The sequence below is a fragment of the Amborella trichopoda genome, chromosome 5, assembly GCF_054954075.1.
Source record: "Amborella trichopoda isolate Santa Cruz 75 chromosome 5, AtrichopodaSantaCruz75HAP2 v2.0, whole genome shotgun sequence".
In the NCBI taxonomy this organism is placed as follows: Eukaryota; Viridiplantae; Streptophyta; class Magnoliopsida; order Amborellales; family Amborellaceae; genus Amborella; species Amborella trichopoda.
This window is the reverse complement of record NC_142340.1, coordinates 18,937,638-19,049,792: the sequence shown is the minus strand read 5'-3', so window position 1 is coordinate 19,049,792 and position 112,155 is coordinate 18,937,638. Positions and strand designations below refer to the sequence as shown.

Sequence of the window (112,155 nt, the reverse complement as noted above, 5' to 3'; positions counted from 1 at the left end):
TATAATTTAAAGATTTAAAAATAGTGTACAGCGAGCAATGAAAATATTGAAAGTTGATTGTCCAAAAAGACGTTACAAGATGCACTATTTTCCAAAACTTGAAATCAATTTTTTTTTCTCATAACAATGTATCTTGATATCGAGATGATCAATTTGATGATATTTGATCATCAAAACAATCTCTTCTAGTAAAATTTTTGAGGTAGACAGTAATATGATTGTTAAGAACCTAAACTCTATATAAACTTTCCCCCCTAATGGGTGGAGAATGTCTACAGCTGACACCTCATAGGGGGTTTATCGACCTTTTGACTTGGCCTCCAAGTCAAATTTAACCTTTCTAATATAAAGCCTTTTATTTGGGTTAACCTTTTATCAATGGCAGACGGTTTTTCGAGTCAACCGACTCACCTATTATCATGCGATCCCTTGTCTATCAAAAGTCCATCTTTAACATGGATGTTAAAAAATAATACACCCACTAAAAGTTGAAATAGAGGGTGGAAAAAAGAATTCAAAAAGCTATATTTATATTTTTTTAAAAAAAAAAACATTCTAATTTTTAGATCATTCTCAAGGTTAAGATTATCGAACCATAAAATTTTGTATCAAAAATAAATCTTTGAGGTATATATCTAGGAAGAAGAGCGCACAAGAATAGATGAGTCGGCGGACTCACCAAATATTTTTCCAATCTCATTGAGTTTTAGGTCACAATTTTATCACGCGTGACGGGCAAGGAAGACTACGACAACCCACATGCCACCATCACCGTCCATTGTTGAAGCACGTTGGAAGACACAAATCCCTTACTTGGGGATACATCCTCGTGCTCAGGTCACCAAATAAAATGTAAAGATGATGGTTTACACTTGAAGGCCAGGATACATGAGAAGACAACCAAAGAAAGGAATTGCCCCTGTTGAAGTTAAAAATTAAGAATGACACAGGCCAAGTAATGGAAATTGATACCCCACCTTGGAGTATGTCTTGGGGGACGTATGTCTAGGTCGGTCTTCTCTTGACTTGTTTTCTCTTTTCTTCTTTTTTTAATATTTTTATTGGATGTTCCTCTATGAGAGCAATAGATGTATAAAATTTTATGTGATTTGAATTGTAGAAAAAATTAAAATTAAAATACGAAATGAATTTGTGACCATCAGATCGGCCCCGATATTGGGTTCATATGTACTTGTAGGCTAGTGAGTCTACGCCAGCTTTTTCCATCTAATATATATATATATATATATCATATGCTTTGCACATGACTAAAAAGTATTAACTATCTAATGAAAGCACAAATTTTTTAGATAAAAAATAAAAAATACATATATTTTTGTCATTGAAAATATAAAAATAATAATAATTATGTGAAAAACTCACTAAAATTGTGAAGTAGAGCAAAACTTCGTAATTATTTTAATTGCTTATAATTTTTTTATGTTATTTTTTACTTCAAATAGAACATCTGCAAAATAAGATAATGTATAATTTAATTCAAAACAAGTGCTTATGAAAATTTTAAAACAATAATTACATACCTTGAGAAAAGCTAGGGTTATCTTACTTTTAAAGATTAATGTGTTCTTCAATCTTCATAAACTGGGAAAAACACCAAAAAAAATACAAACATAGGTAATACAAAAAAAAAAAAATTACTACAACTTACCTTCAATATGGACTTTGTTAAACTTCATTCAATGGTACATAATACCTGAAAATCGCAAAATCCACGTCATAATGTGAAAGATAGGGCAGGGGATTGCTTTATAATTATCATTCAATTAATAATTTATAATGTATAACTAACCAACCGTCGTTATGAGAAATATTAAAAAATAAGATTAATAATAATAATAATAATAAAAGAATAAATGTTGTTCATCACCTTCACCAAATAAAAACGAACAATAACAATGACACCTAGAAATAAAAATAATAATAATTTGCAACCAATAGTTCATAATTCAGTTACCAAGATAATTTGATATACTCTATAAGCAAAATTATAACCACAAATATGTCAGCCTTTGCTATATATTACATAAGCAAAGCCATTAAAAATTCTACACCTAAGCGAACTCCCCATTTCAAAGTCCTAGGAGAGAATGTTCAAGTAGACATGAAAATAAATTTAGATGAACAAACACATACACACAAAAACAAAAGGCATTTAAAGAAAATTTAAAGTTAACAAAATGGTACTAATATAACAAAACCATGCGCTTTTTAATCATTTGAAAACTGAGTCATTAGTGTCGACGTTGATGGGGCATCATTACAGATTGCGTGATGATTCATCCCCTCATTAATGAAAATACTATTCCAGGGTATGGCATCTGTTTAGGGTAGTCCGAAGTCATTATTGGCCCTTGGATGTGCAGGGTTCAATCTGAACCATTACATCCACCGCAATGCCAACCCTAAATCAAAATCAAGAGAAAAATTAGGAAATTCGAAATAACACTTGTCAAAGCTCAATACATAAATAGAAACATTTGTCCAAAATAAGGGAAACTGAAAAGGAAAGAGAATTGTTTATGCATGTTGTTATATACCTTTCTATCTAAATCTCTCTAAGAATTATATTTCTTATAATTTTGATTTCATAATTTTATACAGGAAAAAAAAGGGAATCATCTCGAACAATTATCTCTCATATAATTTAGATAACTCAAAAGGGCATTATTAGTTGTACATAGCGGAATCACATGCACTGCATGAAGACATGAAATAAGGATAATAGAAATAAATATTAATAAAAAATTTAAAATAAAATAAATTAAGAATTAGAGAATTTCATAAGCATATGCGACATAAACCAAATTTTACTTCATTTCTCCCCATTTTCTATTTCAATTAGTTTCTCATTGTAATTGTTACATATATATATATATATATATATATATATATATATATAGGAAAAGTCTTTGCAACGCCTCTAGACGAGAATCTACAGTGATTTTGCCCCCACCCTATCGATGATCAATTCAAAAAAATTGAAATGAAGGTCCTGATAAGTTGAGAACACTCCGCGCACGAAATGCACTGATTGGCTCAAAAAGCTTTAAACTTCAAAAAATTTCTTTTTACCCTTCTTTCCCATTTCCTCTCGTCAGCGACCTCCCTCTCTCTCTCTCTCTCTCTCTCTCTCTCTCTCTCTCTCTTAGGTGTCCCTCTCTCTACGAGGCTCTCCTCTTGGCTTGTCCTCTTTTCTCCTCTACTTTGTGAAGTGAAAAGCTATTCTTTCTCGTTCATCCCCTCCCCTCTCTACGAAGCCTGACCGTCGTCATCTCCTCTTGCTGAGAAGCTTCGGTTCTGCCACAGATGCCACATACTCCTCCTTTGTTTAGGGCACCAATCGGGCGAGTGATTATCTTGATTTTTTTTCTCTAACCCAAGCCACAATCTAACCCTAACTCATGAATTTTTTTTACAGTGGGTGAAATCTCTCTATTACTCTTGTAGAAAACCAAAAAGTTTTTCAAAAACCTACCCAAAACCCTACGTTTTATCCTAACACCCTACGTTTTTTTCCCCAAAACCCATATTTTTAATGTTTCATTTCAGCGGTTAAATGGATCCTACATTTTCCCTCTCCTGTGCTAACTCAATCAAGGTATGTGTGCTTTCTAGGCCCTTTTACCCAATTTCCTTCGGAATTAAATCACAAAAACAGAGAAAACAATGGTTAAATTGGATTTTTTTACTTTCTTTTATCATTAATTCTGAAAGAAAACTGAATTAGATAGTTATAAATGGGTTTCACTGCACAATTTTTATTATTTGGATCTATAACTTGAAGAAGTTGCAATGAATACAGCTGAATGCCCTAATATAAAAAATAATGCCTAACTTTCAATTGAAATGTTAATATAATTATTTTGTTTTATGTGATTCTTTTATTCTCTATTTCACAATGCTACTTTTTCTTTTATTTTTTAAATAAATTGGGGGTCAGTATTCATTTCCCTATTCTGTGCTTTTTTTGTAAATAAGTGCTTAGTTGAGTCTTTCACAAGCGAGAAACCTTCTTAATGAACATATTGAACTCTTTAGTTATTTTTGCTTTTGTTTTATGTCTTTTCGTGATAGACAAACATTCACTTAAGGAGTTGTTAATGTATTTCTCTAGGATATACTGCTAAGAAAAGGTTAGCAGTATTAGCAGTATTTTGGTCCTCATGCTCAAAACTTTGAATTTCTAATCAGGGTAAAATTTTTGGAGTTATATTATTTTATGGTGATACCTCAATTTGTCTGAGCCACATCATCGCTTGCTTTTGTTGCTTTCCCCATCAACTGGCAAGAATATGTAGGGTCAAGAGAACCAATTCTGCTGTCTCAAAACAATATGTTCTTTATTGTCTCAAAGTTATATGTTCTTTGGAGTGCGATATATAGTACAATATTGAATATTCAATTTGACATCTCACTTATGATGTCTTTTTTCACTAAACCTGAGCACGGCATTCACCATGAAATCATTTTGTTGGCCTATAGAAAAAGGTATCTGGTTACTGCTTGTGCCCGCCCCAAACTAATGACTTTCTTTTGAGTTGGTCCCTAGATTAAGGTTGGGGTCCTAAGAATCCTTCCAGGTAGGGTTTTACCCAAGGCAGTGAAGTCCAAAATGATCCCATGGGAGTGTGCAGTGCTTATTGTCCCAAATAGAAAATTTCAGCAATATCTTGGTCTGACCTCTCAACTTAAACAATTGCATTCCTCTGAAAATTTATTTATTGGGGATGAGAATGATTATTAGTTTATTATTTCTGAATTTGTGCTCATGCTTCTCACTATAACTATTCAATTTGTAAAAGTATACCACAAAATTATCTTAAGTCACTTTTGTTGGCTCTTTTGAATAGGACTGGGGTCGGCAAAGTCCAACCCAAATAGTGACTAAGATGTTTGAGTTTGTGACAATCCTCTCAGGAGTTATATTGGAACCCACTAGTGAGGTTCACATTCTGTTTTGGTGTGTCCCAGACCTTTCTCTTTCACTGTTGTCATTTTATCTGACCATCATGATCTACTTGATTATGTTTTTTTAAAGTCCATTGACCATATTATAATATCTCTTTTAAAACGATATATCATCTTTTTTTGTTATAAATTATCTTTTTTGATGAACAACAACCTAGATATTCTCCATCTCAAGTTTCTCATGTGAAATCTCATTTTGATTCAGCTACACAATTGAGGTTGGAGAATGACCAGGTAGCATATGTTAATAGATATTTTTAAGTTCTTGCATTGTAATCTTTTAATGTGAACTAATAATGTTATTATCTTCATACTAATAACACAATGTGTACAAGCATTTACATATTCTTGTACCCCTCTAGATGGTGGACTGCTTAGAAGTAGTTCACATATTTTTTGCATTCAAGTATACAATGTTTGTTTTTTATGTTTTTTGCAGCCAACTTGATAATAACCAGTTCATTGTTAGCCACATTCCAGCCTCCTACAGTAACATGTCAAAATTGTTAAAGTTGTAAGTATTATTTTTATTTTAGAGAGTACATTATGTCTTTAGCCAACCCAAATAATTGGGATGAGGTTTGGATGATAATGATGATGATATTATTTGTTTCTCTTTTATTACAATGTACAACAATTATTAATGAAAAATGTAATAGAGTATATTATATCTCTCTGAATTTCTGAAATGCTTCCAAATTACCACTTATAATTGATGATGACTTGAATCTAGTATCATTGGTACATAGGTTGTGGTTCCCTCTTCAAAATTGCACCTACCACGAGTATTGGGAGTAGGCTGCATATATATTGTCCACTCGATGCCTATGGATTGAAACAGTGACTCCGTCAGAGTCATGAATACAACTCATGAAGATTTTGTCTGTAACTATACATTTATAGAAGCATATATATTGACTTTCTTTTATGACAATCTGGTTTTCTAAGTTGTAGATCTTTTGGAAACTGCTTATCCTTCCCTCGTACCCTTGCTTTTGCTGTTGTTTTGTGCTTCTGGTGCTTGTTTGATATGTGCTATTTATGGCACTCATTTCTTTTTCTTTTTTTAATTTGTGGTCGTGTACCATAAATACATGCAGAAGAATGCAGTGTAACTGTGCGTGTTGGGGTTCTTTGCAAGGAAGCAATGTTCAAGACACACCCCATGAATGTGCTCAATGAAAGGACTCTCAAAGGAATATTCTTTGGAAACTATACGCGACATTCTGATCTTCTATCTATTATCGACAAATACATGAAGAAGGTACACATCATATGGAGAAGTTTATCACACATTCAATTTCATTCTTAGAGATCAATAAAACGTTTGAATACATGCTCAAAGGGGAAGGCCTTCACTACATCATTCAAATGGAAGAGTGAAACTTGAAGAAGTAAAAAGAAGTAAATTACTTGTTGGTGGTGGAGTCAGCTCAATTGGGTTAACTTTTTTGAAGTTTTATTTGTATCTGGTTTTTTCCTATTTCATGAGGAGTTTAACCTCATTGTATCTTTCCAGTGGTTTGTAAATGATTGTAATTGGTTAATCTTTTGTGAATGAAATTCTCTGATTTTTGGTATTCTTCAGTTTATGGTTTTTTTTTTTTTTTGAGACACACATAAACACAAAGAGAGAGAGAGAGAGAGATGTATATATATATATATATATATATATATATATATATGGTTATCAACTATAATGAAATAACATAAGGTCATTTATTTGGTTGAGTCGAGAGAGAGAGAGAGAGAGAGAGAGAGAGAGAGAGAGAGAGAGAGAGAGAGAGAGAGAGAGAGAGAGAGAGATAGATCATTCAAATCGATCATTCAAATCCAAGGCCTATGAGAGAGAGCTGGTTATCCAAAGCAGGTCCATGATGGTTATAAAGCTATTTTGCATGCCCTCTGGCATTGTAAAAGGTGAGAATGTATCAAACGTTTGGCATAAAAAATAAATAAAAAAGTGATAACTATGGGGATATAAATGCATTTCATTATCCAAGTAAACCCATATTGCACACGTGAATGACATACATGGAAAAGAAATAAATGTCACATATATGTTATTAAAAAGTCACCAAATAGATGCTTTAGATGCCCCATAAAGAGGTCCTTTATATGCCCCCACAAAGGGGTCCTTTACATGCCTTCAAAATTACATGAATGTTGAATATTCACATAACCCCCAAAGTTAACTACAAAAAGGGGTATTTATATGTCTCCAAAATTCAAAAAATTAGTTAAGTCCTTTACATGCCCCATAAATAGGTCTTTTATATGCCAGCAAAATTCATTGAATAATCATATAACCCCCAAAGTCAAAAATGAGTTTTTACATGTCTCCAAAATTCAAAAAATTAGTCAATACAAAAAATCCTTGATGATAATGCAGTCTCGTAATTTGTCATATCCTCCGTGAAATTGCAGCCCCTTCGTTTGTCATGACCTCAACTCTGTTCAAGGTCTTCAATAGCCCTACATCCCACGTGCCCTCATCGGGTAGTTACGCTTGTCATGTACACTCTTATTACAAACTTTACACTTCCTTCCAGTGGGTGGCCTTTCCTCCAACTGTTTTTTTTGCGTATAAGCTTTTGGCCCTTTCTCCTATGAAGGTTTATCCTTTTAGTCCTTGGGAGGCTGCATTTCAAAAGGTGCAACATTCAAAAGAAAAGTTCATTTTACTTTTATACTAAATATGAGGCCAGAAAATCATGTTATTCTAAATCCTACTTAATTTGCCTAAGAAATTTTTTTGAGAAAGTAAGTTGCCTAACAATTGTAATATACATTTGAGAGATTGTAGGTTGGGCAACAGAGAAGAACTGCGTGTGTGGCAAAAAGAGAGAGGGCAAGGAAGAACTCACCTGGTTTGTTGAAGAACTGCGTATGTGGCTTTGGCAACAAGAAGCAAGAAGCAAGAACTCGCCAAATTCATGCACTTCAGAGCAAAAAGAACAAGAACTTTACGTAATCAATCATGTTAATCATAATTATTTAACATGTTTCGCTATATAAAATTTCTCCAAAAAAAGAAAGCAAGTCCACTCGCAAAAAAACAAAGAGAACAGGGAGAACAACGCCCTTTGCCCATATTTTCACCAATCCCTTAGTGAATGGATTTCACACCTTTAAGAACTACTTCGAAGCAGTCCACCATCTAGAGGGGTACAAGAATATGTAAATGCTTGTACACATTGTGTTATTAGTATGAAGATAATAACATTATTAGTTCACATTAAAAGATTACAATGCCAGAACTTAAAAATATCTATTAACATATGCTACCTGGTCATTCTCCAACCTCAATTGTGCAGTTGAATCAAAATGAGATTTCACATGAGAAACTTGAGATGGAGAATATCTAGGTTTGTTGTTCATCAAAAACGATAATTTATAACAAAAAAGGATGATATATTGTTTTAAAAGAAATATTATAATATGGTCAATGGACTTTAAAAAAACATAGTCATGTAGATCATGATGGTCAGATGAAATGAGAACAGTGAAGGAGAAAGGTGTGGGACACAGCAAAACAGAATGTGTACCTCACTAGTGGGTTCTATTGTAACTCCTTAGAGGATTATCACAAACTCACACATCTTAGTCACTATTTGGGTTGGACATTGCCGACCCCAGTCATGTTCAAAAGAGCCAATAACAGTGACTTAAGATAATTTTGTGGTATACATTTACAAATTGGATAGTTATTGTGAGAAACATGAGCACACATTCAGAAATAATAAACTAATAATCATTCTCATGCACAATAAATAAATATTAAGAGGAATGCATTGTTTTTAGTTGAGAGGGGTTCATATCAAGATATTGATGAAATTTTCTATTTGGGACAATAAACATTGCACACTCCCATGGGATCATTTTGGACTTCACTACCTTGCGTAAAACCCTACCTAGAAGGATTCTTAGGACCCCAACCTTAATCTAGGGACCAACTTCAAAAGAAAGCCATTAGTTTGGGGTGGACGCAAGCAATAACCATATACCTTTTTCTATAGGCCAACAAAATGATTTCATGGTGAATGTCATGCTCAGGTTTAGTGAAAAAATACATCATAAGTGAGACGCCAAATTGAATCTTCAGTATTGTACTATATATCTCACTCCAAAGAACATATTACTTTGCGACAGTAAAAAACATATTCTTTTGAGACGGTAGAATTGGTTCTCTTGACCCTATATATTCATGCCAGTTGATGGGGAAACAAAAGCAAACGATGATTTGGCTCAAGCAAATTGAGGTATCACAATAAAATAATATAACTCCAAAAATATCACCTTGACTAGAAATTCAAGGTTTTGAGCATGAGGACCAAAATACTGCTAATACTACTAACCTTTTCTAAGCAGTATATCCTAGATAAATACGTTATCAACTCCTTAAGTGAATATTTGTCTATCACATAAAGATATAAAACAAAAGCAAAAATAACTAAAGAGTTCAATATGTTCATTAAGAAGGTTTCTCGCTTGTGAAAAACTCAACTAAGCTCACAAAAAAATCACAGAACAGGGAAATGAATACTGAACCCAAATTTATTAAAAAAACAAAAAACAAAAATATCATCGTGAAATAGAGAATAAAAGAATCACATAAAACCAAATAATTGTATTAATATTTCAATTGAAAGTCAAGCATTATTTTTTCTATTAGGGCATTCAGCTGCATTCATTGTAACTTCTCCAAGTTATAGATCCAAATAAAAAAAATCATGTAGTGAAACCAATTTATAATTATGTAATTCAGTTTTCTTTCAAAATCAATGGTAAAAGAAAGTAAAAAAATCCAATTTAACCATTGTTTTCTCTGTTTTTGTGATTTAATTAGAAAGAAAATTGAGTAAAAGGGTATAGAAAGACACATACCTTGATTGAGTTAGCACATGAGAGGGAACAGGTAGGATCCATTTAACCACTGAAATAAAACATTATAAAGATGGGTTTTGAGAAAAAACACATAGGGTGTTAGGACAAAAATGTAGGGCTTTGGGTAGGTTTTTGAAAAAAAATTGGGTTTTCTACAAGAGTAATAGAGGGCTTTCACCTACTGTAAAAAACTTTCATGAATTAGGGTTAGATTGTGGCTTGGGTTCGAGCAAAAAAAATCAAGATAATCACTCACTTCATTGATGGCCTAAACAGAGGAGGAGTATGCAGCGTCGGTGGCAAAACTGAAGCTTCTCACCTAGAGGAGAGGACGACGGTCAGGCTTGGCAGGGAGGGGAGGGTACGAACGAGAAAGAATAGCTCTTCACTTTATATAGCAGAGGAGAGAAGAGGACAAGCCAAGAGGAGAGCCTCGTAGAGAGAGAGACGCCTGAGAGAGAGAGAGAGAGAGAGAGAGAGAGAGAGGGAGGCCACAAATGAGAGAAAATGGGAACGAAGGGTAAAAAGAAATTTTTTGAGGTTTGAAGCTTTTTGAGCCAATCAAAGTCGTTTCGCGCGCGGAGTGTTCTCAGCTAATCAGGATCCTTCATTTCAATTTTTTTGAACTGACCGTCGATAGGGTGGGGGCGAAATTACTGTAGATTCTCACCTAGAGGCGTTGCAAAGATTTTTCCATATATATATATATATATATATATAATTTTTGGGGGTATTTCGATCAATTTATATTACGAATTATTTTTTTCATATATTTATTAGGTGCGTCTCACTAAGATGTACACACGTTCCAAATTTTAAGTAATTTGGATTTGTAGAAAAAAATAAAAATTGAAAAACTACTGGACAACTGTGACCATGCGATGAATCGCTTATAAGCGTTGGGAAGAGTTATATATATATATATATGTACACACACACACGATGAAGTTTGGACAGTGATGAGGGTAGGGGAAATTACTATTCAGTTTCGCCTATAGGCATTTTGTAGTATCTTCCTATATATATATATGAGTACTGATCCTATGAGACCCTTCCACACCCATGTGTGTAGGATCCCAATGGATCATCATTAAATTTGGTACAGATCTCTAAAAAAGTTATCAAATGGGCGTGAGACTTGACTTTTCTAGAGATCTGTGTCATATATATATATATAACTCCTCCCAATGCTTATAGGCTAAAAAGAACAATGATCTTGCCTATGCTCATCACCGTCCAAAGTTCATCGCACGGTCACGATTGTCCGGTAGTGTTTAATTTTTTTCTTTTTATAAATTGGAATGATCTGAAATTTAGAATATGTGTACATATTAGTGAGGCACACCTAATAAAAATATCAAAAAAATATTTTGCTAAATATAAATGTACCAAAATAGCCTCATAAATTTTCAAAGTATTTTGATCAATATATATTTTGTGAATTATTTTTTTATATTTTTATTAGATTCTCCTATTTTTGATGAACACACGTTTCAAATTTTAGACCATTCCGATTTGTAAAAAAAAAATGAAAAATAAAATTCTATCGGACAAATGTAACCATGCGATGAACTTTTGATGGTGATGAACATATGTGAAATCACTATCCATTTTTTTCACCTATAGGCATTGTGTAGTGTTTTCTTATATATATATATATATATATATATATATATATATATATATATATATATATATATATCTGAGCTCAAGGCTATGTAGTCTGGTGGTGGTGGGGTGCCGCAACATTACATCTTGAGTTTTATTCCTACCAGATAGTGGTGCCTCTCTCTTGCTAAATTCCCCATTAAAAAGAAAAAAGAAAAGAAGATAAAAGACATGCCTCCTTGCTAACTTATATATTAAGAATAAAGATATGCATAGTACATTGTCGAAGTGGAAAACGTTGAAGAGACTTGAAGAAGATGTTGGTTTCAAGAAGATAAAAAGAGGTGGCGAAAACCACTGTAGTATCAATATATCGCCAAAGAAAGATAGAGAAACAATACTTGTGATCAATAACCATCGGTTGACAAATAATTTGAAAAAGTGTGAAGATTGAAGTGTTTAGAAGAAATGGAATGTGAGGATTTACTGATATAACTATTTAAAATGATCAAAAGTCTAAAGTTATCTTCCTCTGTCTGGTTCACTTATTCTCTCCCAAAAACATGAAAATCCTTGTAGCACTCCTAAAATTCCTACATATCCCTCAAAGGATATCTCTTAGAATGTCTCTTTGAATTTCTCATTCACTTCTCAAAAATAATGGGAATCTTTATCATCTAAGTAGACATAAATTATTTAATATTAAAATTGAAAAGTATCTCTATCTATCCTTAATGCATCAATTTTAGGAAGGGTAAACAATACAAAAAGTTGTTCTTATTTCATATGCTCAGGATACTGGATGTAATGTTTGCTTCTAAAGGACATGATTATTTCCATTAATTTTCAAATAAAGTATGACTATTTTTAAAATATTACTAATATTTTGTTATTATAATAAAACAGTGAAATATGATAAACTTAGCATACGAGTATTGAATATAAGAATAGCATAGATAAATTTATATTGTAAGAATTTATATTGAAAATAGATTTTGAGAAAATTGTAAGAATTCTTTTCACCAAAATTACATGTTATGATAAAATTTGGAGGTGTGCTTTGATTGGATTGTTTAAGTTTGTACACCCTATAGTATATATAGTATATCGTATATATATAAAGCAAATATATTTTTCATAATGGATGATATATATATTTAGAAAAAATTACAAAAAAACCCTAAGAATACACTCTCTATGCAATTTACCCCGGACCTAACTTTTTTTCTCACTTTCTTCCCCAATATATACTTTCACGCAAATACCCCCAAACCAAAAAAAATCCATAAACTACTCTACTTTACTTTTACCTTACCCACGCATCTGTCTCCTCTATCCCACCAAAATGTGGGCTCCGATACTGTGTAAGTATGGTCTGACAGTAGCGGTTCGACACTATGTAAAGTGCGGTCTAGTAGTAGGGCTTCGGCACTGTGTAAAGTGAGGTCAGATATGCGGTTCGATAATTGAAAAGGGTGGTCCGGCAGTAGATATTATTGGATTCCAGGGCTCTGACACTATGTAAAGGGTATATAAAGGGCAATCCGGCACTACTCTATTTTGATCCAGTAGTTGTGTTTATTGGATTCCAGGGCTTTGACACTATGTAAAGGGTATTTAAAAGGCAGTCCGACAGTACTCTGTCTTAATCCAGTAGTTCTGTTAAGGCGGTCCGACACTTGTGCGCTCCGGCAATGTGCTACTGGGTTCCAAAAGTCAATGTCAAATATGACCAAAATGATTTTTGTGTCCGTAAAGGGCATTTTCATCTAAAAATGAACTTTTTCTTTTGAAGGTATTTACATAGAAAGTTTGTTTCACTAAGAAAGTGAGAGAACAATGTTGCTTGGGGGTGAGTTGCATAAAAAGTGTGGTGTTGGGTATTTTTTTTTTCGTAATGTTTTCTATATTTTTTATATCGATCACCTTAGGGTCCAAGATCCGAATCCAACCAAGATAGTTCTAATTTATTTGGACCTAGAATTAACCTGGGTCCGAAAGCCGCCGCAACCCCATGGCCAACCCCACTGTATCGGCTAGTGGACGCGCAAGCATGATGCCAAGGTAGGATACTTGCATTCTTCCCGCCCTTTCTTCTCCCTGTTATTTTCTTCCCCTTCTTGCGAGAGAAGGCATAGTTCATCGCCTCTTCCTCTCTGTGAATTCCCATCTCTCTCTCTCTGAAGCTATAGTCCAAGTCCCCTCTCTCCAAAATACAAGATCCTCCCTCTTTCTCTCTCCAACATAGAAAGCTACACTTCCTCTCTCTCTTTACACCATCGTGTCCTCTACACCTCGGAACAAGAACAAGAACCCTCTGTAGAAACTGAAGAATTCAGTTTAGATGACAAAATTTCAGAGCTCTCAAAGAAAGCCATTGATTTCAAGCCAGAGAGAGCTGCTTTTTGGAATAGTGGAGAGAGAGTCCCTTTTATTTTTCTTGCCCGGGCTCTCGATTTGATAGCGAATGAGTAGGGGAGAATCGCCATTACTGAGATTCTTTGCAATGTTTGTAGAACTGTGATTGCTACGACCCCTGATGACCTAATTCATGTGGTTTATTTGGCTGCTAACAAGATTGCTCCTGCTCATGAAGGAGTGGAGCTTGGAATTGGGGATGCTTCCATCATCAAGGCTCTTGCTCTGTCTTATGGGATGAAGGATGAGACAGTCAAGAAACAGTTCAATGTGAGGATTACATAAGGCCTTTAATATGAATTTAATGGGCTTGTAGCGTTAGGTTGTGTATTTTTGTTTTCTGTCTTCATTGGAGGCTTTGAATTTCATTCTGTGATGGGGCCCTTTTTTTTTTCTTGCATTGGTTGGTTCATATGTTGAATGTTGTTGATTTTTTTATTTTTTGTTTTTCTTTGATTTTTTTGTTCACTTTCTTAAACAAGGTTCAGTCTTGTGATCGACCACTCTGTAGTCTGTGTTCTTTTTGTTTGTTTGTTTGTTTGCTTGCTTGTATTGCTCGGTGAATAAAGCATGTCGCAACCTCAGCTGCGTTAGGAGTAAAGAGCATTTCTGGCCCCAATGATGCATTTTCTTTAGTATGTAATATCTAAATAACAAATCTTCTATGCTTCTGCAGTAAGTCACTACTAAACTTGTTCAAGTCAAGACGAAAAATAGTATACCTTGATCAATTTTGTGATTGTCATGTCTGGACTTTTGGTCTTAATTTCAAATACCGATAAGAGTGTACTATTACAGTTTCTGCTTAGTTTAATTGGGGTTTTTTCCAACAATGGTTGCTAGAAATTGGTTGGTTATGTGGAAACTGGGAATTCTTCCAACTGATCAGCTTGAGATGAACGGAACCAACAGATGTGAAGCCAGTTTATTAGTTAATCCATATGGTGAGAATTTGATTAGCATGCAAAGGATAAAATTATGCTAGTTACTACTCGTGATGTTGAATTACATGGGTATCTTAGTCTGTCATGACAATAGAGTAGTGTCAATTTTTCAATGTACCAAGAATATTTTACGTAAAGCTTTAGATGATGAAAGAGTCGTCCCTTATCCAATGAAGGTTCTTCTTTCATTTACAAAGGATTTGACCTTCTTACGGTCAACCTTATCTTTCGTCAGATCATGTTCTGATCTAGCTCGCCAGAATCTTTGTGGAAGTTGTACAACTATTAATTTTTCCAAAACTACCATGTTCTCATTCAGCTGGTTCATAATAAATCCTAGTCAGTAACACTGTATTCCTTATGATTATTACGGTGTGGAACCTCTTTTTTTTTTGTGAAGAGAATAATAGCAAGCTCTCTATGGTTCTTCATTTGATCAATGAGGCTTCACAAAGTTACTTTGGATGCTCTTGGGGATTGAGGTAGGGCAATAGTCTCTTTCCTTTTCTATCTGCTATTTTGGTTCAAGGGGTTCAGGGCTTTCATTATATTAGCAGACAAGGAAATCTTCCTTGGATTTGGTTAGTAGCTTTAACGTTGCTGGGGAAAGGTATTATTTCCACCTTCGTATGCCACTCTTATCTTTTTGTGCTTCCAAGGAAGCGTAAATGGAAAATTTGTGAACTCTTGTATTTGGAGGTGCTTTCAGCGCTTCACATCTATCTCAAGCAAGGAATGATGATGGGACTGAATGTGGAAATGTGCAGAGTGAAAAGTTTGGCAAGTACCCTTGGCTGAAAGATATTTTATATTTGTACTTTGCAATGAACACTTCGTAATAGAAAGATTTGAGTGACTGATTGCTCCTTGGAACTGGCATTTCCTTTCTTTGTGAGGAAGGTTTACTATTATTGAAGCCACTCTTTCTATTCGTCCTATTTACTTTTATGTCATTGCATCATATGCCACTTTTGATTGTATATAAATTGAAAATGATACAGAAGTTCTTAAGGAATGGAGGTAATGCTTCCCATAGTTATCACTGGATCAAATGGGGGGAGGTCTGGATGTCCAAATTGTGGGGAGAAGACTTCATTGGATGAATGACAACTATGACAAGGTAGAGGAAGTTGAGGGCTTGTGGTGAGATGTCATTCATAAGAATTATAGTGGATGACCATGAGGCTTGTTAGTTCATCTATTTCTTGTATGGCGATATCATCCTTATGGAAAGCAGTTTGGGAGATGGGTAGTTGGAAAATGGTTTGAATTTTTACCTAGTTATGGGACCCAATCTTTTTGGGATAGCTCAAAGACTTACCATTTACCAGTGGCATTCTTAGAGTTGTCTAATGTAGCCTTGATCTTGAGACTCATGATTAGAGATTGCTATTAGAGGGTTGGTGAAAATGATTTGGAGTCCTAGATTTAGGAAAGGATCAAGGAAAGGTAGCCATTCAATATGTGAACCTGCTTAGGGCATTGAAGGAGATGCATATGCCCAGGGGGAAGGGAGGATTAGAGCAAGGTTATCATATGAAGAATATAGTAGGAGGTGCTAGGGGCATCCGATGCACCATGTGCCTCGATGCAGCTGCAATGTGGGCATATCATTCCTAATGCAGGCAAAATAAAAGAAAAAAAGAAAAAAAGAAAAAAAGAAAAAAAGAAAAAAAAAGTTTTTAAAATATAAAATTATATGGCAATGAATAAAATTATTCTGTGATTTATGCGATAGTAGGCATCAATTATGAAAAATTCGCTTGCCCAGGCGCCTAGGTAGGCAAGGGCCCTGGGCGCATTGCTTGGGGGTAGGTTGGTGCGCAGGATGGGCATTACACTAGGGCCTCGCCTTTTGCGCAATTCGGGCGTCAACGGGGGCCAAAAAACGGATGCCTGCTTAAATGCTAGAGAGATGGATTCGCTTGCATGCCATATAGAGAGCAAGAACCTCCTCAGATGTCCAACCATGCAAGAGTTAAGAGGCTTGCTAAAATTCTAAAGAGAGTGATAGAGCTCCTACAAGAATCGAGAAGCACGTCCAAGTGCCAGAGAGAGAAATAGTAATTGAGCTACAGTGCGAAGTTGATACAATGTTTAATGATTACTTGGTTGACCACCATGAGGGAGAGAGAGAGAGAGAGAGAGAGAGAGAGAGAGAGAGAGAGAGTCATTTGGGCATTGTAGCTTTATGTACGTGGTGTATGCACTTGAGTGCTAAAAACTGCCCAACCGTTTCACATTAAAAAAGAAACAAAAAAAAAGGTAACAATTGTCCAACATCATCACATTAAAAAGGAATTGTTAAAAAAGTGTTCGTCCGATATTATTGGATAAGCATCCATCAAACCCCAATGTTACCATCTTAAAAAAAAGAAAAAAGAAAAAAAAGCATAGGTCACTCAAACCCCATGGCCCTCCCCCCATCCCTTCCACTTTGGGCTGCCCAAAAATCTAGGCGGTTGCTTTGTCGGCATTGGGACCAGGACCCCTGACCATGTCGGTGGCCGAATCCGTGTTTTTAACACTAAGTATGCATTTTAATTCAGTAATTTGTCGTTAACATTCTCATTGTATAAGTCGTTGATAAAGAGTAACAAAGGCATTTCTTTCTCTACTCTAATATAATTTAGAGTTAAATTAGAATGATACATAGTAACTAAAGGCATTCATTAAATTCAATGGAATGCAAAAGATTATGTCAATATACCAAGCGCTTAAGTATGTAGAATATTTAAGAATGCGGATTGGGTCGTCTATGCAGTTGGGCAGTCTCCTAGTTTACAGAGGTTGTGGAGGGTTTGGAGGCCTTTAGGAGGTTGTTAGGGATTTGGGTTGGATACTAGACACCCCTACTTAGACTTAAGTAACAAGTATTTAAAAAGAAAAGAAAAAAAAAAGAAAGCCAAATTTTAAGCTGTTTTGTGTGCTACTATGTTGTACTTTCTCAAACTCAAAACATACGACTTGAAACTTGAAATTCAAACATAATTCCAAACTATGTCATAATCAATCCATACTCCACAATCCACATTGACCATTATACACAATCTTATTAACCCAAATTTCAGATTGCGTTTCATCATCATCACCACCACCAATATCACTAGGAACACCATCATCTCTCCATCTCTTCGACCTCCACAAACTGCACTTAATTTGATGATGATGCCAACCCATCATCATCATAGTTATCCCCTTCCTCAACATATTACTCTTTTTCCATGATCTCCTCCTCAACCTCCTCATCTCCAAACTTCAGTCTTACTCTTTCCTCTTCGTCCTTCTAGATTTAGATCTAGTGGCCTGCAAAGGGCTCAATAAGGTTCCAACTTCCATGTCACAAACTTGGCTCCTGGTCGAGCTCTCTCCAACAAATACATCTCCAGCATTAACAAACCATTCATTGAATTCATCTACGTGTCTCACAGAAATGGGTTGGTTTGATTTTGCACTCCTAATGGCGTTCCTTCATCCTATGGTTGTACTGGACGTAAAGAAGATTTTTCAGTATCTTCTACTTGACCCTGTTTTCTTACTTCTATGTTCCTTTTGCATAATGCATTAATGCATGGTTAAAACTTAGGAAAATAAAAAATGAGCTGCAAGTTTGGGGCTTAGGGCTGCCTTAATAGGCATACATGACTCATAGGATATAGGAGGAGACGGGGACAAATTAACAATGAATAAGAAACCATCTCGAATGTGCTAAAGTTGTGCGCTCAAGAAGATGAGCTACAAATGAAATTCAAAATGTGCTCAGCCAGTTTTTGCAAGTGCCTGGCGCATCCCCAATGTGTGTTCTACCATGAAGTGACTTTACATAATAAGGGTATTCAAGTATATTTAGCAAATGATAAGTTAAGTTAGAAGTACTTAAATCACATATTCACAATGAAAAGTAAGTGAATTTTGTAATCATCTGGATAGATTTTGGTACTTCGCCTTATTCCTAGGTCATTCCCAATAGACTCCAATGAGAATCTACAGTTATCCAGCTCGACTTCTAGCTTGGTTGAGTCTTATGTTGCACAAGTCGAGTACGAGCTCAAGTTTAGACTCAATCGCATGATCGATGATCACTATAGAAATGAGCAAGGTTGAGATAGTACCCTACTGCATGCAGGGGCCTCTGCAATTGGGTGTTCAATTTTTTGCCCTCATCCTTGAAAATTGGAGCATAGATTTTTTCATTATATCTAGCGGTGTTCTTAATATCTTTCTTGGCAACCTCTATTACCTTGTAAGTTTGACCTGTTAGTGGTTCCTTCTCACTATGCACCATGCGTAATACCTTCACCAATGGGTCAAAATCTTGGAGGGCATAAGATACCTATCCCAAAACCAATATTGCAAAACATCAGTCACTCTCTTCTATTTTGGATGCTTGGACCACTTACTTTTGGTCCATTCTTCAGACATGCTCCTGAGCTTCACTTTCTTGGCCATCTGAAACAACCACAATTTTTTGGAGAAAAGGAAACAAAAGCAAAAGCTCATTTGTGTTCAATTTTAGTAATTTGTATCATAACCTAGCTAGAGTATGCAATCTTCTACCTAACACTTGAGGGACTTTTGAGATACTCATGCTCCATAAGACATTGGACGTGGCTGTCATCAAGAACCTAAATATATAATCAAAAGACTGATGTTGTAGTCCTGTCAAAAATCTAGAAGCACATGGAGTTTGGTTATCAATCATTATGTGATGTGGAACATTGATTTTTTTAGTTGAAGAAAAATGAGACACACATTTTGTGTAGTTTTACATGCATTGGACTGTTACATATTTGTGCTTAAATACAAAATGTGCATTGTTTACCATTAATGGTTTCTTAATTAAGGCATTACATTATGGATTGATGTTTTCTTGAGGATCTGCCATCTGTCACATATTTCTCTTCTGGTGAAGATTTTAGAATGTTATTGTTAGGGAATAATCTAAGTGCTTTGACTGCAGAAATTGGGTGATTTAGGCCTTGTTGCGAAGTCAAATCGGTCAACCCAACGATTGATGGTGAAGGTCACTCCACTTACAGTGGTCAAGGTTTTGGAGAAATTTCGTATCATCGCCAAGGTGTTTTTCTTCTCATTGCTGTGTTTTGCTTATATTTCCATACATTTTCGAATACAGTTTAAGTATCTAAAATCTCTATGATTATATTCTAGCTGTCAATAAAATATTTGGAATGTGTGTGTGTGCGTGCGCGCGCTCGTCTTTGTGTCTGTGTGTGTGCATGTGTTGTGTGTGTGACTATATTCTAGCTGTCAATAAGTACTAGGAAATATATATATATATATATATATGTGTGTGTGTGTGTGTGTGTGAATACTTATAGAATATTTGTTTATTTTGGTGCATGTATGTTTTGGAATATCAATTGCACTCTATGATATACAGTTATGAATATAAAAATCTGTGTGTGAATGTGTGTGCCCACATGTGTGTGTATGCATATGTATGTCTCTCTATCTGTCTGTCTATGTGTGCATGCGTGTATGTGTGTTTCTAGTGCAAAATGTTTCCAAAGAGCGTTACTTTTAAGTCATTTCTCTGGGTTAAAGTAGAATTCAATCGGTCAAATATGTTCCTGATGGTATATTTAGCTTCAGGTACTCGGTGTTCTCCTCATGTGTTTGGCTTGCCTTCTCTCCCTGTTTGATTTTTCCCAGAAATGACACTATTATTATGTAAATCACAACGCTGATTTCTCTTAAATTTCATGAGGTTCCCTAAAGCCCCAATTGATTATTGGGGTTAAGGATGTGAAGGTCTCTGTAGTTTTTGACTGTTTTCTTTTTCTTTTCTTTTTAATTGGTCAGTCTGTGGCGGTTTTAATGATATGGGCATTACCTTTGGGAACTGAATAATTCATCTTTTGTAGGGTCTGTCTTAGTTGAATTAAGTAACAGTCAATTTTATTTACTTTGAGATCAGGCCTTTTTCCTTGTATTCTTTTTTTAGAGCATGTCTTACTTTCTTTTCGTTCATTACTATGTCTACGTGGCCCACAGCTTTTGGCTTTCTTTTTCATTTTCGTTTACAATTTGGAATGCTTAAATCTGCAATAAGAGTTCTTTGGCCTGTTGTATGTCTGATTTTTAGTAGGATGTGTTGGTCACGGTTGTAAGGGTATTTTTATATGTTGTCTTTGTTCTTGATTTTTTTCTCTTGAGACAATTGCTTTTTCTGCACTTTCTACAGCAATAGGGGAAGCGAAGCCAAGATGCGAAGCAAGGGACAATTCAAGAACTTCTTGTGTGTGCAACTGATTGTGAACCCCAATATTTGGTCCGCTTACTCCAGGTCATCCTTGCAGCTTTCCCATTATTTGATGTCATTGTTACTTTAGATTTGCTTTTGAATGTTAATCTCTTGTGGCAGACGAAGATGCGTATTGGATTGGCTGAGCAGACAGTATTAGTAGCACTGGGACATGCAATGGTATATTCTGAAGTTCCACCAGTTCCATCCTCACAAATCCAGTCTCGGCTTGAGGAGGTTAGTAATTATAGTAGTCTTGGTTACTAGATTAATGTTTGTGTGTGAGTGAGAGAGGAAGGGAGGGATGGGAGGAGGGAAACATATGGTGGTATATAAGTACAAACCTATAAGCCTTTGGTGTAGTATCTTCCTTTCATGTCATGTGGATTCATTCCTGCAATGTGTGTGTGTGTTTAGCATTTACCAAACATCTAATTAAATGATGTCATGCAAAGTATATTAATTTCAAATACGGAAGTCTACTCCTAATACGATTAATTGTCATCTAGACAAGCCCAAAATATCAATAACCAAATGGCATAGACCCCTTCTTATGAAGACCAAAAAGAGGATACAACATTTTGAGGTCGTGAGCCAATTTCCTTCCACCACATGGGCCACCACTCAACTCGGGGACTAACACTTCATCTCACAAGGTTGTCGCTAAAAAGTCCCACTTTAGTGGTACACCTCCTACTAATATGGGGTGATTGTCCCAACTCCACCTGTTTCATCCAGTTCTACCCTACCATAATCTTTCTTATATCCCATTCCAATCAGCACTTTCTTCTGAACTCCCTTTGATTCTACACTTTTTTCCCCTGGTTTTGCCTTTCGTGTTTTTCTCTTTGTTCAATCATGCTTGGCATACATCTCCATTTATGTGCGCTATGTGCAACTACATATATACCTTGATCTTGTTTGAATGAATCCCCACTTTTGAGCGATCCGCCCTAGCCGCTTGAAGGTACAACAAGAGGCTAGGAAGATGATTCATTTGGAACTTAATTGCTTGTTCTCTCTCTCTCTCTCTTATATTTTTGGAGATTGTAAAGCATGGCATGTTAAACAAAGCAGACTTTATCAATTAAAAATCAGCTCACTTTATTGATCTCAGGTTTCACAATGTGCCACATCATAATATTTTTGTTGTGTTTTGTGGGATTACTTTTACATACACTACACCTCAAAGGAATATTAGAATACTATTTATCGACTAAATAAAGTTGGATTAATAAATAATCAACTTTTTATTGCCCTTTTTTGTGCCCATTTTTTATTCATTTTGTGGGGTGATTGGATTTTAATTTTAAATAAAATTTATAAATTTTCTATTTCTTTGTTGGATGAAGTCCTTTCTGTGTGAAATTTAGCCTCATCTGAAAGAAGGTTTCATCATGAATATTGGTAAATACAGCCAACTACTATTAACTACTTATAATTCCAATGTGGACCATGGACAAGCTATGTAATTTCTTGTTCTTTATTTGCATCCTTTGGATGGGCATGCTCTCTTTGACTTGTTAGCTGGGACTTTTAACTTGCCACTTGATGCTGAAATGCTAGCATATGGTTCATTGTGTTATCAGGCCGCGAAAATAGTTAAACAAGTCTACTCTGTGGCTCCGATATATGACAAAATTGTGTCTGCTCTTCTTTCTGCTGGTGTTAGGAAGCTCTCAGATACATGTTGCTTTACTTTGGGTGTACCTGTTGGGCCAATGTTAGCGAAGCCAACAAAAGGTGTATCAGAGATCTTAGATAAGTTCCAGGATACTGAATTTACTTGTGAATACAAGTATGATGGTGAACGTGCCCAGGTAGTTTTAAGACACTGCCTCAATGCTGTATCATTGCTTGGTGGTTTCTTTTATTTTTTTTTATATTGATTATTTTCTGTGATTTGGTTACAGATACATTACTTGGACATTGGGTCTGTTGAGATATACAGCAGGAATGCTGAGAGAAATACTGGAAAGTTCCCAGATGTCGTCGATTCGGTCTCAAGGTAGGTATGCCCAATAACCATAAATATCTTTTTTGTCAAAACTTTCTGTGTTCTCTACCTGAATCATTTATTCATTTTTATGGATGTTCTAGCATCAAAATGGCTTAGGAGTAGTACAGATCATGTTGTTATCATGTTTTTCTTGTTTGATTCACTACATTCTCATGTTTTTTTTTTTTTGTTGATAACAGTTAACTGTATTTCATTAAGAAAGTTTATACAGAGATTTAAATCGAGGGTCCCTAACCACTACATTCTCATGTTATGTCAACTCAAGAATGGAAATATATTATTAAAAACATTCATACACATTCTATTTTTTTCTGAAGGGTAGGTTGGCATGGTTTGCTTTTTGTTTTAACTGATGGGTTGAACTCCTGACTTCCAACTTACAAACCAGGGGTGTTTACCACTAAGCCAAAGCCTAGGGAACTTCAAAGACCTTTCTTCCACTTTTAAGTAGTTTGCTTTCGTGTTTAATATGTAGGTTTGTTAGTGCTTTCTTTCGGGCTGGTCTTTGCAATGGTGGATCTTTTCTAGTTGCTTCAAGGGATTTCTTTTGTGGCTGAGGCTTCTATGGAGGATCCACTTGAATAGGCGAGAGGTGGTGCATAGATGATTGTGTATTTTGGGGGATGTAGGAAGTCAGTGGTTTAGATGGTTCTGGTTTACCAAGTGTTGAAAAGATCAGACTGAGGGATTGAAACGGTCACCCACGGGTTCCAGGGTCAGATTGATGACCCACGACATTAAAAAGGAGAATTTTTTTTTTCCGGGGGGATTAAAAACCAAAAAAAAAGGAAAAAAAGGAAAAAAATGTGAAAAAGTAACATTAAAAAAAATAGTTTTAATTCAAAACAATATAGATTCAAATAAAAAAAGTGAAGCTCAATCAGAAAAAAAAAAACAACCAAATTTCATCTAATAAGAGCTATAGATCCAAAAAATGATTTAAATCTTATAGAGTGGTTGGAAAAAGATTGTAATTGTGTTTTCTTGAGAGATAATAGATAAAAAGACGGGAGAATCAAATAAAATGGCGGAAAAAGAATACAAATTTGATTTTAGAGATTCTTGGTTTTGATTTGAGATTTTTTGTTAGGGCTTTTGTAGATGAATGTGCTAGGAACATTTTGGGATAATTTTTGACAGACTTTTAGTGAAACAGTTAGAAATAAATCCAAGATTTTCGAAATGTGGGATGAGGATTGGGATAAGAATGTCTTTTAGGACTCGATGGTCGTTGATTTCTTTTGACTAGAGGACTAGGCTCATTTTTGTTGCTGAAAGAGATGGGGAAGATATCTCCTTTTCAAGGTGTATATGCTAGGGAGGTTCTCATATCAAGGGAGCTCAATTTGCATTGAGGTTTCCAATGTTGAAAGACGTTACAGTTACGGATGTTTCTGGTATTCTGTTGTCTAGTGTCATTTCGTGATGGCTCCATGTGTTTGGTATCAGGGTATGGCATTGGTAAATTGGCTCATTGCTTGTGCTTGTTTGGTCTAGGCTCTAGAACTTCCCATCAAGGTAACTCCCATCGTGTTAAAATTTTCACCATTCTGGTCCATTGGATCCCCTTTCCTTGAGAAATAAAAGTCTTAATTTTGTCCATAGATCTTTTGGTAATCATGGCCGGTCTCTCTTGGTGACTTTTTCTGGGGTTCTTTGGGCTCTATTATTTATGACATCTTGAGGCCTATTAGGGTTTGTGATGCTTGTGAATCCAAATCAGAGCTCTTCTTTCAGGGCCATGCTGTGTTATTGTCAACATTGGAGGCCATTATTGGTAGGAGACCCTAGCAATGTGATTAGGGAGGAAGGGAGGGAGTAGAGGGGATGACTAATGCAATGATTGTGTGGATGCAATCGCAACTCCAAGTTACTGCTGAATGGGGTTGTGAACAAACAATTTATTGTAGTGACTCCTCCCTGAGCTAAAATGTCGACATCCATACTGGGCTCACGAGAAATGTGCAAGATGTGATCCACTTCTCTCAAGGTCCATATCTCCTCGAAGATATCTGCCAACTGCAAAGTATAATTGGATTCTACTTCGGCCATCAATGGTGATGTTGCTATTCCTGACACCCTTAAGAAGGGTTGTGGACCAAGTGAGGGAGCTGTGGGCCCCACTAAATCATCCTAGTTGGAGCATGGATTCCACCAGGGCATCCTAAGAGGGCGTATCTGCTTACAAAACCAGTGCTTCTATGTGGCTCCCATTCAATTAGGATTCTAGGATTCTATATTCTTGTTTTGTTGGGTTTCCATAAAGATATAAGAGTTGGGTTTCTGAAACTTTAGAAGTTATTGCTTTCCTAAATTGGACATATTTCTTATGATGGTTAAGTTTCTTTTCTGTATTAGGAATATTGGCCATGCTATTGTTTGGTTTGAAGCCCAAGTATAACTTGGTCAGAAGTTTATATCTTGTAAGGCCTATGGCCAGGAATATGAAATTGAGAATTGGAACCACAGTGCTGAAGCCACAGGATTGAGCATGCGTTCTCTTACGGCAGTTTGTCTTTCTAGTTGTGTTACTGGGCTGTATCCTTTTCTAGAAATTTAGTAAATGTTCCTCTTGTCTGAATTTCCTTGGTAATTATTTATGGGCAATCACTTTCTTGTATTAGAGCAATATGCATAGCCGAGTGGCTTTGTTCCTGTAATTTTGGACTTTATGTTGACATAGAAACGTTGGGATAGTTACAATTTTCTATCTAGAAGGAGTTTACTTGATTGAAAAAGAAGTTGCTTGAAAATCCAATACTGCCTGATGTTTATTGTTAAGTGCAGATTCAAGAAGCCTTCTGTTACATCTTTTGTGCTGGATTGCGAAGTTGTTGCTTATGATCGTCAGAAGCAGAAGATTTTGCCGTTTCAGGTTATATTCTCTGCGCATTGATGATTATCCTAAAATGTTACATTTGGCTGGAATTACTTGTTTGGGCTTTGGTTTTGATTTTCTGACTTGATGTGTTTTTGTTGTTGTTTTTAGTTCCTGCCTGCCAATGGTGGAATTTCTTTATGTTATGCGTTTCGATAACCATAATGTTCTGCTTTGTTTTGGTCAATACGATATTTTGCTTTTGCATATCCTATTTGAAATCATGTGTGCTTTTACCTATTGCAGGTTCTCAGCAGTCGTGCTCGAAAAGGTGTTACTTTGAGTGAAATAAAAGTTTCAGTTTGCATTTTTGCTTTTGATATTTTGTATCTCAATGGCCGGCAACTCCTTCAGGAACTACTCAAAGTTCGTAGAGAGGTACCCCTTCGGATCCTATAGTTTCCCAAAAAGTTTGCGACTAATTTGTTCCATCTTTACTTTCCAGTTTTGGATTGGAATATGTTGGTCTAGACTCTAGTCTCATTTTATGTGTTTCCCATATCGAATAGGAACTCTATTTTGCTTATTGTCCATTTTGAATAGGAATTCTATTTTGAGCATTGTTTATATATAATTGCTTTGTTATTTTCTTCCACTTAAAAAGTTAAATATCATACTTTGTCACAGGATTGAAAAAACTGCCATAAGCACCTGATATTGAGGTTTTCTGCACTAGCTCTCTGTAAACCTGTATACATATTAAACAACAAACCCTATTTGTCCCATCTCTCTTTGAAGAAATTCATTAAAATGTGGTTGGAGATGCAATCTGGTCAGCAATTGGCATTCTGGGACTGTTTTTCAACTCTTTTTTGATTCTTGACTCGCCTGAGTCAAGTTGGTTTTGTAGGTGCTGATTTTTATGAAGTCCAACTTTGGCACCTGCATTCTTGGAAACACTTACCTGAGTTCACACATGACTAGTCGAGGCTTGTATGGGACTCTGCGGTGTCCATCCCAGGTATGGGTGAGTCTTACCATGTCTTAACCGATCCTATAAATAACAATGAAGATTCTTAAGAGGTGGTGCATGATTCTAAAACTCTGATTCCCTTCCCATCTGCTCCTAAACTTATCGTTTTGTTAACCAACAAGTTTTCTTCCCTAAAATATATGATATCAACACAACATGTAAATATGGTTTCACCGAAAATCTGTTCTATCATTGATTAGTTCTTATTCACTTGATAACATTCGGAGAATGCCCTGAGTTATGTATTTTATCGAAATTTATTTGTCAAGATCGAATATTCCATCCAGTAGCTCATTGTCCTCTGCCTAAGTGAACTCCACATTGCCTCCCATGTGGCTCTTTAAAACTCCAATTAGATTGCTATACTCAACATAAAGGCCCTCATTTGACGGGGGTTTTTGCTACTGCAGAGCACTGAAATTGTGCTTTGCTACATCGAAATTGTTGGGGTTTGTGGCCTTTAAATGCAGTGGGAGCATGTAAATATAAATTATGGTGGATTATACACTTTAGTGGGGGTGTATGCATTAGTTGACTAACCTAGGGTTAGGCATTCTATGGCCCTGGTCGTCCAAAACCTTTACCCCTGGGCATGACACTATGAAAAAAGGTTTACAGAGCGTCATCCCTTGTTGAGGTCGGACAGATGCTTAGGGATGGTTTGTAGTCTAGGAGAGATTTGTGGTCTTCTGTGTGCGGATGTAGGTATGTGAAAGCAAGGGCCAATCCTTAGCAAAATTCCACATGGGTACAGACAACCATATTACTAGGAAGAAACCCTGAGAAGGGATTCATGTATATGTGCATAAAGAGAGTCCCCCTTGCACTATAGTGATGTGTTCGAGTGATTTGATCTTGGGGGGGGGGCTGTAATTCGTATTACCGGGACTGTGGTTCCACTAGTTGTTGGCCAACTTTGACGAGCCAATTATGACCCCCTGCATGAGATTGTAGGTCATGGATCTCGTTGGGTTGCTTTGAAAAGATAGTTGAGGATCATAGTTACTGGGTCCAGTGTTTTAAAAAGCGGACTGCTCAGCGCCTGGGTGGCCACCTTGGCGGATCTGGGGGCTTGGGTACATCGCCTAGGCCTAGGCACCCAAAAACAGTGGAGGTTCCTGAGCGCCCGCCTAGGCGGCCTCCCCGGTCCAGTGCCCCGCCCAGAGGCAGAAAATGCTTTCGGTGGGGGCAATTTTTGTCAATTTGTTTTATACTAAGGGGCCAAGAATGGGGGTTTTAAGTTCATTTGAAACCGAAATCTCATTAGAGCCCATTTTAGAGAGTGAAACCCCCAAAAAACTAGTTTTTGGTGATTTCTTTAGGATGGAAGGGTTTCTCAAAGTTATGAGAAATTGATCAAAACATCACTCATTGATATTAGATTTAATTTTTGATGTTTTATAAATCTATTGGGGATTTTTTTAGAAGATTTTGATTCCTTAGAAGCATCTATAAGGTAGAAGTTTGGAAATTGAGCAATTAAAGTAAGTGATTTTTTTTATTGCTTGTATAAGTTGTATTATTTTGAGATATCTTCTTCGGGATCTAATAGGAGTGGTGATCCCGATTGTAAATATGGCTACAACCTAGATCCTAATGATAAGAATTGCATAAGATGCAAATTTTGTGAGAAGGATACAAAAGGGGGCATAAACCGATTCAAGAAACATCTTACCGGTATCAGGGGGGATGTTGTCCCATGTAAAAAGACTCCTAATGCTATTAAAGAGGCAATAACCAATTTTTTGGGTATAGTAAAAATGAAAAAAGATGAGAGATTTGCCTCCATAGCAGAGATTAGGTCTGGGGTTCGAGTCAATTATGATGATGATGATAGTGATGTGGATGGGATTGGGAGGGATGTCAAGAGGTAGAACAATCCATTATTAGGGGGAAGGGAAAGGGAGTTGTAATTGCTTTTGGTTCTGGGAGTAAGAAGCCTCGAATTAGAGGCCCTATGGATAGTTTTTGCCTCGGCCTGATCCTGAGGTTGCAGGAGAGAAATCAAAGAAGCAAACCACCATTGAAAATAGAATGAAGAAGGAAGAGAGAGATAGAGCTGCTTATTATGTTGCTACACGGTTTTATGAGGTGGGCATTCCTTTCAATACCACTCGCCTAAGCAGCTTCTATGCCGCGATAGAGGAAATTGGCCAATTTGGATATGGGATGAAACCCCCAACCCCATATGAACTTTCAAAACCTCTTTTGAAAAAAGCAGTGAATGTCACGAAGGAAGTTGTAGAAGTTAAGAAGGATGCATGGGCTCAGTATGGGGTTTCTATTATGACTGATGCTTGGTGTGATATGAAGAGAAGAAGGCAGATGAATTTGTTAGTGAATTGTCCTTTAGGGATTTTTTTTTGAGGTCTATTGATGCCTCTGATCATATCCATGATGCCCATTACATATTCCAAGTTATAGAGAAGGGAATCAAGGAGGTTGGGGAGCATCTTGTTGTGCAGGTTGTCATAGACAATGCTGCTCCTAATGTTGCTGCAGCTAATTTGTTGCTTATAGCTTATTCTAGAATCTTTTGGACACTATGTGCAACACATTGTATATACCTCATGCTTGAGGCTCTTGGCGGTTTAACTGAGATATCAAGTGCAGTGAAGAAGGCAAAGTCAGTAACAAATTTCAATTATAGCCACCATCTCACCCTTAGCGTGATGCGTAGATTTACAAAGAAGAAAGAGATTGTGAGGCCTGGGGTCACGAGATTTACGACCTGGTACTTGTGCCTAGATAGTATACATTCGAGGAGAGTATAGTTCAGACAGATGTTTACCTCGGATGTCTGAAGAGCATGCAAGTGGTCCAAGGATCAGGTTGTGAAGAAAGTGAGAGATGTTATCCTTTCTTTCTTAAGGTATTTTTTCCTCTGGTCAAAGTCCTTCTGATGGTTGATAGTGACAAGGATTCTATGAGCTACATATATGAGGCTATGGAGAAATGTAAAAAAGAGATAGCCTAAAATTTTGATGATGATAAGAATAGTTACAAGCCTGTTTGGGAGGTTATTGATGAGAAGTGGGATAGGTAGCTACATCGGCCATTGCATGCAGCTGGTTATTATTTGAGCCCAGCTTTTTTTTTTTATGTTGACAAGGATATATACACACAAATGACACAATTATGGCTGGATTTAATAAGTGTGTAGATGTGCTAGTCCCTGATCCTGATATTCGTCATATTATATGTACTGATGAACTGATAAATTAGAAGTGCTTATTAAAGTCTTTTGGGAGTCAAGTGGCGATGAGGCAAAGGAACAAAATTGATCCAGGTAGTAATAATATTCTTAAGTTCATCAAGTTCAAGTAATCAAGTTTCATTTTTATAATTCTATTATTTATTTATGAATATATTCTATATCTTTGCAGCCAATTGGTGGAGCCAATATGGGTGTAGTTCTCCAAATTTACAAAAGTTGGCCGTTCAAATCTTAAACCTAACCACTTCTTCATCCGGTTGTGAGCGCAATTTGAGTACTTTTGAAGGGGTAATGCCGTAAAGGTAATTTGTATAATTGTATTAATAATACATGAATCATAGATGTTAATTAGTTTCATTTGATTTTGTTAGATTCATACAAAGAGATGGAACATGCTTGAATCAAAGAGGCTCAATGACTTAGTCTATATCAAATATAATCGATTCTTGAAGGATAGGTTTGCTAAGAGAGATAATAGAGACCCCATCAGATCAAAAAATATGGACAATACTATGGAGTGGTTAGTTGATGATGATGAGGTCGAAGGGTATGAAGGATTGACATGGGACACGGTTATGGACATCAGCTGACCCTCCTAGGGCAACTAGATCTTCTGCACAGAGGACGAGGTGGAGGAAGAGGAGGAAGAAGAGGAAGAAGTGGCAGATTTAGAAGAGACGGAGGAGAACGACCAATATGTCAAGGAGGGTGACGACTCTGATGGCGATGAATATGATGCAAATGCAGTTGACCCTACTTTTTTTGTTGATGAATGATGAATATTGAATAATGATTAAACTTTGAACATTGATTGAACTATTGAAGATTCTTTTGAGTCTTCAAGTATTACTTTCATTTTTGTTTTCTTCCTTTTGGTTGTGTATTGTGGTCTTGTGGATCGTTGATTTGTAGTTCCACTGGTTTGGTATTGGTAACTTTGGTTTGATAATTTGGTTGGTAAATTTTAAGTTTTAATTGGATATGGATTGACTTATGGTTATGCTTATGGAGTGTGTGCTAATGTGTACTATACTTTGAATTCTGATGTGCTTTAAATACCTAATTATTATATTTTATATAATACATAACTGTAGAATCTTTTTTGGATTCAACTGGGCTGCCCAGATTCTAGGCGCCTACCTGGGCGCTCGTCTAGACGCTAGGCAGCTTGGACCCCCAGGGCCGCCTAGGACTCGCCTAGCTCTTTTTGAAACTATGACTGGGTCAAGTGGAGTGCCCTGATAGTCACTTATCTTGATTGTTGGTATCAGTCCACTTTTATCTATTTTATTTTGAGTGTAAGAAATGCTTCTTTCAATTTTAGAATTTTTTCAGAATTTTTAAAATTAATTTCAGTCCAGTTGTAAATTCCTTAATAGGTCATTCTAGGTATTTTGGTAGTGTGTAGGGGCATGTGTGGGGCCTTGTATCCGGCCCTGCATGTGTGCCATACCACTTGGGTGGGGCATGGAGCCCATGACGCCCACACCTCACCCAAGAGGTAGCATGACCCCCTCCTCTCTAGTTTATTTCTTATTTTATTAAATTTGTTAGTTAAAGGAAAATCTTTTAAAAAGGATACATATCCTTATTTTGCGGGAGTTAGTTATTTGAAATATTCTTTGAACAAATCTTTATTTTTGACTTCCTACAATTTTATAGGAGATAAAGATAAGTTCTAGAAGGTTCTTTAAGATTGGTCTTCTCTTAGTTTGACTAGGAGTGGATATGGGTCAAAGACTCATGGGATAAGATTTCAAAATATTATTGTCTAAATCATGATGGCTGAGTCATGACATGCATGACTTAGATTTAATATTCTCTCACCTCATGGGTTTCCTAAAAAGAAAATTCTATTGGTCATGATTAGTCTCGATTGGATGGGCATACCTAGAGGCCCTTGTGGCCTATATAAGAAGGAGAAACCTCTCATTCGACGCGCAATTTCCTTTAACTCCTCTCTCTTTGTTGTCTTTGTCCTCCACACCCCACTCTCTCCTCTCTCTCTCTCTCTCTCTTGTTCTCCTTCCTCTCTCTAGATTGCTTGACACCCCTTTAAGACTCAAGGGGTGGCTCGCAGCATCCTATCAAGGTGAGAGATAGGGGGCACGCCCAACCCTAGATTTGGTTGAGGGGAGGTATCATGTAGTGGCATGTTCCATAGAGCTAAAAGGGGTATTGGAAACCTAGTTGTCATGCTCACAAAACCCTAGTTTGTGTGGTATTGCATAAAGAAGCTTTCAGGCTCAAAAAATTCAGCAAGGCCAATAGGATGAGAGTGTCTCATCGGTCAATAAATTGTGTGGAGTATACTAAGTCCTATTGGGGTGACCCTAGGCGAATTTGAGTAAATCTTCCATGCTATTTACCTTTATTTTAGTCCTTATTCGCTTATTCATTTAAATTTCTTGGAACGTTATTAGTATTAAAATTGTTAGTGGAAGCTAGTTTTTCAATTCCTAGATTGTGTTTATTTTATTTAGCAGGAAAAGCAAAGATCCTAGGTTGTATTTCGAGTTTGTTTCTTGTTTACAGTAGTGTATTGTGGCACTTGTAAAGGGAATTCAGACTCAGTAATAAAAGAAAGTAGGAAATTTTTTGATTTTATTCTCTTTAAAGAATGCCGGCATTCACTGACAAGAATTAGTTCGCCAAGGCATGTTTATGGGTTTCCTCAGTGCATCCATCATAAGCTTCATTTTGAGCACCTCCTCATTAGAGAGGGGTTGTGGTAAGAGTCAGTTCTGTGAGTGATTTGTTCTTTGGGTTGTTTAATGAGCTTTATTTTTGCATGTTATATGGCCTTGAACACCACCTCCCTAATAATCACCTACCCTAACGCCTTTATATCCATTTTTCTATATTGAAAAAAATCTTATTCTTAACAGTAAAAAACAAAAAAGATCTTGTTATCCTCTGTTTCCCAAACCCTCGTATATTATGGCCAGATCTAGTTGTCCTCTGTTTCCCAAACCCTCGTATATTATGGCCATAAATGTTGATCTTCTTATGGCTTACATTTTGGTCCTTTCCATGCTTATAGCAGATCAGGAATGATTTAGGGCTGCTGTGCATGCCCTGCAAAAATTGATTCTGCAAGGCCATAATTACCGCCCATCTACCGATAAGCAACATCAGTAACCATCCTGCACATGAATCCTAATACCATTTCCTCGATCATCTATCATCTTTCTTATTATCTGTGGAATTTTGTATATCCTCCTTTTCATCTTCCACAAACCCTAATGCCTTTCCTTGATCATTATTGTCTTGCTTATGATTTCTGGAACCCTAAATATCCTCCTTTTCATCTTCCAATCCATATTTCAGCACCTTCAATGACATACTTCTCCGTAATCTCCTCCATCCATATAGTATTTGTCTATTTGATCAACCGCCAAAGCCTTTAGCGAATAACATCTTATTTATCTAAACGATTTCGGGACTCCCGACTACTTAAAATACTGCCCTCGTGGTATATCCTATCAGTGTTGCATTCTTCAACCAATTCAACTATTTGTGTTCATTTCTTCTGAAATGCCTGTGAATCCTATTTGGAGCCCCAAAAGTCCTCTCATCCATGTGAGTGATTCTTTTTATTGTGGGCAGTTTGGCACTTCTGTAGATTTCATGAGGTACATACATGTAAAATTGAGCAATCATCAATAACAAGCATGGAATGCTTATAACTAACAGTTGCTACTATTGGGTCAAGATCTCATCAATTGGAATGTATTAGGGTGGCAGGCGCATCTGTAGGAGTCTTGTTGTTAGTGAAGAGTTAGCTAGATTGCTTTGATGCTTTACATGTGTCATAGGTCATAAAGACCTGTCAAGCCTATCATTTGACTTCTCACAAAAGTACGAACCAAGAAAACTGAGCATGAGAAACGAGGGGTCACCTAAACAAGAATGCAAAAGGTGAATGGCTCTGTAATTTTTAATTTTACTTGTTCTATGCATATCTGATGATTGTTGACTGAAAAGTACTTCTTGTCGATCCGCACCTTAGTCTGCATGTCTTGGAAAATATAGTCTTGGAGAAAAGGTTATTGTAATTTTTAGAAATTATTATACAGCTAAAAAATGACTAGAATGAAAACATGAGACGTGAAGAATGAGTGACAGGGAGAGGGCTCAAATATTAGTATCTGCTGTTTCCAAAGCAAGGGTTGCAGAACATCATATAGAATAGTATTACGTTCATTTTGGGGTGGTCAAAGACAGGTAAGCTTTGTAGTTCTTTGTTAGAAAATCCCCCACATGCCACATGGCTTTCATTTGTATTTCTGAACAAAACTACTCTTATGTGAGTATTTCATAATAAAAAATCTCTCTCCTCGCACACACTCTACCCCAAAAAACCCACAAAACCTCTCCTCTCTCTTTCTCCTCCCTCCCCTTCCTCCCCTTCTCTCTCCCGCTGAAATATTGAGACTCATTACATCACAAAGATTGATTGGTACAGGAAAATCCAATCTTAGAACTGAACCCTGTTATGCCAGCTGCAAGCCTGTTTGAGAGCAGCTAGCAGCTGGACCTGGAGCATTAACACTACAAACTGGAGCCCCCTCAACATGGTATAAGTGAGGTCATTGCTAACAAGAGGTAGTATTCTTGAAGCTTTAGTAGTGGGCAAAGAACATCAATCAAATACTGATGCAGCCATGCCCTTTCGTGACTGGGCTAAGAAGGGTTGTAGAACCCAAGAGGAAAAGAAAGGGGTAATATGATGTAATAAGGGGGATTATTAGGAGGGCATGAGTTTATATTGTGTTTATCTTGTATTGATTGGGTTAATTAGTTTGAGATGTAAATAGGATAAGGTTAAAATTAGGGGAGTTTTATCTTTATCACAATAGGAAGGCTTTGAGTAAAATGTGGGAAGCTTTGCTTTGATAAAAACGTGGCTATCTATTAATATGCGAAGTTAAGGGAGAAAAAATAGGGATGAGAGAAAATAGGGAAGAGAGAAAAAAAAAAGAAGAGAGCGCATGGAGGTTTGTTTCCTCTTTGCTTATCTTCTTTTTAGCTTATTTAAAGGGAGGTTTCCCTTCATTGTAAAGCAGTCTATGAATTGAATAAAATTAGTCTCGCGAAAGAGATTGTTTTGGGGGTGGATTCCCTTGCAGACCTTTGAGAGAGGGTATTTTCTCTCAACCTTCATTCTTTTTATTGTTAATTTTTTAGTTTTATTCTCTCCCTGCATCAATTGGTATCAGATCGGGTTCCAATGGCTTCACAAGAGACATCTCTCGATGGATTAAAGGTATTGACTGGATTTGTTCAAGCCCTAGCAGAGAGAGTAGACCAATTCATGTCTGTAGCTGCGAAAGTAGATGAGATTGCGCAAAAATTCGCGCAGCTACAGGAGGGAAGGAATTCGGAGACCGGCGTTGGAACTCAAGGCAACAGAGATGAAAGATGTATGCATCTTGTTCTTAACCAACCTCGGGTGGCCCCGATTTATAACGAACTCAATGAACAAATTCTTCAGTTTTTGGAAAGAGAAAGAGAACCTGGAATAAAAATTGATATTCCAGAGTTCCATGATCGATTGCATGCAGATGGTTTTCTTGATTGGCTAAGTAAAGTAGAGAAAGTGTTTGAGTACAAAGATATTGCAGATTACAAAAAACTAAAATTAGTAGCCACAGAATTTTCTGGCTATGCATTGGTTTGGTGGGATGATTTGCAACAGGATCGTCTTCGATAGGGCAAGGAAAAAATTAATTCGTGGGAAAAGATGAAGACAAAGATGCGTTGAAAATTTTTACTAGTAAATTATGCCTGAACTTTGTACCAAATGTGTCAAAACCTCAAGCAAGGTGAAAAGTCAGTAAGTGACTATACTGAAGAGTTTTATATTTTGACATCTAGGGCAAATTTACAAGTGCATGAAGATAAAAAAATAAGTCGTTACTTGAATGGGCTAAATCAAGGCATTCAGACTGAATTGGCCTACAAAGACGTCTATAAGATGTCTGATGCTTTTAGTTTGGCCCTCAAAGGAGAGGAAATAGTCAATCTAGGCCTTGGGAGAAACAACTCAGTGACAAGAGGCTCTACTTCAATACAGGGCCAGCAAGCTTCAACCTTTAGAAGACCACCTATAGGGTGTGGAAACCAAACCTCTCATAATTTTCCAACTAAGCCAAACCCTAATATGAGGAGAGGTGGTGTTGGGGGAGGGTTGGGTGCACATAAGATATCTCGTGATAATACAAAAATAGTGTGTTTTAAGTGCCAACAGCCTGGACATATGGCATTCAATTGTCCCTCATGTCAACCCCATGTCCAAGTTAATGTAGCTGAAGAAAATTATGAAGAAGAAGGCGATGAAGGATACACCTATGAAAGCCAAGGTGATATTGGGACAAGCCAGTCTTATGAAGGGAATGAGTCTTTCAAAGGTGAGGTTGAGGAGTCATATGGAGATGAAGAGGGTGAAGCCTTAGTTGTCCAGCGAACTATGCTATCAACCCCAAGACCTAGCGAGGATGAGTAGTTGCGACACAATATTTTTCGAACAATTTGCACATCAAGAGGCAAGTTATGCACAATACTAATTGATGGTGTGAGCAGTGAAATTATTGTGTCTAAAGAGATGGTGGATAAACTTCAATCGAAGTAACATAACCACCCACGCCCATATCACATCTAGTGGTTCAAGAAAGGAGTTGAGGTACCAGTTTTTACTCGTTGTTTAATCTCTTTTTCCATTGGTGCTAATTATAACGATAAAGTTTGGTGTGATGTAGTACCTATAGATGCATACTACATATTACTTGGTAGACCATGGCTTTACGATCATGATATGGTGCATGAAACTAGACCAAACACTTATTTTTTTGTTAAGGATGGTATTAATCATACTCTACCCTATGAAGCAACTTCCTACACTCAAATCCACTAAAGATGAGGGTTCAAAGTTGCTTGATGTGCAAAAATTAAAAGGGAACAACAAAGATATGGATGAGATTTATGTATTGGTTGCAAAAGAAAATTTTGCACCAACTGTAATTCCTAGGTCTCTTAAACCTCTATTTGATAAGTATAAAGATTTGAAGCCTGAAGAATTACCTGTTGCTCTTCCTCCAATGAGAAATATTCAATATCACATTGATTTGGTGCCTGGTTCTAGCCTACCAAATTTGGCCCATTATCGAATGAGCCCTATGGAATATGAAGAGTTGCAGAGACAAGTTGTTGATTTGCTTAATAAGGGATTGATTCGAGAAAGCATATCACCATGTGCCGTCCCTGCATTATTGACTCCAAAAAAAGATGGATCACGGAGGATGTGTGTGGACAGTCGGGTAATCAACAAAATCACAATGAAGTACCAATTTCCCATACCCAAGCTCGATGATATGTTAGATATGCTTAAAGGAGCCAAGGTTTTCTCAAAGATGGATTTAAGGAGTGGGTACCATCAAAGTCGGATTCGTCTTGAAGATGAATGGAAGACCGCATTCAAAACTCGACATGGACTATATGAGTGGCTTGTGATGCCATTTGGGCTTTCTAATGCACCAAGTACATTCATGAGCCTAATGACTATGGTACTTCGTTCTTTTATTGGCAAATTTGTTGTGGTTTATTTTGATGATATCTTGGTTGTTAATACTAACCCACATGATCATCTTAACCACTTGGAACAAGTTTTTGATGTGCTAAAGAAGGAATCACGTATTGTGAATTTGAAAAAATACTCATTTATAACGAACAATGTCATCTTTCTGGGGTATGTTGTTTCATCTGAGGGAATTAAGGTGGATCAAGAAAAGGTGAAGGCCATAGCTGAGTGGCCGATGCCAAAGTCACTCACTGAAGTGCGTTCTTTTCATGGCCTAGCAACCTTTTATCGTCGATTTATCAGAAATTTCAGCACTCTAATAGCACCAGTGACTGATTGTATGAGGTCTAAAAAGTTTTCATGGAGTCCTGCTGATGAAAAGAGCTTCACTCTAATTAAACAAAAGATGATGCAAGCACCAGTACTTGCCATACCTGATTTTTCTAAGGTGTTTGAGGTTCAAACTGATGCATCAAATGTTGGCATAGGGGCAGTTCTAAGTCAAGAGGAGCGACCGGTGACCTTCTTTAGTGAGAAATTGAATGAGGCACGTAAGAAGTATTCGGTCTATGACCTCAAGTTTTATGCAGTGGTGCAAGCCTTGCGTTACTGGAGGCACTACCTGATTCATAGGGGGTTTGTTCTATATCCAGATCATGAAGCACTCCGATATTTGAGTTCTCAGAAGAAGTTGAATGCGCGACTTGTTAAGTGGATGGCGTTCCTTCAAGAATACACCTTCCTATTAATGCACAAAGCTGGAACCCAAAATAAGGCAGCTGATGCTCTAAGTAGAAGGGTAGTGTTGTTTAGAACTTTGTTTATGGAAGTGTTGTGGTTTGAAGTGATAAAAGATTAATATAAAGTTGATCCAATTTTCAGCAAGGTCCTTGAAAGGTGTGTTGATGGGCGAGACCCTATGGGTGAGTATCTCATGCATGATGGTTATTTATTTAAAGGTCTGCGGTTATGTATACCTGATTGCTCCCTAAGGGAGAAGATAATCATGGAGCTTCATGGTGGAGGATTAGGTGGGCGCTTTGGGAAGGACAAAACTATGGCTATGGTTGGAGAAAAATATTTTGGCCACGTAAGCAGAGAGATGTTGATCGATTTGTGACATGATGTCGGACTTGCCAAGTATCTAAAGGTGACACACAAAATGCAGGTCTTTATATCCCTCTTCCTGTTCCAGATGCCCCATGGGTTGATATTTGTATGGACTTTGTACTTGGACTTCCACATACCACACGAGATGTGGACTCTATTTTTGTTGTTGTTGATCAATTTTCCAAAATGGCACATTTTTTTCCTTGTAAGAAAACTATGGATGCTACACATATCGCGAATCTCTTTTTCAAAGATATTGTAAGGCTACATGGTGTTCCTAAGTCTATTACATCTGATTGGGATACAAAATTTTTAAGTCATTTTTGGCGCACTTTGTGGAAGCGCATGGGAACTAAACTTCAATTTTCTAGCGCATATCATCCTCAAACAGATGGGCAGACTGAAATAGTGAATAGGAGCTTTGGTAACCTCTTGAAGAGTATTGTTGGTGATAACATATCTCAGTGGGACCTCGCTTTGCCCCAGGCTTAGTTTGCTTAAAACAGTTCAGTAAATTGATCTACAGGAAAATCACCATTTGAGATTGTTAATGGGTGGACGCCTAATCATGTGTTGGACCTAGTGCCATTACCCATGCCAGGCAAGATCAGTGATGATGCTAATGCTTTTGCTGAGCATCTTCGAGATTTGCACGCTCAAATCAAGAAGAAAATTGAGGAAAGCAATACAAAGTATCGAAAAGCCTCAAAGGAGCATAGAAGAGAAAAAGTTTTCAAGGAGGGGAACTTAGTAATGGTGTATTTACGAAAGGAGAGGTTTCCTTTGGGAACCTATAATAAACTCAAGTCCAAGAAGGTGGGCCCTTGCCGCATTTTGAAGCAATATGGGAACAATGCATATAAGGTGGAATTACTAAAGGCATTGGATATCTCACCGATATTTAACGTTGCTAACTTATTTTAGTTTCATGGGGACCCTCTAGAAGTCGAAGTAGTTGAGATGATGAAGCAATTACCGAGAAAGAAAGAGGAGGAAATTGAGGAAGTTTTGAAGACTGAAAGCTTTCAAACTCGAAAAAGTTCCTATCGCCAATTTCTAGTTGAATGGAAGGGCAGGTCATACTCTGATAGCACGTGGATTTCTAGGCAAGAGTTCAAAAGAGTGGATCCAGACTTATACCACGTCTATACTGAAGCCAACTCACCGGAGTCCAGTTCCTTTCAACTAGGGGGGAAAGATGCAGCCATGCCCCTTCGTGACTGGGCTAGGAAAGGGTTGTAGAACCCAAGAGGAAAAGAAAGGGGCAATGATGTAATATCGGAGTGCACAGGGATAATTAGGAGGGCATGAGTTTATATTGTGTTTATCTTGTATTGATTAGGTTAGTTAGTTTGGGATGTAAATAGGATAATGTTAAAATTAAGGGAGTTTTATCTTTATCACAAGAGGAAGGCTTTGTGTAAAACGTGGGAGGCTTTGCTTTGATAAAAACGTGGCTAACTATTAGCATGTGAAGTTAAGGGAGAAAAAATAGGGAAGAGAGAAAAACCAAAGGGAGTGCTTGGAGGTTTTTTCTCTTTTGCTTATCTTCTTTTTTAGTCTATTTAAAGGGAGGTTTCCCTTCATTGTAAAGCAGTCTATGAATTGAATAAAAATTGGTCTCCCTTGCAGACCTTTGAGAGAGGGTATTTTCTCTTAGCCTTCCTTTTTATTGTTAATTTTCTGGTTTTATTCTCTCCCTGCATCAAATACTGAGCAGATAATAGGGGTTTCTAGTTTTCTTTGGTAAGCTCTTCATGGTTATGAAATTACTCTTTCACTCCCTTCTTTGAGAAACACACTTCCCCTCTCTCTTTTCTTTGTGCAGTTGTTCTCCAATCCTAGCTTATAATCCTCTTGCTTTAGTGCTCCAGGAAAATGTGTCTTGCATATGAATAGATTTAAGAAATACCTTGCCAGTATTAGAGGTGATGTTGCCCCATGTAAGAAAGTCCTCGAGCTTGTAAAGAAAGAAATTTATGAATACGTTGAAGGTGAAAAGAGTAATTTTTTTTTAAAAAAAAGATATAGCAGAATTAAAGTCAGGGGTCCATGTATTTTATGATAATATTGACACTGAAGAAGAGGATGAAGAGGGGGAAGAAGAGGTAGCCATGGTTGGTACTCAGAGTTCTAAGAGCAAGAGGGCTTTGGGGTCTAAGAAGCCTCGTATGAGAGGGCCTATAGATAGTTTTTTTACTCCTGGCTCTGAGACAGTAATTGAGAAAGGCAAAGGAGGAAAGGGAAAAATACAAGTGACAATTGAAAATAGATTTAAGAAGGAAGATAGAGGCAGGGTGATTAAGTATATTGAAAATTATGTGTGATAATGTTAAATACCTAAATTAATTATAAAGTTTGCCCACATATTGCAGCCCAATGGTGGAGACAACATGCGAGTAGCGTTCCAAACCTCTAGAAGATGGCTATACGGATCTTGAGTTTGACAACTACCTCTTTTGGTTGTGAGCTCAATTGGAGTTCATTTGAGATGGTACTTTACTATTTTACAATTTTATATGCTTTTCTTGTTTATAAGTTCATTTTTCTAATAAAGATTCATAGACTCATAGTAGCTACTTATGCATTTTTCCTTATAGGTGCATACAAAGAGAAGAAATATGCTTGAGAAAAAGAAGCTCAATGAATTTGTTTTTGTTAGAGAGAATCAAAGGTTCAAGGAGAAGAAAAACCAGCCAAAGAAGGATCCTATCTCTTTGAAAGCCATGGAGAATGCTTCAGATTGGCTAGTTGGTGACCTTGGTACTGAGGAGGTCTTCCTTGGGGAGTCTTCCTTGGGGAGGGTTTGACATGGGAAATGGTCGAAGAGGCTTCAGGGCATGCTTCTAATCCTAGGAGGGCCAATTGAGGAACTTCTTCTGCTGGTACTTCACAATCACGGAGGGAGATAGAGGAAGAGGAGGCAGATTCAGAAGAATCTTTGGAAGAAGAGGAATATGTTGAAGAGGGTGGTGATTCTGATGATGACGGCTTCGATTCTAATGCAGATAGAAGCAATGAAGATGATGATTCTGATTCTTATTGATGTCTTCTCTCTTCTTTTGTAGTAACTTTATTGCACCATCTTGATTTGGACTTTAGACATTTGGACTATTTTGTTATGTGGTTTATATTTTTTTTACCTTTTTGGATTATTTTGTTGTGTGGTTTAATGGTTTTTTATTTCAGAAGTTAGTTTGTTGAAGACTTGGAGACTTGGATGTTATTATGGTTTTTTTTATGGATATGGATATGGAATATGGAGAATACGAGAGTTGAAGACCTTACAATAGTTTATTAGACTTGTAAATGTTGTGTGGTTTGAAATGTTGAATAAGTTTATTCTCAATCTGAGATATGTGATATGTTTGTATATAAAAACGTATGTTGTGAAGTTGCAATATTTTCAAATGGAATAAATTACAAAATTTGACACAAATATTTGCATATATATGCATTTGGATAGTAAACATATAAAAAAATGCTAAGAATTTGCACTACAGGGCTGCCGAGGTTCTAAGCGTCCGCCTAGGCACTGGGCGCCAGGCAAGCCGCCTTGGCGCTGGCTAGCGTTTTTTGAAACCTTACTTCTTTTATTCTTTAAATGTGATTTTGAAATGTTGTTTGATGATTAAAAGGACCAAGCGTTTTTTGAAACCTTGCTTCTTTTATTCTTTAAATGTGATTTTGAAATTTTTGTTTGATGATTAAAAGGACCAGTCTCGATGATATGTGGTACTACATGTGCAAGGGACCCTGACAAATTATGGTTAGTTGCATGTTGTGGTTAGATGGGAGATTAATTAAAGAAAATTAAAAAAATTGGCTAAACTCCACAATTGTTTTTATGAAATTTGAGTGCGGAGCAGTGCAATATATGGTTTCATATCACACAATAAAGAATTTGTGAGTAAAAGTGAAAAAAATATTGTGTATATTCCTTCACGTATGTATTTGAAGTTATTCACATATTTGTTGTTTGAAATAAATAGACTATAGCACAAAGAACGAAAAAAAAAAACAAAAGAAAAAAATGTCTTGTATGCCCCCCGCCGCAGGGTGCCGCGTGCGCAAAGGTGTTTTTGGGCGCTCACCTCTGTGTTTTTGAAGCACAGCTCACACGGTCACAGTAATACACAATATCACCTTATCAACAAACCTGAAAAATATATATGATGAAAGTATTAAAAAACAATTCAAGAAAAATGAAATCACTACAGGCCAAAACCGGTGATCACCAAAAGTCCTCTTATGCGACCACTCCAGGCTCCAAAAAGTGTTGGGAAGTATATCTTTTGATTTCCTATTGAAATTTTTTTCGATCTTGATAGAAATCTAAAAATCTTAGATTTTTGAGAGTTATTCACTCTCTAAACACAAATATCTTTGGGGGGCTAGAATGTCCACCAAAACCTTCCCCCATTTTAAGGGGAAGAAAATGTCAAAAATGCCCCTGGCCAAGGGCCCATTTCCGGCCTCAGCCAGATTGCATCGAGGTGCCTGCCAAAGCATCCACCATAAGGCGAGAACTTAGGAGTTGCCTTGGGCACCTGTACGCAAGACTCCTAGGAAGCCTGTCTAAGAGACGACTAGGCATTTTTGCCTCCAGGCAGCTAGGCGGCCGAAATTTTGAACATTGCATTGAAGAATATCTGTTGATTATAGAACCCTACATTCACTGATTTAAAGAGATAAGTGCCAAATCCCCTGGTTGTTACTCCCTAGGAATTTGTGGAAAGAGAGAGAGATAACTGCCAAATCAATTTCCTGCTTGTTACTCCCTAGGAATTTGTGGAAAGAGAGAGAGATAACTGCCAAATCAATTTCCTGCTTGTTATTCCCTAGTAATTCATAGGGAGAGAGAGAGAGAGAGAGAGAGAGAGAGAGAGAGAGAGAGAGAGCTTCGTGAGGTTTCTGTTGGGATCAATGTTGGGGTTGGATATAAATTTTCTCTATTAGTATTCTTTTGGCACTCATCACGTTTATTTAGGGGGTGTTCAAACAAAGCTAAGCTTTGTAGTTGTCTTATGGTTGAATGTTATGGTTTTAAGTATAAAAGTTTTACCTGCATCTTGAGATTTTCGTCTCGACACTTCCTTTAGTCAAGTGGTGGTTTCATAATGCTTTCTGTTCTGTTCTATCTGTGAGCCGGTCCAAATTTACATACTTGTTTAAGGCTTCTTTCACGTTGCAGTTCTCTGATTTTGAAATTAAACCTTTTTAATGTTCTTCATGCATATCATCAATAGGTACATATTCTATAGTATGAAGTGCTTGTATATTTGTATTAGTTTTTGAAGGTTGTTAAAATTTTTCAATCATAACTGACATTGTCTGACAAGTATTACTATGTACTAAGGAAATAGATCTCATAGATGAAATTGGTGCATCACTGCAGCTTTTGTATGATTCATTTCAAGAAGTTGAGGGTGAATTTCAGTTTGCAACTGCAATAGCGTCAGATGATCTGGAAGAAATACAAACGTTTCTTGATAGTGCTATCAACCAGAGTCTTCTCCATTTTTCCCAATTAACTTTCTGCATTGCCGTATTATCAAATGTCATGGTATTAATGTGTTGCTTGATGATTTTCTCATGTGTCTCATGGGTATGATATATCTAGAGGGCCTCAATAGCCAATGGAGAGGATTGAGTGTGGCATGGTTTTCCCCTCGTTTGCCCATCACTTATATGCAAGGGTATATCCCCATTTAAATATAATGAAGGTTATTGCCCAGTTGTCATTAAATTGGTTAGAAATTTTTTATTGTACAGTTTTGCTGTACTTGATAGTTGATCTGATGGTTGTAGAAACTATTGGGTATTCTTTTAAGTCTTTCTCTTTGAGATTCTTAGTTGTGACAATTGCTATCAATTGCTAAAATAGTTATTAGATTTTTCATTCAAAAGATTTCTATTTGTTTTACATTCCAGTAAAAATGATGCTATTAGTGCATGAAGATACCTGTGGTGATTTCCATGTCTAGTAGCTCTATGGGAGTGTTAATTTGGATTTTTCATTCAAGTATTGATATAACAGCTTTTAATTTATATAAGAGTTTGATAATCCTTATTGAATACACCACAATAATGGTGAACTTATTTAATTTACTACAGCAAAACGTTTGTCCATAAAATAACCTTATGTGTGTAAAAATGACTTTGGACTATAAATAGTTCATGTAATTTAGGAATGGTGTTTTGTCTTTTTAAACGTCCTCCAAAACTTAATTTCAAATTTAAAAAGATTCCTTTGACTTTTCCAATGATGAGTGGATTTTTAAAAAAATTAAAATTGCAAATATGCCCTTCTCGAAATTTTCGAACAAGCTACTGCTAATGTAATTTTTTCATCAATAGAAAAAGTATTTGCCATATCTAAGGTTTTTCGTGTTTTCTACAATGTTGGTTGTTGATTACTTTTCTTTGGGGTTATTCTGTTAGTTTTCCCAAAAATTTTGTGCATGAACATGGGCAGAAACTTGAAAATAGTGACAAAAAAAATTTTAGGCTTTGCTGTAAATTTGTCGTGCTGTTTGCTGATTTACTGCTTTAACCTTGGGAACTCAATTCTTCCATTTGCATAGATTTGTTATTGTTCTCATTGATGTTACAATGTCGTATATGCCAATGGTGCAGTTGTGAAGGATTGATCATCAAGGCATTAGATAGAGATGCAACATATGAGCCGGCAAAGAGGTCTAATAACTGGCTGAAATTGAAGAAGGATTATATGGACAGGTAAATGATGTAAAATTTGTCCAAAGGGTTGCTTTGCTGCATTCTGGGAATCAGTGGTTATCGGCTTAGTATTTCAATTTTTTGCAAAAGTCTGAGGTCAGTTTCCTTTTTGGATCAGAGTTGTCCGGACTATTTTTATCGTTATTTTGTAGAGAGAATAACTTCTACCGTGTACTAGTCTTACTGGCATCTCCACTCAATTATTGGCCACTTTAGTTGCTTGGTTCTGACCGTTCTGACCAGTTAAGTATTCGCCAGTTGGCTCTCTATATGGGACCTATCTGTTGGAACCACCTGGTTGGGTTATCTTTATGGTCTTCATATGATAAGGACAATGTTCAACTTTCTTTATTGGGTAAAAATGAAAAATAAGATGGTTTTGGTCTGCATTTGTTTCTGTTCATGCTAGCCTTCTCTAAATATTTAAATGTCAATTTCAGTTTCATCTCTTCAAAACATTCTTTTGATATGTCTGACATTGTGCACATCAATGATGTATGGTGATCTCTACAGTGTTGGGGATTCTCTTGATTTGGTTCCAATTGCTGCATTTCATGGTCAAGGAAAACGTACAGGTAACTACTGGAACAGATGCTTTATGAATGCACTTCTGGGTATGTTTATCCACTTCCACAACTGATCTGTGTTGATTATTTCAACATGTTTTTATTCTATCTACAGTTTTATAATGGCCTATCACATATAATTTCTGTTGCATTTTTCACATTCGTCTGTTTCCTAGGCTGATATACCACTCTATCTAACTAGTTTGTTTTGTGGAAACTATCATTTCAGACTTTTGCATGTTTCTCCTGCAGGAGTTTATGGTGCATTCCTTCTCGCGTGCTATGATGAGCACAATGAAGAGTATCAGAGCATATGCAAAATTGGTAGATATAAATCACTTCATGGTTTTGAATATTATAGAGACATTTTCTTTCGAATTTTTTTTTTATAGTTCAGTATAGGATTCGAGCTGGAGATGCTATGTTGCAAACGTCGACTACTTAGTTACAATCAAGCCCAAGCCGGAAATCCTATCGTAATAAGTTATTGAACACATCTAGTCATGCTTCCTGCCAAAGGTTCATGTAGCATGGGAATGTGATTTCTTGTCATTCAGGCACTGGATTTTCTGAAGCAATGCTCGAAGAGCGCTCTGCCAGCCTTCGTGATAAAGTTATTTCTGCACCAAAGGTAGTTATTTCATTCTTCGTAAAATTAATCCGTTAAAGTTTTTTTCTTTCTTTTTTCTAATTTTTTTTCCTCCTCCCGACCTTTTCAGTCTTACTATCGATATGGGGATACATTGAATCCAGATGTATGGTTCGAACCAGCTGAGGTATTGTTGTTTCTTCTTAATGCTGAATAGCTGTATTTCTGCTTTTCTGTTTCCTTTTTTAATGTGGACACTGGATCCAAAGTGATTTGGCCATCAATCATTTGCTACAAGAACAGTAGCATCAATATTGAACTATTGCGATCAAGCCGAATATACTTGCATTATTCTCTCTCGAGAGGAGGAAAATGTCGTCCTCATTCTTATACTGCAGTTAGATTGGACAGTTTTGGCAAGCATTTCAAACCTATTCCATGTTTGTTCTTTGGAGATCTTAATTGAATTCTCAATATGTGGATATATATTCTTTTTAACTCTTTCATGGTCTCAATATCTGGAGGTATTCTTCAAGTAGCAGAAGACTGTTTGCATGCACCCATTCTGATATTTTACCAAGGATTTCACTGAATGATTACTTATGTGGAAACTCCTGTCATTTTAGTGCTGCTCTTAGTCTTTTTTTTTTGGCATTGTTAACTAAAATGCTAATCATGAAATTTAAGTTTTTTGTAATAGATAGTTTATGAGAAGACCATTTACTTTTGGTACAAGATCACAATCATTATTGGCTGTTAGATTTAAATCAGGTACGATGAGGTTCTGCTGTTGATTGGGCTAAAGTCGAAAATAAAATTTCTTGAGTTTTGTGACACAACTCCACATGTCAGAATTTGCATCTGACATTTAATGATTGTGACCTGGGTTGAAAAGGGCAAGGGGTAGGTCAAAAAAGACGTGGTTGGAAGTAGTTCAAAAAGATATGGGGACTTATGGCCTCACAGAGGGTATGACCTTAAATAATCATGCTCTTCACATCAAAATTACGAGTTCCTTTTTTTCTTGATTGCCGATTTTTGTTTCATAGGGCATATCTCTTCGATTCCCCCGTCTTTTACGGGTTCGTGAAGACAAGAATCCTGATCAAGCCACATCTTCTGAGCAGGCAAGACAATCCCTTGTGTTTTATCCAATCAATGGTTCATAGTTCCATCTCTCTTTATGGTCATTGCAGCTACATATTTTAATTTGGTTGTGTTTTTGAATCTGACAGGTTGGTGAAATGTACCTCGCTCAAAAAATTAACCAGTCAGGGAACCAAGATGAGGATGAAGATTGAAAGCGCAGAATTCACGGACCTAACATTACAACCATTTGGTTGGATATGTCATGTTTGTGTTTCAATTTGTTATGTAATTTCATTGACCATATTTACATTATAACTTGCTAATTTTGTGGGGGTGAAGTATTGGGCTCCCTCTTTTAATGTAGGAAAAAGTTATATGAGCGCGAGGCTCTAAACAATCAAATTAGAGCGCACCTAAAAAGTTTCATTAAAAGAGGTTGTTTTGATGCCCAGATATCTTCAAATTGATCATCTCGACCTCAAGATGCATGGTCATAAGAAAAAAATAGATTTCAAGTTTTGGAAATAGTGCATCTTGGAATGCATTTTTGGACCATCAATTTTCAAGATTTTCAAGTATTCATAGATCTACTTGATCTACACTATTTTTGAAGCTTTAAATTTTATAATTTGAGTTGAAAATATATTTTAAGGCGATCACAAAGATTTTCAGTTTTGGAATCACATTTAACGACACTATTTGTAGGTTCTTTATTCTGATTGTTTAGAGGCTCTGCTCTATACAAACCACACCCAAACATGTAGTGACACTATAATTCAAATGAGTGAGATGCTCCGCTTGATTTTGGAAACCTCATGGTTGTCTTCCACATTTTCAAGTCCTTATCTTTACAAGGAATAGACTGAGATACCCAAAAAAAAAGAAAAAAAGGTGGAAGACAAGGACTTGAAAATGTGGACGACAACCATGGGGTTTTGGAATGGAAGATGGTATTATATTTTTCAAGATAATAGAAAGTATTATATTTTTAGAATATTATATTATATATTCCTTGTAAAGATAAGGACTTGAAAATGGTTGTCTATTGTAGCATAATACTATTATATGTTACTATTGTTGCATAATAGTGTTATATTATAACATAATAACACTAAGATTAAAGATGTCGATGGTTTTGAAATGGAATTTTATATATTCAGCTAGGATGTTATAGGCAAGGATCCTTGAATAATTTTCATAAAGAAAGGCCAGCTCCCGAAGGAGGTTAGTTCAACTTTTATTTGCCTGATTCCGAAAGTAAACTTGCCAAAGTCACACGAAGGATTTTAGACGTATCAAATTGTGTAACGTGTTCCATAAGATTATCAGAAAAGTCATTGCCAATAGGCAAATAATCTTATTTAGCCATGCCAAGCAGCATTCTTAAAAGGGAGGCTCAATTACATATAATGTATTCATGGCAAATGAGCTCCTCCCGATGTTTAACATGTCAACTACTAGATAAAAAAAAAAAAAATGTGCCTGCAACTTGATTTGAGTAGTGCCTAGGATAGGGTCTTATTTGGGTGTGTTTTGTAATGGTAGAAAGATGTGGTTGATTGTCAAGGAGGAAAAATCGAAAGCAGTTTCTTTAAATTTCAAAGCAGAAATGAGATAAAAAGATAAAGCCCGAAGAAACAAATTCAAACAACACGATCTAAGGGGGATAAGGATGAATGGGTGAGAGCAATGTACTGCCTCTAAGGGGGATAAGGATGAATAGGTGAGAGCAAGGTACTGCTTCCGGGAAGGATGAGTGAAGTTTATACTTGAATAAGGAGACCAGGATATTGTAGACCGGATAAGGGGAAAATAATAGTTCAAAGCTAAAAAGATTGGGTTACAAGAAATCTTCCCGTCTGAAATTGTCTATATAAGAAACTCCAAACGACAAGATTAGGGAGAAAAAAGGGTGATCACTGTAAGGACCACAAATTTCCCTGGCATGAGGTGCACGGCAATTGAGTCCGATGAAGGGGGCGCACGCGCGGCAATAAGAATGAAGGCTTGCTGCCGCGCTTGTCGATGAGTTAAAACCGCACATGGCAATCGCCGCATATGAGAGAAGAGGAGAGAGAGAAAGCAGCACTGTGCATATAGAGAAAAGACTAACGCCGCGTGTGTAGAGGAGTAACGCCGCGCACGACATGCCTAGGGGTGAGTAGTGCCCGTGTGAAGGGAAGGCACTGTCGTGCGTGCGTAGTGCCATGCATGAAAGGGAAGAAGAAAACAAGAAAGCCAGCGCTGCGCATGCCATCGCCGCCCGTGAAGTGGAGCATCATCACGCATGAAGGGAAGGCCACGCCGTGTGTGCGTAGCGCTGTGAGTGAAAAAGGAAGATGTGACTGTTGTCGTACCGACCAGCATCACGCTTGTCAGAGCCGTATGTGTCAGCGCCACCCACTGTCAGCCACAATGACTTTCACCTACCCTGTCAGCTACAGTGGATCCCACCGGCCTTGGGTACTTAAGCCCTCTTCCCTCCCCTTTCCAACGTCGTTTCCCTCACTTGTCTCATACTCTCTCTCTCTCTGTCTCTCTCTCTCTCTAAGAAGCAAAGTGAGAGTGAACTGCTGTCCTTAGAGAAGCCATTGCTTGGAACTTGAAGTGGCCTGCGAGTAGGAGATTTGAGGGCGTTGTGAACATCAAGTAAGTAGGTTTAGCATTTATGTATCATTTAGTTTTTTAGTAATCAATTTTAAGTAATGGAAGTAAGTAAAGTGATAGAATGAAGGGTATGCGTGTGGTTGAGTTAAATTTGTTAGAATGATTGATTGAGTGTGGAAAATAAACTTGCTAGTTGTGGGAATTTGTGGAGTAGATCACTTGCAAGACTAGTTTAACTTGAATAAGGTTTTGCATTAAAGTTTATCATGGCTCGTGAGATGTCATGGGGTATTTGAGCATGCCAAAACTTGCAAAGGAATTTTTAAGAACTGTGAGGGTTTTTGTATTGAACTTTTCAATAGCCAAACGATATCCAGATGGACTCAAACCAGTTTTGAATGAAAGATATACTTGTCTATTTCAATTTTGTTAAAATTTCGTATGAGTTAAGAGATATGCCCAGGGGTATGTCAATGTCCACAGTTGTAGAAAATTCCCAACAACTGCCACTTATTTTGTGCCGAGATTTTGACCTATCAAACGATGTCCAAACGCCTTTAAACCACCACCATTTGAAAGATATATGAATGAGCTTAAAGTTGCATGTTGAACCCATTTAAAACTCCTTGTAGATGGAGAGTTATGCTCCGAAATGTGAGGGTATATTATTAATTCACAATTACAGGAAATTCCAGCAACTGTCACTCACTTTGTGCTGAGCTTTTGACCTATCAAATATTATCCAAACACCTTCAAACCACCTCCATGTGTAAGCTTAAAGTTGTATGTTTGAATCATGTTGAGATTCTCCCTAGATTGGGAGTTACGCTTTCGAGAAGAGGGGTACGTCACCAATACTCATAGAAAATTTAGTTCTGTGCTTGTCTTGTATTGTCTTTTGCTGGACTACTCACTAGTCAACTAAAGTGGCAAAGTATTATCCTTGATAATTGATAAGCGAGAGTGTCATGTGGTAGTTTTCATGTGATGAATGCTACATGTTAAGTGCCACGGTGTTATGTGAATAATGCTATGTGACCATGCGATAAGTGATAATCGATAAGTACAAATGCCATGTGATAACTCTACGATAAATGTTACATGATAAATACCGTAGTTGCTAATGTGATAAAGTGTCATGAATGCTAATTGATGAGTGTAAGTGCTATGTGATAGCCCTTTTATGATGGATGTTCCATGCTAAGCCACATAGTGTACATGATAGCTGGTTATTTTTGAACAAGACTCATACCTTACATAATGAGATTAGAATTATTTGTTATAAGACACTGATTAAGTATAAGTAAATTTAATGCTTGAACATGTTATGATAACTGTAATATTGACTACTACGCGATGGGATATTCATCGGTAGTGGGTACTGTTATATTGAGAAAAGTGAAATGGGAGGAAGTTAGGTGATAGTGAAATGGGAGGCTCGAAATTCATATGATGAGACTAGTGAGTGATGCATTGCAAGGTAAGTGCCTATCGAAACCCCAAAGCGCGCTGGGGACCGTGTGCGTAAGTATGAAGACATTACAGAGTGGGTGACCCACTTGTCATTGTCCTCCATCCTGAGGGATAGTAGAAGTCCTAAATAATGGGACTGGCTTGACCTGATGAATATGAATATTACTTCAAGAGTAGGCGAACTAGGTGAGTGGATAATGCTAGAATTATTCATGTAAATGATAATGATTGTATTGGCTGAATAATAAGTATGATATTTTGATATGACACTTGTAATAGATGCATTGATGCGATTTCTGCTTTGTATGACATTTGCACTGCGATTGCTTATAATGGAAATAATTATTTATGACACATAGATAGACTCAATACCGATGCATAGCACCTAGATCTACTTACTGGGCTTTATAGCTCATCCCATTATATCTTCCCTCCTTGTAGATTAATAGCGACAGGTCGAGGGCCAGAAGCACGTAGTTCGCGGCTAGGAGTCGAAGTCACACCCCTGTTAAGAAGAAATTCTGACATTGTATGTGTTTGGGCTGCTTAGCCTTGACTTTTGTTTATTTTGGAAAAATGTAATATTTTGCCCTGATGCCCCAGACTCAAGTGTAATATTTTTGGAAGAAATTTCATGTAGTACAATACTTAATGATGTATGGATTCTCCAAATTTAAATATTCGTCCGTACTTAGAATTACTGTTTCAGTTCTATTCATTGTTTGCTTTGATCACCGATATTAAAGCTTTGAGTCCACTCCGACCTGAGTGACATATGCTACCTTGGGATCACGAACACGCACTCAATCACCCTCCATCGAGTGCGGAATAGGGGTCGGGGTCGGGACGAGGTCGTGACAATCACTCTTGAGTCTTACATTACTCTGACAAGAAACCAGTTGTAAGAAAGTAGAGTGAGCATCTCATTCTGGATCGGTTTCAGTGACGTTCTGTCCTTTCGCATACTTCTAGAGGGACCTAATTGTACCATTTGCATATATAATTTCTTTTCTTTTCGAGCTAGATTATACCAGATGAAGTAATAAAGTAGAGTGAGCATCTCCACTACTTTTTATTTCATTTTCTGTTTTTTTAGGTTTTTAAAGTGTAGGGACCAGTCCAAAGTTGCCCAATACCTCATAATTTTTTAAAAATACATATTCCGATGTTGGAGACATTGAACCGAAGTTAATAAAAAGATAAGAAAAATATGCATGTCAGATATCTCCAATATAAGAACGACCTAATGACCAGACCCCATAAATAGGCCAATCTGATAGTCCCCATAAATAGGCTAATCTTATATCTCCAACAGTGAACTCAACGAAATATTAGTTGGCATTTGGGTGGAACTGATGTTAGACATATCAGAATACCCTATCTTACTTTCTTCTTTAAAGCTTTGGTTTGATGTCTCCAACATCAGACCATGTATTTTAAAAACTTCTAAGGTATTGAGTGGTTCGATATTTTTAACATTGAACAAGTTTTTACACTTAAAAAAATTTTAAAAAATAAAATAAAAAAGTTGTTCGATGTTGAAAACATCGAATTTTGAGACAAAATAGTAAAAAAAAAAGGTCGTGAGGGGACACCAAAAATGACAATTTCCTCTATGGTTTTCCCCAAATGAAGAGAAAATGTGCCCAACTCGTGAAGGGAGGAACTACCCACAAAGCGATAGATGGCCTTTAAAATGTCTTCCCTGATCTCTATGTTTCAAATATCCGAGCTCAAGAAGGACAACCCTTGAATTTGGAAAGGGAAAGGTAGGGGAACACGCTATTGCTTCCTTGCCCTGGGTCCGGGCAAAAGGCAAAGGGGTGGGGCTCCTCGGCATTGTCAGCAATAGTTAATAGTTATGATTTCACCAAGATTTTGACAACTCATGGGTGTTTTCATTTGAGACCTAGTAACACGTCGGTTACACATTAGGATGACGAGGGGACTACAAGTCACAAAGCACTCAGGACAATGTAATAATCTGCAAATGGCTTCTCGGGTTCATGAGGGCCATATTTATATAGGGCCCCAAAACAAGTCATAAGGGCGCCGTTCGGAGTGTCGCTAGTGCCGCTAGAAGCAAGTAGAGGTCCTATCATCACAAGCACCAAGGGTCCTTTGAAAAGACCCATCAATCTGCACAAGACCGTATTTGACCCCAAATATAATTCCTCTCGAGCCCAACGCTAGTCAAATGACCAAAAAACCCTCTATAACAGTAGAGCGATACTTGAAATGCTGCCAAAGGCATTACCAATGGTGCCACACTCTATGCATTGTCTTATCAAGTCAATGCCCAAGGGATCAAAGACAAGTCCAATCAGCCAAAATCAAGGTAGGCCCGAAATAATGGAAGATTCCTTTAAGGCCCCATGTCACCAAATGACGAAAATAACTTTTGCCTGCATGAAGGAATTCAGAATGTCGTCGAAGGCATTTCCAATGTCTCCCACAACCATGACTCACCATTCTGCAATAGTGCCCAAGGGATCCTAGGCAATGTATGAAAATGGGACAGGCCAGACTTGACAAATGATTCCCTTAGGTCCTGTGTCAGTAAATGATCAAAATACCCTTATGTCGTTCGGAGACAATCGGAACATCACTGACAACCTTAGCAAAATCACCACACTCTCTACTCTCTAAATTGACTCGATCCGACCTAAGATGGATACCAGACCCCCCAAGTAATCATATGAGTCAATGTCTCTCCAAAAAAAAAAAAAATCCCAACGGATGCTGGCAATACCCGCAAGGGGCAGTTCTATTGCAAACTCATCCATGGTTGCATGATGTTAAACTGTTTAACTTCGTCAATCACCTCACGACGTTAAACTGCTTGGATGAGTCATCGGTTGCATGAGTTTAAAATGCGAATCAAGTCTATTTCTAATATTTCAAAATGATCTTTCTTCCAAAACTTCAATACTGGGGTGACCCGGTTTGGAATTTCATTAAAAACCTTCTTTATGTGTATGTCATTTCAAAAACCTTAATCTTTTTTTGTTCAAATCGTAACCCGGAGTTAACATTTGTTTTAAAAACTTTTCTCACTGAGCGTGACTACCATGCACTATGGGTCCCTTTTGAGGCCAGGAACCCGTGGATGAAGAGCCTAGATTCTCTCCTCCACCCAAATCCTTAACTGCAGGGGTTTGCTTCTTTGCCACTTTGTGTCTCACCTCTCGAATGAGACACAAGTGACATAGGGGCAACTGTAGTCACCCCGATCTGGACTAAAAGAGTTATGAATAGGTTGAAATGTCCCAGGCAGACCACCCGGATATTTTAAACTATTCACCTACCAGAACCCTTTACATACACCTAGCCTCCACCAAAACCCAACATTGCCCCAGTGGGACCAAAGGCACCAAGTGGCAAGATAGATTCAGAGTAGCTTGACTTTCAAAGCATTTTCCATAAAGGAAGGCTCTAACATTACTCCAACGGCCGTCAAAGCCCTATCAAAAGTCCGAAGGTAGCACACCGAAGGCACCTCAGTCACGGAATGGGTGACTAAGAGGGGCAGAAACCTGGCACCGTTCCCAATAGCACCGACACTAGTCCAACCGGTGCCCAACTCAAGGCCCCCATGAGCTTCAGAATGGCGAGAAGTCTGGCGGAACTACCAATGCTGCTAGAGCTCCATTACAAACACTGCCAGTCCCGAAGACATCCACCTGGCGGGAAACATCGTTGCTAACATGACTGAGATGACGCACTAACATGTCAGCCCGTACCTGCAGATATGGCAGATCCGTATTGACATGTCAGAAGTGCGAACGGATCATGGTTGTCAAATTTTTATTGGCTGATGATCAGAAGACAGTACAACCAAGACGACGAGCCAGCTGGTATCTAGTGATACTACGAACGTCGTTGATGCTACTCGGAACAACTTCAAGTTGTGATTGGTCCATCAAAACCAGACAAGAGTCACTAGAACACGACACGTGTACAAAACAGGATTTGAAGGCAGTCAGAAAGTCGCCGGCACCGTTGCTAATGGCATCAAACACTGACAGGGCCATATCGACCGCATTAATGAGCAATTAATAGTTGTTGATTGTCATTATTGCCACATTAATGACATGGTGCCACTCCCAACGGAGCCAACACCACTCCAAATGTCGCCAACAGCACTCCAAACGTCGCCACAACTCAGATGACCTGAAAATCATACAAAACCGACCTACAGGCTGTCTTGGGTCCATTTTACCTATAAATAGCCTATTTTGCCCAAGCTTAAGGTTCAAAATCCAGTTCGAAATCCTGATATTTTTTAGCCTAGGCCATGCCCAAGTTTCTTTGATCTTGAGACTAGTCCATGCTCAAAACCTCTTGATCTTAAGCTCAAGCTTGCTGTTGTGTCAAAGCCCCAAGGTGAGCCCATTTGAGCAAGCACCATCCTACCCAAACCACTCAATCCAAAACTAAACTATTAACCCCTTCAAGCTACCCTATCAAATTGAAGGCGGTCTGAATAATCAGACTTTCTAGGCCTTCTTCCTCCTATTTCCACTTGTCTCGTTAAAAACCTAAAACCTCGGGATTGACTGTGTAATTAATCGATCTGAATCGACGCTAACTATGAGAGCCAAGCCTAGGGGCCCGGCCTAAAGCACCATTTTCTTTTTCCTTTTTTAGCTTCTTGTATTTATTTTCATTTAATAGTAATATTTATGTATTTTTCATTCATTGATGATCCTATTTAGGATTAATCTTTATTTAGTTATATTTAGCTCCCTTTCTCTCCTTTCCTCCTTATTCATAGTCTAGTTTCTTTTCTTTTGCATTTATTTCTCTTCATCAAGCTGCATTTGTATCTTTAATTTCTCCCTTCTCTTCATTGATAACCTAGTTTATACTTCTCTTCTCTTTCATGTAACCCTCTTAAACAGTTACGTTTATTTCTTTTTCCCTTTTTGTTCATCTTATAGCATAGATCTCTCTCTCTCTCTCCTCTTTCTATTAAGTAGTTATTTTCCTTGTCTTTTGTGACATTCATTTCTCCTAGCTTATTGTGTGTATTTCTCTTTTTCTTCCAATAATCTTGTGGCATAGATCTCCTTCTCTCTCTTTCATTCTTTATTAAATAATAATTTTCCTTTCTTTTTTATAATATGTATTCCTTCTAGTTTTGTGTATCTATTTCTCTACCTTTTTATTCCTTTCACAATGTAGATCTTTTACTCTCTCCCATCTTCTCAACTAAGCATTTGTTTTTCTCTCTTTATTGTGGTCATTCTTCTTAGATAATGGTATTCACTTTTCTCATATCTTATAGTCTAGATCTCATTTTTTTCTATTTCATTCTCTTTTTCTTTTTTCTCTTATAACCATTTAGTTTATTTCTCTTATATTTTGTTCAATAGCTTAGTCTCTTTTATCTTCTTTTTATCCCTTCCTTGTTATATTATTACTTTTATTCCCATCTTGTTCTCATATCTCTTTGTCTCACTAATACGATATCCTTTCCTTTCTTCTTCATATTCATTCTTTTATTTCCATAATCTTCTCTCTCACATTTTATGTGATGCATATTTAGTTTAGATAGTAGTTTAAAATTTGTAAGCTCCATGCTTTTTACTTTCTTACTCCTCTTGCATTTTATAGTTAGGTTCTTTATTTCTGTATATTTCTATTTCCTTAGTTTGATATCGTATTTGTGGTTTTCCTCTTCTGTTCTCTTTCTAGATCTGTTTTCTTAAATGCTTCATTTTTATCCTCAAACCCCTTTTAGAAAACTTTCTTGGTGAGTTCCAAGGTTGAAATAGGAGAGAAGCCGGCTTTGCTGACGGTCCGAGATGGTTAAGATTAGGATCCGAGTCGCCTTTAGAACATAATTTGATGGGACCCATTCTCTTCCAACTCTTTGATTTGTTTGCACTCAAAACCAAGGTCGGGGCGAAGTCACTTGCCTGCATTTTTTAGTATAAACAATAGGGCATCCCAAATTCCAACATATACCTATGGTTCTAAGTTATTACTAAAAAATGGTACACTTTAGTACGAATAGTAGTACAAAAGGATTACAGCTTTCAATCTCTTGCCCTCATTAACTCCGAAGCTGATTTAAATTGTATAAACGAAGGGTTAGTACCAATAAAATATTTTGATAAAACTACCCAAATACTGAATACAGCTGATGGAAGTAAGCATTTAATAAACTATAAATTGTCAGATACAGCTGTATGTAATAATGACAGTTGCTTTGAAATACCTTTTATTATGGTCAAAGGATTAAGCCAAGCAGTAATATTGGGAACTCCGTTCCTAAATTTACCGTTATCCTTTAAAAATAGATAACACAGGAATAGAAACAAACTTAAATGGCCACAAAATTAAGTTTGATTTCATAGACAAACCAAAGGTAAAGGAAATCAATAAAATTAAGCAAACTGGGAATAATAAGGAGCAATTCTTATGCCATTTAAAAACTGAAATAAAGTACAAGCAAGTTGAAGATGAGCTATTGCTCCCTGAAGTTGAACAAAAAATTGAAAATCTTAAAACCCAAATAGAAAGAGAAGTCTGTAGTAAACTATCAAACGCATTCTGGAATAGGAAAAGACATATGGTAAGTTTACCATATGAAGAAGGATTCACAGGAAATAAAATTCCTACAAAAGCAAGACCAAATCAAATGAACTCATGATTACTATAAATATACAAAAAGGAAATAGCTGAATTACTTCAAAAAAATTTAATAAGAAAAAGCTTATCTCCTTGGAGTTGTGCGGCTTTCTATGTAGAAAAAGCCTCGAAAAAAAAAGAGGAGTACCTAGATTAATAGTAAATTACAAACCCCTAAACAAAGTACTAAAATGGATAAGATATCCAATACCCAATAACAAGATCTATTAGATAGGCTACTTACTTGCATATTCTCAAAATTCGACTTGAAATCCGGATACTGGCAGATCCAAATAGATGAAAAAGTAGATATAAAACAGCTTTTAATGTTCCCTTTGAGCAGTACGAATGGAATATAATGCCTTTTGGACTTAAAAATGCCCCTTCTGAATTTCAAAAAATAATGAATGATGTATTTAATCCCTATATTAAATTTATGATTGTATATATAGATGATGTTTTGATCTTTTCAAATGATCTTCATCAGCATTTCAAGCATATTAATGCCTTCCTACATGCAGTAAAAAATGCAGGTTTGGTTATCTTAGCTAAGAAAATTCGTTTATGCCAAACTAAGATTAGGTTTTTAGGGCATAATATATGACAAGGCACTATCATCCCAATTGACAGGGCAAGAGAATTTGCAAATAAATTCCCTGATATAAGTTTAAATAAAACAGAGCTTCAAAGGTTTTTAGGATGCTTAAATTATATTTCTGATTTCAAAGCCTTTATACCATAGGTTAAAAAAGAATCCTCCTAAATGGACCCATGAGCATACTTTAGTAGTACAAAAACTTAAGAGTAAAGTTAAAGAATTACCTTGCCTTGGGCTATCCAACCCAGATGCTTTTAAGATAATAGAATGTGACGCCTCTGAGCTTGGATTAGGAGGTCTATTGAAACAAAAAATTGGTAACTCAGAACAGCTAGTCCGTTGTACATCAAAAGCATGGAATACTACACAGCAAAATTATTCCACTGTTAAATTTTTTTTTTTGTCGATAGTACATTCTGTTAATAAATTTCAGAGTGATATATTAAATGCCGCTTTTCTAATCCGTACTGACTCTAAAGCAGCCTAGGACATACTGCAAAAAGATGTCAAGAAGCTCGTTTCTAACCAAATTTTTGCCCGGTGGCAAGCAATTCTTTCCTCTTTCGATTTTACTGTTGAACACCTTCAAGGTCCCTCTAACTCCCTTCCTGACTTTCTCACTCGCGAGTTTTTGCAGGGGGGCAGAGCTCTTGAGGAAGACGCCACCAAGCAGCAGCAGATAATAAATAGGAATATACAAAATAAAGGACAGGCCAAAATGGAAATTGTTCCATCACCATCTGTTGGCTCCCCAATAATGAGCTATCCACCCTCTTCACCTTCTTCACCTGCTAGACCTTTGACAATCTACCCAGAATTTTCTAGCCAAATAAGCCAGTACCCAAATCCGGTATTTTCCCAGTGACCAATCCCAAATAAAGTATCCCCAACAGGAAAATCCCAATTTGAGGAAACTACCTTTTTAATAGACTCCATTATAGAAGATGAACACTAGGCTCTAAACCCAGAGAAAGTTGCAAACATTTATTTACTCAATAACCTCAATCCATCTAATGGAAATAAAACCAGAGAATAGTATGAAGCCGTTCTACTTGAAACATGATCAATTACTTTAGTTCACTTCTTTTAGAAGAATACTAAAATGATTGTCTATTCAAAATTGCAAATAAGAAAAATATTGTCTTATAAAGATTGGGGCTCAGACCATTTGAGAGGAAGAAAACTACAGGCTCCAGATTTCCATAACAAGTACTACAAATAATCAGAATACACGGATGCCTGGCATAAAGTCTTTGCACTCCAAAATATTAATAACTCCCATACTTGGTTCATCCAAATAAAAATGCCTGTCACTGAGCCATTTCCAAATTGGTTCAAAAACTGGTTCTTAGTTTGGGGATCTAGTTCCCAAATCCTCCCAGAAAAGATACAAATAGGCCAGGCTAAGTTTGTAGAATTTAATGGAAAAGATCCTAATATAGACTATCATTTATACTTCATGGCTATCTATCAGGTATCATGGATTATGAAGTGGAAATTCGAAATATCTGAAAATGTGACGAATAATTTTGAATATATCCCAAGATTGGGAAAAATTATCATGGTGGGATGATTTTGAAAATAAAGCCCTTGAACTTGAAAATATAAAGTTGAAGAAAATACCAGGGCAAGCTCCATATGAAAACCTAAATAGTCTTTCGGAATATATTAACAAAATGAAAAAACAAAACCCTGAGGCAACCAAGGAAGAGCTAAAAAGACAATTACTGCAAATTCTTGAAGGAGAAGCAGAAGAAGCAGCCATGTCCTCTCAGAATGAAGAAGAAGAAGGAGATTACAGAATGGACGATGATGAATTCTCCCAAAGACCCGAATAGAAGCCCAAGGCTCAAGAATCTTCAGGCCCGATAATCCAAAAGATTCTCATCTCCAAGATATTGATAGCCACCTATGAACAGTACTCCCACTTACCAAAAGTAGATACCGCCGACAAAATAGTAACAGCCACCTGTCCCTCTGAAGATACCGTCTTCTCCCTAATAGATGCCACCTGTCCCTGCCGATATCACATAAAGGTAACCACCAGTCCACCTGTCCCAGCCGACACTATATAAAGGCAACCACCAGTCCACCTGTCCCAGCTGATACCCGAAAAATAGCCACTTGTTAAAAGAAGACATGACCATTATAAAAGAATGGAAGGCATTTTTGAAATCCGACGATTATAAATAAGAAGACAACCTCCCTGCAAAGCACAAGTTTTTAGCTTTCAGCTCTCTTTTCTCTAAGCTCTTTCTTCCCTTTGTATCCCCTTTTCTATTCTCAAAAGTTTCTAAGGAGATTGTATACCTGTGCCCCATCAGTTCTTCATATTTTTAGGGTAACTGTTTCGATTTCAACTTTATGTAATATCTGCTCTTTGATCTCTGTAAAATTTTACTGTTTATAGTTTTTCAGTGGTATGTTATAAACCACATAGAGTGATATTAGATGTGTGACTGTAAAATTACCTCTTTTCCAAGCCATTGCCGTGAAGAATGGAAACTATTTACTAGTTTTTGTATCTGTAATCAGTAAGTTCTATAACCTTTTCCTATTAATAAAGAGTTATTTACTGTATGATTTGAAATGCAATTAAAATTTATATTTAGCATTAAAATACGAAGAACTACATATACTAGCTGGATAATTTTAGATATCTCTCCTTTTTCTGTATTTGCTATAATACTTGCTTTGATATACTTAGGGTTTGTTAGAATATTTATTTAGATATATGTTTGATTTGCCGAGAATTATACAAAAGATTTGTATAATTGACAAAATATTTGCATGATTAATAATAATTGATTGCAGAGTTGATTACCAAATTGATTAAATTGATTCTGGGTTTATTGGTATCAGAGCCATGAATTCTACCAGTTGGTTATAAAATCCTAAAAGCTTAGCGACTTAATAAAATTTTCCCATTAAAGAGTTAGTCCGAGAGTTGAGACTTTTGACACCCAGTCTTTTACCGTTAAGGCCAGGAGGAGCCGCTGAGGTAGTAGTGACGTAAGAGGTTGTCTAGGATTCTCATTCGTAACTCCAAATGGAAAATTTTATTAGGAACCTATCCAATAGGACTTTATCCCCAACAAACAGTACATTAAGAATAATAATAATGATAATAATAGTAGTAATAATAATAGTAATAATAATAATAGTAATAATAATAGTAATAATAATAGTAATAATAATAGTAATAATAATAGTAATAATAATAGTAATAATAATAGTAATAATAATAGTAATAATAATAGCAGTAATAATAGTTGTAATAATAGTAGTAATAATAGTAGTAATAATAGTAATAATAGTAATAATAATAGTAATAATAGTAATAATAATAGTAATAATAGTAATAATAATAGTAATAATAGTAATAATAATAGTAATAATAGTAATAATAATAATAATAATAATAATAATAATAATAATAATAATAATAATAATAATAATAATAATAATAATAATAATAATAATAATAATAATAATAATAATAATAATAGTAATAATAATAATAATAATAATAATAATAATAATAATAATAATAATAATAATAATAATAATAATAATAATAATAATAATAATAATAATAATAATAATAATAATAATAATAATAATAATAATAATAATAATAATAATAATAATAATAATAATAATAATAATAATAATAATAATAGTCAGTGGGTTTACCGCAATTTGTATGAGGCCTATGTGTAAATACTTATAATCTTTATTTTTATGAGTTTGAATCATTCTATTGGATAATAACTGAAAACTTTTATGTTCACTATTAACTGACAGACTTTGTTCTACTGTTTTTATTACATAACTAATTCTGAATTCAAAAGTACCTTTTTTATAAATAAGCGTTTGGTATGTTCCAATTATGTATCTGCTTTGCTATGTTGTCAATTATTATCTCTTCCTTATTTTTTGTCCTTATTGTACCGCTAGATGATGATAATGTCCTATTGGATAGCGTCCTAATAAAATTTTCCATTTAGGGTAACGGATGAATACTTGGGTCAATAGAATTATGTCACGGTGCCTTTTCGCGGCTCTCCTGACCTTTTTCGACGATAGACTACTATTACCACGGTTCAACTCTCGGACGACCTCAGAATGGTAAATTTTATTAAGTAGTTATACTTTAGGATATTATTATCAGCTGTCGGAATACTATTGATAAAACCTTATGGCTCTGATACCAACCTCCTTAAAGTACTTACCCTTAATATAAAAACACAAGGGTTCGATATGAATCCGAGCTCTCAGAATATAGCTCTAATCTATAGGATATGTTATAAAGTCATGAATACACTAAGTCCAAATGTCTTGCAAGTGGATACCAGAGGACAAACAGTCTTCTTCCAGACCAATATAGAAAAATCCAATACTGTTATCCCAAAATCAATAAACTGGTCCCAAGTAATTCTCCCAGAAAATTGGTCTATCCATAATGAGAACCAATAGTATAGGGCTCCTATAAATAATGAACCAGATCAGATAGTGGAACATCCTAATGGAAATATTGAAATACAGTTCAACTCTAATCGTAGAACTAGACTGAATTTTTCCGATGATATAGTAAGACCTCCCAGAAGAATACCAATACCTTCTAGACATTCTACCTCATCTTTACAAGATAAACTAATAATACAAGGATTGACGAGAACAGATAGTAATATACACATACCTTTATACAAACCATATGATCCCAGTCCATCAAGGAATGCCCCGACTTACTCAGATCTTGATTTTCAGGTCTTGACTCTTCGGAAGAAAGAAAAATTAAATATAGAATTGTTAAAAAATGACTACCTGTCGGAAGACAATAGAGAAATAAGGGATTGGTATTTAATAGAATTTTCACAAGAATTATTAGACTCATTTCATAAAAGATATAATAAGTTTATAAAAAGAAATAAGCAAAACATAGGTTTCTTTGACTGGTTGAAATTAACCCTCAAAGAAAACGATATCCCTATCCCTAATTTTGAGCTAAATACTCTGCAAAATCAATACCAAACCTTTTATACAACTGAAGGAGAAGAGATCCTGAGTATACATCCCCCAGAGAAAAGCCTACAAATAAAAGGAGTAATAAAAGATAAACTAAAAACAAAAGCATCACCTTATAAAATGGCTCCTAATGAACACGGCCATAAGATAGAAATGATCCCACATATAATTGAACAAAATAATTATACCAATCTCTGTTTACAGATTATTGGAAAACAAACAACTAGGATTGAAAATATAATAGAAAGGTCTCATGGGCAGAATACTAAAAAATAAGAGAAAAAAGTTGTATTATTTAAACCTCCTCCAGAATTAAATGAAGAAAGATTCAGCCTAAAAGGGAGCAAGAAAAAGGAAAATTTATAGCAGGTCTACCCTACTTGTTTGCTGAAAAGGTGAAAATCACACTGAAAAATAAGAATCAAGGAATAACCCCTTACTCCCTATACACTCTAGGAGAACTGTTTGCAAAAGTTTTTGCAGAAGGTCTTGCCTTATGCACTGATCTAAAATTAAAAAAGCAGTTGGATAAACAGAGAATGACAGGGAAAAAGGAGTTAGGTGATTTTTACGAACAATTTGGTTATAATACTTTACCTTCATCTGATAAACTTTATAAAAGAAAAAATAAAAATAAAAAGTATAAATTTGGATAAAAGAAAGATATTAAAGAAAAGTTCACTAAGAAATTTGCCCTAAAAGCTAAATTCAAGAAAGGAACAAGAAAGCTTCCAGTATGCTATAATTGTGGGAAGGTAGGACATTATAAAAATAATTGTAAGGTTAAGAAAAAAATCAATGCCTTACAGCTAGAAGAAGTAATCAAAACCCAGATATATGATATACTTCAAATAGATGATGAGTCAGATATGGATACCTCGAAGTCAGAAACAGAGTCTCTTGTAGGAAGAATTGAGGATGAAAATCTAATCTTAAGTAGCTCAGACTTTGAAGAAGATATAGAAGATTGTCTTTGTAAAATGGTTAATACTCTTACAAATGAAGAAAATCTAATTATAGATTTAATAGATTAAATATCTGACCCAGAGGCTAAAAGAGAAGCCTTAACACAATATTTAAAAATAGCTAAAATAAAAAATAAACCTGCCCCTCTTGTTAAAACACAAGAAGAATATAGTTTTGTAAAAATACTTAAACGAATCAATAAAAGAGATATTATACAAAAGGAACCTTCTATTTCTGATTTAAGGCAACAAATAAATGAGGTAAAAACCGAGGTCCAGCATTTTAAAAATAGAATAAGGATTTTAGAAATGACTGCTGATATTTCAGATGAAGAAACTAATGATGAATTAGAATTCGATAGCCTTCTAGATACCCATAAAAGAATAATACGACCAGTTGTATCTCCTGATTCGGACATACCAGAATCCTTTGACCTAGCCAACAAAGATTTACAAGAAAACAACTATCTAAACTCATTGAATAGAGTAATTACTTAAAAATGGTTTGCCCTTATAAGAATAATAGTAAACAAAGAATATAGTTTCCAATCCCTTGCCTTAATAGATTCAGGCGTAGACCTAAATTGTATAAATGAGGGATTAGTACCAACTAAATATTTTGACAAGACTAACCAGATACTCAATACAGCAGATGCGAGTAAACTAATGATAAAATATAAATTATCTAATGCTGCTCTGTGCAATAATGGAAATTGCTTTGAAATGCCCTTTATAATGGTTAAGGGGTTAAGCCAAGTTGTTATTCTTGGAACTCCTTTCTTAAATTTATTGTGTCCCTTGAAAATAGATAGTACAGGAATTGAATCAAATCTAGATGGACATACGGTAAAATTTGATTTTATAGATAAATCTAAGGTTAAAGAAATCAATAATGTCAAACAGACTATAGAAAATAAAGAAAGGTTTTCATGCTCCTTAAAGGAAGAAATAAAATACAAATTAATAGATGAAAATCTCCTATTACCGGAAAATAAAAAGAAAATCGGCAATATTAAAAGAAAAATAAAAGAAGAAATTTGCAATGATTTGCCGAATGCTTTTTGGAATAGAAAAAAACATATGGTGAGTTTACCTTATGAAGAAGGATTTAACGAAAGTAAAATACCAACTAAAGCTAGACCAATCCAAATGAATACAAGACTCCTTGAAATATATAAAAAAGAAATTGATGAATTACTACAAAAAAATTTAATCAGAAAAAGTTCTTCCCCTTGGAGTTGTTCAGCCTTTTATGTAGAAAAAGCAGCAGAAAAGGAATGAGGAGCACCAAGACTAGGCTATGATCCTCTAGAAGAAACGGTCAGTGTCATGGTGATAGAAGATCCGGATGACACTCAAGAAGAGCGGATGAACAAGTTTGAGGTAATGATGCAATCCATCCTTAAAAAGATGGAATGCCTAGAAACCTCCAAGTCCCCTTCTTTGACTTATTCCCCGACCGGTGAGGACACAGCTCCTAGGCAAACTCCCCCATCGGCCTCCCAAGACAGTTCTGCCTCTCGCGGGGTCTCCCAAACCGACATAGATGCTATGGTGGCCCATAGCCTCAAGAACAAGGTCTCATGCATGCAGGAGGTGTCGCTCTATAAGAAGTCGTACCCCTCGTACATTGACCAGGTACCGTTTCCCCCAAACTACCAAAAAGGTAAACTCCCCTTATTCAATGGTACTACATCCCCTCACCAGCAAACCACCCACCTCCAAGCAGCTTGTAGGGAGACAGAAACTGACGGGGGAATTCTCCTCCGTTAGTTTGTCGAGACTCTCGAAGGGCCAGCCTTCCAGTGGTATGCTCGGCTGCTCCAAACTCGTTGCATACGTGGCAAGAAATGGAGCAGTTGTTTTACCAATGCTTCTATGAAGTCCAAAGGAATTTGGAAACCATTGAGCTCCTTACTCTGATGCAAGAACCTGATGAGCCGGTTGACAAGTTCATCGCCTAATGGAGAGAGCTGGCAACCTTTCATGCCACTCCTATGACTAATAAGGAAGTGGTCCAAACTTGCATACGGAATATGCTTCCTGAGATCGCCCTGCATGTTGAGGCATCCAATCCACCCTCCATGTTAAAGCTCATCCCTTAGGCAGTTTGTATTGAGGGATTGTTCAAACACCATGGCAGCTCTCGACGGCAACCCTCCGGCTCAAATTCTCGCTCCAACAGTCAAGGCAACCAAAAGGCAATGATCAGCGCGGCCGTCACTGCGACAGAAACTAAGAGCACGGCTCCTCAAACCTTGGACCTCTCCAAGGCACAGACCATTCAGGCTCGGGGCAAGCAGGAATCCTACAATGAGGTCCCCCCTCTCAAAATTCTAAGTGAAATGACTTTTGGATCCAGCACCAAAACAAAGTTTACCCCTTCGACAAGGAGTGGACTCCTGCACTGCTTCGACTACTGTTAGAATAGAACATGATCCAGTTGGCGGAGGTCAATACCAACACGCCGACTGGTTAGCATACAAATGAGAGGTGTTGCGCCTATCACCGGAGAGTAGGCCACCCTACCCATGACTATTATAAGCTCAACGACACTATCGAAGCCCTTATTAACAAGGGTCAGATAAAGCTTCAAGAGTTAAAGAAGGTGTTCGGGCAACTGAGGCTTCTCATATAGTGACAATCCAAGAGGGTGACGACTCAGTACATTTTCTCCATAATGCTCGAAGAAGGACTTATCACACCTAAGCCGACAAGGCAACCTAGGTTCCTGTCTCTAGGAATTGAGAACCTCTAGTGCGCATACTATCAGATACGAGGCCATGACATCAGTGAATGCACTTGCTTCCACGAACTCTTAGTAATGAAGATGCAGCAGTGCCAGAAAGTCCAAGGCAACCCAAGAGGACACCCTCAAGTTCCTCTTCTGCTTGTGCAAGAAGACCTCCCATCGCAAGCCCAGGGAATCACTGAACTAGACCCTCTGCAAGCCCTCTTTGAGGCAATGCTCCAACAGGGCCTTGTCACCACCAAGCCCACCAGAAAGCCGAGGCGCCTAGCCTAGGGCACGAAAAAGCTTTGGTGCCCATATTACCAAGTATGGGGCCATGGGCGAAGCAGGTTCAAATCCATGAAGTGTGAGGCAGTCCACCAAGCTAGGAGTACTCACCAACCTGATAGGGCAGTCCAAACACCTCCTCAGGGATCCAGAAAGAGATGGCAAGCACCCAGGTCAGCTTGCCGAAGGAATCGTATCCCTCAGCCACCGGTCGAGGAAGAATTTCTCAGGCCTCTTACTCCTCTGCTGACCTTGCAAGACTTCATCCCAGGCACAGCTCGCCTTGTCCTTTCGTCCAATCAAGCGAATATCCCTAAGTCACCAGTAGCTCAGGATTCCTCCAATATGGGTGACGACACTAAAAGTATGTCACAACGGTCAAAGCTGGAGCAAGACCTAAAAGATCCCCTGCAAGCATCCAATTCCATCGATGACATAAAAAGCTGTCCGGAACGTTCCAAGTCTTCTTCTCCTCCCTCCTCTTCTATTTCTCCTACAGGTGCAGATCAATAATGCCCAGAATTCGACTCTTTAAATAGAGAACTTGGAGGTACCAACTTCAATGAGTCACAACAAAAGTGCCTCAGAGAAATGCTGGCCCAGGTGATTAGATTTTCGATAGTCACTAACGCACCAAACCAAAATCGAGTCATCTTCAAGCTCTTGTTCCAAAGAGGCCTCCTACATGGTGCAGATTTGGATTTACTAGCTAGCACGGAGCAAATGGGTCTAAGATTAGGAAAGAAGCTACAGCTCACACCTCAAAGCTCAAGGTCCTCAAATTTCCTGATCCTTCACTTTTTCCTAAGCCTAAACCTAAAACCTCTACATCCCTAATACAAGTCCCTATTACTTCCCCATGAACTTAGACCGCACCGGCTAAGCAACAAAGTCAACTAGTGTACCAAACCAAAACACAACCAAAGCCTATTTCTAAGCCTACCCTTCCACCTACACCAGTGACTGGATTAAGAACATAGAAGGCTAATTAGGATAAAGTGAAACACGACATAATTGGGCATCTGAGAAAGTTTCTAGCCTTTCTAAGTATCTATGACGCCCCCTGCTGTCTAGGGACTATCGTATGGCTCTGGTTCAAGCTCTTTCCAACCCATTAAGGTGTACGAGACCTACCCAGCCATCCTGAGTGGGTGCTTGGCAATCTCTTTTTCTGAAGACAATCTACAGTTAGGAGGCAAGTTCCACAATCGCCGCCTCTTTGTTAATGGTGAACTGCACGCCTGCCTTATCAACTTGATTATGCTGGATGGAGGGTCAACAGTCAAACTGATCCCATGAAGGATTCTCACCCGATTGGGATTAGGGTATGATGACCTCACTTCTACCCACACTACCGTACAAGGGTTCAATCAATCGGGAGAGAAGCCAGCTGGCACAATGCACCTTCATCTCAAGATTAGTGACCTCAACGATTACGCTTAGTTCCACGTAATTGACACCGATACCTCTTACAACGTCCTGCTTGGTCACCCTTGGCTTCACGATCATGGGTGGTCCTTCCATGCTCCACCACAGCCGGGATGGAAGCCATCACATGTTCTATGCTGACAATCCCTGTAGCTAAGACTCACTATGTCGACGCTATGTATTATTTCACAGACCTGCTAGTGCCAGAAAAGTCACAGGATGATGATTGGAAGCCTGTGAGAGGGATAGGTCACCTCACAATGATGTTGAAGATCTGGGGCGAATGATCGTGGACTTGTTCAAAGAAGAGGAAAGACAGGGCAATATCCTCCCATTGACTCTGATCCACCCAAGTGTACCTTGCCACCTCTCCGAAGTCATGGTATCTTCTCTCGAAGATGAAGCTTCCCCCTCTACTTCTAATCCGCAAGAACAAAACGGTGAGCTAGAAGCAACTCCCGAGACTAAGGAAGCCCTAGAGGTAGACCTTCCAGCACCGAGGGTCACCTATACATCGGACGAGCAAAAGGTCCTACATATCGCCATGGCTCTTTTAGTAGTAGAATTAGCGTACCAACCACCAAGGAAGGTGCTCCAAATTCCATTCTCCTTGAATAAGGGGATTACCAGTAGTCAAAAGAAGGTCTTACACTTCTCAGGGGTTATCGAAGAAGTACAGGCTGACAAGAGTCAGCGCTCTGGCTCTCAGGAACAAGACCTCATGACAGAACTGAGAAGCGAGGTTCGTAGCCTCCAAAATCAGTTAGAGGTTATGTGCATCGCTTCAGAGCACTTTAAAGAGTTTGTCCCTGAGACTACGACTTATGACATGCTCAAAACTAATGCACCTCGAATCGAAGATAAGGATCCCCCAGACTGGAGTATTTATAGCGAACATGCTCACCAAATCATGAGAACCATGAATTATGAGCCCTTGTCCAATCAAACACTCAGGGGTGAGGAAGCAACTGCTCTCCCATTCGCGGTCATAGCCACAGTAAGCTGCATAAGACAAAGCAAGGTGTGGGCTATTCTTTTTCATCTCAAGCTATGAAAGGGTGGAAGCAATGAAATAGAAAAAGAAGGAAAATAAGAGACATGCAAAAGAACTATTTCATTCATCAAAAAAGTCATTTCTTTACAATAAAGAGAAAAATAGAAAGAAGATGTCATAAAAAATGGTCAATAATTTCATTGACCCTTCCCTTGCACTCATCAACCGAGGCTCTTGCTCACTCGATGACCACCGTCAATTTGGCCACCAGCCCAGCCTCGTGCTCCACTAGGGCTAGGTGTTCGCCCATGGAGTACTCAAGGTCCAGCACCTTCTGGCCCAGTCCCTTATCTTCGGCCTCTCAAGCTGTTTTCACCTCCTCCAACTTGGCAAGCTCTTGTGCCCATTTGGCAATCTTCGGCTTCAGGGTCTACATCTTGTTATTACGCATTACAGCCTTCTTGGTAAGAGCAGAATTTTGAGAGATGGTAGCCTCTATCTCTCCCACTTGGACCTGTGCCAGCTCTTGGTTCTATGTTAAGGAAGCCTCCAATGATTATAGCCGAGAGCCCTCTAAGAGTGCTACGACCTTCTCTGCATTCAGAGCCTTCATCCTCCATCCCTCCAGCTCATTGGCAACACTGTCAAAGTAAGGAAGTACTTCGGGCGCATTCCCTAAGGCGATCCCCCTCAACTGTTGGATCGTTGTTCCAAGCTCTTTAAGAGACAGCTCCTTCAGCTTCTGGGGGCCGTTTGAAGCATTTCAAAAATGACGCTTGACAACCTGCTGAAAGAAGGCATGGGCAATACAACAGGAGCGATCATAGCAGGAGGATCCCCAACTTTAGCCAAGGCCTCAGGCTCCCCAGGTTCAAGAGCAACCTCAGGCTGCTTTGGTACCTTGGCTACGGCTCTCTCGCTCTGAGCCCCTATCAGAACCACGTCGGGCTCGACCCACTCATGCCTAGGTACCGTAGCCTCGCGCTCTGCAAGCACTGCAACCACAGTCGGGGCAAGGCTAGCCTCCTCACCTGGAGCCACTGCCTCAGTCTCAGACTGCACCATGGTAGCGTCCTCTCCTGGGGTAGCGATCTCTCTCTGTGTCCCCTCTTCTCGAACCATCTCCACCTCGGGAGGTTCGACACCCTCTCCCTCTTCTTCTTTGCCTTTGTCCTCCATGGCGATCACTTCAGCAACAGGCTCTCCCACGGCGCCTGCCTCCTCTACTATCACGAGTGCTGCCTCTGGGCCCTCCAAGCCTGATCCCTCAGAGCGTCTTACTTGTGCATCCCCCGTAGATACATCACTCGAGGCAGCCATCTCCTGTTGCTCGGGTGCTCCCTCCTCAGTCCCTAGGGCTCCATCCTCTTCTGTGAGCACAAGCTCTACTGGGGTTTCCGTTACCTCGATAGCCTCCGTAGCTTCAAAGACCCTCACCGCCTTTGTTGCCACATCAAGGCCAGCCTCATCATCCCTGTTTATCACCACTGGGACTGAGCCTTCCCCCTTTAGCCACAGATGTCGCTTCTCGATCCAAAGCAATTTTGATTGGGACAGTAGGCTCTAAGGCATCGGCTTGAGCCTCTGAAGGGTCAGGAGAAGGTTCAAGAGAAGGAGAAGGCAAAGCCTCAAGAGCAAAGGGCGATATAGAAATAGTGGGAGACACACAACCCTCCTAAGAAGCCGAGGGTCTTCTGACTCACGAACCACTGAAACTGTACGCCCTTTACGCCCCGAAGCCTTTGTCACCTTCTTTTGTCGCCTTCTTGACCAAAGCACAAGGAGTCACTAGGGCAGCCTGCTTCCTCTTCTTTCCTTTTGCCTGCTTGGTCACAACAGCGTTCGAGGTGCAAGACTTGGAAGAACTGGTGGCTAACTTGCTATGAAAGTTGCTCCCTATCAGCTCATCCAAATCCTGAATCGGACCCCCTTTATGCCGCTGGACTTTGCTTCCTTCCTTCGATTTGAAGATGTCAGAGAGGTTGCCAAAAACGTTCTTTATCACTTTCTCCATATTGAGGAACCACGAGTGCTCGTGGGCCTCGTTGCATGTACCGTCCTACCAAAATGGGGCAGCACATACTTATTGACCTTGGTGGCCTCCAAGCATGTGGCCTTGGCGGTGCGAATGTGCCTTGGGAACCAAATTTCCTTGCGGGTTCCCAATTGGTCCTTCTTCCAGTGAGCAGCCCTGCTATGTTGTTTCTCAAAGAATACTGAGAGCGGACAACCTTGATCTAGCCCATGTTGCCGGGCAAACCAATGAGAAAAGTTCAAGCTTCGCGCTATGGACAGTGCGATAGGCAAGAACTCCGCCTCTCATACTCAGCATAAACAACAATTCTTTTGGGCTGGTGAAGTCACCATCTAGGTGGTGGCCCAGCTCGTCAACATACACACGCTCGTTGAGGCCTCCAACTGGGAATGCCACCTGGCTCATGTGGAGGTGATCATTGTAGAATAAGCTATGCGCATGGCCTGTGGCATGGAAAATTTCCTTCTGCCCGGCAATCTTCAGCAAAAATGGGCACATAGTGTTCTCCAACTCTTTGGTTCTGAGATATATGTCCGGAAAATAAGCTCCAAGCCAACCATACACATAATGAATTGGGAAAGGAGTCTTGAAATCTCTTGGGAAGGCCTCACCATCTACGATGCCATTCCCTCCTTCATCCCTTTGATACTATCTTCCCTTGGAAATGGCTCTTAGACCATGATAAATGCTGCACAGAACAGGCTGTGCGAGTGCATACCCCTTTCCCCACGCCATATCACAAGCCACATAAAAAGTGCCTAGACGAATGATGTCTTCCCCTCCTGGCAAGGCAAATTTACATAAGAAGAGCACCAAGTAAGCCGCCAGGTATATGTGCTCACTTTCCTTTTGCAGCTCGAAAACTGGTGGGGTTCCTTCCCCCCTTTTCCTGGCGACGAACCAACTTCATCTGTATAGTCGTCATAGAAGAATGTCACCCATTTGGCGAACGTGACTTGCTCACTTTTGGGCTCATCATAGAGTTGTTGGTAGATCAGGAACAATTCCTAAAGACCATCCGGTGGGGTTTCCTTGCCTACCTTTTCCCCTCCAAAAATGATTAAGTTCCGGGGCATAAACTCGTCATACATAGCACCAAGGTGCGACAGCCCACCAACGAAGTGCATGTCCACTAGCGATATCCCTGCCTCCTCATGACCAATCAGCCATGTGTTGTTAACATGGCTTCAAGTCTCCAACAACATTTTGGCCGTGTTTGATCAACGGTCGTAGTAGCATGTCGAACATTGAAGGGTGAGAGATAGGGAAGCCTGCCCCAAAATATTCCAGAAAAGCCTCAGCACTTTCATGGTCCATGAGGAGTACCCCTTCAGGTACTAATGCTCTCCTTGTACCCACAGGCCGGCAGAAGACTATTTCATGCCTGGGGTTTCTACCATCCTCTTGCTTAGAGTCGGCAAGTTCGCATTAGATGCTATGTTTTGGTGCAGGCAATGCAAGAGGCCTACCCGTTTCTCTACACTCACATTGCCTTCATTGTCTTCCCTCGTCACCAGCTGGACAGGGTTACTGACAAAGGTGACGCTCAAGGGCCACCTTGGTTCACACAAGCTTTCAGTGAGCCAGATTGGCTCGCCTCTCACCAAGCTTTCGCCGTTGAATTCATCAGTACCAAGCTCCCCTTCTCACGGGGAGATTCTTCACATCTGGAATGGTACCTGAAGACTCGGCCACTAGATCAGAAGCTTCACTGGCAAAGGACACTAGGCGGCCGGGAAGAGACTGCACTCACAAAGGCGTATCGCCGGTTGAGCACTAAAGGTGTAATGCTGGGAAGCTATCGTCGTCTCGCAGCCAAGGCCAGGACTATCGCCGTCTCGCAGCCAAGGGCATGACTATCACCGTCTTGCAGCCAAGGGCAGGACTATCGCCATCTGCTCGAGGATATGGCATCATTGCGCGCGGACGGCAAGCTATCACCATCTTGCAGCAAAGGTCAGAACTATTAATTTCTGCCCACTAAGATGGTATCGCCGTGTGCAAAAACCAGGGCTATCATCATCTCGCAACCTACGAAGGACAATCGCCATCCCACGACCAACGCGTATTAATGCTTGTACTCCAACTGCCAACATTTTCCACACGTGCGTCCCTCGAAGTCTGGGCATGCCGCCAGACATCGCAATGTGGCCTGTCACCGAGCATGCGGAGGGCGACCGTTACGGCCTTGCAACCCTTCGGGTTCCCACCAGCGTTTCCCCTTCTCGTCGGGAGCTCACCTCACTCGTCGAGAAACCTTTCCACTTATTACCAGAATTGCGAAGAACCACCGAAAATCCTCAGAAAGCTTCCCTGACCTTGTGGGTTTCCTTCCTCCCTGGTTTTCCCACTTCAGCAGTTCACCACAAAACTCACCAAAATCCCACTGAGTTTCCGGTGAGCCCACTGCTGCTCCTTCTTTTTCTCCTCTAACAACCAGAGGACCGACAAAACCCTCTAAACTCTCTGTAACTTCCCTTCATCCATGGGACTGCCGGAGAAACACTTGAACCCCAACAGAAGCACCTCTGCAAAACCTGCTTAGGCTCTGAGAAGCCCTGTTTCCCCTTCAGAGAGCTTTGACACTCCCTAAAAATGTCCGTAATCACGGTACAAAGCTTCACAACCTCCTAAAGCTTGCCAGAAAAGCTCCTGAGAACTTCTACAAATTTTGGTCGGGAAGTTCTCACCGAAAATTTCTTGACAGAAGCTCTAGCTCTCTCTCTCTCTAAAACTCTTCGAGTATTTTATCCTTCGGTAGAAAAGTAAAATGGGGCTTTCCCCCTTTTATACTCAGCAATGTGGCAAATTGCCCTCGACAAAGACGAAATGATGCTCCAATCCTTAGTTTATGACGACAATAAGACCAAGCTGGGGCAGGTCAAGCTCGAGAACGGAAAGGCTATCGCTGCGTGCTTCGTCAGGGGGACTATTGTCGCGTGCCTCGTTAAGGCTATCATCGTGTGCTTAGTCAAGGAGCCATTGCCACACGCTTCACCTAGAGGTTATCGTCGTGCACTTCCCCTAAGCAGTTATCGTCACGTGCCTCACCAAGAAGCCAGCACGGCACGCCTTATCAGAAGGAAATGTTGTGCGCTTTACAATAGCCCTAAAGCCGCATGCGCCATTCAACACTTAGTGTCATGTGCAGGCCCTAACACTCCCATTTGGACCATTGTCCTCCTCCTCAGGAAGTTCATTCCCTACACCACAGTCTCAGTCCTCAGGCCCAGTCTCCAATGACGGCTTTGTTCCTCATGGAGTCGCATTTCCTCACCACACCATGGTCCATGCTGTATGACCTTAAATTGCACAGCCATGGTCCGCATTGCATGACCTTAAACTGCATAGCCATGGTCCGCACTGCATGACCTTAAACTGCACAGCCATCGTCTATGCTGTATGACCTTAAACTACACAGCCTCTGTCTATGTTGCATGACCTTAAACTGCACAGCTACTGGTCTATGCTACATGACCTTAAACTACACAGCTCCGGTCTGTGTCGCATGACCTTAAACTACGCAACCATGGTCTAAACTACATGACCATAAACTATAGCGGAGGTCTAGTTGCACGACCTTAAACCGCGCAGTCCTCGTTGCATGACTCTAAACTGCACAACTATGGTCCAGTTGTATGACCTTAAACCATAGTGTACATCCTGGCCGCATGACATTAAAAGGTTTAGCGCCATGGTCCAAACTACATGACCTTAAACTGTAGCGAAGGTCTAGTTGCATGACCTTAAACTGCATGGTCCAAGCTTCAAGACCCTAAAATTGTAACACAAGACGTGATAAATGACCCATACGTATGACTTTAACCGCAAAATGGACAACCTCTTCGCTAAGGTTATTTCATCCACATCCCTAGTGGAGTTAGATGTATGCAAAGGTCATGCCTATCCCTTTAATCCCCAATGGGTTTGTTTTGCACCAACATCCCAGTGAGAGTCACATCCTACTGCGACCCACTATCCCCAGGGAGTTAGAAACATTCTTATCCCTTCAACCCTTAGTGAGATTCATTTGTGCTCTAGCATGTCAGTCACAGCAGAGTCACATGCATGCCATCACTCATTAGCCCCGGGGAGTCAAACTGACCCTCCTAATCCCCAGTGAAGTCTCTTCCACCTGCCACTCCTCATAGGGCTACCATCTTTATCTAAACCTCTCTGCTTGTGTATAGCCTTAACTATCTTTATACCTAGGGATTCAGATAGCTATCCATAGACCTTTCTCCCATGCAGCTTTATCTTCATGGCGACCTACTTACCGATACCTGCTGCATGACCTTAAACTACACAACCCTGGTCCGTGTTGCATGACCTTTAAATCGCACAAGCCATGGTCCAAACTGTATGACCTTAAACTATAGCGGAGGTCTAGTCGCACGACCTTAAACTGTACGGTCCTAGTTGCATGACTTTAAACTGCATAACCACGGTCCAAGCTATATGATCTTAAATCATAGTGCACATCCTGGCCACATGAAGTTAAACTGCATCGCCCAGGTCCAGGAGGCATGACCTTAAATATGCCTCTATACATGCGCACACACACTTTACATGCACCTTCGCGCCCTAGCCGCCCTATTCGTGTACCTTCATTACCTCCCCAGAAAGTCCATTCATCATTACCATATTTCATCATTTCCCAGCGAGTCTCACCCATGCTCACAAAACGACGAGCCTCTCGCCACCCATACTCGCCGTCAACTAGTGGGTTACCATTCTTCACCCACCATTTTTCCTGCATAGGTAGCCTTGTGCCATCTTCCCAAAGTGAGTCGTAACTGCCACCATATTCACTCCATGGCCTCTACAGATTGCCATTCATCACCATCACGGTCCAACTGTATGACCCTAAACTATAGTGCACGTCCTAGCCGCATGACATTAAAAAACTTCGCACAGGTCTCGAAGTCATGACCTAAACACGCCTTCACATGAAAAAATGGGCATAGTGTACACCTGTACAAGGAAATTCCATAAGTAAAAATGATGGACGTGCATGGTCACAAAACCCTGAGTAAAAGAGTTCCGTGAAAACAAAACTCAGGCACGATAAAAACCCCAAAAGGGCATTGTGAGCAAAAATGAATGAAAATGGTGGACATGACCGCGAGGTCATGGGTAAAAGAGCCCAGAAATAACATAAATTAGTAAAAACCATCTTTACGGTGCCACTTCCCATGTTCAAGTGAAAACCCATGAAAGGATGCTTGGACCAACAAAACAGGTTGACGCACTACTGTCGCCTCAGCTGACACTCCATTTCCAAACAGTCACAAGCCTGGCTAATGAGGTCTACCTAAAATCCTCAAATGCCAGCATCCAATCATAACACAAATTGGCTCATCAGGGAGTGAGAGCCGCAGAAGATCTCTCAAACATCAACAACACGAATTGACTCATCAGGGAGTGAGAAGCACATAAGATCTCCCACATTTCAACATCATCAACATCAAGAGTCCTTGAGGGTGCGGACGATGACCAAAAGATCCCTCCAGAATGCTAAACGACCATCATGAAGGTAAGAAACTGATGAAGCCAAGGCCTAACCTACCAAAGATTTTAGGGTATTTCTCACCATGACAGAGATACCCTGAAAATAAAAAACAAACCTGGTGTAGCAACAAACAATGCAGACCAAAGGTTCATGGCATTTGGCCTTCAAATAGGCCTGATTAAGTCCGAGGAGGTCTCTACAAAAGCCTCACGCTTCATAATCGCTAATAGTCCCTTGAGGGTGAGGACTTCGATAAGATCCCTCAAACTTCCCAAATGATTTCACTTCTCGATTCTCTTGAAGTACAACATTTGGTGGGGCATGCTGTTGGAAGATATTTTTCATTATGGTGGAGCCCCTACTCAACAAAATCCTAGCAAACAATGGAAATTCTGACAGTACCAGAATAGCTCCTAAACTGGTCAAGATCTTTATGAAAACTATCAAAAGACTCCTACCAAGTTTCGTCGCATTTTGACATGTCTAAGGCAGTAGACTGAGAAATAGTTCTGTTAAAATCAGCCTCTAACACCCTGAAATAGACCCTATAACTAGAGCTATATTTTCGGTGTCTCAATTTGATGTGGGACCACCATCATTGGAACTGGCATGGTTAAAAACCCCCAAGGGTCAAATTTCAGCTTAAACGGACACTCCCGGAAAAGGTTATAGGCGAAGAGCGAAACAGGAGGAGACGCACGCTATTCTCGTGCGGCCACCCTGCAACTCCACACCATTAAAGGGATAGTCACGAACAGAAACTTTCAATGCTCATATCTCGCCCGTCCCATGTCATATCACGTTCAAATTTGTTGAGCATGTTCATCTTGTCAAGACGAGCGTTTCGACATGTGGCACGCCCCGAGATAACACTCGAGCGCGAAGAAAAGCTGGAGAGAAGTTGCTTATCCAAGAAAAAAGTGCAGGAAATTCAGCAGCGTCGTGCCTCGCTCGAGTGGCCGAATCACGTCGCTCGCTAACCCGATCAACGCGAGACCATTCCATCGCTTGCATAAGGTCTCAGGCTATCTTTGACCCGAACCCTGTACAAGATAAACTGTTGGATTCTACACATGAAGCCGACGAAGCGACTGTAAAAACCATCTTCGAAATTTCAGATTCCAGCCAAAATTCCAAAGTTGCAAAATCTTAGTTCGTACACAGAATCGAGCTGTGTTTGTTGCCCCGCGATCGTAACGGCATGCTCAGTGTGATCTAGCGAAGAAATCACCAAAAACATTCAGAAACGAGCACACTATCGATTCGAAGTTTCGAGATCCATTCAAATTTCAAGTCACATGATCATATGCTAAAAACATGATCCATGACTTGAAGTTGGTATCAAAAATATCACCATGCCGAACCTTATAAGAAAATAGTCATCTTTCGATCAACCGGGCATCAGAACTACCCCGAATCATCCATGAAAAATCATGCACGTTCTAAGGCAACACAGGGACTGTTTTGAAATCTCATAAATTGTTAGGAAGATGCAAATCTATCATTTTTCACCCTATTTTTTAATTTTTTTAATTCAATTTAATCTTAATTTTCAGTAATTAGGGTTACTTTTGATCATCCACCCATGTTTGGAGCAAATTCTATATATATCACGTACCATCATTGTACGCAGGAGGCAATAGACACATACATAGAGAATACACAAAGAGAGTTTTTTACTTAATAAAGTTTCTCTTTCTTCTCATTGTTGTGTCACGTTTGGAGAGAGAGAGTAAGGTGAGAGAAACTTTTGGACCCGTACCCTTAGGCTTGAGGTAAATCTTCTCTCTCTTATTTTTCTTTTCTTCTCTCTCTTCCTCTCTTTCTTCTTCTTCTTCTCCACCTGAGCTCCTCTCAAAGGCCATACACGGCAGTGGCAGTGCCGTGCATGCCTCTCCTGTATTCTCACAGGTTGCGTATGGCGATGGCAGCACCATGCATGAGCGTCCTTCTCCCTCTATTTCATTCTCTATCTCCCGACGAGGCTTGCAGACGACATTGCTCATCGCCATCTGCAGTCGTATCCTCGACGTCTCAGCGAAGAAAGCGGGTAGCGAAGACTATTGTCGTCCGTAGGGGATTCACTCTGTCGCATAACCGTTGTAGGCTGCGATGTCCATTGACGTCCGCAAAAGGTCACGACAATACCAATCGCCGAGCACAGGCTCCTTCCGCTCCTCTTTGTGCCCATCGTCGTGTGCCTCGTCAGGAGTTATCACCAGCCGTAAGGGATGTGTTGCCTCCTCGCGCTGCCAACGATGATGCTTATTGTCGTCTGCGGCCTTCTCTCGTATTATCCATCGAACATCGTGTGTCTCGTAGGCGCTACCACTGTGAGCCTCCCCAGAAGCCATCGCCGCCCGCAATGGAAGTGGTGTCTTCTCATGATGCCAACGACGATGCCCATTGTCGCCTGGGTTCGTCCCCCTCCGCTGTCTCGCTTTCTTTCTCTTTGCTCTCTTTTCGTCTCTTCATTATTTTCTCTTCTCACTTGACTGAGGGTAGACTTAGCCTAGCACCACCATATCGGCCTCGTTTTCGAGTAGTATTGCCGTCGTGCTGGTCCTGAGAACCATGCCCGTCTTGCTACCACTCCGAGCCGGTCACTTTCCAGTTGTCATGCTAGTCTCGCCCCTCATCAAGTTCCCTTCTCTTTTCTATCCTTATTTGAAGTTTCCATTTCATTATTCTCTCACATGAATGTACAATGCCCTAAGACAAGGGTGGGTCCCTGCGACCCACTTGTCTTGCAAATTAGCCACAGAAATGTTATGCAGAAAACAAGAGGATTGCAGGTCAAGGGAGGCGATTCCGAACCAGCTAAAATAGCAGGGGGCTTTCTTCGTGATCTAAGAGGGCGCCCACACGAGCCAGCCCGAGTAAGTTCTGGATCCACCTTAAATTCCTCTCTCATCGGTTGGTATACCTGCCCTTGCTCTTGAGCAAGGTTATGAGAGAGGGATATCAAATCCTGGGTTCACCAGAAACCCGAGATACGTACTGCCAAATCATCTAGATCTTGAGGGAGAGATCAAGGCACCTAACCATCTATCTCTCTCATAATTCTCATAGTGGGCACGCCCCACTATAGCCAAATCTCTCTCTCTTTCATTTTAGAAAGTTTTTCCCTCTCTCTCTCTCAAGATAACCAAAGGGGCATGCCCTACTTTCTCATATTTGAGATCTCTCTCTCCTACATTATGAAAGAACCTAAGGGATTTAGGATATTGAGAGTTGTCGTCTCATACTATGTTATCAAAAGGGGGGCTCACCTAGTTGTTGAGTTTGTGATCAAAGGGATTTACGTCTAAACTTGCTTTCTCAGTTGAAATTGAAGGTTGACCACCATTAGATCTCACGCCATCGGAAGGTGGTGACTTGGTGTTGGGTGTAAGAAGTCCGGTTGAGGTAATCTTTGGCACTCACTTTTGTTTCTTGTTTATTTGTTTATTGGTTTCTTTATTCCCTAGCACAGGTTATCTCTTTTCTTTGTTATTGAAAGAAATAATTTGACTGGCTTCAAGTTCTTGAGATCCTAATTGTATTCTTCTTCTCTTTTTTTTTGAAGTTATTATATTGTAAAAGGACTACTTGTGAGTGATAGGACTACTTGTGAGTGATCTAGGCTGTGAAGAAAAGAAAAAGAATTGAAAAAAAAAAAAATTAATTATATACTCAAGCTAGATCACACGGGTTCTTTCAAGGAAGGCTTTAGATATAAAGAGAGTTAGCTCTCATCAGGAGATTGCTTTTTTTTTGTTTTTCTTCTCTTGAACATTTTATATAGGGAAATCCATGAGGAACCAAAAGAGGAGTTATTTTATTTTAGATAATCTTACTTCTAGTTAATCTCAATTTGAAATTCCTTATCCCATAAGATTTCTTTTTTCTATCTATTTACCAGAATAAATAAAGGAATGCCATAGACATGTTTCTCTTAATTAATCATTATAAATATTGAAAATTTCATGTATGTCCCTCCATCCAAGGGGCGGAATCCAAGTACAACTGACCCATAGAACAAAATTCCCAAGATTTTGAGCACTACAATAACCCCAACGTGCCAAACGATGGTTTAAAAAATCGGATCGGCGACTCGAATCGTTCTCACTATACTCATGTCAGATCGGTGGATCAGATCGGCGAATTGGCTGAATCGACAAGTTTTGTCCCAAACATTTTTCAAAAAATCACTATAAATATCTAAAAATAGTATTCTTTTAATTTCTAAAAGAAATTAGGAATGATGCATTATGTATTTTCATTACTTCGTAAAAATAGGTGAATACTGAGACGTTGTTTTCTTGTCTAGATGTCAGTAAATTATTCATTTATATCACTAAAAAAAGAAGTCTATAATAATCAATGATAGAAATATAAAGTCCAAATAAAATATACAACAACCAAACAACAACCTAATACCAAAACGAAAGGTGGTTTTGTTATTGCTTGTCATTGTGCAGATGCATCTCTTTGTGACCCACTAATGACATCCGTGTTTCAGGCATCCAATCTAGAATATATTTTTTCACTTTAAAGTTATGTTCTTATTACAATAAGTGATTTATGTTGAGACCCATCTCAAGTTCTAGATGACTCTAATAGCACCAGAGCTTCAAGGAGTAAACGAGAGATCGTGTATTTTTTTGTTAAGTGGGGTATCCATAAATCAATATAATTTCAAATTTGCATTCCACGATTAGTTTTTATAAAAAAAAAATTATTCTCCCATAAATCAAAATGTAGTAATAAGCCAGCATGGTCTAAATCAAAATAATTTCAGCATAATATAAAATAAAATTGTAGGATAAGAATAAGAATAATTTAATTATGTATCATGAACATACTTTTTTATTGCATTAAAAATTAATAATAAAATTGAAAAATACAAGTTCTTTTTTCATGATAATTATAAATTCATGATATAGAATTGAATATAATTACAAGAAAATAAGAATAAAAAAATTATTCTTATATTGTGCCTCAAGAACATATTAGCCAAAATTCACAATTTTAATCAGCAAATTAATTACTCCAAAAACCCAAAAATGTATCAATATATATCTTGCAAAATCAATCTAGAAAGTAACTTCATAATCTTATGGACAAAATCAGTAGCTCACAGATGTCTCAAAATTTATAGAAAATGAAAAACAAATTAAGATCACAATAAAAAATAAAAAATAAAAGGCGGATGAACTTTGCATCACAGTGACAACCACAATGGCACAAATCATAAAACAAAATTTATATAAAAAAAGGAAAAAAAAATGATAAATCATGAGACTACTGGATATACAAATTGAAACAATGAGAATCAAAATACACATCTCAATTGGATCAGAATTAACTTATAATGATCAAAATTTTCAATTTGAAAATTAAGGTTTTCGGCTTCGTGTGAAAGAATCACTATTTCTTCAGAAATTGACAAACAAACCTTGCTTACTGACATAAATAACATCTACAATCATCTGAAGAACATCATTATCTTAAAAAATCCTCTAATATAATTCAAAATAGTGTCCAAATTTGCCTGAAATCAAAAGTTTGGCGGATAAATGAACTATTTTTCAAAAAAATGCTGCCAGAAATCAATTTCTTCGAAAATCTAGAAACAAAACTTGTTTAATCAGAAAAAATGATCAACAATCCTATGAAGAACATATTTTCCTTCAAAATCCCTCTAATTTGAATCAAAATACAACTCAATATGACCTGAAATAGAAAGAATGGCAGGCAAAAAATTTTAACTGGTTTTCAAAAAACTGTGGCCGGAAAATGCAATTTGTGATTCCCGTGTGTTCAATCTTTTATAGTACATAAAACAATTATTGGATTATTGGTGACAATACTGCTTTGCAAAAGCATGCAATGGCCTTAATAATTCAAAAGCAGTATTGTCACCAAACTCGCGTTAGAATAGAGTTGACTTGCCATTGTTTTACATGGAATCAATGATTCATGACGTCAGAATCTAATTCCCCATGTAGATTCGTCTTGGTGCCTTGTTTTTTTAGTGGATCCAAATGAGTTTCACCAATACCTGATCCAGAATTTGGATCAATCAATTTTGGACGAGGGCGCCTATTTTTTAAACCTTGTGCCAAACTATTAAGGGTGTGGTTTGTATAGAGCCGATGCTCTAAACAATCAAATTAGAGCCTACCTTCAAATAATGTCGAGAAATATGGTTTCAATATTGAAAAACTTTGTGATAGTCTTAAAATATATTTTTATATTTATTTATAAAATTTAAAGCTTCAAAAGTAGTGTAGATGGACTGATCTATGAAAACTATAGATTCTTGAAAATTGACGGTTCAAAAATAGGTTACAAAATACACTATTTCCAAAACTTGAAATCCATTTTTGTCTTATGTCCATGCATCTTGATATCGAGATGATCAATTTAAACATATTCGAACATCAAAACAATGTCATCTAGTGAAACTTTTGAGGTAGGCTCAAATTTGATTGTTTAGAGCCACGATTCTACATAAACTTTTCCCAAATATTAATATACCTCCCGTTTTTATAGTCATGGCTTACAGCTGCACTTTTTCCATTGATACGACGGTAAATGGTAAGAGGTTAGAGAGAGAGAGAGAGAGAGAGAGAGAGAGAGAGAGAGAGAGAGAGAGAGAGAGAGAGAGAGAGAGAGAGTTTAGCCCTTTTAAGACTCAAAATCTTTTTATTTTTTATAGTCATAGATCTCGATGTCAAGATGATCAATCGCAAGTTTTTTCAACATTAAAAAAATATTTTTCGATATATTTTTGAGGTGCATCCGTAGCTCTACATATAAGGTTGCAACCTTATATAAGCTTTTCCCTAAATATATACATGTATTATTTATGCATGGAAATAGTTTATACAAGGTTGCAACCTTAAAATGTAGAATTACATATGCACATCTAAAATCCATTGGAAATGATTGTTTTAATGTTATTTTTTTAAACCGAAGGCGGGAGAATGGGGGTGATGGCTGCAGGATGAGGAAGATGGCTACTATAGTGGGTGTTTTGGGGGGAGATATTAGTACTTTTTCTTTCCCTACGGTGGTGCGAGTTGAAAAATCTGAGTGGAACCAGCTTAATATTAAGTCCGAGTTCTTTGTGTCTAGTTCTTTTTCTCTTCCTATCTCTGATTTTTTTGGTTCTCTAATTAGAAGGGTTGGAAACTCTCTTCCCGTCCCAATGTTAAGGTTATGGGAGGGAATAAAAGCGTCTTTAAACTTTGATCCAAGCAAGAGGTTAGTAGAGCTCTCCAAAATCATTGTTGTAGAATCCGGGGTAGTCTTCTTTCGTTGGATTTATGGAATCCTGCTGATCGTGGTTCCTTCATTCAGAAAGACATTGTTTGGGTACGTCTTTGTGGTATTCCTCTGTATGCTTGGAACCTGGCTATCATCAAAAGGATTGTGGGATCTTTGGGATCCTATTTGGACATGGACTGGAATTCGTTTCTGAACCCTGTTTGTAGTGGGGTGCTTGTTAAAATGACTCTAGCTAAAGGTTCCCATGTCCCAGAGAATATTTGCCTTGCCATTGGTGATGACTTCTGCAATATTCAGGTTTCATGTGAGTCCTTGTCAAAGGGGATGGTGACATCTGGTAGGGTTCCTGGTGGGCAACCTTGGATAACCAGGAGAAAGTGAAGATGCCGGCCTTTTTTCTGAGAAGTTATTATTCGAAGAGTCATTTCCGCCGGCGTTTTGGGAAATGCAAAATTCAAAATTATATAACTCTCAAAATTTCAAAAAGGTGGATTCCTGTGGGCAGGTTTCCGGATTCTACAGCTGGTTTTTTTTAATTCTATTAGTAACTCCCAAATATTGACCAAAGGAGGGAATGACAGTATAAAGATATTTTTAGAAGCTGAAAGTCAGTTACGAAAGTCTCGAAGGATTGGACTTTGGACGTTCTTTCGCAGGAATATTTTAGAGGGTTCAAACCGCATTTAGCTAATGATCGTGCAAGTCCATCACTTTCTCAGTATTATGTCGAAAAAAAAAGTGAGGGCTTGGCTGCGGTCAATGGTCTCGAGATTTCCTCACATAGGGAAAAGAACACTTGCAAACAATCATTCATTGGAAATGATGTCCCTGTACAAGTGGCAACTTTCTCCTCTACTATGACTAGGGAGCTTTTGGAGAAAAAGATTGAGAGTTACTGTTAGCCTTTTTCCTCTCCGGTGACTTCTTTGGTGTATCTTCTTGTTCATTAAAAAAAAATGGGACAGGCCTAGTGTTTCCTGCTTGTGCTAGTCCTCTTCAAGTTAAAGATGCATCCTCTGCTTTTTCGTTTGGCTGCTGCTAAGAGCCAGATGAAAAGTCATTCATGGTTTGACCCTTTGTTAATTGACCGTTTGGTCATAGTGGTGGTAGATCCTAAGGAGCCACAATTACCTCTGTTGAACGAAGCTGCAGTTATCCAGGAGGAGGAATTGGCTCATGAATCTTTGGAGTTACCTTGTGTTACCTTTGGATTATAGTCCCTTGATTGTAGACGCGTTTCAGGAGGAGGAGGTGGTTCCGAATCCTTTGGAATTACCCTTGGTGGTTTCCCCTGCGGCACTATCTTTGGATGTTAATCCCCCGACTGCTGACGACCTTCCTCTACCCATTGAAACACATGTTGATGACTCTTTATTAGTGCAAAAAATGTTAATTGACATAGGCATGGAGGATGTTCCTCTTTCAGAGATGATGGAGGAGATAAGAAAGCGACGTAAGACTAATTGTGCAGTCGTTGATAAGGTGGACTGTGACTCTCTCAAAGAATGTTATGGTGTGCACCCTGGCAGGTAAAGCACCTACAATGGAAAAAAAAGAAGAAGGTTTTTAAGGGCGTGTTTGATAATAGGAAGTAGCTTCTAGAAGTTGAGAACTTCTCAACTGTTCGTATTTGATAAAAATGAGAACCCTAAATCGAAAGTTTTCATCTTCCCACACCCCTGTGTAAAAAACATTCCGACCACCTAAAATAGGAAGCTCTAAACTTCCTCCCCATTCGATAACCCAGAGCACCCCTCCCCTTCGATAAAACCCTAATCTCTAAGCACACCGCTCTGCTGAGCACCCACCCCACTGAGCACCCACCCCACTCCACTCTACGCCGTTGAGCACCCCTCTCTACGCCGTTGAGCACCTACCCCGTTGAGCACCCCTCTTTTTGCAACTTCCCATCTCGCCGCTGAGCCAACCCAGCACGCCATTATCTCTGGCAAACTTGTGATCCTTGGGATTGACCTTGAGGTATGCACTTTATTCTCTCTGTTATTGATCATTGTGTTTGTTCTTGAGCTCTTGAAGCAAAGGGCTCTTATTATTGATCTATGTGGTTGTTCTTGAGCTCTTGAAGTTTCGAGCTCTTATACCTCATGATTTTAGGGTACAAGTTTCTTTGTGGGGTTTTCCCTCTCTGTTGACTCTCAATTTGGGTCTTCTTAGTTTTTTTTTTCTCTCTATTTCTCTTTGCTATTTTCTCACTATTTGAAAATGGGCAATGGATGTTACTGCTTATGAAATGCCCTACGTGTTTAATGTTTGCTAGAATTTAGTGTTTCTATTCGATTATTTGGGGTCGTATTCTTTGATCATGGATCATTTGATTTTTGTTCATTTCTCCAAATGTTGTTGTACTATGGGCTTCTCTTTCCATGATTGTTGATTAATGGGTATAATATATAATTTGCTCAATGCCTAGAAATAACCAAGCTCTCTCTCTCTCTCTCTCTCTTACATCACGCACTCATGTGTGTTGATGAATTGAAGTATTATGAAATTGAAATATTGGGTTGGTTTTGAAATCATATGCGAGTGCTTCTATGATGAATTCACTGATGTAGCTTATGTGTAATGGATGTGAATTCTCCTTGGTAAATTATGAATGTTTAATGTTCTATGAATCTATCAATACGAAAACTCCAGTATGGCCTTTGTGAAACTGCCCATTTAAATTTGGTAAATTGATTGTACTTACTTTTTGTTTGTAATTTTCAAATACTATTTGATCTACCTTCAAGTGTAGATGAGATTTTGGGATCAGAATTTGGTACAAACTACAAGTCTAATTTGGAAAGTATATAAGGTTTTAAACTTTACCTTTCTTTCAACTACATGTTTGGGTTTTTGCGACAAAGGCATCCATCGCAAGAGCTTTTGCTAATACTTCCCCATCTGAGATTTTTTATTCTATTGGACAGCTTTTACTGCAAAACCAGTTTCCAATCCAGCTTTTATTCTTACGTGGTATTCATTTTGATTCCTTTTCCATTTCTCAAAAGTTTAATTGACCATAAATAATATCTTCTTATGCACATTTGAAAATAAATGTATTGTTTAATTCAATGAAGGACTTTTTTTTAGTTTTTTTATTTGATTTTGAGGTGTTCATCTTAAGTTTAATTGACCATCATCTCTCTTGATGTAATTGAATCATATCTTGACCATTTATCAATTTAGAGATGATCACATGCTGCGTGTAATAAATTAACACCACACATAGATACATGCTCCTTTTGCATCAAAGGAATGCAACAAAATGGGCAATGGATGTTACTTGCATTGTTTTGATCTATTTTTTGCATAAAATTTATCATGCTCGAGCTCTAAATGTTGATAAAGTATATGAGCATAATTTCTTAGTGATGCATTTTTTTACAATAAAAAACTAGTAACAAATTTGTCATTTTCCAGTCAATTTCTTGTCATGTAAATATGTGTTACAATTATGTATATAATGATTATAATTATTTATATCCATCCAATGTAAAATTTGATAGCTTGTGTGTCACAAAGTTCGAAATTTTGTTTTTTGAAGTTGGAGTTTAGTTACTAGAATATAAAAGAGGGTGAGGTTTGTATAAGGTTTCCTCCTCATATGTATTAGATAAAGATGTCTTTTCAGTCTAGAAAACTTTATTATGGCTTCAAAATCACTTTTCATCCTCAACTATATACTTTTAAATTTAAAAAATGACATAGATTGAGCCGATCAAGAAATACTTGAAAATCTTAAAAATTGACAATCTAGAAAACCTACTACAAGATATGCTAATTTTTTTACTTGGAATTCTTTTTTTTTTCCCTTCATATCCATTCATTTCAAGGTCTAGATGATCATCTAGTGGGTTTTTCTATGCCGGAACACTCTCCACTGTAGGATTTTTTAGGTGTAACTTACGTCAACAGTATAAGGTTGCAACCTGATGTTTTAGTTGACTAGGTGTTCATGCATATTTGTGCTTAAAATATAGGGCACACAATATTGGTGTTGGTGTGATGGAATTTTCTTAATATTGGTTACGTTTGTTTCTTACACTTGTGGCATTAACATCTTATGCATTTGTATAACTAGTAAATGTGGCTTTATCCACCTTTTGAAGTCTTTTGTTTCATTTATTGGTGCATCATGCGTGTAAACTGGTCATGATTATCTCTACTTTCATGATTAGTTTTTGATTTCTCATTGCTAATTTGATGATTTACTTCTCCATTTTGAAGGGATCTATTATTTGAGATCTTTATTCCTATAGAATATTTGGGAGTGTAACTCTATTATTTGAGATCTATCATGTGGTGTGAGTGGTGGACATATAAAAAATGTAACTCTTGTCAATGGGATGAAAACCAGTCTTTTCTCTAATCCAATACAGATACCCAGTTCTTCTTTAACTTCCTAGGAGGTTATCAAACACAGAAATTAGGAACTTCTTAACTTCCCAAGAGATTATAATCTTTCTAGGTGGCCTGATGAATGCTTAGCAAGCCATCCTATAAATACTTTGATGAGAAGGTTTAATATGCTCATTGAAGATAACGCCTTCTTGGATCCTCCTATTATTGGGTCTAGGTTCACTTGATCCAATAATATTGTAGGTAATCTTACGATGTCGAAATTTGATGGGCTTTTTATTGCGGCAAAATGGGTGGACTCTTTTCCTCTCGTTTCTGTCAAATCTCTAGTGCGTTTATCCTCTTATCACTTGCCAATTCTTCTCAATATCGGGAGTCTCAGTGGTGGGCCAAAACCTTTTAGATTTGAATTTAGATGGTTGGAAGATAAAGAGATGGTTAATCTTATTAGAAGGACTTGGTTAAATACTGAGATTGTTGGTTTCATGGATTTCCAAGTTCACAAAAAATTGTTGAATGTTAAACATAAACTAATTGCGTAGAAGAAAGAGAATAGCTTTGATCTAAAGGCTAAGATTGAGGGGATTCTAGCTGAAATTGAGGTGCTGGATGTTAATGCCCAAGTGAATGGTGTGCTTTTGGAGCAAGCAGTGGCTGAGCGTAGTGTGAAACTTAAGGAGTTAGAAGTGTTATGAAGATCGGAGGAAATCTATTGGAAACAAAGATCGAGAAATAAGTGGCTGAAGGAAGGAGATCTTAATACTAAGTTTTTTCATGTTATTGCTAGTGTTAGAAGAAGACAAAATGATATTTCGAGTCTGACCATTCTTGGGACTGATCCGAATGACAGTGTTGCCATGCAGTTGGGAATTATACAGCATTCAAGCATGCCTTTTCTAAAGAGGTGAGTTGGACTCCCAACTTTGTTAATGTTCCTTTCAAGACGCTAGATGTGGATCGTATAGATCTTTTGGAGAAGGAGATAACCATTGAGGAAGTAAAAAATGTAGTTTTTGCATTGCCTGATGACAACGCGCCAGCCACAGATGGTTTCCCTATAAGTTTTTTTCATAAATTTTGGAACATTGTTAAGGATGAATTACTGTTTCTGGTTAAAGAATTCTTCATTAGAGGTCGTATTTTTAAAGGAATTAACTCAACTTTTTTGGCCTTGATTCTAAAAAAATCTGTGATCTTTGAGCTTACAGATATCAGACCCATCAGCTTGTTATCGAGTGTTTATAAAACTATTGCTAAAATTCTAGATGAGCGCCTCAAAATGGTCATTCCTTTCCTCATCTCAACCTCACAGTCTGCTTTTATTCAGGACCATCAAATTGCTGAAAGTGTTCTAGTGGTGCAAGAATGTATCAATTCTCGAGTGCTAAGTAAGAAGCCGGGTGTTTTGCTGGAATTGGATATGGAAAAGGCATATAATAGGGTGGAGTGGGCAGTGTTAGAAATTTTAAAGTTGATGGATTTTGGAGCTAGGTAGAGGAGTTGGATTTTTGGTTGCCTTTCTTCAGCTCATTTCTCTGTTCTCTTTAAAGGGAATTCCATTGGCTTTTTTAAGGCCTCGAGAGGTCTTCGCCAAGGAGATCCACTGTCTCCTTTCTTATATATCATTTATGCAGAATGTTTTAGATTAATGTTGACTAGAGTAAAAAGGAAGGGAGCCTTTTCGGGGTTCAAGATTGCAAATTCTAATATTACAGACTCCTACTTGCAATATGATGATGATACTCTTATTTTTTATGATGCGGAGGCACTACAGTTGGGTAATATAGCAAGATTTCTTGAAATTTATGAAGTCACCTTGGGGATCAAAGTTAATCTCCATATGTCATCAGTGGTGGGTATAAATTGTGCATATTCTTTGGTGAATAACCTAGCTGTTGTAATGGGGTGCAAAATGAGTTCTATCCCAATCACTTATTTGGGTTTACCAATTTCAGATTTTAAATTTTCTATTGTAGTGTGGGCTAGGATAATTTACAGGGTACAAGTCAAACTTGATCTGTGGAAACATAAATATCTATCTTTGGGGGGTAAGGTTACGCTTTTAAGATTACGTTTGGCCAACCTTCCAGTTTATCAAATGTCGGTCATCCAAATACCAGCTTCGATCGAGAAAGGAATTGAAAGGATGATGAGGGATTTTTTGTGGGGTTCGTATGGTGAAAATATGAAATTCCATTTATTAAGATGGGATAGAGTTTATACCCCAAGTGTGAAGATGGTTTGGGTATCCGGAATGTTAGAAAATTTAACCAAACTCTTTTGTGTAAATGATGGTAGCGCAACACACTCTTGAAAGACCATATTTGGTAACAAGTTTTGGTATCTAAATATGAGATGGATTGTTATGACTTATGGCCTGGTAGGGGGAGAGGTAAGGAGACTTTTATATGTGGCGAGCTATTTACAACTGTAGACCCATGATTTCTAGTTACTTTAGGTGGAATGTTGGTAGTGGATAATAGGTTTTGTTTTAGCATCACAAATGCTTTGGGGACTTTCTTCTTAAAGCTGCTTTCCCTTATTTGTTCTGTGTGGTTTCTAATGCAAATATTTTGTTTTGTGAAGCAGTGGAAAGGAGAGGCCAGCAACTTTCTTAGAATATACCTCTTAAATATAAGCGTTTAAATTACCTACTTTTTTCTTAATGTTGCTCAGTTATGGAACTCTTGGACATAGTGTATATTTCACAAGATGCAGATGATATGTTAGTATTGGAGATCGAATGTGATGGTAATTTCTCAGTCAAATCTTGCTATAATTTGTTTTTCCATGATCGATGGAGATGGTCATGTCCTATTATTGCTCAGATTTGGAAATGGCCAATACCCCATAAGGTCAACCTATTTGTTTGGTTGGCTGCGCAGAACAAAATCTTGACTATTGATAATCTTCAAAAAAAGGGTAAGATTATGCCTAACATTTGTTTACTTTGTAACCAAGACGGAAAATCAATTACTTATCTTTTGATCCATTGTTCATTTACTTCAAGAATTTGGCATTGGTTGATGGACTTGGTAGGAGTTTCTTTAGTGCTGCCTCTTACTATGCTTGATTTGGTTACTCATTTTACGCTCCCCTTTTTGCCTAAAGTTGCTGGTGTAATATGGAAAATTGCTTAAGGGGTGATCCTTTGAGAAGCTTGGAAAGAGAGAAATAGGAGAACTTTTGAGGGATCTGTTTTGCTGTTTGACAAGTTAATTTATATAATCAAACTTTCTATTTGGACAAGTCTCTCGGTGTCCAAGGAGGGATGGGGGATCTCAAAAGTTAATGTTAGGGTCAATCTCTCTAATATGTTTTCTCTTAGTGGGACTTGTTGGAGGCCTAAGAGATTGTGGTTTGCTCCGCCTATGGGTTGTCTGAAACTAAACTTTGATGATAGCTCTTTTGGGAACCCAGGCCCAGTTGGTATTGGTGGTGTTATTCGTGACTGCTTTGGAAGTATTGTTTTATTCTAAGCGGGACCAATTAGTACTGCTACTGCTAATTTTGCAGAATTAAGTGTCTTGCTTAGAGGGGTCAATATTTTCATTGAAAGGAGTTTAGGGACAAGTTGTTTAATTGAATGAGATTCTCTGAATGTTATTAGGTGGTGCAGGAAGGAGCAGAAAATACCTTGGGAACTTCATTCTTTATGGCTATAGGTTATGAATGCTACTGCATCATTATCTGTATTTTTTTCCCATGTCTATCGTGATTCATTAGCAAAAGGCGGGGTCTCTCTTGTTTCTTTTACTATTTATGACGTTGTAATTTCCTTTTAAGTGATCAATAAAGTCTTTAGGATGTTGGTTAAAAAAAAGGATTGTTTTAATGTTGAAAAACCCTCTAATCAATCATCTCAACATCGAGATTAATGAATATGAAAAAAATAATAATTTAATTTCTAGAAATAGTGCCTCTTGTAGTACATTATCTACATCGTTCATTTTCAAGATTTTCATATGTTTATAGATCTACTTGATTGTAACCATTTTTGGAATTTAAAACTTTATAATTAGATATAAAACTAGATTTTCAAATAATCCTAAGAATTTTTACACCAAAATTATATCTTATGCTAAAAATTGGAGGTGCGCCTTAATTGGATTATTTAAGGTTGCAACCTGATAGAAACCACACCCTTTACCTATTACAACTAAAAATATATAGGTATATTTATTTAACTATTTTATATTCAAATATTATTTAAATATTAGTCCAAGATTTGAACTGAACCTGACGCATTGGGTCCAATTTTTGAAACTATAACCAGACCCAAGTCCAACCCACTCGTCGGTCCGGGTCCGGGTCCATTGCCATCCCTAAATGTAAACCCCAGGGGAATGAGAGAGCCAAAAACGACAGCCCGACCCTAAAAGAGCCAATATTTAAAAGAAATTATACAGAAGGCCTATTCCTCAAAAAGCCCTTTTCCTCAAAGAGCCCTTTCTCCTTATTTTTTTCTGACCGTTTGATCATTGAGTAAATGCATATGTGAAATTTCTGCCAAGACCCTGTTAAGGTCCATGTAAAACATTCTTTGCAAAAGATATTCCCAAAAGGTGCATTTCTGCCATGGAAGAATCAAAACGCAAGGAGTTTATAGGGAAGAATAGGGAGAGAGAAATGGTTAGAGCAAGAAAGAGATTTCTATAAATAGGGAAAAACATACGAGAGGAGAAGCAATGATATAAGGATTTTTGACAATTAGAAAAAGATGAGATGAGATGAGAGAGAGAGATGGAGAGAAAGATCACCCTTTTCTACCATGCTCCGACAAGCATACGCTTGTATTGAATTTTTTTTTTTGTTCTTTCAATTTCCTAAAGAAATTCGGTGGGAAATTAATTTTATAGCTTGTGAGGAGAAAAATAATCTCTATTTTTAGAGCTCAAAATGCATAAATTGATTTCTAGCATAAAAAAAATAAAAAATATCTCCATATCACCTATTTTTAAGTTTCATTTCACAATAGATCAAAAGTTTTAAAAGATATCTTGGAGCATAAAATTTGTAGATTTTATTTCTTCTAACCCCCGGAGCTAATTTAAACATATTTTTTTAGGCCTACCAAATTGAAAAAGACATGCCTTTTCTAAAATCCATCCTCCCAAACTTCTAGAGAGAGAGAGAGAAGGGCTTCATGGAAATCAGAGGTTATTGGGAGGAGAGAGAAAGACGAGAGAAGAAAGAGAGTGAGGGACACAGGAAGAGAGAGAAATAAGTTTGGCGTATATAAGTGAAGAGAGAGAAATGACTAGGTTTAGAAAGAACATGTCTTTCTTATATTTGTTTAAGTTAAAAAATAAGTTTAAAGTGGCAAGGGGGTTAGAAGATATCTTTTAAAACTTTGGATTTATAAAAAAATGAAACCTAAAAATAAAGGGTATGAAGATATTTTCTCTAAACAAAAACAAAAAAAAAAACAAGAATAGACATCCTATGCAACTTACCCCAACCAAATTTTTTATCTCACTTGTTACCCCAAAATATACTTTTCTAGCAAATACCCTCAAGTAAAAAAAGGTACATTTTTTTACGAAAATACTCTTTTTCGTATATAAAAAATTAATTTTGGTCGGACATTCACATGGGCCTATAGTACTACAAGCTACATGAGCTACAGACCGCCTTGTAACAATTGTCGGACCTGTTAAACTATGCCGGACCGCCGTCATTATCTGTCGGACCGCATATAGACCTCTTGAACAACATATATAGATCTGCCGGACCGCCATATAGATCTACCAAACCTCATATTTGTTCAAGAACAGAAATGTCGGATTGGCATGGGGATCTGGCAGACCGCATTTTGTCCACGAAATAAGCGCTGGACCATAATATACATTTGCCAGATCGCATGTTTATCCGGAAAGAATAGTGTCGGGCCACTATGTATATCCGCCGGACAACAATTTTGTCGAGAGGAGAGAGAAGCATGGGTATAGTCAAACAAGGATAGTTTAGTCTTATATTTATTTATTTTTGATTGAAAATATTTGCTAAAAAAAGTATATTTTGGTATGAAAAGTGAAAAAAAAAAGTTTGATCTGGGCAAGTTGCACATAGAGGTTATTAGTAAGTTTCCCTAAAAAATTTCCACACCAAAATATGGATCCAAATGGTGGAAATAGGCAATTTCCCTGGGAAATTATTATTTTTATTCTCTTTCCTAATATCTTCTTTTCTGGCAATATTTTTCAAAGAACCAAACAACCCCTAAAAGATGAATAGTGGTTTCCTTAAAACATCATTATACTATAGAAAAATTCCAAATACACTTTCATTTGGTTATTAAGCAACCAGTAAAATCACTTTTTAATTAAAAAAACAATGAGTACTTAATAAAAAACCACCCCCATCGACCCATTTTAACCTTTAGATTTGGAAAGATTATTCAATTTTAAAAAATCCCAAAAATCAATCCAAAATATCTTAACACGATAATATCAAGCAGGAAATTAGAATGGTTAGATTTGTGATCCTCATATCCACAAATATTTTAAATCTAAAAAATGCAAAACCTTATATCCTAAAACAATGGTAAAAATGCATTAACTCAGAATCTTTCATGATAATGGAGAAATAACTTCACAAAAACAACGACAAAAAAGGCTATATATTGGTGAAGAATACAAATTTCTTTCGATTCCCACCTTCCATCATAGGCAATCTACTCCTGCAATCAAAGCCAGTTCAATATTGGTTTGCATGCACAAGTACAAAAGCTCTTAATAGGCAATCCAACGGGTTCTTTTACATTCTTGTAATTCATGTCTTGATCTTGGCCCATACAGAGACCCTTGAAGCCATATCTTGCTTAGGCAGCTGTCTCTCTCCCTCCCCCCCTCTCTCTCTCTCTCTCTCTCTCTCTTCCATCACCACTTATCCCTTCCATTAGACCTTGAGGAGCCAATGGGCTAAAAGTATGTCACAGTGTAATGCACTTAATATAGTTTTTCTATACTGTATTGCCAGATAGTTGCATCTGTTGAGAGAGACGCAATGGAAAAGCACCACTATGCCCCACAAGCCAAAAACTCATGCCCTTGCATTGATAACCAAATCCGTTATCAGTTTTTCTCTATCTAGGGTTCCATTCTCTCTTAGAGACTTCCACGCTGCTTGTTCGAAGCTTTATCAGCTCTTGACACGATCTTCGAGACAGTGAAACCCGTGGTTTCAAATATGCATGCCCTTTCGGGAATCAATGCATTTCGAAGAATAACATCTACTCCTTCATAGGTCCAAACAGCAAGATGGGCTTCTCCCTTGAAGCCTACTGCAAACCAGCCAAGACCAGCAGCAGCCACATCCATCGAGCTCACCTCCCAACTGCTTCCAGTGATTGTAAAATCCTTCCTTACCCACTTACCAAGTTCCTGGATTCGATTCTCCCCTATAGGAGGCTGCAATCAAAATCAAAGAAACTATTAAAGAATGCCACCTTGTGTCATTCCTCACATCTCAAACTATAGGTATTCATGTTAACACTTGCAGGAATAAGGCATCGTCTGCAAAGAAACTAAAGGAGTCAGGCTCCCCTAGAAAATTGCCCCCGGATTTCATTACATGACTACGTGAGATTACGGTACTTGCCTCATTGTATTGGGTCCGCTTGTCAACAAATGTTCAAGTGACACTAGTTGATCTTCTAATTTTAATCCGAAGGAAATCCCAAAATTTAACATTGAAGTTTCAAGTTTTGGAAATAAACAGATGATAAAGAACTTCAGGACAATAAAAATATTGAAGGATTTCCAATTTCCATGAATGACTCAAATATCGATATTTTCAAGAAAATCATAGATAATATTGTCAAGAGAAGTTACAAAACAATTGTGCTTCAGAGAACAGAGAAATTATCTTTGAATTTTGAAAGCAATCAAAACAACCCTCGTTTCATCAAGATTGGTATAAAGAAACAAAACAACCAGAATGACAAATAACCACCTCAAGTTCACCCAAGAAATACTCTTACATACTTCCAAATTAAGACCTAGAAGTTTCCACCTGTGATATCAGATGAGAGCATATCTCAGAACCTTTTTAAGGCATCATTTTCTTAAATAAGTACCTACATTTAGAAGTACCACTTATCCAAAATTTTAAGAGATTATCCAAAATATTCGACTTTCAAAATGAAACAATAATTATTTAGATTTCCCAGTTGATCCCAATAAAACAACTGTCGTACACTTTCATTACTTTCACAATCACTTTTCCTTATGAGTATTCCATGTCATAATATGGCCAACTGGTGAAACACTATTTCCACCAAGTTTAGAAATATTGAATCAGGTCATGAGTTAGTTGTCTCTGAGTCAAAGTCAAATCAATGAGACCTTGGATTCAGCAGTCTTTTGAAACATAGAATAATTGATGTTAAATAATAGAACCATTGAAGTTTAATATACCCATGTCAGGTCCCAACATAAGTCAACTCAGAGGAATACCTTGTTAACGCAGAGTATGGGAGATAAAATAGGATGATCAGGCTCCTCGTATACCAGATTTATGGTGCTTCTAAGTTCAGACATTTACCTGCAACTGGCTTCCAAAATGGGATTCTAACATGTTGCTCGCATTCTCCACCCTCCCCATGTGAAGGGGAAGGTATGGAGATGCCCAAACAGTAAGATATATGGTGTCCACTGATGTTTCCTCCACGTCAAGCCTCATCAATCCAGCAATATGTACAGAATAACCAGACTGCGATCGAAGTACATAAAATACTCAGAATATAATGTAGAGGAATTAGTGACAGGTTACCCTCTGTAGAATGAAAAAGGAACCTTTCAATAAAGATGATGATTGTCCAACTGATCTAAATGCAACAATAATAAGCAAATGGAGCAGCAATCGCAACTTATGCAATCACATGCATCCAACGGAGAGTAGTCATTTCGTGCATTCAGCTTCAAACACAACAATCAAAATTGAACAGAACATGCACATAAGTGTTAATAGGATTGAAGTCCCTATCAATTCCAAGTGCACATAAAAGGACGAAATGAACTTCTCATAGTATATAATCTTTCTCGAATAAAAAAGTATATTAATCCAATGCCCACTAATAAAAGAACATTTGAGCCTAAATGAGAGAAGATAAGTAATTTTTTCAGTGGAAAATCACATTCAACGCCATTTGCCAAATGATGAAGCCCCAAACACTTCGTTCATTCCATGCTTATCTAGGAAAAACAAGAAAGGAACAAACTTCGCCAACTCAAATCATTATTTCAAAATCATAATCTAACCATGCGGTTACCAAAGTGATGTTTACTGTTAAATGGACCTGCAAAAAATGCAGAAAAGACTTGCCCACATGAAAATGATCGATATAGACATAGCAATAGTACAATTTTTAAATGTTCACCAAAGATTTAGACAATTCCTGTTCTTTCATATTTCCATCAGGGCAAGTATTAAAAGAAAGCGGTTTATATCAAAACCTCATGTCAGTAAAGATACATTTTTATCTTCTCTGTCCAAACTGAAATCAAAGGAAAGCAAGTTGTTAAGGAGAGAACACAAGCTGTCAAAACTGGCCATTCATTGCAATGAATTAGCTCAGGAAGAAGGATGATCATAATTCGTAGTAACATGGTGGGAACAAGGTCCCTTAGTTAAATATTACATGCCAACAAACTACAGATTTAATGTGGAGGCCAACCATGTATTAGAATCGATGCTGAGCAGGGCTACATCCAAGATGTAATGAATCAAGGTTCCATTCCTCACTTAATGAGCATAAAGAATTTGCAAGATGTGTGTAGAATACATGCGCTTTGGCTACTAGACATTGTTCTATCCTATTGGAATCAAACAGTGTTTCAAAAAGTGCTAGGAGGGCGGCTTGGGGGTTCAGGGCTGTCCATCGCCTAGGCGAGCGCCCAGACGGGCACCCAGAACCTAGGCGGCTCAGTCGAATCCAAAAAGGATGCCCATTTAGACAAAAAAAGAATATATAGTATAAAAAATAAAAATTAGGTATCTAGGGCACTTACTTTGAGTTTGATTGCTCAATCTTCAAACTTCCACCTCAAAGATGCTTCTAAGGACTCAAAATCTTCTAAAAAAAACCCAATAGATTTATAAAACATCAAAAATTAAATCTAATATCAATGGGTGATGTGATCAATTTTTGTAAACTTTGAGAAACCCTTCGATCCTAAAGAAATCACCAAAAACTAGTTTTTTTGAAGGCTTTTTCTCTCTAAAATGGGCTTCAATAAGTTTTAGGTTTCAAATGAACTTAAAACCATCCTTCTAACCCTTTATATTTTAAACAAAAATCAATACAAAAAAAAAAAAAAAATTCCACCTCTAGGCGAGGCGCTCGTCTAGGCGGCGCTTGTGCCCCGCCTAGGTGGGTTCCGTACCACCTAGGTGGCCATCCAAGGACTGCCGCCCAGATCGGCCACCTAGGCCTGGGCAATGCGCCCAAGCCTTCTGGACCGCCTAAGCGGCCGCCAAGGCGATGGGCGGTCCGCTTTTTGAATCATCGGAATCAAGTAATAAGATGTTTGGAGACCTATCAGTTTGTCACTTTCTCTTTTTTTCTTTAGTTTTCAATAAGCAATGAAATGACGAGAACAAATGAGAATTGCCAAATGACGGCAAAATGACACCCATATATCATGGAAGCAATGAACTTCATTAATTTTCAGCTGTAGCAAACTTAACTGTACATGTCTGAGTTTGCTTTCCTGGGACATGGATAATGTTGATTATGCAAAATTATGGTAACAAATGCTTCATTCTCCAAAAGACACGTCTGCAAAAGCATGAAGCAAAAGATTTTGCTAGTAGCCACAAAACCCTACCACAACAAATAATCTACGAATAAATGGGGTGGGATGTTTACCTTTGGAATAGAAAAAATAAAAATAAATCGTATTCTACTTTGTCAACTCTTGCCCTATAATAGGTACCTAGTAGAGAGGCCAATCCTTTCAATCCATCTAACATCATTTAGGGAAGCTCCACTACGATAACTGGTTTATAAAAAAACCCAACATAAGTATGCTCTCTGACTGGCAAGGCTTGAGGATCGGCCCAAGTCGAGCCCCTCAAGCATTTTACTAACGGGTACTTCCATATGTATTTCTATTGTCTAGCATCAATCAAAAAAATATTTTGTCACGTATATTTTTATGTTCATTTCAATAAATACAAGAGGCTAACTTGTCAAGAGTGCCATATTCAGCATGTTTATATTAGCATGCCATTCAAGTAAGACATGATCTTGTGTACAGAGACCTGATATCATGTTGGTCAGTTTGCTCCGCATCCATAGGTTGTTCACTCTTCTCATGAAAAATAGGATCAAGAGCCAACATTTAGTTCCCCATGTTTCTTTCCATTCCCCTATCCGTGAAATGGTGCATTGCCTTGTCCTGCATGCATTTGTTACGTCTTATAGCAGTAAGCTCCTGTGGCTTGGCTTATTCACTTTGGTTTTAAGAATGTGCATTAGTTTGACATTCTAACCTGGTCTCAATACTTGAGTCTCAATTACAATACAGGGATCTCAAGAACATCAAATAATTTACATTCTCCATGATAACATTCAAAAAACCATAAAAGTGGATATTGTGACACTTGAAGCTTATTCTCGCAAGCTATTAGTATCAAACATCATCATCATCATCCAAGCCTTATCCCAATTATTTAGGGTCAGCTACTGGATCATGTTCCTCCATTCTTCTTTATCAAAGGTCATACTCTTAGTAAGACCAAAAGTCACTATATCTTTTCTCATTACTTCTATCTATGTTCTTTTAAGCCTTCCCCTTACCCTTTTAAAGCCTTTCACTTGATCCAAATCGCACCTCCTAACAGGTGTTATATTAGGTCTATGCTGCACAAGGCCAGCCTACCTAAGTCTACTTTTCCCTCATCTTATTGCCTATTGAAGCCACATCGAAGTTCTCTCGTATGTATTCATTCTTAGATCTATCATTTCTTGTATTGCCACTCATCCATCTCAATATCCTCATCTTAGCTGCGTTCATTCTATGGATATGTTATTTCTTGACCGCCCAACATGCCATCCTATAAAGCATGGCTGGTCTTACAGCCATCCTATAGAAAATCCCCTTCAGTCTCAATGGTATACAGTGATCATACAAAACTCCGGATGCATATCTCTGATTTGCCCACCCAGCTCTAATTCTATGTGCAACAGCTTCCTCAATCTCTCCATTCTCCTGGATCATCAACCCTGGATAGCAAAAACAATCTCTTTCAAGTATTTCTTGACCATCAGACTTAACTACTTCCTCATTTTTGCTCCTATTATTACTAAACTTGTATTGCAAATATTCTATCTTAATCGAACTAGTTTTAAAACCACTAGATTCTAGAGCATCCTTCCAACATTTTACCTTTGCGTTGAAGTCGCCAATACTCTCTGCTGTGTGCGGAAGCTCTAAACCCGATGGGTGGTTATTTTTGGTAAATAAAGTACGAGAAAAATAGAATAAGCAACAAGCAAGAAAAATAAAGCAGGAAAAAATAACACCAGAATGTATGTGGTTCATCACATATGTGACTACATCATCGGGCACATCAAACTGAAATCCACTAATACCAATGAAAGTTACATCAAAGATTTTAAGACATAGAGTTACCTCTCTAACCCTCGATAAAACCAAATCGAGCAAACCCTTGTAAACCTGCTCTCCTAAACAACACCACTGCCGATCTCTCATCTCTATTCCATAAGTAGAACCAATAACTAGACCACTATCTAGGAAGAGAACTTTGAGAGCAACCGAGACTTTCTCTCACTAAAAGGAGAAACCATCCAAAATCTCTATGGGAACTGCTTCTCTATGAGAAACCAACCTCTCAATCTTCAGGAGTCTACAGGAAGCACCATCGCAATGTTTCTCTCCATAAAAAGCTATCTTCTCTCTAAGAGAGACCTTGCATCTCATGCACAGGAGGCCCCTACCCCCTTCTCTCTCTAGAGGAAGCTACCTTTCCCATTTGGTGACCCAAATAGGTCACACAAATTTTCTACACTTTTGTCACATACATATAATATTAGGAATCGATACTAAATAGGAAACTTCCTATAGATGTTACATATATCTCAAAACTAAGAGATATACTCAAGAGTCCTAAACCTTTTGGATTTCTATTTCCTTTAGGAAACTTATCAATATCAATCTCAATCCCACATAATATGGGATTTCTTTATGTGGGTGATTTTTTATAGCACCAAATCCAACAATCTCCACCTTGATTTCAAAATCAGCTCACCATGCCAACATTCATTGGATAGCTTCATAAATTCTTCATCTTTTGTCAAATAATTCCTTCATCATTCTTGCTTGAAAAATAGTGCTTGCTATCAAATTTCTTCACCTCGAACCTTGCATTCGAACTATACCAACAACCTCAACCCAGGCTTTGATACCACTGCCACCTTGCCAAAACTATGTCATCCCCGATCAACATACACCACAGTACGTCATCCGTGATCAACATACACCACAATACCTCATATGGCGCCTAATTAACTATCACTGTCACATAAGGACTCCAAAACTTGTCCCAACAAATATGCTCATGTGAATCACAAGCAATAAGATTGCCATCCAACAAATCAAAAACTTTTGCATTGTTTCTTAGAAGTAGGAATAGTGGTAGGCATCTACTACAACATGGGAATACAAAAACCTAAAAATCAGCAGTAGGGTCAATTTTTCACCATGCAAATATCGTTGAGTGTGTATACCATGCTCCCACAAGAGCATAGTGCACATCTACTCCCTTGGTCAAAAGACCTACTTGGGAGGATTTTTTCAATCTGAAATTTTGGGAAGTCCTTAAGAATCACTTAATTATTGTTCTCAAAAGAAAAAAAATTGGATTTTGAGTTTCCTAACACAAAGATTTCACTCTCAAAAAATTAGAACGATTTCTATTTAATTTTGAGACATTATTTCTTTTTTTGTGCATAGAGGGTGCAATTAGGAAAGTTTTTTTTCTTGAGGTCAATTTCATGGTTGAAGAAGTTACATCCCCGAAATTTGAGGTCCTAAAATTAAACCTAGATGGAGCTTTTCCTGAGGGAGTAAATGGATAGCACACACCTGCGGGAGTATAATATCTTCTGACAATCTCGTTTTTTCAGCAGATTGCTACATTTCTCAGAGTAACAAACTGTCCAAAATTGTGGGAAGAGCAGTTTACTGCGTCATACAAACAAAAAAATAAAACAGAAACGTCAGTGAAATTAAAAAACTACATAACCCACTTTGAGAGAAGTGGTTGTCAACTACAGAAGTTGCGACTCGAGAACATTTTTTGCCTAATTTGCTCTAATCGATGTTCAGTCGTTAAAGACAAGGGCAGGACTAAGTCCAATCACAGTCATGGGTAAGATTTAGAGAATCTTAAACAATTTCATAACCAGTCAAGGGACATTTTTGCTACGTTTCATGATCGAGGTTTGTTTTCATATTTGCAGTTTTAGTAGCCCTTCTATGATCCATAGGTCCACCTATCTTTGATGAGGATACTGTGGATGATCTATACGTTGAGAAACGTGATCTCATGGACAAGCCGATCTTTGATGAAGAACCATTCTATGGTGAAGAACAAGATAACATGGGTAGACCAATTTATGATGATCTATGGGATTTCATGATTGATTCGATATTTGAAGAACATGGTGATGGCAATGGAAACCAGGATTAGGTGGAGAAGATGAAGGCCATGGCATATGCCAAGGGGAACCAGGAAGAACTATGTTCCCTATCTATCATGATATCTGTGGATTTAGAGATGAAGGCCCAAAGTTTTCAACCTTTACAGTCTACTTTTGCTGGTGTTTCTACACTACAGAGGTGTAGAGCATGGAGGCTAAAGAGGGAGCTAATCCAATACACATCAAAGTTCCAAAAAATGGTTTAACAACAACCCTTCTATTGCCAATGACCTCTCATCAATCATTAGGAAAGTCTGCAGACTCAGTATATGGTTCCTATATGATACCGAGGATTTTGTTAATTAGAGAAGTATTGATTGTCATTTTGAGAACTTGCAGAGCTGAGACACAATTAGTTGGGTTTCCCTCCAACCAAAGTTTTGATTTACGTTATTTTCGGATATTGCAGGCTCCAAAGGCTATAACTTTTCACTCTGGTGTTAGAATGGCTATTATTCCACCATTTTGGAAAGAATTGGATGAGCACTATAACGCTGGTCCGCCTATTTTGCCAAGGAAATTTGGCTGAAAAATGCTTCGAAAGACTTTAACTATGAGTCTGGAATTTTCAGCACAAGATTAGTTTGGAACCAACAGGGTATTATTTTATTTGTAAATAAGTAGTTTTGTCCTTTCGTGTTATATTTTTTCCAAGAGTCCAATTACATTCATCTAGGATTTTCTTGATGGTCAAAAGGTCAAATTAAGTTTCAGTCTATAAATAGGGGTTGGTTTAGGGTTTTAGATCAAAGTTTGATAATTATTTGTTTAGATTCCTAATTTCAATAGACAGCTAAGAAACTTGGCTTGTAAACTTCCATTATCAATCTTTTATCGAACTTTCATATTTTTTTAGTCTCTTCTTTGTGAATTTCATTTTTCATCACAAGAGCATCAACCTCCTTGTTAGCCCCCCAAATAATGTGCACAAAGGTCATGTTCTCAGTTCACAAATGTCAAAGATCTAAACAAAAATCACAGCCACCTTACAACGACTAGAGGTCTCCTTTTTGGGCCCATCTCATGATATAGAGGCAATCCCATTCTACTACAAATCGAATTCTGTAGGCCTGTAAGCAATGCACAAGTATACCTAACATAGAATCACATAGGAGCCCGAATAGCTTTTAAGCTTCATAAGCAGAAAAATCAGCCAGAATCTATAACTTTTTTAAATCATCAACCAGTAGTAAGTGGAGCTTTTCGAAAAGAACTGAAGAAAGCATCACAGAAACGACACAATACATGGAAAGTGTTCATTTTTTAATCGCCAGCAGCCTAAGTTCAGATAACTATTGTGGTTCTTTTTTAGTATCTTAAATCTACTAAAGAATTTAAAGTCCAACATCAATGTTTACCTTAAAACAATCCATTTAGATTTAACAAATCGTATTGGGATCATCTCTGATGAAGCGCAAAGGGAGTAACCAAATCTATTGAAAATTGTATGCTTAAAACCAAATTGTCCTACTCCCACACTAGTTATTGCTGTAGAAAAATGAGGACATAGAACTATTAATTTTGTGATATCATTGAGCTTAGTCACCAAGGGGATTCAATGGTCTTCTCCTGAAGAATTGGAAGGCACAAGGTAAATGTACTCAAATGGAGCAATTCCACCCACGCACAAAATCAAACAAATCCCAGTTGTGCTTATTGCAAAAAATCATGCCCCTCTTATTTAATCCAACATTATGGTCAAATCGAGAAGAATAAAAAATCAGTTAACACATATCAGGGAAGAGCACCTAATCATTAGGTTATCTAACAAAACACAAACTCAACAAATCCATACTACCTAATTGCTGAATAGGAAAAGCAAAGCCGTACCTTTAATCTGTAAGTCCTTGGTTTCAGATCCTTGCTTATATGCACCAGCTTTTGCTCCTCCCTTGTCAACCTCGTAGTAATTTGGTAAGGATGCAAAAGGCCCGGCGTATCAAACAATTTTGCCCGGCCAAGAATACCCTTAATCCTGATCACCCCCAATGTGGTCCCAGGAACCGGAGCTTCCGTTAAATGCGTAATTTTACCCATAACATGCCTCCCTATTGAATTGATAAGTGTGGATTTACCTGCATTTTGTGCACCAATAGCCCACACATTACCTCGAGCACCTGCTAGATCCCTTATATCATCAACCAAATTCTTGAGTCCCCAGTCTTTGATCGCACTCACTAAGTGCACACTCGAAAGCTTATTGGCGCCTCCTTCCCGAGCCCTTTGTCGAACCCAGTGCTCTAGCCTAGTTGGTGACAGGGTTGGAGGCAAGAGGTCAATCTTGGTCACCACAAGAACAACTCGAGGAACGTTTCCTGATTTCCCCTCTTTCCATGCAGTTGAGCCGTCATCAATTGCAGAGGAGACGAGCTTTGCGACCTTTCTGGGGAAAGAGCCATCGAAGTCAGAAGCATCAACCACCATTAAAACAACAGAGCGGCTTCCTGAGAAACTCGTTAGCCTGGGTCCAATGGTGTGGTCAAAATCGAAGTCAGGGAGCAGGTTCTCGACTGCAGCATCCTTCACTCTACCATAGTGACGAAGGGAGTGGCATCGAGCACAGACAATAGGTTTCTCTGTCCTTTTGGAGTGTTTCTCCTCTTCTGGTTCCTTGGACTCTGTGCCCTTAACGAGAGCAGAACAAAAGGGTTTCTCTAAATTATTGCAGTCTTTTTTCCCTTTCAATTCTTGGGTTTCTCCTCCATTAAAATGAGGAGTAATACCCATCTCAGAGACAGGTTGGATGCTCCTCCTGCCATGGATTTCCTCTTCCGAAACAAACAGGTGAATTGGAGGTTCCTTCTTAGTGGGTCTCATGAAGAAACCAGGGAGCTTGGGATTTTCATCTTGCATGTATACTCCGCAACCAGGACAAACCACAAGCCCTGAGTCATTGTAATCCCCTTCGCTTCTATACTTCGAAAGATTGGGGATTTTGGGCTCTGGTTCCTTCGCACCATTAATGGTGGGGTCTTTGTGAACAAGGACTGAAAAGGTTTTGTCGAGTTGCAGAAGAATCGGGAGGAAAGAATGAGTGGGTTTTGGAGGAAGAGGATAATGAGAGAGAAAGGTAAGAAGAGAGGAAGAAGAAGATGAGGAGGAGGGTTTAGAGAGGGAATGGAAGGCATGGAAGAGCCTAGAGGGAGCTCTACGAACCAGGTGGAGTCGCATTTCTTCTTCCTAGCTGCTTGAGAAAGCGAGAGCTTTCCTAGCTGCTAGAGAAAGAGAGAGATGCCTTATGGCTAAGCCAAACCTTAAACCCTTCTACAGTCTGACCAAACTACCCCTACTAAAGTGTCGCCCATGTACTTATTTTCCATATTTGCATGCAACTTTCATGACCTATGTCACCCATGTACCTATTTTTCATATTTGGATGCAACTTTCATGCACCAAAGTTCTTATCAGTATTGAAACCACAAATTTGACCATGGAATTTCACATAATAAATTACTTTATCTCTACATCAAATTTCCTATATCTTAACAAATTCCAAAATAATTAAACAAAAAAATGACAAACATATCTTGGGATCCAAAATAAAGAAATAATGACATATTCAATCCTAGTGACCAAAACAAATCCTGAGAATGATGATTAGATCGAGCTGACCAAACGAACTTGAAAATAACAACTAACTTCTAAACGTGATTTGCATCACCATCTCACTAGTAATAGCTTCTCTCCAAAAAGTGGCATCAGGTGATGTTAAGCTTCTCTTAATGACTTAGGCTCTTTTTCCACATTTAAGACTATAGTTATTGAATTAATTACCTTATTTCGATTAGTTTCAATTTCATTGATATAAAACCTTTGTGTCAAGATTATAAGATAGATCTCCTCTAATTGATGAATATCCTACAACAAACACACTTTGTTGTACTGTGGCCTAATTTGTTTCTTTTTTAATATTGAAGTTTAACATATGCAAGATAACCCTTTTATCTTAAGGGATTTAAAGATGGTTGTCTATGAAACTGTAGTTCATAAGGGATTTTATCAATTTTTTTATAAAGCTCCATCCTATGAATTGAATGACAAAGAAGAACTAATTAACATCGCATTCACCATTCTATCAAAGTTCTATTTTTTATTTTTGCTAATCTATTTTGTTAAGGGGTATAGGGAGCAGTTCCTTGATGAATAACAATATTGTTTTTTAAAAAATTATTATTTTAAAAAATTAATTATAATTATTTGACAAATACTTTCCACTTCTATCGCTTCTTGAGTATTTTAAAAGTTTTCAAAAGCCTCATCTTTCAATAAAAAGAAGTATATCAAAAAAATTATCAATAAATATGATGAAACATCTTTTCCCACATCTAATGAGAACATCATTTAGATCACATTTATCACTATAAACAAACCCTAACAACTCATAATTCATTTCAACTGAAGAGAGTCTTTCTTATTGTTTTTTTTCTATATAAATAAATTTCATATTTTCATTAGATAATTCATCACATTTAGAGATCAAACTTAACTTTACCAAAGAATTAACTGAAGTAAAATTAACATGTCCTAAGCTAGCATGTCGCATATTACAAGAAGTTACCATATAAACAAAATATTTATTCATTGCATTAACCGAATCAAGTTTAAACATCTCATTACAAAAGTAGCCATTGCCAACAAATACATCATTTTTTGTCAAGATGAGTTTATCGAACCCAATATCCATTTTAAGCCTTCTTGTTCAAAATATAGCTTGACACTAGATTTCTCGTAATACCTAGTATGTAGTATACATTTTTCAAGGTAAAGACCTTGCCCGCACTAAACTTGTAGTTCCACAATACTCTTTTCAAGAATCTTGGCCATAGCTTGAGTTCCCAATTGATCGGAGTTCCCATCACTCACTTGATTGAATGTGTTAAATAGATCTCTATTAGTTGATATATGGATTGTGAGTTCCCATCACTCACTTGATTGAATGTGTTAAATAGGTCTCTATTATTTGATATATGGATTGTGAGTTCCCATCACTCACTTGATTGAATGTGTTAAATAGATCTCTATTATTTGATATATTAATTGTATCACTAGTGTCAACCCACCATCCATCGTCTTATTAATCATGTGTATTTCAGTAACCATTGCCATCAAATGTTTTTTAGTAGTCATGATAGCTTGGTTTTTAGGCTTTTAGGCCCCTTTCAGTTTCTACATTCTCTTTAGTAGTGTCTTAATTTTCCGCAAACACAACATGAATCCTTCCTTTTAGACTTCTGGTCCTTAGAATTATCCTTTTGGACCATAGGAAATAAAGGTTTATTGTTGCTTTGAGCATTCTTATTAGATTTTTGCTCGATAAGATTCGCATTGGTTTGATATTCCACAATTTCATCTTTCTTTTCTCAAAGTCTATTTTCCTATTCTATTCGAAGAGAACTCTATAATTGAACAAACTCAATGTCAACTTTCTTGTGCTTTATTTTCATTTGATACTTTTTAAGATGGGGGTGACTTGTGAATTAGAGTACCTACTTAGAAACACCCATCTTATTGAATTCAACAATAATTAAGTTCATTAACTATCAGTTGCAATTCATACAATTGAGAAATAATTGCTTAAGTGAATTCACAAATAATTTGAAATAAGAAATCTCTTATTACTGGACTCCTCGGTGAGATATTTTGTTTTAAAAAGCTTTTGAAGTTCTCTTGTTATTTCCACCGATGCACACATGTCGTAAAAAGCAGATACAACAATGTCCACTTGCCTTCTAAGGCTAAAAAGTAGATACCGCCAGTTCCTTGGAAGACTATGAAACTTTGGGTATACACTTGCGTGGAAGGGAAAATCCCCATCAGTTATTGAATGTCATGGTTATCATGTCAACACCATTTCATAGGTGAAACTTTACCTTCTTCAATGACCACAATACAATGGTCCCTCAAATCTTATATGTTTAGTACTTGCATGTGGTTCATTGTCAAACATGTATCACTTTGTTATCATAATATACCTTCAAATTATCAAATTATCCTAGCCAAACTAACTTGCAATACTTTACTCTATTGCTTCCTTGATCGCCACTATGGTTGTCATTCACTTCAATAGTAAAGAGAGCAATTATAAACTGCAATGATGATTTTTCAACTGCCTAATCCACCGATAATAGTGAAATCGTAAGTAATAGTAAATAGAATTGTCTATAAAGAGACCATTTACCTTTTGTACAAGAAGGTCACAGTCATTCTTGTTCCTTAGATTTCAAAATAGATGGTTGTAAGGGTGTCATTGATTAGACACAAAGTTCTCAAAAAAATCTCGGACTATGTGACCCACCCCAAGCCATTCATTTTGACATCTAATGAGTGGGAATAGTTGTGACCTCCTTCTATAAGAGGTAAATGGTCTCTTTGTTAACAATCTCATAATAAATTTCCTCTTGTCAAGATTCCAAACAAAATAAGCATATAGTAAACCCACTAGATTCGTTTAACTAGATTATTTTACCATATAGCAAGCTTATCAAACCTAGTTCAAACATCTTTCAAGTAATGAATTATCCATTGCTAGCATCTAATGTTGCTTTTTGGATTTCCCAGGCACCCTCTTTGGATTTCCCAGGCACCCTCCAACAACGTCAACATCATAGAAAATGTCTAACCTAGTATAAACCATTGCATACATGATGTTGCCAAGTGTTGTAGCACATGGAATACCACACAATATTTCCCATCTTCATTTGTGGGGGGACATAAATCTACAAAAAGATTAAGGTGAGTAGTAAGAGGTATATAAATATGTTTTGCACCATTGAGAAGAGAATTTTTCTCAAAGGGATTGCATACAATGAGACCATTTACCTTTGGTACAAGGAGGTCACAATTACTCATAACTATCCGAAATGAAATCTGATAGTTTGGGTGTGTTACAAAGTTCGAGAAAATTTCTTTTGAACTTTGAGCTTGGTCAATGAAATAAATGTAGCCACCCAATTTCACATCCAATGGTCACGATTAATTGTGACCACTTTGTACCAAAGATAAATATTCTCATTATATATTTTTCCTTTCTCAAAATATTTTTTTTCAATAACAAAAGTGTATTTTTCTTCTTCTTTTTTTGTCACAATAGATTTTCATGCCCAATGTTTTACTACATGCCCTAAGTCTTTCATTTTATATTCTTTCTCGAACCGAGTCTTCAATTAATTTATGTCTAACATGGATTTTCAAGAAATCAACATGTCCTCAACATACAATACCAGATTTGTAAATGCATATGGTTAGGTACCTCGATCTCGCCCTCCGGATCCTTTTGGGGATTAAGCGGCACACGTCTCGGTTTCGAGGGAAGGCCTGAGACATTTTTGGGATCGCTCTCTCAGGAACCTCGTTCGAGAACGGGGGCAAGTGTTACCAACCGGTGAGAGAGGAATTTAAGGTGGGTTCGGGACTTACTCGGGCTGGCTCCCATGGGCGCCCTCTTAGATCACAAAGAAAGCCCCCCAGTAATAAAACTGGTTCGGAATTGCTTCCCTTGGCTTGTATTCTTCTTGTTTTCTACAATCACACACATATGACAAAGGTTATAAGATAGGTGGGTCAAGGCTTACCCGTTTCCTCTTTGATGAATGTACATAAGCATGCGCATTCAA

The 112,155-nt window shown here is 37.8% G+C and overlaps 3 protein-coding genes and 2 long non-coding RNA genes across 8 annotated transcripts; 4 read left to right on the top strand and 1 right to left on the bottom strand.

The window, feature by feature from the left end:
• Nucleotides 1-738: 738 nt before the first annotated feature.
• LOC148782006 (uncharacterized) lies at nt 739-6,572 on the top strand. Of its 3 annotated transcripts, XR_016056080.1 has the most exons (4): nt 739-1,009; nt 5,429-5,503; nt 6,090-6,253; nt 6,335-6,572. It is a non-coding gene; the product is annotated as an uncharacterized LOC148782006 (long non-coding RNA). The 3 variants fall into 3 exon arrangements; XR_016056081.1 differs by lacking the exons at nt 739-1,009; nt 6,335-6,572 and adding an exon at nt 3,182-3,619 and having other exon boundaries at nt 6,090-6,267; XR_016056082.1 differs by lacking the exons at nt 739-1,009; nt 6,335-6,572 and adding an exon at nt 3,912-5,223 and having other exon boundaries at nt 6,090-6,267.
• A 6,877-nt stretch (nt 6,573-13,449) lies between these two features.
• Nucleotides 13,450-21,153, top strand: LOC148782005 (DNA ligase 1-like). Its single transcript, XM_088867615.1, has 4 exons — nt 13,450-13,548; nt 14,001-14,172; nt 19,807-19,923; nt 21,052-21,153. The coding sequence occupies exons 1-4, from the start codon at nt 13,499-13,501 to the stop codon at nt 21,055-21,057; spliced, it is 345 nt and encodes a 114-aa protein (XP_088723741.1). The 5' UTR covers nt 13,450-13,498; the 3' UTR covers nt 21,058-21,153.
• On the top strand, nt 21,058-48,322 carry LOC18448223 (DNA ligase 1-like). Its single transcript, XM_088867616.1, has 14 exons — nt 21,058-21,153; nt 21,232-21,348; nt 22,701-22,931; nt 23,025-23,119; nt 25,919-26,006; nt 26,256-26,387; nt 44,287-44,397; nt 45,526-45,629; nt 46,143-46,204; nt 46,448-46,519; nt 46,753-46,826; nt 46,915-46,971; nt 47,834-47,911; nt 48,020-48,322. The coding sequence occupies exons 2-14, from the start codon at nt 21,238-21,240 to the stop codon at nt 48,083-48,085; spliced, it is 1,281 nt and encodes a 426-aa protein (XP_088723742.1). The 5' UTR covers nt 21,058-21,153; nt 21,232-21,237; the 3' UTR covers nt 48,086-48,322.
• A 1,436-nt stretch (nt 48,323-49,758) lies between these two features.
• LOC148782004 (uncharacterized) lies at nt 49,759-52,605 on the top strand. The gene is made up of 2 exons (XR_016056079.1): nt 49,759-50,522; nt 52,395-52,605. It is a non-coding gene; the product is annotated as an uncharacterized LOC148782004 (long non-coding RNA).
• A 43,739-nt stretch (nt 52,606-96,344) lies between these two features.
• Nucleotides 96,345-107,912, bottom strand: LOC18448222 (P-loop containing nucleoside triphosphate hydrolases superfamily protein). Of its 2 annotated transcripts, none has more exons than XR_002283377.2 (3): nt 106,373-107,823; nt 98,271-98,526; nt 96,345-97,223 (listed from the first exon to the last, which is right to left on the bottom strand). XR_002283377.2 is itself a non-coding variant. In XM_006858295.4 (3 exons), the coding sequence occupies exons 1-3, from the start codon at nt 107,711-107,713 to the stop codon at nt 96,921-96,923; spliced, it is 1,812 nt and encodes a 603-aa protein (XP_006858357.2). In that variant the 5' UTR covers nt 107,714-107,912; the 3' UTR covers nt 96,345-96,920. The 2 variants fall into 2 exon arrangements, 1 of the variants encoding a protein (XP_006858357.2); XM_006858295.4 differs by having other exon boundaries at nt 98,359-98,526; nt 106,373-107,912.
• Nucleotides 107,913-112,155: the final 4,243 nt, after the last annotated feature.

Bases quoted from the DNA above. Each gene is read 5' to 3' on its own strand.
- LOC148782005 (XM_088867615.1), top strand. From the start codon at position 13,499: ATGGCCAACCCCACTGTATCGGCTAGTGGACGCGCAAGCATGATGCCA. The intron at 13,549-14,000 runs GTAGGATACTTG...CAATGTTTGTAG, and splicing joins CGCGCAAGCATGATGCCAAG to AACTGTGATTGCTACGACCC. The intron at 14,173-19,806 runs GTGAGGATTACA...CTTTGACTGCAG, and splicing joins CAGTCAAGAAACAGTTCAAT to AAATTGGGTGATTTAGGCCT.
- LOC18448222 (XM_006858295.4), bottom strand. From the start codon at position 107,713: ATGCGACTCCACCTGGTTCGTAGAGCTCCCTCTAGGCTCTTCCATGCC. The intron at 98,527-106,372 runs GTACGGCTTTGC...CTTCGATCGCAG, and splicing joins CAAGGACTTACAGATTAAAG to TCTGGTTATTCTGTACATAT. The intron at 97,224-98,358 runs GTAAATGTCTGA...TTTTGATTGCAG, and splicing joins ATTTTGGAAGCCAGTTGCAG to CCTCCTATAGGGGAGAATCG.
- LOC18448223 (XM_088867616.1), top strand. From the start codon at position 21,238: ATGCGTATTGGATTGGCTGAGCAGACAGTATTAGTAGCACTGGGACAT. The intron at 21,349-22,700 runs GTTAGTAATTAT...TTGTGTTATCAG, and splicing joins TCCAGTCTCGGCTTGAGGAG to GCCGCGAAAATAGTTAAACA. The intron at 46,520-46,752 runs GTAGATATAAAT...CTTGTCATTCAG, and splicing joins TCAGAGCATATGCAAAATTG to GCACTGGATTTTCTGAAGCA.